Source organism: Pleurodeles waltl, chromosome 4_1, assembly GCF_031143425.1.
Source record: "Pleurodeles waltl isolate 20211129_DDA chromosome 4_1, aPleWal1.hap1.20221129, whole genome shotgun sequence".
NCBI classification, from domain to species: Eukaryota; Metazoa; Chordata; class Amphibia; order Caudata; family Salamandridae; genus Pleurodeles; species Pleurodeles waltl.
This window is the reverse complement of record NC_090442.1, coordinates 26,954,650-27,098,828: the sequence shown is the minus strand read 5'-3', so window position 1 is coordinate 27,098,828 and position 144,179 is coordinate 26,954,650. Positions and strand designations below refer to the sequence as shown.

Here is a 144,179-nt window from a genome sequence, read left to right as displayed (position 1 = left end):
AGGGTGAACAGAAAAGTTCATACAGGGGGTGACAAAGATGGCAATAAGAAGAAAGATGGTGAAAAATCTCAAGATAAGCATGGGGATAAGGGTAAAACCAAAGATCCCACTTCAAATCTTAAACACTCTTCAGAGGGTGGGGATAAAACAAATTCTTCCTCTTCTTCCCAACCTGCACACATTAAAAAGCCTTGGTGCTTTGTGTGTAAAAACAGAGGCCATAGGCCAGGGGATAAGTCCTGTCCAGGTAAACCCCCTGAGCCTACCACCACTAATACATCAAGCTCTAGTGCCCCTAGCAGTAGTGGTACTAGTGGTGGGACTGCTGGCAACAGTCAAGCAAAGGGTGTAGTTGGGTTCACTTATGGGTCCATAGTGGAAACTGATGTAATCAGTCCCAAGACAGTTTCTGTCGCACCTAGTGGCACTGGCCTTGCCACACTGGCTGCTTGTCCCCTTACAATGGATAAGTACAGGCAGACAGTTTCAATAAATGGTGTTGAGGCCTTGGCCTACAGGGACACAGGTGCCAGTTTCACTTTGGTGACTGAAAACCTAGTGCCTCCTGAACAACACATCATTGGACAACAGTATAAGATTATTGATGTCCATAACTCCACTAAGTTTCTTCCCTTAGCTATAATTCAGTTTAGTTGGGGTGGAGTTACTGGCCCTAAGCAGGTGGTGGTATCACCTAGCTTACCTGTAGACTGTCTCTTAGGTAATGACCTAGAGGCCTCAGGTTGGGCTGATGTAGAGTTTTATGCCCATGCAGCCATGCTGGGCATCCCTGAGGAATTGTTCCCTCTCATTTCAAGTGAAATGAAAAAGCAAAGGAGAGAAGGCCTGAAAACTCAGGATCACTCTCCATCAACAGGTAAAAAGGGTATCACAGTATCCCCTAACTACCCTACCATTCAGGATACTATTCCTGTGGTGGGAGAAACCTCTCCTGGGGTGGCACCTGTTCCAAGGGAATCATCAGCTGGCAAAGCTGGACTCCCTGAGGTGGAAGTACCTCTCTGTGGGATAACTAGCATTGGTGAGAAAAAGAGCACCATTTTAGTTAACATGGAGCATCCCTCCAACCCTCCCAGAGAAACTTTAGTGCAGAAACTCTGCACTGCCTCACAACACTTAGGACAGCATCCCTGCCCTAGTGTGGAGCTCATAGGACAGCATCCCTGCCCTGCTCCAACCCAAGAGAAACAGCATCCCTGTTCTCTCTTCCAGCCATATGGACAAAGTTTTTGCCCAGCTATGGCTTTTCTGAGACAGCATCCCTGTCTGGCATTTCCATCACTACAAATAGGTTCAGTGGACAATTCCCACTGCTCTAAACTAAAACTTACTGATAGAAACTCTGAAAATACATCTTCACATTGTTGCTTAGCTAAAAAACTTCAAACAGGGTGGTTTACATCCCCACAGGGAAGTAACCATATAGTGGATGATAAAGGGAGTAACCAGTCTATTGCAGAGCTACTCTCTACTTATCACCACTTAGACAATAAAGTCTCAACTGGCCAAGGTTAGCCTTATTGTCCTTCGTTTGGGGGGGGGTTGTGTGAGAAGGTAGCCTCTTTCTAGCCTTGTTACCCCCACTTTTGGCCTGTTTGTGAGTGTATGTCAGGGTGTTTGTCACTGTTTTCACTGTCTCACTGGGATCCTGATAGCCAGGCCTCAGTGCTCATAGTGAAAACACCATGTTTTCAGTATGGTTGTTATGTGTCACTGGGATCCTGCTAGTCAGGACCCCAGTGCTCATAGGTTTGTGGCCTATATGTATGTGTCACTGGGACCCTGTCACACAGGGCCCCAGTGCTCATAGGTGTGCATGTATATGTTCCCTGTGTGGTGCCTAACTGTCTCACTGAGGCTCTGCTAACCAGAACCTCAGTGGTTATGCTCTCTCATTACTTTCAAATTGTCACTAACAGGCTAGTGACCAATTTTACCAATTTACATTGGCTTACTGGAACACCCTTATAATTCCCTAGTATATGGTACTGAGGTACCCAGGGTATTGGGGTTCCAGGAGATCCCTATGGGCTGCAGCATTTCTTTTGCCACCCATAGGGAGCTCTGACAATTCTTACACAGGCCTGCCACTGCAGCCTGAGTGAAATAACGTCCACGTTATTTCACAGCCATTTTACACTGCACTTAAGTAACTTGTAAGTCACCTATATGTCTAACCTTTACCTGGTAAAGGTTAGGTGCAAAGTTACTTAGTGTGTGGGCACCCTGGCACTAGCCAAGGTGCCCCCACATTGTTCAGAGCCAATTCACTGAACTTTGTGAGTACGGGGACACCATTACACGCGTGCACTACATATAGGTCACTACCTATATGTAGCTTCACCATGGTAACTCCGAATATGGCCATGTAACATGTCTATGATCATGGAATTGCCCCCTCTATACCATCCTGGCATAGTTGGCACAATCCCATGATCCCAGTGGTCTGTAGCACAGACCCTGGTACTGCCAGACTGCCCTTCCTGGGGTTTCTCTGCAGCTGCTGCTGCTGCCAACCCCTCAGACAGGCAGCTGCCCTCCTGGGGTCCAGCCAGGCCTGGCCCAGGATGGCAGAACAAAGAACTTCCTCTGAGAGAGGGTGTGACACCCTCTCCCTTTGGAAAATGGTGTGAAGGCAGGGGAGGAGTAGCCTCCCCCAGCCTCTGGAAATGCTTTGTTGGGCACAGATGTGCCCAATTCTGCATAAGCCAGTCTACACCGGTTCAGGGACCCCTTAGCCCCTGCTCTGGCGCGAAACTGGACAAAGGAAAGGGGAGTGACCACTCCCCTGACCTGCACCTCCCCTGGGAGGTGTCCAGAGCTCCTCCAGTGTGCTCCAGACCTCTGCCATCTTGGAAACAGAGGTGCTGCTGGCACACTGGACTGCTCTGAGTGGCCAGTGCCACCAGGTGACGTCAGAGACTCCTTGTGATAGGCTCCTTCAGGTGTTAGTAGCCTTTCCTCTCTCCTAGGTAGCCAAACCCTCTTTTCTGGCTATTTAGGGTCTCTGTCTCTGGGGAAACTTTAGATAACGAATGCATGAGCTCAGCCGAGTTCCTCTGCATCTCCCTCTTCACCTTCTGATAAGGAATCGACCGCTGACCGCGCTGGAAGCCTGCAAACCTGCAACATAGTAGCAAAGACGACTACTGCAACTCTGTAACGCTGATCCTGCCGCCTTCTCGACTGTTTTCCTGCTTGTGCATGCTGTGGGGGTAGTCTGCCTCCTCTCTGCACCAGAAGCTCCGAAGAAATCTCCCGTGGGTCGACGGAATCTTCCCCCTGCAACCGCAGGCACCAAAAAGCTGCATTACCGGTCCCTTGGGTCTCCTCTCAGCACGACGAGCGAGGTCCCTCGAATCCAGCGACACCGTCCAAGTGACCCCCACAGTCCAGTGACTCTTCAGCCCAAGTTTGGTGGAGGTAAGTCCTTGCCTCACCTCGCTGGGCTGCATTGCTGGGAACCGCGACTTTGCAAGCTACTCCGGCCCCTGTGCACTTCCGGCGGAAATCCTTCGTGCACAGCCAAGCCTGGGTCCACGGCACTCTAACCTGCATTGCACGACTTTCTAAGTTGGTCTCCGGCGACGTGGGACTCCTTTGTGCAACTTCGGCGAGCACCGTTTCACGCATCCTTGTAGTGCCTGTTTCTGGCACTTCTCCGGGTGCTACCTGCTTCAGTGAGGGCTCTTTGTCTTGCTCGACGTCCCCTCTCTCTGCAGGTCCAATTTGCGACCTCCTGGTCCCTCCTGGGCCCCAGCAGCGTCCAAAAACGCCAAACGCACGATTTGCATGTAGCAAGGCTTGTTGGCGTCCATCCGGCGGTAAAACACTTCTGCACGACTCTCCAAGGCGTGGGGGATCCATCCTCCAAAGGGGAAGTCTCTAGCCCTTGTCGTTCCTGCAGTATTCACAGTTCTTCAGCCTAGTAAGAGCTTCTTTGCACCAACCGCTGGCATTTCTTGGGCATCTGCCCATCTCCGAGCTGCTTGTGACTTTTGGACTTGGTCCCCTTGTTCCACAGGTACCCTCAGTCAGGAATCCATCGTTGTTGCATTGCTGATTTGTGTTTTCCTTGCATTTTCCCTCTAACACGACTATTTTGTCCTTAGGGGAACTTTAGTGCACTTTGCACTCACTTTTCAGGGTCTTGGGGAGGGTTATTTTTCTAACTCTCACTATTTTCTAATAGTCCCAGCGACCCTCTACAAGGTCACATAGGTTTGGGGTCCATTCGTGGTTCGCATTCCACTTTTGGAGTATATGGTTTGTGTTGCCCCTATCCCTATGTTTCCCCAATGCATCCTATTGTAACTATACATTGTTTGCACTGTTTTCTAAGACTATACTGCATATTTTTGCTATTGTGTATATATATCTTGTGTATATTTCCTATCCTCTCACTGAGGGTACACTCTAAGATACTTTGGCATATTGTCATAAAAATAAAGTACCTTTATTTTTAGTATAACTGTGTATTGTGTTTTCTTATGATATTGTGCATATGACACTGAGTGGTACTGTAGTAGCTTCACACGTCTCCTAGTTCAGCCTAAGCTGCTCTGCTAAGCTACCATTATCTATCAGCCTAAGCTGCTAGACACCCTATACACTAATAAGGGATAACTGGGCCTGGTGCAAGGTGCAAGTACCCCTTGGTACTCACTACAAGCCAGTCCAGCCTCCTACAAAGAGCTCATCAGAGTTCCTCTGCATCTCTCTCTTCACCTTCTGCCAAGGAATCGACTGCTGACCGCGCTGGAAGCCTGCAAAACTGCAACAAAGTAGCTAAGATGACTACTGCAACTCTGTAACGCTGATCCTGCAGTCTTCTTGACTGTTTTCCTGGTGGTGCATGCTGTGGGGGTAGCCTGCCTCCTCTCTGCACTAGAAGCTCCGAAGAAATCTCCTGTGGGCCGACGGAATCGTCCCCCTGCAACCGCAGGCACCAAAGAACTGCATTACCGGTACCCTGGGTCTCCTCTCAGCACGACGAGCGAGGTCCCTTGAATCCAGCAACTCTGTCCAAGTGACTCCCACAGTCCAGTGACTCTTCAGTCCAAGTTTGGTGGAGGTAAGTCCTTGCCTCCCCACACCAGACTGCATTGCTGGGAACCGCGACTTTTGCAGCTACTCCGGCCTCTGTGCACTTCCGGCGGAAATCCTTTGTGCACAGCCAAGCCTGGGTCCACGGCACTCTAACCTGCATTGCACGACTTTCTAAGTTGTCCTCCGGCGACGTGGGACTCCTTTGTGCGACTTCGGGTGAGCACCATTTCACGCATCTTTGTAGTGCCTGTTCCGGCACTTCTGCGGGTGCTGCCTGCTTCTGAGAGGGCTCCTTGTCTTGCTCGACGCCCCCTCTGTCCCCAGACGCAATTGGCGATATCCTGGTCCCTCCTGGGCCACAGCAGCATCCAAAAACCCTAACCGCACGATTTGCAGCTAGCAAGGCTTGTTGGCGGTCTTTTGGCGGGAAAACACTTCTGCACGACTCTCCACGGCGTGGGGAATCCATCCTCCAAAGGTAAAGTCTCTAGCCCTTGTCGTTCCTGCAGAATCCTCAGCTTCTACTGTCCAGTAGCAGCTTCTTTGCACCCACAGCTGGCATTTCCTGGGCATCTGCCCATCTCCGACTTGCTTGTGACTTTTGGACTTGGTCCCCTTGTTCCACAGGTACCCTCAACTGGAAATCCATCATTGTTGCATTGCTGGTTTGTGTCTTTCCTGCAGAATTCCCCTATCACGACTTCTTTGTCCTTTGGGGAACTTTAGTGCACTTTGCACTCACTTTTCAGGGTCCTGGGGTGGGCTATTTTTCTAACCCTTACTATTTTCTAATAGTCCCAGCGACCCTCTACAAGGTCACATAGGTTTGGGGTCCATTCGTGGTTCGCATTCCACTTTTGGAGTATATGGTTTGTGTTGCCCCTATCCCTATGTGTCCCCATTGCATCCTATTGTAACTATACATTGTTTGCACTGTTTTCTAAGACTATACTGCATATTTTTGGTATTGTGTACATATATCTTGTGTATATTTGCTATCCTCATACTGAGGGTACACTCTGAGATACTTTGGCATATTGTCATAAAAATAAAGTACCTTTATTTTTAGTATATCTGTGTATTGTGTTTTCTTATGATATTGTGCATAAGACACTTGTGGTACTGTAGGAGCTTCACTCGTCTCCTAGTTCAGCCTAAGCTGCTCTGCTAAGCTACCATTATCTATCAGCCTATGCTGCTAGACGCCCTATACACTAATAAGGGATAACTGGGCCTGGTGCAAGGTGCAAGTACCCCTTGGTACTCACTACAAGCCAGTCCAGCCTCCTACAGTGTATTATAGACAGACAGATTTATTATTATTTAGAAAATAAGTGACTTACCCAAAATTACAGGACGTTCAGCCTGTCGCCGAGACTTGAACCCTGTCCCCAGCTTCAAACACTCAATCACAAAAGCATTTTTAGGATACTGTCATGTGCTTTGTCTTTGTCCCGTTTTTGTGCACAGCATGTTTTGTTTTTCATTCACAAATTTAGCCATCTGCATAGAAAGCAACATCCCAACATACTGTTGTGGTTGAGGTACCTACTCAAATGGGCAACTGCGGAGGTCATGCCCTGGCGCTCGCTTTCTACTCACACAAGGGATAGCTCAAGCAGCGATGCCTGGGATGCATACAAAGCTGGTGCCGAAAACAGACGACAGGACACAGTGAACGTCCAGTTTTCTGCTAAAACTGTCAAAGAAGCCAAGCAAGAACACTCATTTCCCTTCATCCATCTGCACAAGAAGTGATATCTCCGGAATTTCCATCAGACATCTGCAGAGACAGACCTAGTCAAACACCTCTCATTCTTATCCAAAGAACCAATGCTAGCCCAACGCATCACCCCAGAAGAAGCAACCAACACCATGAAGTTCATTCTGTCAAGGGCCCAATTGGACCCCTTTCCCACAACACACCTACTCCAGAGCACTGCAACCCATAAGTGCCACGCACACACCAGTTTGTGATGCTTCCACCTCTTCCACAACATTCCCAGATGCTTGGAAACTGTAGAATCCCGGTGGTGCGTGCTCTAGTGCCTGCACCCGAAGCGATCCCTCGCCTACCTCAGGGTTACTCAGGCAAAGCCCAATGATTTGCAGAGACCACCAAATGGTGGTCCTGTTGTGAACTCAACTGTGTCAGGTAATGCCTTGACCTCTGCCTGTGCTGGGGTTTACATTTACTGCAATATGCAAATAAAATTGCCTGCTGTGATTCAATGCGGGAACTAATATTGCCTGTGGTTGCCGCCTTCGACCACTGCCTGTATTAGGGATGTATGCAGTGCGATCTACAATCAATATTCCACGCTGTGATTCTGTGATTCAATATGGGAGCTATAATTGTCCATCATTTAGTTCCAGAGAAGAAGTGTGCGCCAGGACCAGGGTTCATCCACCAAGCGCCTTAGATAGTGCCTGGCTAGCTTAGCCAGGTGGATGGAACAGAGGTGCCTCAAATTGAATGCAGAGAAAACTGAAGTAGTGGTGATAGGGAAACAGCCCTCAATCTGGGTCTCGGCTTGGGGGCCAGATGCTCTGGGATCAGTGCCGGTTGCAAAGCAATCAGTGAAAAACCTCAGCATCTAGTTTGATGTCAACCTTAGCTTTGAAAAACAGATTTCCAGCCTGGCAGGCACTTGCTTTGGCATCCTAAAAATGTTTCGGAAAATCATAGGTTTCCTGGCGATGGGAGAGAGCCTTCACTACACGGCCAAAGACATGCAGACCTTAACCACGCAATTGTTACCACACTTACCTGACCCACGCATGTGACTGAACCATGCAAATGCGTGGATAAGGCACCATGCATATACGTGGTTCAGGCACACAGCAGGAACAGCCTGGAGAGGAATGTGCTGGAGGGTAAGTGGACCATGGTCGGGTGGAGGTTTGGGGGGTGGTAATTTTTAAAGACTAGGTGGGGTTGGAAGGCTTGGGGGAAGGGCAGGGTTTTTTTTGGGGGGGGGTTCTTTTTTTTTCTTTTTTAAAGGGGTTGGTGTTAGGGCTCAGGATGGAGGGAGGCTGGGGTAGTTTGTAGGACAGGGCAGAAAGGTTTTAGGGTTCAGGGTGGGGCGGGGTGTTGTGGTAATTTTTAGGACAGGGCAGGCAGGTTTTAGGATTCAGGGTGGCATTGGGGTAGTTTTTAGGACAGGGTGGAGAAGGTTTTAGGGCAGGGGTCGGGTGGTTTTTAGGACAGGGTGGGGTAGGTTTTAGGGTTCATGGCGGGAGGGTCTGGGTAGTTTTTTGGGTTCAGGGTGGGGGCGGGGTACTTTTTAGAGCAGGGAGGTGTAGGATTTAGGGCAGGGGGTCGGGTAGGTTTTAGGACAGGCTGGGGTCGGTTTTACAGTTCATGGCGGGGTTGGGTAGTTTTAAGGACAGGGCAGGGTCGGTTTTAGATTTCAGGGCTGAGGTGGGGGCTCGGGTTCGTTTTTAGGACAGGGGGTAGGTTATAGGGTTCAAGGCGGGGGGTCAGGGAAGTTTTTAGGACAGGGAGGGGCAGGTTTTTTGGGTTTAAGGCTGAGGAGGGGTAATTTTAAGGGCAGGTGGCTTTTAGGGCTCAGGGGGGTGTAGGGCTCAAGAGCGGAAGGGGCAGTTTTAAGAGCTGGGGCAGGGTGGATTGCAGAATATGGTATCAGGTGTAAGGGGGCAGGGTGGGGGACAATTTACCACACACCTTTACCAAACATGCTTTTACAACGAAATTCAATGTTAAGGCATGCATGGTAAAAATGCAGTCGTTGATGAGACCGCATTCTTAAGGGATGCATGGTTGAGGCATGCATGATTGCATCATACAACGCCTGCCAGCAGCTGCCAGGGAAACTGTGGTTCAGGCTCTGATCACTTCAAGGCTGGATTACTGTAATGTACTCTACCTAGGCACCACAGACTATAAACGCTATTATTGGCAAAGTACCTAGCGACAAAACTGTCTTCTGGATCGCTTGTAGCACCTGCCAGACAAGCAGCATTTTGACTACGTGACGTCCCTTGGAATGGTGCCTCCATCAGAGGAGTTCAACACCTGGGAAGTATCTACACAACTACGCATGGCAGACCCTCATTGGCGGTACTACCTGATGTACTAAGGCGAGTACAAACGAGTGCAAACCTGCACCAGCTCTAGATCAAGGAATTAAATGAATGGGAAATTGTAAATCAGTTTCCTCAATCATTCCGAGCAGAGAAGCAGCAGATTATCGTTATATTGCGATAGTGGAAACGCAGGTACTGTTTGGCAAAGGATGCTCGTGCACATTTGAATTTTTAACTGCACATAGATGATGCGCTTTACATGAGCACCAGGTGCATTATAGACAGACACATTTATTATTATTTAGAAAATAAGGGACTTGCCCATAATTACAGGACGTTCAGCCTGCCGCCGAGACTTAAACCCTGTCCCCAGCTTCAAAGTTGGCCGCTGTAGCTGTTGTAACACATGCATAAAACATTTACAATGTGACGGAGGTGAAGTCCACATGTAAATGTATTTTTAAAAAAATGTTTCAGTGCACTGTAAAAACTACCTACGTGAAGCACAAATATAACAATGTAAACAAAATCCATCTAACCTGGAGTCACGAGGGAAGGATCTCTGTTTGCGAATCCTGTCTCTTGGGGGAGAGAATGGGGCGTGAACGGCCAGAGCTGCTGACCTGCAGCTGAGGAACCAGGTTCGAGCCTCGACGTCGGCTCAGCATCCTGCGATTCCGAGCAAATCACCAAGGGCCTGGTTTAGATACCGATGGACGGATGTCCCCTCCATAGCCCAGGAGATATAAGGGGATTTATATATCAGTGGACGGGAAATTCATCATCCTTGTTACGAGTAACCCGTCCACCGAGATCTACATCAGGCCCTGACTCTCCCTGCGCCCTCTGAATGTGTTCTTGTGAGATCTACATCAGGCCCTGACTCTCCCTGCGCCCTCTGAATGTGTTCTTGTGAGATCTACATCAGGCCCTTACTCTCCCTGCGCCCTCTGAATGTGTTCTTGTGAGATCTACATCAGGCCCTGACTCTCCCTGCGCCCTCTGAATGTGTTCTTGTGAGATCTACATCAGGCCCTGACTCTCCCTGCGCCCTCTGAATGTGTTCTTGTGAGATCTACATCAGGCCCTTACTCTCCCTGCGCCCTCTGAATGTGTTCTTGTGAGATCTACATCAGGCCCTGACTCTCCCTGCGCCCTCTGAATGTGTTCTTGTGAGATCTACATCAGGCCCTGACTCTCCCTGCGCCCTCTGAATGTGTTCTTGTGAGATCTACATCAGGCCCTGACTCTCCCTGCGCCCTCTGAATGTGTTCTTGTGAGATCTACATCAGGCCCTTACTCTCCCTGCGCCCTCTGAATGTGTTCTTGTGAGATCTACATCAGGCCCTGACTCTCCCTGCGCCCTCTGAATGTGTTCTTGTGAGATCTACATCAGGCCCTTACTCTCCCTGCGCCCTCTGAATGTGTTCTTGTGAGATCTACATCAGGCCCTGACTCTCCTGTGCCAACAATAAATAAATGTGTTCTTGTGTAATGTACCCGGTGCTCCTGTAAAGCGCTTTAATACCTCTGGGTCGAGTTAGCGCTGCAAAAAAATAAAATTAAGCTGTTGCTTCCTTTTGTGGTGCTTTGAGCATTGCTGTGACGACCTGTGCTAAGCGCAAGTGTCAGGGCTTTCTCTGGTGCATCAGACTCGGGGTGGTGGGAATATACAGTACATGGAGGGGGGAGGGCACGTGGGCTCTGCTATAGCAAAAATGAATTATTTTAAAATGCTTACATTGGGAGACGCTTCCAGACAGAAAAGCAAAATCCAATGCAGCCCGTTTGGAGGGCATAACAATATTCAGTAGTTACCTTTGGAGGTGTTAGCAAAGGGTGGTCTGTAAATAATATTAAACATAACACCTTGAAACCGTGTTTGTGACATAAGTTCGTCCGAATGCAAATGTGACATTTAGTTAATAAAAGCAAAACATTCACTAAAGGTTTGTAGCAGTTGCGCCCACTAAAAATATGAGAGGTTGTTATATTTCATTTATGTGTCTTTCCATGCGTTTTTGGAAAAGAATGATTTGTAAATTTGGAAACCCAAAGGCTGCAGTCCCAGGTAATGATTGACTCGTTATAATAACGAATATTAGTTTGCTGGGGAGAGACCTGTAATAGCTTTTTGTACTTTTCTCACTGTTAATACATCCATCTCTCTCGGAGTTTGTTTAAAAGTGTTTTTAGGGTTATTTCGTGATGTTGGAAACACAGATGCTGTCTCGGAAGGATGTTGGTGCACATTTGAGTTTGTAACTTCATGTAGTTGATGCGCTTCTAAAAAAAAGACGACCAACGCTGCCCTACAGATCTTTAAGTTTTATCAACAACACACCCTTGGAAGCTCTTGCAAGCACATAAGTAACAGGAGGTTGTAAAGCTTCACCTACACACGCTCCCTTGCCGGTGTAAATCAAACTATTCGATAATAAAACACGCGCTGCCTTGCAGCTGCCACAGAAAGCACAGAAATAACACTAACAAGATATTGTAAAGCCTCACCGACGACACAAGAAAAAGCCTCCAAGCAAAGGCAAATAAACATTTACAAAAACGTTTGAAAGCTTTACCGACGACCGACGAACAAGCTTCAATTACAAAACTAATGTCAGTAACTTTCAGGCGGTTTGAAACCAACAAGCAGAGGGCGCCTTCCAGAGACATGTGCAGGAATGAAGGAAAACAAGCATTGGCAGAGTCAACAGGTCTCGTCTTCTGGATGTGAACGCAGGTTTACTATTTCTGCCTTTTTTGTGTTAAGGTTTAGCATCTTGCATGAGCAGAGGGATAGCCAAGTACGGGACAATGCACCATATCTGTATATTTTTGCAGTTTTGTATAACACACACTCGACCCGAAGGCGCTGGGGCGCTTTACATTTGCGCCAGTGACGTTACACAAGGAATCATTCATTCCTGGCAGGTGAGGGGAGGTTTAGGGCCTGATTTAGATTTCGGCAGATGGTGCTCCTGGATACAAGAGTGTTGAGAGACATAAAGCAGTGTTCTGTACATGAGGGGTGATAGAGCGGTCCGTACTAATAATTTACCTGTGTTCGGACGCTCTTTAGGCCGATGAATCTTTTGACTAAGTGGGAACTCTCTGTACTCTTAATCGATCGATTGCATTCAAAATCAATAATCAATAACGAACATAAGCAATACCTTGATCGACATAACACTTAACAATTAATCCAGAATACATTTCGGCGAACCCTGACCTTTCAGTCAGGAATAACCACACCAGTTTATTCAAAGTTAGTGAATTTTATTTCCCTATATTAGCAAAGCTAGCACAATATATATGTGTCTCAACACCAAATGATAAACGTAAATGAACATTAATAGCTGTCCATAGCGGCGAAACAGGTGCAATCTATGTAGCATTTGAATCACAAGGCATTCGATAATAGCAATGCAAATCACTAATACAATAATCTGTAATGAACTAATCGCATACATTTAGTCAGCATAACAAGATCTCAAATTGCATCGTGCGACATATGGAATCCTCATCTAACCTCAAATTAGCATCGGCATGTGGGACTTCATGCAAAAACAATTTAGCAACATTAATTTAGAAAAACTCCTAACTAGGGCTCTTATCAAAATCAGCAGTTGGTTACCTAAAAGAAACACAATGCAATTGTACAATTTCCTTTCATATTTACCAATTATGATCAGCAATCAAGGAAGTCTTCGTCTCACAGGTACCGTTCTTCGATCAGCATGGGTACCGTTTCGATCGGCATGGGACGGGGCAAAGGGGCAGGGGTGGACGGGGCAATTGCCTCACAGCGGCAAGGTAAAACTACTACTTCATGCAAAGGGACAAATCAAAGCTAAAGTCTCTAGGGCCAGAATCATTTAAAGTCTCTTTCTCTCGATTAGAGAAAGCATCAAAGTGTCTCTCAAAATGGCGTCGCAGCAAAGTGGGCCATAATAGCTACGAAGTCTACAAAATGGCGAGTATCAAGCTGGTAATGGCTGCAATGATCTCATTTCTTCTCGTGCACCTGGTTTTTATAGACAACAGTTCAAATCCAGTAGGGTCTTCCATTGGAGGGTTCATAGGTTAACTTCAAATTGTCCAATCAAAAACGACGGTTCTCAAGCTTTTACTTAAGCATACATTATCCTTGGAGATGGGTACGCAAGTTGCAACATTGTATAGCAATTAGCTCACTTTCAGAGCCTCCATTGTCCGCACCTGCAAATCGACCTTGAAGTAAAGAGAAAATATGCCAGGCTGGCACGAAACCTTAAGATAAGCATGTGAACGGTTTCTGTGGAAAAGTACAGCTTCAAGCAAAAATACACGTTTATTAGCACAGTGGAAAAATACGAGCATGTAAACCGTGAGACCAGGCAACTAGGCCAAAGCCTCCGCTAAAGTAATGCTAAGCTAAAGCATTTCAACGAGCAAATCATAGCACACGTTTATGATTATGTCGGATTAGTGCAATTCTAATACACCACGTTATATAAAGCACGCTTATAAATGATGGCAAACTACTCTGAGGGCACATTTTGTCCCCGTACAATCTTTATTAGTTCGATTAAAGTCACACATGATTATTTCACACTACGTTTACGCGTTAATAAATGTAAAACCTTCATTTTTTGCTTCATCAATCCCTCCTCTGATGACTACTTGTCATCACACCAAACCATGCCCACAAATTTGATCCCATTAAAATTCTGTCAGTTCCCTTTTCCTTTTAATTCCCCTAGTTTGCGCTTTGTATTCTTCTGCCATTCTTTTCATAATTTTCTCTTCTTTTCTTCTTTTAATTCTTTCCATAATCATTATTATTCCCCTTTTTATTCCCCAAATTCCAAATACACAAATTATAACTATTAAAATTCCCTCTATTATTTTTAACAATATTCCATTCCAAATTCCCCCAATCCAATGTCCCACTGAAGCAAGTCCTTTTCCAACCTTCTCCCACACTCCTGGTTCTTTCAATTCCTTCAAATCTGCACTTTCTTTTGTTAGATTAGCAAGCATAGTTTTAATTTTCACACTATTGTCAGGAATATATGTACAACAGTGTCGTGCACCAAGCATTTTGCAAACGCCACCATCCTTTGCTAAAAGAATGTCTAAAGCAAGCCTATTTTGAAGAGTCATAGCTCTTTCCGCTGCAAGTTCAGCATCTATCAGGATTATAGCACCTGAAAACTTTGTCAACATGTTATCCACTATAGTAGACAACTTTCTTATTTTGATGGAATTCAACACAACTCCCAATGAAGGAATCATGGCTCCAAATATATCTCCTACCACAGCAGCTGCGGTCTCTCTTTTCTGGATACGATGAGATCCAGATGTCTTTTGAATCATCGATAGGTCATCCAGTTGATAAACCTTTGGGAACACTATACCCAAATAGCATCTCCCCCACCATCCCTTTGGAAGACGATAATAGGCACTATACCCACAAATGTAATATACACCTGGAATGACAGGGTCAAGTCCGTCCATCATGAATGTCCATTTGGCCTTAAAAATAAACGTATGTTTACACTCACTCGCTCCTACAAAAATGTTGTCATAATAAGATTCACCTCGATATATACAACATTTACCTACATGCCAAGCATCTAAAGCTATTTTCCCTTGTGTCTTTATAGCAGCAAAATCATAATTATCTACTGAAGTCCTCTTATGTAGCTCTTTTTCTAATTTCGCCTTCATTTGTGCCCTTCTATCATCTGTGCGATCGAAAAAGCTTATTTCTACTGCAGAGAGCGAGCAGGTAAGGTTTTCCCTATGAGCGTGAGCCGTTTCAAAAGGTTGCATTGGCTCGAAAAATTCCCTCATTATTTTAGCATCCCAATCTTTAGCAATCTGGCTTAGCTGCGCTATTATAGGAACATAAGGAAAGGTAACATCATAATTTGAGTAAAAATATTGTATGTTAGTTTGACCATAAAACCTAGACATTACTATACTACATGTAATCCCGTATGTAAGAGGCATGTGGTGATAAGTCACCCCTTCCTTTACTGATGTCGGTATCTGTGTACACACGTAACAATCCTTCGCATCCATAGTCTCAACATATTCTGTTAGCAAGCGATAGAAAACGTTATACAAAAGCTCTTTCTTATCGTGCAAGAGCCTCTCATCCAATGCTAGTCTTTTCAATGCGGTTAGTTCGGTGACAGTAACAGGTGCAAAAGTAGAAGCCTCAATATTCTCATTCTCACCCTTTCCATGCATTCCAAGCACAATTGCCATTATTATTAGTACACATGTAATTACCAAGCCTATACACACATATTTACAATATTTCTTTCTATTGTTTTGCGTCATGATCTGTATAGAATCAGAGAGCTAGAAGCACCTATAAATGAAGCTATTTAGCAATTCAGTTACAAAGCTGAGCAAGCGCAATGTTCACACCGTCTTCTTCAAGAGGCCAAGTCACTTATCGGTTAGCAGCATTTGTCTCAATTCGGCAATAACTCAGTCTTTATTAGTTCAGCAAGTCTCATCCGGTTTAGCAATGTCTCAGCTGGTTGTTTTTTTTCACGTTAGATTGTAGCAAGCAATATCATTTATTACTCTTTCAATCGACAGAGTCTATAAAACTTTTCTTCTCTATTGGTATCTCTTCTTCTTCTTCGTTCTCGATGCTTAGAGATACAAACTCGTCAGTCCAATCGTCATTGACTGCATATGCCCATTCAGGACCGGAATATCTCCTGTTTGGTATCCTTTTCCTTTTCAATTTTGCTTCCCTTTTCGATTCTGCCTCGCTGGTACTTTCCTCTTTTGTCAAGTCTTTTTCTTCACTTGACGATTGTTCCACAACAGTCACTTCCTTTCTTTTCTCTTTCACTTTTGCCCTTCCTCCCTCGTTCAAACTTTCTTTACCCCTTTCTTTTATTGGTGAGATACTTAGTCTTCTCTTTGCACCGTGTCCATTTGATGGACCTGCAATCTTTTCTGTGGAAGCTTGAACCTTTTCGTTCTGATCTGCCTCGTCCCCTCCTTCTGGGGAATCAATCACATTCTCTTTTTCTTTTTCTGTATCGTCTGCTTCTGGGAAAGCCCTCCTCTGATCAGGCTCTCCTTCTTTTTCAACTTTTTCGAGCCCTTCGTCACCGTTACTTTCGTCAGGCTCTTTATCACTTTCAGCTGCTTCAGGTTCCTTGTCACCTTCAGCTGCTTCAGGCTTTTTGCTACCCTCAGCTGCTTCAGGTTGTTTGTCACCTTCAGCTTCTTCGTCGCTGTCTGAACTTTCTCCTTGGTCTCCCCCAAGCGAGTTGGTGTCTTCGTCCTCGGAGAATATCTCTTTCTCTCCCGTTTCTGCCTGTTCGCTTTCAGTTCGGTTTTGCTCTGTCTCAGCACTCAGCACTGTTTTGTCAGGCACTGGTAATTTCAGCGCTTCAACTTCCTCATCTGTGGGACACAACACCTTCTTTGTGTGACTGGCGTGAATCCAGTTGGGAACCCCCGCACACTTCACAGCGGTAGTTGTCGTCAGGATCACTTGGAAAGGGCCTTTCCAACGGGGTTCCAGACACGATTTTCTCACGTGCTTCTTTACCACGACCCAGTCACCTGCTTTCAGTGCGTGTCCTGGACCTTGTATCGGTGGCAAGGTGGTCGCTTCCACCTGGTGAGAGAAAGAGCGAACCACGTCAGCCAGTCCTTTGCAGTAGTCTAACACCATATCATCTGTAATATTCAAAAGCGCGTTTGCGGGAACTGCAGGAAGTCTCATAGCCCTGCCCATGAGAATTTCATGCGGAGACAATCCAGTCTTTCTATCAGGAGTGTTTCTCATTGACATTTGCACTAAGGGCAATGCGTCAGGCCATTTCAAATTTGTCGATGCACATATTTTCGTCATTCTCGATTTCAGTGTACCATTCATCTGCTCCACCAGTCCTGAGGCTTCAGGGCGATAGCTACAGTGCAGCTTTTGCTCAATGTTCAGCGCTTCGCAAAGTAACTTTATCACTTCGTTATTGAAGTGACTTCCCCTATCTGATTCTAAAGAGATCGGGAGTCCGAAGCGTGGTATTAACTCTCTCAACAATAGCTTGGCAACTGTAAGGCTGTCATTTCTACGTGTGGGGTATGCCTCAATCCAGTGACTAAAAATACACACAATCACCAACACATATTTCAGACCTCCATGCACAGGCATCTCAATGAAATCCATCTGCATTCGACTAAAAGGCCCGCTTGCCCTACCAATGTGGCTCGCGTTCACAACTGTTCCCTTTCCTGGGTTCATCTGCTGGCAAGTGACACATCGATGGCAAACTGCTTCTGCAGCTTGACGAAATCTGGGGTTAAACCAATCAGTTTTGAACAATCTTATCATGGCATCTCTCCCTAGGTGAGCTTGCCCATGATAAAACCGCGCAAGCTGTGATAAGAGACTGTTTGGCAAAACAAATTTTCCCTCATGTGAAACCCATAACTCGTCTTGTCTCTTTATACATTGTGATTTAATCCAGGAATCTCTTTCATCCTCCCTGACATTATTTTGTAATGCTTTTAATTCATCTATTGTATCTACGACCTTCAAGGCAAATGCTTCAGCTGGTTCGAGTTCTGGTTCACTTATCGAATTCCATTCATCCCTGAGTAATATACAGTTCAAGGCACAAAATCTTGCGACTTGATCCGCATATGCATTTCCCAGAGAAACATAGTCCTGTCCTTTCGTGTGAGCACTCCACTTTACCACTGCAACTTCGGCTGGCACTTGAATGGCGTGTAACAATTCCCTTATCCTCTCCCCGTTCTTCACTGGGGATCCTGAAGAAGTCAGGAACCCTCTCTGCGACCATAGTTGTCCAAAGTCATGCACAATCCCAAACCCGTATTGACTATCAGTGTAAATGGTGACTTTCATCAATGCAGACAATTGACATGCTCTTGTAAGGGCTACAAGTTCTGCTACTTGTGCAGAATAGACTCCTTGAAGCCATCCCGCTTCCAAGACCCCTGTTACAGTACATACAGCATATCCTGCTTTCAAAATCCCCATCCCGTCTCTTAGACATGAACCATCAACAAAAAGAATTTGGTCATTTTCATCAAGTTTAGTATCCTTGATGTCCGGTCGAGGTTTTGTGCAAAATTCAGTCACCTGAAGGCAGTCATGCTCGACGTCTTCAGCGTTCTCAATTTCGGCATTTTCTCCAGGGAGCAAGGTTGCTGGATTCAACGTAGTGCACCTTTTCAGCTGCACATTCGGTGAGCCCAGAATTATCGTTTCATACCTTGTGAGTCTTGCTCCAGTCATGTGCTGCGTTCGGGAGCGGGTCAAAAGTATCTCGACTGAGTGAGGGACCATGACTGTTACTGGGTGTCCCATCACTATTCCTTCACTCTGAGTGAGGCTGATACCAACTGCTGCTACGGCGCGCAAACACCCTGGGAGTGCTGCTGCGACCGGATCCAAAGTAGCTGAAAAATACGATACTGGTCTGTTTATGCCACCATGGGCTTGAGTCAAGACAGACAAAGAACATGCATCACGTTCGTGGCAAAACAATGTGAAAGGCTTTGTGTAATCAGGCATACCTAAAGCTGGAGCCCTGCACATGCATTCTTTCAATTCAACAAAAGCATCCATCTCATCTCCTTTCAGCTCAATTTGATCCAAGGCATCCTTCTGGGTCAGCTTCAGTAAAGGCTTTGCTAGAGTCGAGAAGTTGGGAATCCACTGGCGACAGTAGCCCACCATTCCCAAAAACTTCCTCACCTCCCTCCTTGTCTTGGGTGGACTCATTTGAAGTACACTCGTTATTCTTTCCTTCATTATCTTCCGTGACCCTTTCTCTATCTGGTGACCCAAGTATTTCACTTTCTTCTGACAGAACTGTAATTTGGAAGGAGACACCTTATGTCCATTCCTTCCCAAATGATTCAACAGAGCAACGGTATCGGCTGTGCAGCCACTTTCCGTCTTTGATGCAACCAGTAAGTCATCAATGTACTGTACTAGGGTTGACTCGAATGGCAATTCTAATGCTTCCAAATCTTTCTTCAGAATCTGATTGAAGATTGACGGTGACTCAGAAAACCCTTGAGGAATTCGATACCAACTGTATACTCTGTCTAGGAATTTGAAACTAAAGAGGAATTGGCTGTCCTCATGAAGAGGCACAGAAAAGAATGCTTGTGACAAATCGATGACTGAGAACCATTCGGCATCGCAAGGAATTTGAAACATTATCACAGCTGGATTCGGTACGACAGGGCAACACTTGACTATGATGTCATTTTTTTTTTGATGACATCAAGCTTTATTCGGTCAATTAACCATCAAAGCATCACATACATTAAAGGAAAAATTTCAACTCATTTTATAATCTGTACAATGATTAAATAATTTTGTAAAAAAAACACATAAATAAATACATACATGTGATATCAAAGTATTCATCTAAAATCCTGCCTGGGCGCGCTTCGTGGGTCCTTGATTAAAATGGTGATCACGTATATGCCATGCTGCCACTAAAAACTTGCTGACTGCTAAAATTAATTAATTTGATCTATGGCTTTTCTAAAACCCTTATTGCTATACTGCAATTTTCCAGCCCCATTTCCCTACAGGTTTTTCGAATCCATATTGACTGTGGAAAAAAATATGTTGGGCAAAAAAACATAAAATGTTCAACTGTTTCCGGGGCACCGCCACAAGCCGGACATATATCTGAAGTAGTGATTGGCCCCCAGTTGCAAGTTAAAGACAACATTGGTAAGGACCCAAAACGGAATCTAGCACATAAACCTTTGCCCTGTAGATCTAGTATAATATCTTAATGGGATTCATACTGCGGAAACCACTTAAAATCAATAAAAAGATTAGATAATCGACCATGAGTTTTACAACAAATATAATTGTTCCATACATTGGACCAGTAAGCTGATTTCAAAGCAGTTTTATGGGATTTCACTAATTTTTGGGGATTCTCCCAATAATCTCCAAACCCCAAGATACAAAACCAATTGGACACATATTTAATCCAAGGAATAATAGCTGCATTTGGTCTCTTTAGCAGGTCAAGCAATGATGCTTTGTATAAATCCAATTCAGGGTGGTCCAAATCCTTATCCAATATAAAAGAGGTCATAGGGAAATTAAATCAGCTACTTGGTTTAGCCCCAAATCAAGAAACATTGAGATCAGTGGTGTACTTCGGGGGCACACTATCAAAGCCCTCGCAAAATTGTTTTCTCCCACAGTTATATTTGTACATACATAGCTTTATTGGTTACTTTCAACCCTAAAAGCAAAACAACCACCGGTAGAAAGATAAAAGATAAGTAAAAATTATCTTAAAAAGGAAATAAGAGGAATAAAAAAGAACATCCTTTACGGCCTTAAAACACATAAAAACCAAACACCTAATCTCCTACTGACTGTCATTTAAATCAATCATGGGGTATTGTTCCAGTCTAGGTGTGTGGTTAAAATTTGATGACTAAAACATTCCATTGTCAGTTTTTCATGTTGTCCTTATTTGGAAGTAAGTTCCGCGTCAGCAACTTTCCCCAAGTGATTAGTACGTACATGCCAGGCAGCTGTAATGTACCTACTAACCGCACAGGGCAAGGGGGGGGAACTTTCCCTCATCAGAATTCTTAAGGCAACAATACAATGTCTTACCCCCATATTCCTACACACTGGCCGTAACCACTTTCGACGCGCAATCAAATAGGCAGGACATAAAAACATAAAATGTACAATGGATTCTGGATTAAGGGTACAGCTCGGACATAAATCAGATCTTGTAGTTGCACTCCACTTACTGCCATATGATTTGAGAGGCAGACAACCATATCTGAACTGGATATATAAACTCTTACTTAATGGGTCAAGAATTATATCCATAAAAGATTCAAAAGACGGATACCATTTAAAATCAAAAAATTGTGAGGTCAATCTGCCGTGAGTAAGGCACAGCAGATAGTTTTCCCTGACGTAAGTCCAGTATACCGTTTTCAAATGATTCTTCTGCTCCTTCCTTATACTTTCTGGATGACTCCATAGCTCACTAAGACCCAATTTGTGAAACCATTTAGAGATGTGATTAAACCAGGGAATGGTGAGTACATTAGGTCTATCCAAGATGTCTTGGATAGACTCCTTGTATGTAGATAACTCAGGGGAGGACCAAACACGGACCCAAAAAAGCAGAGGTCGTAGGGCAACTACATCTGTGATGCGTGGAAGGTCAAGGTCCCAGAACAATGGCAGCAGTGGGGTACTGCGAGGGCAGGCCAAAGTAGACCTCACGAAATTGTTTCCCCCCACTGCAAGCCTGCCAGTGTTTGAGGACCCCCAAATTTCTGCCCCATAGACCGCAGCACTTTGTGCCTTTGCTCTATAAATTTTAATAATTGGAGTAATCACTCTCTCAGAAGTAGACTTATGAAAACGAAGAATGGCTCCAGATGACTGTACCAGGCGAGCCAAACTTTTGTCGATTTGGGCCCCCCAATGCAGATTGTTGCTGATTCTCACCCCCAAGTAATCTATAGAGTTTACCAAACCTAGGGGCGTTCCATTGTAAAATATTGAATATCTCTTGGTGGGGCCACAACCCAAAGTCATGAGTTTAGTTTTGCTATGGTTAAGTTCCAGACCGTAGTCACCGCAAAACGAACTGAACTTGTCCATGAGTACCTGGAGGCCCATAGGGGTTCTGGAGATCAAGAGAGAATCATCGGCAAATAACAAAATTGGAATTTTATGGTGATTCAAAGATGGGGCGTCATTTTGACAATTGGACACGACTTGCACCACCTCATTGATGAACAGTGTAAATAGCGTTGGGGCAAGAACGCAACCCTGGCGCACTCCTCTCTTGATGTCTATTTTGTCTGTGAGTTCCCCCTGATTGCCCCATCTTACTTGTGCAAATGTTTTTTCATGTAATCTTTGGATTAAATGCACTAAGTTCCCTGGGATACCAATTTTGTACAATACTTCCCACAGTTTCTCTCTTGGGACAAGATCAAATGCAGATCTTAAGTCTACGAAAGCCACATAGAGTTTTTGCTTAGATAAGGTGACATACTTCCAGAACAGTAATGACAGCCTAAAAACTTGGTCCATAGTATTAGTTTTGGGCCGAAACCCAGCCTGTAAAGGAGATAAAATTTGCTGGTCTTGAATCCAGTCAGTAAGCCTCACTAAGACTTGTTTGGCAAACGTCTTCTGAAGGATATCAATAAGGCTAATAGGTCGATAATTTACAGGCAACCCTGTATCACCCTTTTTATAGATCGGTATTATTTCAGCACCGTGCCAAGACTCTGGAATAGGGCTGCCAGCTGCTATGGCATTAGACAACAAATTGATATACCATGCCCATATCTTAGGTTCTGATTTGAACAAATCCCCTGGAATCTTATCCGGGCCAGGGGCTTTTGCTGGCCTCAGAGAATCAATAGCAGCTGTGGTTTCAGCTAAGGTAAAAACAATTCTCTCAGTTGAGATCTTATTAGCAGCCCAACACTCGACATGTGCAGGGTCCTCCAGAGCTTGCTGTACAGGCAAAGCATAGATTTCAGAAAAGTAGGACACCCATCTTTCGGGCTGTATATGCAACCCAATATCGTCCTTACCCCTTTTCGAGCTGGAGGTCAACAACCGCCAAAAAGAGCTATCATCTTTACTTTGGACTGCTGCAAGCAGTTTCTGCCATGTCTCATTCTCCCAGTCTCTTTTGGCTCGCTTCAGGGCATTAGCATACCTACAACGAGCCTCTTTAATAGCCGCATGCGTAGAATTTTTAACAGCCTCTTTTAAGGTGGATCTTGCTTGCGCACAGTCCTGATTATACCAGTCCCTGCGAAGGGTGTCAGCGGGTCTCAATTTAATGGAAGTTTCCTTATAGAAGATACCCTGAAGGGAATCGACCATCTTAGTGTGGATCGCCATAATAGGAATATCCGAGGATTCTTGATCTTCATAATCTACAAAGAGTTTTAAAAAAGATGAATAAATTTCCCCAATTAAGTACGGGTTACATTCAACCTTTGGCCAGCAGACCCTAGAGCGTCTATGGTTCAAATGAGGGAATGGAACATTAGTAATCCTTAAGTGCTGGACTCTTAAAAATGCCTGATTAGTCAATACAAGACACAAAGGATTATGATCACTATCCAAGCGAGGTAAAATTTCCATATCAAGTGAACTTGACCATAGCCTAATGTCCAAAAGAATGTAATCAATAGTACTAAAGGAAAGCCCTCGCTTGAAAGTAATGGCTCGCTCTGAGTCAGATTTAGTGCGGCCATTGCATTCTCTCAGGCCATAGTTCAGGCAAAGGGAAGACATCTGGAATGCAACACAGGAAACAGGCGAAAGTACCATTTCTTTAGATTGGGGAATACCCCAATGTTCGTCCTCCTCAGTAGTCAGATTGCTAATGGAGTTGTCCAACACAAAAGAACAATTAAAATCACCTGCTATAATCAGAAAAACTGAAGGGTCCAAAACGTCTATGTAGTCCGTCAACTGGGAAAGAACAATTGAATCAGACCCACGGGGAACAGATCTAGCATAAATATTCAAAACTATAATTTTGAAGCCAGGACGGAATGTAATTTGCACACCCAGCAGATCAAAGGAGTTAAACTTTATCACAGAGTGATCACATTCTAACTTATTGTTCAGTAAAATCATTAAACCTCCTATCTGTCTTCCGAATCCACCAGAGGCAGGTTGGGCAGCAGAGAAATAGGTTGTAAAGCCTTGTAAGGATAACTGTTCTTTAGTCCATGTCTCCTGGAAGAGACAGATATCTTGTTTGTTTACAAGGCTTACCCATTCCGGGTCATCCAGTTTTTGCTTGATTCCAGCTACATTCCAGGACATGATGTTAATTTTAGGAGGTGGAGATATTGACTTTGTTCTCATAGGTAGGGCAGGAGTCGAAATCCCTATAAATTGACACACATCATTTACTGTTTTTGGAAGCACTGTACAGGGGGCAGACAGTCAGTCCAATTCAGAGAGTGAGGGGGAAGGGTTCTCATATTTAGAAGTAACAGAATTAACTGGGGAGGGAATAGCCCCAGCTGCTATAGTTCCGGATATACAACATTCTCTGGATAGCGGGGCCCCAGGCGGCTGACTGCTAAGTCTAAGATTCGATACCCTACCAATACATAGTGTGCGTGTCCGTGCATCAAAGGCCAGGAGATCTTTAGCTAGACTATAATCATTAAAGAGAATCGAGATGTAATCAAATTCTGACCCCAACTGGTTATGTCTGTGGGCCTCACATATATCAGACCGGATAACAGAGCGGCAATTCCTCTGTGAACGAATCCAGTGAGTCACTTTGTTAATTAGTGAATCACTCGACTCTCTGTTACCCTGAGGTAGCTTTGGTACCCTAGTTAAATAGATAGTCGCGACTTCCCTCCTCCTTCTGGACCTTTGATTAGGGACGTGCGTCTGCAATAATGTCATATGAACAGGATTAGTGGCTGGACGGGGACTAACACAGCAGCTTACTACCGAGGATGTTCCTCCTGGATTTAACTGAGAAGTTTTTGGACGTGAAATAACTATATCTCCCCGTCCAGAAATTAATCCACCCTTATTAACACCTGATTGAGACTTTCGCTCATATGCGGAAGACATGGATTGAGAAACAAACCTACCATTCCTGCCACATGTTGGGGAATTATCATTAATACACCTAACAGTGTTATGTGTAGAGGAAGATGTCATTTTGTCACCTATACTGAGGGGACTGGGTTTTGTGGAATCCATCAGAAGATCAGACGAGGGGACAGACTTATAGGGCACACTACAGTTACAACCAGACTTTTGACCCTGAAGTCCAGCAATTTTGTTCATCAAAGTTACCAATAGACTTTTAACATCATCTAATTTCAGAGAAATAATATCCAACTGGGAAACTTCATTGTTGCCCATCTTTGCATCCAGAGAGTTTTTAACAGAACCTTCTTCGCATAAGGTCTGTAAGTAACCAGGACTTACAGGATTTGAAGCCAAAACCGAGAACCTATTTGAACAAGGAATGGTAATAGGGGGAGGGGACGCGCACCTCACATGGGGTGCATCTTCTTCGGCTAGATGACCATTTATCCCCACCAAGGGTGATGAGGTTTCCGGAGGTAAGGGGGTTACACCCTGGGATTGAGGAAAAGGGTGTAAATCAGCTTTAACCTCTATTCTATGTGACTGGGTTTTTTTCTTGAAGAGATCTGGGATCTTTTTGGAAAGAGTGGTATCTGGTCTAGAAGGACCAACAATGGAAGGACTCCTCAATATAGCCTCAACCTCTTCAAACAGTGAATCAATTGCTTTGAATTGCTGTAGTTTAGTGGTTGAAGATCCCTCCATTTTCCCGGCAGATGTCATTTATTTTCCTCAAGTCCTGCACGAGTCGGACCTTTCCACTTGGCTTTATTAGTCCCATTATTGGTGAATTACATGGACTGCTTAACACTTCTTTCAGTACTCCCTGTTTTACAAATTCGTCAATAAGTTGAGCAACTTTCATGAGGGTATCTTGTGGCATGTGGTATTGTGGGGTCTGGGGAAAGATTGCATTGGGCTTTACAGCCACTTTCACTGGTTCCACTCCTTTCATCAATCCCACCTCTTTCCCTGTCATGTCCCACACTTCCTTTCCGACTGTCTCCCGTAATTCGGCTGGAATATCTTCTTCAGTTATCATCGGGAAAAGACAAATCAGAGGATACTCTTCATCTACAGTTTCCATCTCGTCCCCCTCTACACTGTCCTCTTCTTCCCCATCACTGCTCGTCTGTATTGTTATTCCTTCGTTCGAACACATTATCGAACAACCCAATTTGCACAATAAGTCTCTCCCCAACAGTGCTATCGGGCTTGAGTCACATACCACAAACTGATGTACCCCTTGATAGTTACCGATGCTGACTGGTACCGGATCTGTTATTGGGTTCGTCAGGTGCCTGTTTGCTACTCCCACCACTTGAACTGTCCTCCCTGAGAGTGGCAAATTTGGTACTTCACTGCTCTTAACAGTTGAACGTGTTGCTCCTGTGTCAACCAAGAACGAGACACGATGACCCATTACTCTTCCCTCTACGTACGGACCCTTTTGATCAACTTCCAAGGATGCTGCAAGCACACAATCTCCTTCTTCTTCTGAACTTTCACTCTCCCATACATTGTTTATTCCACTCTCACTGTGTAATGGGAACTGTTGTACGGTGCCATTTGTACTCATTACCTGACCCGAGACCTGTGGAGGAACCATCACTTGCTGCTGACTCATTGGTGCCAATGGTATTTGCATTTGCTGATTAGGTACCATGGGTAACTGCTGTTGCATCGGCTGCATTTGCGTCATCTGCATACGAGGCATCTGCATCTGCTGCGGCTGCATAGGTTGTAATCCCTGCAATTGATTTACGGTCTGAAAATTTGGGCTTGGACCTCTCATTTTCGGTCCTCTCATTGTCTGAAATGCATTGACATCATTGTTTTGCTGACCAACACCTACACCTGCACCTTCCTGCACCACCATCGGTCACTCGCGTTTCCAATGACCTACAATTCCGCACACGTGACACGGCATAACCTTCTTCATTGCCTGCACACCCGTCACAACAGTGTTCAAATCCGGACCATTATTCACAAAACCTCCTCTGCCTCTGCCTCTGGCCTGTGGCTGAAACGCCATGTTTCCCTGCAACTGCGGCTGCGGTTGCGGTACCTGCTGTTGGAACCCTTGCATCCCTTGCAAACCCTGCAGACCTTGCAAACCTGTCTGAGCTGCCTTAAGCTGCATCATCATCACCTTCTCTTTCAACCTTTTCTGTTTCACTTCAGTTTCGTCGCTACAGTATTTCGCATAATTCAACACCTCATCAATTGGTTTCGATTGCCAACAAATCAAATGCGACTTTATCATCTGACTTATCTCTGGCCTCAGCCCTTCCACAAATCTGAAGACAAAATGGAGCATGTCCTTCGCCTCGATTGTTTCCGTGCCACTGTAATTCTTGAACGCCTTCAACAACCTCTCATAGTAACTATGAATCGATTCTTTAGTCTCTTGGGCAGTTCGATCAATCTTCTGCCAATCCACGTTTTTCACGGGTACCTTCGTTTTCAAATGCTCAATCACCTTATAGTACAAGCCCATCACCATAGGTGATGGTGCGCCCGTCTCCCTGTCTCTCTCTGGTTCACTTGTCGGCCAACCTACAGCTCTTTTGCAATCCTCCCACAAATCTGCCGGAACCACAATCTCAAAGAGAGTGTTCAGGTCTTCCCAGAGGCATTTTGCAAGCTTCACAAACCTGTCAGTCTGCTGATACCATTCGATCGGTTTCTCTCTCAGTTTGGGAAAATCGTCCGTAAAAGACTGAATGTCACTTCTGTGCCATGGTACGTGTATTAATTTTCCCCCTGCTGTCTCCCTCATTGGCAACATGGTTACTGTCTCGCTGCTTTGTGGCCTTTTCTCATTATGCTCTGTAGCACTGTCCCTCCTCTTTTCCTTTCTCTTTACCCACCTGCTTTCCCACTTGTCTAAGCACCTCCACACTTGGGCACTCTGCAGCAATTCTCTAAGGTGTGCCTTCATGCCTGCTGACCTCATTTGTTCAAAATCTGTGGTCCCAAAGTCCAACCTATAGCTCCTGCTCAAGTGTTTTGTCTTGTCTATATCCACCCCATTTCTGTCAGCTGCTTCCTGTAGGCTCTTATGTACCTTGTTCACTTCCTTCGTAATCCTGGGACATAGATACCTCAGCTCTTCTTCCGTGTAGGACTCTAACCTGTTCACACCCATGGTCCCTTCCACCAATTCTTGTGCTTCCATGTTCAACCTGACCCTATTCATATAGTCTTCTCCTTTCCCACTGGCTGAACTTTGTGTGGAATTTAGACTGTTGAACCATTGTGTCAACTGTTGCGCATTCACCCCCATCAGCGTAGCATTCACATCGACTGCCATTGATGGTTGTGGCAACTTTTCAGTATTCGATGTTAGGGGTATTATCAATGGGGGACTCGACCTCACCAGTGTCGACTGAGCACATACGGAACTAAACTCCATCAAGGATCCGGATCCAGTTGGCTGAGCCGCTATCGGAGTTATCCCTGAAGTGTTTTCTATGCACCTTCTTTCTGTCCCATTCTGCAGCATTGTTCCCTGACCGCTCATACCTAAGTTAGGCTGACTATACAGAGGTACCGGTGGACCTACAGTAATGGGTAGTGATATCGCGTCTGGGTTCTGTCCATTTCCCATGTTCTGTGGCATGTTCATGCCCACACCATGGGTCATCATTGCCGGCATGCCCATCTGACTCCCCGTCATTTGAGCATGTGCGTTTCCCCCCTGCATCTGCTTCTGGGGCAGCAAAAACTGAGTTGATTCAGCTTGTCCCATTGTTTGGTTGTAACCATTCTGTCCTCCCCTTACGGTTGGATCTATAATCATTCCCGTACTATTATCACTGCTGTAGTACCCTGGCATCTGCGGCTGATAATTTTCTGCTGGTTTCAGCATGGGCACATCTGGATATATTCTCCTAACCTGCGGTATCTGCGGGGTGAACAATAAACTCGGGTCCTTAGATCCCGATGACGCTCCTGAACTCTGGGTTTCACTGTTCTGTACTGTGAGAAGGTAGCCTCTTTCTAGCCTTGTTACCCCCACTTTTGGCCTGTTTGTGAGTGTATGTCAGGGTGTTTGTCACTGTTTTCACTGTCTCACTGGGATCCTGATGGCCAGGCTTCAGTGCTCATAGTGAAAACACTATGTTTTCAGTATGGTTGTTATGTGTCACTGGGATCCTGCTAGTCAGGACCCCAGTGCTCATAGGTTTGTGGCCTATATGTATGTGTCACTGGGACCCTGTCACACAGGGCCCCAGTGCTCATAGGTGTGCATGTATATGTTCCCTGTGTGGTGCCTAACTGTCTCACTGAGGCTCTGCTAACCAGAACCTCAGTGGTTATGCTCTCTCATTACTTTCAAATTGTCACTAACAGGCTAGTGACCAATTTTACCAATTTACATTGGCTTACTGGAACACCCTTATAATTCCCTAGTATATGGTACTAAGGTACCCAGGGTATTGGGGTTCCAGGAGATCCCTATGGACTGCAGCATTTCTTTTGCCACCCATAGGGAGCTCTGACCATTCTCACACAGGCCTGCCCCTGCAGCCTGAGTGAAATAACGTCCACGTTATTTCACAGCCATTTTACACTGCACTTAAGTAACTTATAAGTCACCTATATGTCTAACCTTTACCTGGTAAAGGTTAGGTGCAAAGTTACTTAGTGTGAGGGCACCCTGGCACTAGCCAAGGTGCCCCCACATTGTTCAGAGCCAATTCCCTGAACTTTGTGAGTGCGGGGACACCATTACACACGTGCACTACATATAGGTCACTACCTATATGTAGCTTCACAATGGTAACTCCGAATATGGCCATGTAACATGTCTATGATCATGGAATTGCCCCCTCTATGCCATCCTGGCATTGTTGGTACAATTCCATGATCCCAGTGGTCTGTAGCACAGACCCTGGTACTGCCAAACTGCCCTTCCTGGGGTTTCACTGCAGCTGCTGCTGCTGCCAACCCCTCAGACAGGCATCTGCCCTCCTGGGGTCCAGCCAGGCCTGGCCCAGGATGGCAGAACAAAGGACTTCCTCTGAGAGAGGGTGTGACACCCTCTCCCTTTGGAAAATGGTGTGAAGGCAGGGGAGGAGTAGCCTCCCCCAGCCTCTGGAAATGCTTTCTTGGGCACAGATGTGCCCAATTCTGCATAAGCCAGTCTACACCGGTTCAAGGACCCCTTAGCCCCTGCTCTGGCGCGAAACTGGACAAAGGAAAGGGGAGTGACCACTCCCCTGACCTGCACCTCCCCTGGGAGGTGTCCAGAGCTCCTCCAGTGTGCTCCAGACCTCTGCCATCTTGGAAACAGAGGTGCTGCTGGCACACTGGACTGCTCTGAGTGGCCAGTGCCACCAGGTGACGTCAGAGACTCCTTGTGATAGGCTCCTTCAGGTGTTAGTAGCCTCTCCTCTCTCCTAGGTAGCCAAACCCTCTTTTCTGGCTATTTAGGGTCTCTGTCTCTGGGGAAACTTTAGATAACGAATGCATGAGCTCAGCCGAGTTCCTCTGCATCTCCCTCTTCACCTTCTGATAAGGAATCAACCGCTGACCGCGCTGGAAGCCTGCAAACCTGCAACATAGTAGCAAAGACGACTACTGCAACTCTGTAACGCTGATCCTGCCGCCTTCTCGACTGTTTTCCTGCTTGTGCATGCTGTGGGGGTAGTCTGCCTCCTCTCTGCACCAGAAGCTCCGAAGAAATCTCCCGTGGGTCGACGGAATCTTCCCCCTGCAACCGCAGGCACCAAAAAGCTGCATTACCGGTCCCTTGGGTCTCCTCTCAGCACAACGAGCGAGGTCCCTCGAATACAGCGACGCTGTCCAAGTGACCCCCACAGTCCAGTGACTCTTCAGCCCAAGTTTGGTGGAGGTAAGTCCTTGCCTCACCTCGCTGGGCTGCATTGCTGGGAACCGCGACTTTGCAGCTACTCCGGCCCCTGTGCACTTCCGGCGGAAATCCTTCGTGCACAGCCAAGCCTGGGTCCACGGCACTCTAACCTGCATTGCACGACTTTCTAAGTTGGTCTCCGGCGACGTGGGACTCCTTTGTGCAACTTCGGCGAGCACCGTTTCACGCATCCTCGTAGTGCCTGTTTCTGGCACTTCTCCGGGTGCTACCTGCTTCAGTGAGGGCTCTTTGTCTTGCTCGACGTCCCCTCTCTCTGCAGGTCCAATTTGCGACCTCCTGGTCCCTCCTGGGCCCCAGCAGCGTCCAAAAACGCCAAACGCACGATTTGCGTGTAGCAAGGCTTGTTGGCGTCCTTCCGGCGGGAAAATACTTCTGCACGACTCTCCAAGGCGAGAGGGATCCGTCCACCAAAGGGGAAGTCTCTAGCCCTTTTCGTTCCTGCAGAAACCTCAGCTTCTTCTGTCCAGTCGAAGCTTCTTTGCACCCGCAGCTGGCATTTCCTGGGCATCTGCCCATCTCCGACTTGCTTGTGACTTTTGGACTTGGTCCCCTTGTTCCACAGGTACCCTAGATTGGAAATCCACAGTTGTTGCATTGCTGGTTTGTGTCTTTCCTGCATTATTCCTCTAACACGACTCTTTTGTCCTTAGGGGAACTTTAGTGCACTTTGCACTCACTTTTCAGGGTCTTGGGGAGGGTTATTTTTCTAACTCTCACTATTTTCTAATAGTCCCAGCGACCCTCTACAAGGTCACATAGGTTTGGGGTCCATTCGTGGTTCGCATTCCACTTTTGGAGTATATGGTTTGTGTTGCCCCTATCCCTATGTTTCCCCAGTGCATCCTATTGTAACTATACATTGTTTGCACTGTTTTCTAAGACTATACTGCATATTTTTGCTATTGTGTATATATATCTTGTGTATATTTCCTATCCTCTCACTGAGGGTACACTCTAAGATACTTTGGCATATTGTCATAAAAATAAAGTACCTTTATTTTTAGTATAACTGTGTATTGTGTTTTCTTATGATATTGTGCATATGACACTAAGTGGTACTGTAGTAGCTTCACACGTCTCCTAGTTCAGCCTAAGCTGCTCTGCTAAGCTACCATTATCTATCAGCCTAAGCTGCTAGACACCCTATACACTAATAAGGGATAACTGGGCCTGGTGCAAGGTGCAAGTACCCCTTGGTACTCACTACAAGCCAGTCCAGCCTCCTACATGTACCGATGCCGGAGGGGCAGAACTGGTACTTGGACCTTGTCCATTCTCCGCATAAGGCGGCGGACGGTCGTTCAGCAATTGCATTATTAGCTCCTCATCCTCTAACTCCTCTTCTCTTCTCAACTTTTCCTCGTCCTCTCTATCCTTGGAACACTTCCTGTCCGTCTTACAGGTAGCTTTCTTACCTGTCTCCTCTTCTTCCTTAGTAATTGCTGGAAACAGTTTTATCCCCTGCAATACATCTGACCTCCACACCTTCTGTGCATTATCCCACCTAGCATCCGCTAGTGTCTTTTCTACTTTTCTCATCCTGGTCTCGAACTTCTTCTGCTGTTGCTGTCTGGCCATTAGTTCCCAAATCGCTAAAGCCTCAAACTGTGCTGGCCTTGGAGGTACCTTCATATCGTACATCGTGAATCTCAAATTCTCTAGAATCCTTATATTGAATGTCCCATGTATCGGGAACGCTACGCTCCCATGTTTCTCTGTCAACTTGTGCCATTGCTTTTGCCAAAGACACGGAGCTACCCCCTTCTCTTCCATTACAATGTAAGCTGGTGTGCCCTCGGGCGGCGTCTCCTCTCCTACGCTCGCTTTAATGTAAGACTCCCCCTTCATCGCACTCCTAAATGCTTTAAAGAATTTCATTTTCTCGTCTTTTATTTCACAAAGTTTGTAATCAATAGGTGACTTTAATTCCCGGAATACTCTTCGCTTGCCTTTCCCCTTCCAATCGAGTCCCCCGGACTGCGTCCAATCCGTGCGCGACCCTTCTCTACAACCAACCTATCCCAGCGCGGCTCCTAGTGACGTCACACTCACACACACTGCGGCTGACAAAGCCTCGCGGCTTGTCCTCCTTCATTCACCTCCTCTCGTAACAACTTCTTGCATGTATCGCGAGCTACCAAAAATAAAACAGATCTGTCGGTTTACTACAGGAAGGGTAACACAGTCGCTTCAGGACCTTAGGGACCTTTCACTAGCCTCGGCCGCTATTCCGTCTTTCTCAGTCCCCACGTTCGCAAGCAAATCTGACCCGCAGATCTACTCTCAACTTGTCAATGATCTATCCTAGTGCACTTAGAATCTTGTCAAAGCCCGAAGTCGAAGTTTCTTTCACTCCCTAACACACGTACCGACTCGTTGACCACGCCCGATCAACCTACTAAACCGCCCAGACCACAACATGGATCAACATACTCCGGAGTCTCTTGACCTCGCAGGGCCCGTCTCAACAACAACAACCACGTGGACCTTTTTATGCACAAAGCGCCACACGCACATGAAGTTCGACGACTTCCCTACTCTCACCCTCGGAGCCGCACCTCCGCTATCTCTATGAAGTTCGACGACTTCACTACTTCTACACTCGGAGTCGCACCTCCGCTATCCTCTAAAAAAGAAAAATCCTCGCAACCTTCCCACACACCCTGCGGCAATAAGCTGTGCAAGCGCAAACCCTAACTTCACTCATACCATCACTAGTACCGCCAACGCCGATTCCACACCTCCGTTCTCTTCATTCGCAAGCTCCGAGATCCCGGGAAAGTCGCGGTGGACCTAGCCCATCATCACTCTGTCAATCGTTTTACCCAAGAAAAATCTAATTCAACTCCTCGAGTTGGGTCTCAAAACTGCGTAACCGTTAATTCAACACCATGTACTTTAGGAGTACAGGGTCCCAAAAGACGAAACCGTCCTCTGCTACCATCTACTGATAGAGCGGTCCGTACTAATAATTTACCTGTGTTCGGACGCTCTTTAGGCCGATGAATCTTTTGACTAAGTGGGAACTCTCTGTACTCTTAATCGATCGATTGCATTCAAAATCAATAATCAATAACGAACATAAGCAATACCTTGATCGACATAACACTTAACAATTAATCCAGAATACATTTCGGCGAACCCTGACCTTTCAGTCAGGAATAACCACACCAGTTTATTCAAAGTTAGTGAATTTTATTTCCCTATATTAGCAAAGCTAGCACAATATATATGTGTCTCAACACCAAATGATAAACGTAAATGAACATTAATAGCTGTCCATAGCGGCGAAACAGGTGCAATCTATGTAGCATTTGAATCACAAGGCATTCGATAATAGCAATGCAAATCACTAATACAATAATCTGTAATGAACTAATCGCATACATTTAGTCAGCATAACAAGATCTCAAATTGCATCGTGCGACATATGGAATCTTCATCTAACCTCAAATTAGCATCGGCATGTGGGACTTCATGCAAAAACAATTTAGCAACATTAATTTAGAAAAACTCCTAACTAGGGCTCTTATCAAAATCAGCAGTTGGTTACCTAAAAGAAACACAATGCAATTGTACAATTTCCTTTCATATTTACCAATTATGATCAGCAATCAAGGAAGTCTTCGTCTCACAGGTACCGTTCTTCGATCAGCATGGGTACCGTTTCGATCGGCATGGGACGGGGCAAAGGGGCAGGGGTGGACGGGGCAATTGCCTCACGGCGGCAAGGTAAAACTACTACTTCATGCAAAGGGACAAATCAAAGTTAAAGTCTCTAGGGCCAGAATCATTTAAAGTCTCTTTCTCTCAATTAGAGAAAGCATCAAAGTGTCTCTCAAAATGGCGTCGCAGCAAAGTGGGCCATAATAGCTACGAAGTCTACAAAATGGCAGGTATCGAGCTGGTAATGGCTGCAATGATCTCATTTCTTCTCGTGCACCTGGTTTTTATAGACAACAGTTCAAATCCAGTAGGGTCTTCCATTGGAGGGTTCATAGGTTAGCTTCAAATTGTCCAATCAAAAACGACAGTTCTCAAGCTTTTACTTAAGCATACATTATCCTTGGAGATGGGTACGCAAGTTGCAACATTGTATAGCAATTAGCTCACTTTCAGAGCCTCCATTGTCCGCACCTGCAAATCGACCTTGAAGTAAAGAGAAAATATGCCAGGCTGGCACGAAACCTTAAGATAAGTATGTGAACGGTTTCTGTGGAAAAGTACAGCTTCAAGCAAAAATACACGTTTATTAGCACAGTGGAAAAATACGAGCATCTAAACCGTGAGACCAGGCAACTAGGCCAAAGCCTCCGCTAAAGTAATGCTAAGCTAAAGCATTTCAACGAGCAAATCGTAGCACACGTTTATGATTATGTCGGATTAGTGCAATTCTAATACACCACGTTATATAAAGCACGCTTATAAATGATGGCAAACTACTCTGAGGGCACATTTTGTCCCCGTACAATCTTTATTAGTTCGATTAAAGTCACACATGATTATTTCACACTACGTTTACGCGTTAATAAATGTAAAACCTTCATTTTCTGCTTCATCAGGGGTGCATGGATAACAAACTGAGCTATTGTCAGTGCTTGAAATGGAAAAATAGAAGTGCAGGTACTTTGAACCAGAGCACCTGCTTGTTTCTGAGAAGTACCGGCACTCTCCAATTAAAAGTATTTGGTTTTCCTTGAGAAGTGCAGGTACTCTCCCTCTCAAAATAAAAATGTGCCGGTACTCATTACCGGACAGTACCGGCCCATTTAAAGCACTGGTTATTGTCAATCACGCACCCTGTGCTGGTTGCAGTGGCGTGACTGTGTCTAAAGTAAGAGTATGTTATGAAATGGAGGGCGGGTGTTCGCATGTGGTGACCCATTTAACAATGGGTTCACCATCCTCCCGCGCCGCCCTGCAGCCGTACAGTCACTTGATGATGCGCATGTTGCGCTCAATGACCGAGGGTCTGCTGTTCTGCTGCCTCTGCAGCTTGTCCTCCTGTAGCAGTTGCTCGCCGCTGGCTGAAGCTGAAGCACTCCAAGCCTAGAAGACAGCAATGAAGAAAGAAGACAGAGAAGATGGCATGCAGCGACGAAGAAAGAAGACCGCAACAAAGAAAGAAGATGGCATGAGGCAAAGAAGAAAGAAGAAGGGCAGCGAAGCAAGAAGACAGAGAAGACGGCACAGGTTCCTCATAGTGCAGTAAGGTGCAGCGCTGTGCGCACCATGTTCTCGCAGTTCAGTAAATATCAGTGTATTGTGCACAGATTTCTCACAATACACTAACATGCAGTGCTGGGTACACATATTTCTCATAGTGTAGTAGACAGCAGTGCAGCATGCAGATTTCTAATAATGCAGTATGATGCCATGCAGTATGCATAGATTCCTCATACTGCAGTAAGATGCAGTGAACTGTGTACAGATTCCTCACTGTAGTAATATGCAGTGCAGTGTACACAGATTCCTCATAGCGCAGTAAGATGCAGTGCATAGATTCCTCACAGAGCAGTAACATGCAGTACAGTGCACAGATTCCTCACAGTGCAGTAAGATGCAGTGCAGTGCACTGATTCCTCATACTGCAGTAAGATGCAGAACAGTTCACTGATTCCTCATAGTGAACTAAGATGCAGTGCACAAATTTCTAACAGAGCTGTAAGATGCAGTGCAGCGTGCACAGAATCTTCAGAGTGCAATAAGATGCCATACAGTGCACAAACCTCTCATAGTGCAGTAAGATACAGTGCAGTGAACATATCCCTCATAGTGCAGTAAGACACAGTGCAGTGCACACATTTCCCACTCTGTAGTAAGATGCAGGGCACATATTTCTCATACTGCTGTAAGATGCAGTGTGCACAGATTCCTCACATTGTGTAATATGCAATGCAGTGCAGTGATTCCTCACAGTGCAGTAAGATGCAGCACAGAGCGCAGATTCCTCCTAGTGCAGTAAGATGCAGTGTGCACAGATTCCTCAGTGCAGTAAGATGCAGTGCACAGATCCCCAATAGTGCAGTAAGATGCAGTGCAGTGGCACAGACCCCTCAATGTGCAGTAAGATGCAGTGTACATATTCCTCACAGTGCAATAAGATGCAGTGCAGTGCACAGATTCCTCGCAGTGCAGTAAAATGCAGTACAGTGCACAAATTCCTCACACTGCAAAAAGATGCATGTAGGAAAGTACCATCTTGCCTAGCATGTTACCCCCTTTTTCACTGTATGTATGTTTGTTTTTGCCTATGTGTCAGTGGGATCCTGCTAGGCAGGACCCCAGTGCTCATAATGTATGCCCTGTATGTGTTCCCTGTGTGGTGCCTAACTGTATCACTGAGGCTCTGCTAACCAGAACCTCAGTGTTTATGCTCTCTCTGCTTTTAAAATTGTCACTGCAGGCTAGTGACTCATTTTACCAATTCTCATTGGCACACTGTAGGAGGCTGGCCTGTAGTGGGTACCAGAGGTACGTACACCTTGTGCCAGGTCCAGTTATCCCGTATTAGTGTAGAAGAGGTGTTTCTAGCACCTAAGGCTGATAGAAGGTAGCTATGGCAAAGCAGCTTAGGCTGAACTAGGAAACATGTAAAGCTCCTACTATACCACTGGTGTCATATGCACAATATCATAAGAAAACACAATACACAGATATACTAAAAAGAAAGGTACTTTATTTTTATGACAATATGCCAAAAGTATCTCAGTGAGTACCCTCAGTATAAGGATGAGAAATATACACAAGATATATGTACACAAACCAAAATTATGCAGGTTATAGCAAGAAAAGTAATGCAAGCAGTGTAAAGTTATAATAGATTGAATGGGAGCACATAGGTATAGGGGCAACACAAATCATATACTCCAAAAGTGGAATGCGAACCATGAATGGACCCCAAACCTATGTGAGCTTGTAAAGGGTCGCTAGGACTGTAAGAAAACAGTGAGGGTTAGAAAAATAGCCCACCCCAAGACCCTGTAAGGTAGGTGTAAAGTGCACATACAACCCCCAGAGAGCACAGAAGTCGTGATAGGGGGATTCTGCAAGGAAAACCAACATCAGCTATGCAACAACAGTGGATTTCCGGACCTGAGTACCTGTAAGACAAGGGGACCAAATCCAAGAGTCGCGACAGTGTCGAGAGTGGGCAGGAGCCCAGGAAATATCAGCTGAGGGTGCAAGGAAGCTGGCACCTGTTGGAAGAAGCTTGGTGTTTTGCAAGAACAAAGATGACTAGGAACTTCCCCTTTGGAGGATGGATGTCCCACGTCGTGAAGAAGCTTGCAGAGGTGTTCCCACGCAGAAAAACCGCAAAAAAAGCCTTGCTAGCTGCAAGGGTCGCGGTTAGGGTTTTTGGATGCTGCTGTGGCCCAGGAGGGACCAGGATGTCGCCACTTGGATGAGGAGACAGAGGGGGCGCCCAGCAAGTCAGGGAGCTCTCGCAGAAGCAGGCAGCACCCGTAGAAGTACCGGAACAGACACTTAGAAGAAAAGTGAACCGGCGTCCACCCGAAGTCACAAAAGGGAGTCCCACGACGCCGGAGGACAACTCAGAAGGTTGTGCACTGCAGGTTAGAGTGTCGGGGACCCAGGCATGGCTGTGCACGAAGGAAATCCTGGAAGAGTGCACAAGAGCCGGAGCAGCTGCAAATCACGCGATACCCAGCAATGCAGTCTAGTGTGGGAAGGCAAGGACTTACCTCCACCAAACTTGGACTGAAGAGTCACTGGACTGTGGGAGTCACTTGGACAGAGTTGCTGAGTTCCAGGGACCAAGCTCGTCGTGCTGAGAGGGGACCCAGAGGACCAGTGATGCAGTCTTTTGTTGCCTGCGGTTGCAGGGGGAAGATTCCGTCGACCCACGGGAGATTTCTTCAGAGCTCATTGTGCAAGAAGGAGGCAGGCTACCTCCAGAGCATGCACCACCTAGAAACAGTCGAGAAAGCCGGCAGGATGAAGCGATACAAGGTTGCTAGTAGTCGTCTTGCTATTTTGTTGCGGTTTTGCAGGTGTCCTGAGGAGTCAGCGGTCGATCCTTTGGCAGAAGGTGAAGAGGGAGATGCAGAGGAACTCTGGTGAGCTCTTGCATTCGTTATCTGAAGAATTCCCCAAAGCAGAGACCCTAAATAGCCAGAAAAGGAGGTTTGGCTACCTAGGAAGGAGTATTGGCTACCAAGAGCCTATCAGAAGGAGCCTCTGACATCACCTGCTGGCACTGGCCACTCAGAGCAGTCCAGTGTGCCACCGACACCTCTGTTTCCAAGATGGCAGAGGTCTGGGACACACTGGAGGAGCTCTGGGCACCTCCCCTGGGAGGTGCAGGTCAGGGGAGTGGTCACTCCCCTTTCCTTTGTCCAGTTTCGCGCCAGAGCAGGGCTGGGGGGTACCTGAACCGGTGTAGAGTGGCTGATGCAGAGAGGGCACCATCTGTGCCCATCAAAGCATTTCCAGAGGCTGGGGGAGGCTACTCCTCCCCAGCCTTCACACTTATTTCCAAAGGGAGAGGGTGTAACACCCTCTCTCAGAGGAAATCCTTTGTTCTGCCTTCCTGGGACCAGGCTGCCCAGGCCCCAGGGGGGCAGAAACCTGTCTGAGGGGTTGGCAGCAGCAGCAGCTGCAGTGGAAACCCCGGAAAGGCAGTTTGGCAGTACCTGGGTTCTGTGCTAGAGACCCGGGGGATCACGGAATTGTCCCCCCAATGCCAGAGTGGCATTGGGGTGACAATTCCATGATCCTAGACATGTTACATGGCCATGTTCGGAGTTACCATTGTGACGCTGTACATAGGTAGTGACCTATGTATAGTGCACGCGTGTAATGGTGTCCCCGCACTCACAAAGTCCGGGGAATTCGCCCTGAACAATGTGGGGGCAAGGTGCCCACACACTAAGTAACTTTGCACCCAACCTTCACCAGGTGAAGGTTAGACATATAGGTGACTTTTAAGTTACTTAAGTGCAGTGGTAAATGGCTGTGAAATAACGTGGACATTATTTCACTCAGGTTGCACTGGCAGGCCTGTGTAAGAATTGTCAGATCTCCCTATGGGTGACAAAAGAAATGCTGCAGCCCATAGGGATCTCCTGGAACCCCAATACCCTGGGTACCTCAGTACCATATACTAGGGAATTATATGGGTGTACCAGTATGCCAATGTAAATTGGTCACTAGCCTGTTAGTGACAAATTTGGAAAGCAGAGAGAGCATAACCACTGAGGTTCTGGTTAGCAGAGCCTCAGTGAGACAGTTAGGCATCACACAGGGAACACATACAGGGCACATACTTATGAGCACTGGGGCCCTGTCTGGCAGGGTCCCAGTGACACATAGACTAAAACAACATATATACAGTGAAATATGTGGGTAACATGCCAGGCAAGATGGTACTTTCCTACACACACTGGAACACCCTTATAATCCCCTTGTATATGGTACCTAGGTACCTACTTTTCAGGGTCTTGGGGTTGGGTATCTTGGACACCCTTAGTGTTTTCTAACAGTCCTAGCGACCCTCTACAACCTACCATAGGCCTGGGGTCCATTTGTGATTCGCATCCCACTTTTGGAGTATATGGTTTGCGTTGCCCCTAGGCCTATTCCTACCTATTGCATTCTATTGTGATTCTACATTGTTTGCAATACTTTTCTTACTGTTACTTACCTGATTTTGGTTTGTGTACATATCATTTGTGTATATTACTTACCTCCTAAGTGAGGGTATCCTCTGAGATACTTTTGGCATATTGTCACTTGTGAGAAGGTAGCCTCTTTCTAGCCTTGTTACCCCCACTTTTGGCCTGTTTGTGAGTGTATGTCAGGGTGTTTGTCACTGTTTTCACTGTCTCACTGGGATCCTGATAGCCAGGCCTCAGTGCTCATAGTGAAAACACTATGTTTTCAGTATGTTTGTTATGTGTCACTGGGATCCTGCTAGTCAGGACCCCAGTGCTCATAGGTTTGTGGCCTATATGTATGTGTCACTGGGACCCTGTCACACAGGGCCCCAGTGCTCATAGGTGTGCATGTATATGTTCCCTGTGTGGTGCCTAACTGTCTCACTGAGGCTCTGCTAACCAGAACCTCAGTGGTTATGCTCTCTCATTACTTTCAAATTGTCACTAACAGGCTAGTGACCAATTTTACCAATTTACATTGGCTTACTGGAACACCCTTATAATTCCCTAGTATATGGTACTGAGGTACCCAGGGTATTGGGGTTCCAGGAGATCCCTATGGGCTGCAGCATTTCTTTTGCCACCCATAGGGAGCTCTGACAATTCTTACACAGGCCTGCCACTGCAGCCTGAGTGAAATAACGTCCACGTTATTTCACAGCCATTTTACACTGCACTTAAGTAACTTATAAGTCACCTATATGTCTAACCTTTACCTGGTAAAGGTTAGGTGCAAAGTTACTTAGTGTGTGGGCACCCTGGCACTAGCCAAGGTGCCCCCACCTTGTTCAGAGCCAATTCACTGAACTTTGTGAGTGCGGGGACACCATTACACGCGTGCACTACATATAGGTCACTACCTATATGTGGCTTCACAATGGTAACTCCGAATATGGCCATGTAACATGTCTATGATCATGGAATTGCCCCCTCTATGCCATCCTAGCATAGTTGGCACAATCCCATGATCCCAGTGGTCTGTAGCACAGACCCTGGTACTGCCAAACTGCCCTTCCTGGGGTTTCACTGCAGCTGCTGCTGCTGCCAACCCCTCAGACAGGCATCTGCCCTCCTGGGGTCCAGCCAGGCCTGGCCCAGGATGGCAGAACAAAGAACTTCCTCTGAGAGAGGGTGTGACACCCTCTCCCTTTGGAAAATGGTGTGAAGGCAGGGGAGGAGTAGCCTCCCCCAGCCTCTGGAAATGCTTTGTTGGGCACAGAGGTGCCCAATTCTGCATAAGCCAGTCTACACCGGTTCAGGGACCCCTTAGCCCCTGCTCTGGCGCGAAACTGGACAAAGGAAAGGGGAGTGACCACTCCCCTGACCTGCACCTCCCCTGGGAGGTGTCCAGAGCTCCTCCAGTGTGCTCCAGACCTCTGCCATCTTGGAAACAGAGGTGCTGCTGGCACACTGGACTGCTCTGAGTGGCCAGTGCCACCAGGTGACGTCAGAGACTCCTGCTGATAGGCTCCTTCAGGTGTTAGTAGCCTATCCTCTCTCCTAAGTAGCCAAACCCTCTTTTCTGGCTATTTAGGGTCTCTGTCTCTGGGGAAACTGCAGATAACGAATGCATGAGCTCAGCCGAGTTCCTCTGCATCTCCCTCTTCACCTTCTGATAAGGAATCGACCGCTGACCGCGCTGGAAGCCTGCAAACCTGCAACATAGTAGCAAAGACGACTACTGCAACTCTGTAACGCTGATCCTGCCGCCTTCTCGACTGTTTTCCTGCTTGTGCATGCTGTGGGGGTAGTCTGCCTCCTCTCTGCACCAGAAGCTCCGAAGAAATCTCCCGTGGGTCGACGGAATCTTCCCCCTGCAACCGCAGGCACCAAAAAGCTGCATCTCCGGTCCCTTGGGTCTCCTCTCAGCACGACGAGCGAGGTCCCTCGAATCCAGCGACACCGTCCAAGTGACCCCCACAGTCCAGTGACTCTTCAGCCCAAGTTTGGTGGAGGTAAGTCCTTGCCTCACCTCGCTGGGCTGCATTGCTGGGAACCGCGACTTTGCAAGCTTCTCCGGCCCCTGTGCACTTCCGGTGGAAATCCTGTGTGCACAGCCAAGCCTGGGTCCACGGCACTCTAACCTGCATTGCACGACTTTCTAAGTTGGTCTCCGGCGACGTGGGACTCCTTTGTGCAACTTCGGCGAGCACCGTTTCACGCATCCTCGTAGTGCCTGTTTCTGGCACTTCTCCGGGTGCTACCTGCTTCAGTGAGGGCTCTTTGTCTTGCTCGACGTCCCCTCTCTCTGCAGGTCCAATTTGCGACCTCCTGGTCCCTCCTGGGCCCCAGCAGCGTCCAAAAACGCCAAACGCACGATTTGCGTGTAGCAAGGCTTGTTGGCGTCCATCCGGCGGGAAAACACTTCTGCACGACTCTCTAAGGCGTGGGGGATCCATCTTCCAAAGGGGAAGTCTCTAGCCCTTGTCGTTCCTGCAGTATTCACAGTTCTTCAGCCTAGTAAGAGCTTCTTTGCACCAACCGCTGGCATTTCTTGGGCATCTGCCCATCTCCGAGCTGCTCGTGACTTTTGGACTTGGTCCCCTTGTTCCACAGGTACCTTCAGACAGGAATCCATCGTTGTTGCATTGCTGATTTGTGTTTTCCTTGCATTCTCCCTCTAACACGACTATTTTGTCCTTAGGGGAACTTTGGTGCACTTGCACTCACTTTTCAGGGTCTTGGGGTGGGTTATTTTGCTAACTCTCACTATTTTCTAATAGTCCCAGCGACCCTCTACAAGGTCACATAGGTTTGGGGTCCATTCGTGGTTCGCATTCCACTTCTGGAGTATATGGTTTGTGTTGCCCCTATCCCTATGTTTCCCCATTGCATCCTATTGTAACTATACATTGTTTGCACTGTTTTCTATGACTATACTGCATATTTTTGCTATTGTGTATATATATCTTGTGTATATTTCCTATCCTCTCACTGAGGGTACACTCTAAGATACTTTGGCATATTGTCATAAAAATAAAGTACCTTTATTTTTAGTATAACTGTGTATTGTGTTTTCTTATGATATTGTGCATATGACACTAAGTGGTACTGTAGTAGCTTCACACGTCTCCTAGTTCAGCCTGAGCTGCTTTGCTAAGCTACCATTATCTATCAGCCTAAGCTGCTAGACACCCTATACACTAATAAGGGATAACTGGGCCTGGTGCAAGGTGCAAGTACCCCTTGGTACTCACTACAAGCCAGTCCAGCCTCCTACATTGGTTGTGCAGCGGTGGGATAAGTGCTTTGAGACTACTTACCACTCTTGTCATTGTACTTTTCATAAGAGAAAAATATACAAAACAAGGTCAGTGTATATACACATAGCCAAAAAGTTTTGCATTTCCTCTTTTCACTCTTTTCTAAGTGCTGAAAAGTACTTCTAAACTTTCAAAAAGTTCTTAAAAGTTTAAAAAGTTTTTTTCTGTCTTTCCAAAAAGTTCTGAAAACTTTTTTCTCTTTGTCTATCACTTTAACTCTCTCTAAAAAATGTCTGGCACAGGCCAAAAAGTTGAACTGTCCAAACTTGCATATGATCACCTTAGCTGGAAAGGAGCAAGGAGTCTCTGCATAGAGAGAGGTTTGAGTGTAGGGAAGAATCCTTCCTTAGAACTGTTAATTAATATGCTTAGAGTGCAGGATAAGGCCATAAGTGCCCAATCTGTAGAAAAAGTAGCTAATGGTTCTCAATCTGATCCAGGGACTCCCCCAGGAAAAGGTTCAGGAAAGAAACTTCTCAGCCTGCCCATTACTAGACAGTCTAGCATAGTTGGTACAGAGGTTGAATCACATCATACTGATGATGTGCTCTCACATTATGCTGGTAGCCAAGCTGTTAGGGTGCCCTTGGTAAGGGACAGGTCTCCTTCTGTTCATTCCCATCATACCTCTGTATCTAGAAATGTCCCTCCCACCCACCCTGATGACAGATTGTTAGAAAGGGAGCTCAATAGATTGAGAGTGGAGCAAACCAGACTGAAGCTCAAGAAGCAACAGCTGGATTTGGATAGACAGTCTTTAGAAATAGAGAGGGAAAGACAGAAGTTGGGTTTAGATACCCATGGTGGCAGCAGCAGTATTCCCCATAGTCATCCTGCAAAAGAGCATGATTCCAGGAATCTGCACAAGATAGTTCCCCCTTATAAGGAGGGGGATGACATTAACAAGTGGTTTGCTGCACTTGAGAGGGCCTGTGCTGTACAGGATGTCCCTCAAAGGCAGTGGGCTGCTATCCTATGGCTATCATTTAGTGGAAAAGGTAGGGATAGGCTCCTTACTGTGAAAGAAAATGATGCCAATAATTTTACAGTTCTTAAGAATGCACTCCTGGATGGTTATGGCTTAACCACTGAACAGTACAGGATAAAGTTCAGAGAGACCAAAAAGGAGTCTTCACAAGACTGGGTTGATTTCATTGACCATTCAGTGAAGGCCTTGGAGGGGTGGTTACATGGCAGTAAAGTTACTGATTATGAAAGCCTGTATAACACAATCCTGAGAGAGCATATACTTAATAATTGTGTGTCTGATTTGTTGCACCAGTACCTGGTAGACTCTGATCTGACCTCTCCCCAAGAATTGGGAAAGAAGGCAGACAAATGGGTCAGAACAAGGGTGAACAGAAAAGTTCATACAGGGGGTGACAAAGATGGCAATAAGAAGAAAGATGGTGAAAAATCTCAAGATAAGCATGGGGATAAGGGTAAAACCAAAGATCCCACTTCAAATCTTAAACACTCTTCAGAGGGTGGGGATAAAACAAATTCTTCCTCTTCTTCCCAACCTGCACACATTAAAAAGCCCTGGTGCTTTGTGTGTAAAAACAGAGGCCATAGGCCAGGGGATAAGTCCTGTCCAGGTAAACCCCCTGAGCCTACCACCACTAATACATCAAGCTCTAGTGCCCCTAGCAGTAGTGGTACTAGTGGTGGGACTGCTGGCAACAGTCAAGCAAAGGGTGTAGTTGGGTTCACTTATGGGTCCATAGTGGAAACTGATGTAATCAGTCCCAAGACAGTTTCTGTCACACCTAGTGGCATTGGCCTTGCCACACTGGCTGCTTGCCCCCTTACAATGGATAAGTACAGGCAGACAGTTTCAATAAATGGTGTTGAGGCCTTGGCCTACAGAGACACAGGTGCCAGTTTCACTTTGGTGACTGAAAACCTAGTGCCTCCTGAACAACACATCATTGGACAACAGTATAAGATTATTGATGTCCATAACTCCACTAAGTTTCTTCCCTTAGCTATAATTCAATTTAGTTGGGGTGGAGTTACTGGCCCTAAGCAGGTGGTGGTATCACCTAGCTTACCTGTAGACTGTCTCTTAGGTAATGACCTAGAGGCCTCAGGTTGGGCTGATGTAGAGTTTTATGCCCATGCAGCCATGCTGGGCATCCCTGAGGAATTGTTCCCTCTCATTTCTACTGAAATGAAAAAGCAAAGGAGAGAAGGCCTGAAAACTCAGGATCCCTCTCCATCAACAGGTAAAAAGGGTATCACAGTATCCCCTAACCACTCTACCATTCAGGATACCATTCCTGTGGTGGGAGAAACCTCTCCTGGGGTGGCACCTGTTCCAAGGGAATCATCAGCTGGCAAAGCTGGACTCCCTGAGGTGGAAGTACCTCTCTGTGGGATAACTAACATTGGTGAGAAAAACAGCACCATTTTAGTTAACATGGAGCATCCCTCCAACCCTCCCAGAGAAACTTTAGTGCAGAAACCCTGCACTACCTCACAACACTTAGGACAGCATCCCTGCCCTAGTGTGGAGCTCATAGGACAGCATCCCTGCCCTGCTCCAACTCAAGAGAAACAGCATCCCTGTTCTCTCTTCCAGCCAGATGGACAAAGTTGTTGCCCAGCTATGGCTTTTCTGAGACAGCATCCCTGTCTGGCATTTCCATCACTACAAATAGGTTCAGTGGACAATTCCCACTGCTCTAAACTAAAACTTACTGATAGAAACTCTGAAAATACATCTTCACATTGTTGCTTAGCTAAAAAACTTCAAACAGGGTGGTTTACATCCCTACAGGGAAGTAACCATATAGTGGATGATAAAGGGAGTAACCAGTCTATTGCAGAGCTACTCTCTACTTATCACCACTTAGACAATAAAGTCTCAACTGGCCAAGGTTAGCCTTATTGTCCTTCGTTTGGGGGGGGGTTGTGTGAGAAGGTAGCCTCTTTCTAGCCTTGTTACCCCCACTTTTGGCCTGTTTGTGAGTGTATGTCAGGGTGTTTGTCACTGTTTTCACTGTCTCACTGGGATCCTGATAGCCAGGCCTCAGTGCTCATAGTGAAAACACTATGTTTTCAGTATGTTTGTTATGTGTCACTGGGATCCTGCTAGTCAGGACCCCAGTGCTCATAAGGTTGTGGCCTATATGTATGTGTCACTGGGACCCTGTCACACAGGACCCCAGTGCTCATAGGTGTGCATGTATGTGTTCCCTGTGTGGTGCCTAACTGTCTCACTGAGGCTCTGCTAACCAGAACCTCAGTGGTTATGCTCTCTCATTACTTTCAAATTGTCACTAACAGGCTAGTGACCATTTTTACCAATTTACATTGGCTTACTGGAACACCCTTATAATTCCCTAGTATATGGTACTGAGGTACCCAGGGTATTGGGGTTCCAGGAGATCCCTATGGGCTGCAGCATTTCTTTTGCCACCCATAGGGAGCTCTGACAATTCTTACACAGGCCTGCCACTGCAGCCTGAGTGAAATAACGTCCACGTTATTTCACAGCCATTTTACACTGCACTTAAGTAACTTATAAGTCACCTATATGTCTAACCTTTACCTGGTAAAGGTTAGGTGCAAAGTTACTTAGTGTGTGGGCACCCTGGCACTAGCCAAGGTGCCCCCACCTTGTTCAGAGCCAATTCACTGAACTTTGTGAGTGCGGGGACACCATTACACGCGTGCACTACATATAGGTCACTACCTATATGTGGCTTCACAATGGTAACTCCGAATATGGCCATGTAACATGTCTATGATCATGGAATTGCCCCCTCTATGCCATCCTAGCATAGTTGGCACAATCCCATGATCCCAGTGGTCTGTAGCACAGACCCTGGTACTGCCAAACTGCCCTTCCTGGGGTTTCACTGCAGCTGCTGCTGCTGCCAACCCCTCAGACAGGCATCTGCCCTCCTGGGGTCCAGCCAGGCCTGGCCCAGGATGGCAGAACAAAGAACTTCCTCTGAGAGAGGGTGTGACACCCTCTCCCTTTGGAAAATGGTGTGAAGGCAGGGGAGGAGTAGCCTCCCCCAGCCTCTGGAAATGCTTTGTTGGGCACAGAGGTGCCCAATTCTGCATAAGCCAGTCTACACCAGTTCAGGGACCCCTTAGCCCCTGCTCTGGCGCGAAACTGGACAAAGGAAAGGGGAGTGACCACTCCCCTGACCTGCACCTCCCCTGGGAGGTGTCCAGAGCTCCTCCAGTGTGCTCCAGACCTCTGCCATCTTGGAAACAGAGGTGCTGCTGGCACACTGGACTGCTCTGAGTGGCCAGTGCCACCAGGTGACGTCAGAGACTCCTGCTGATAGGCTCCTTCAGGTGTTAGTAGCCTATCCTCTCTCCTAAGTAGCCAAACCCTCTTTTCTGGCTATTTAGGGTCTCTGTCTCTGGGGAAACTGCAGATAACGAATGCATGAGCTCAGCCGAGTTCCTCTGCATCTCCCTCTTCACCTTCTGATAAGGAATCGACCGCTGACCGCGCTGGAAGCCTGCAAACCTGCAACATAGTAGCAAAGACGACTACTGCAACTCTGTAACGCTGATCCTGCCGCCTTCTCGACTGTTTTCCTGCTTGTGCATGCTGTGGGGGTAGTCTGCCTCCTCTCTGCACCAGAAGCTCCGAAGAAATCTCCCGTGGGTCGACGGAATCTTCCCCCTGCAACCGCAGGCACCAAAAAGCTGCATCTCTGGTCCCTTGGGTCTCCTCTCAGCACGACGAGCGAGGTCCCTCGAATCCAGCGACACCGTCCAAGTGACCCCCACAGTCCAGTGACTCTTCAGCCCAAGTTTGGTGGAGGTAAGTCCTTGCCTCACCTCGCTGGGCTGCATTGCTGGGAACCGCGACTTTGCAAGCTTCTCCGGCCCCTGTGCACTTCCGGCGGAAAGCCTGTGTGCACAGCCAAGCCTGGGTCCACGGCACTCTAACCTGCATTGCACGACTTTCTAAGTTGGTCTCCGGCGACGTGGGACTCCTTTGTGCAACTTCGGCGAGCACCGTTTCACGCATCCTCGTAGTGCCTGTTTCTGGCACTTCTCCGGGTGCTACCTGCTTCAGTGAGGGCTCTTTGTCTTGCTCGACGTCCCCTCTCTCTGCAGGTCCAATTTGCGACCTCCTGGTCCCTCCTGGGCCCCAGCAGCGTCCAAAAATGCCAAACACACGATTTGCGTGTAGCAAGGCTTGTTGGCGTCCATCCGGCGGGAAAACACTTCTGCACGACTCTCTAAGGCGTGGGGGATCCATCCTCCAAAGGGGAAGTCTCTAGCCCTTGTCGTTCCTGCAGTATTCACAGTTCTTCAGCCTAGTAAGAGCTTCTTTGCACCAACCGCTGGCATTTCTTGGGCATCTGCCCATCTCCGAGCTGCTCGTGACTTTTGGACTTGGTCCCCTTGTTCCACAGGTACCTTCAGACAGGAATCCATCGTTGTTGCATTGCTGATTTGTGTTTTCCTTGCATTCTCCCTCTAACACGACTATTTTGTCCTTAGGGGAACTTTGGTGCACTTTGCACTCACTTTTCAGGGTCTTGGGGTGGGTTATTTTGCTAACTCTCACTATTTTCTAATAGTCCCAGCGACCCTCTACAAGGTCACATAGGTTTGGGGTCCATTCGTGGTTCGCATTCCACTTCTGGAGTATATGGTTTGTGTTGCCCCTATCCCTATGTTTCCCCATTGCATCCTATTGTAACTATACATTGTTTGCACTGTTTTCTAAGACTATACTGCATATTTTTGCTATTGTGTATATATATCTTGTGTATATTTCCTATCCTCTCACTGAGGGTACACTCTAAGATACTTTGGCATATTGTCATAAAAATAAAGTACCTTTATTTTTAGTATAACTGTGTATTGTGTTTTCTTATGATATTGTGCATATGACACTAAGTGGTACTGTAGTAGCTTCACACGTCTCCTAGTTCAGCCTGAGCTGCTTTGCTAAGCTACCATTATCTATCAGCCTAAGCTGCTAGACACCCTATACACTAATAAGGGATAACTGGGCCTGGTGCAAGGTGCAAGTACCCTAAAATAAAGTACCTTTATTTTTAGTAACTCTGAGTATTGTGTTTTCTTGTGATATAGTGCTATATGATATTAGTGTTATAGTAGGAGCTTTGCATGTCTCGTAGTTCAGCCTAACCTGCTCAGCTATAGCTACCTCTAACAGCCTAAGCTGCTAGAAACATCTCTATTCTACTAATAAAGGATAACTGGACCTGGCACAAGGTGTAAGTACCACAAGGTACCCACTATAAGCCAGGCCAGCCTCCTACAATGCAGTGCAGTGTACAGGGTCCTCTGTGCAGTAAGATGCAATGCAGTGCACAGATTCCTCACAGTGCAGTAAGATGCAGTGCACAGATTCCTCACAGAGCAGTTAGATGCAGTGCACAGATTCCTCACCGTGTAGTAAGAAGCAGTGCAGTGTGCACCGGATCCTCACAGTGCAGTGAAATGCAGTGCAGTGTGTACAGATTCCTCACACTGCAGTAAGATGCAGTGCAGAGATTCTTCACAGCGCAGTAAGATGCAGTGCAGGGTGCACAGATTCTTCACAGTGCAGTAAGATGCAGTGCAGAGCACAGATCTTTCACAGTGCAGTAAGATGCAATGTAGTGCACAGACCCCTCACAGTGCAGTAAGATGCAGTGAAGTGAACAGATTCTTCATATTGCAGTAAGATGCAGTGCACAGATTTCTAATAGTGCAGTAAGATGCAGTGCAGTGCACAGATCCCTCAGTGCAGTAAGATGCAGTGCATACATTTCTCATAGAGCAGTTAGATGCAGTGCAGTGCACAGATCCCTCACAGTGAAGTAAGCTGCAGTGCAGTGTACAGATTCTTCATAGTGCAGTAAGATGCAGTGCAGTGCACAGATCTCTCACAGTGCAGTAAGATACAGTGCATTGTACAGATCCTTCACAATGCAGTAAGATGCAGTGCCGGTTGCACAGATCCTCACAGTGTAGTAAGATGCAAGTGTACAAATTCCTCACGGTGCAGTAAGATGCAGTGCAGTGTGCAGATTCCTCACAGTGCAGTAAGATGCAGTGCAGTGTACAGATTCCTCACATTGCAGTAAGATGCAGTGCAGTGCACAGATCCCTCAGTGCCCAACCGAAACAAGGGAGGGATTTCGAGAACAGTCTGGGATCTCCGATAAAATGTTGCCATTGGGGTCACAAGGGATGGGCCTCGGGCCCAGAGGTTATTTAATAAAGCGGCTGCCGACACTTGTGGTCTTGCGGTGAGTAAAGTGCCAAGGCAACCTATGTCCGTGTTTTATTTTGCGCGTCCAGCATATCGGCAGCGCCCGTCTACAGTCTTCACCGGTGGGTGTAACACAGGGACGAGAGGGCTTTTGTTGTCACCTTCACCGGTGGGTGTAACGCAGGGACGAGAGGCCTTTTATTGTCCCCTTCACCGGTGGGTGTAACACAAGGACGAGAGGCCTTTTATTGTCACCTTCACCGGTGGGTGTAACACAGGGACGAGAGGCCTTTTATTGTCACCTTCAGTGGTGGGTGTAACGCAGGGACGAGAGGCCTTTTATTGTCACCTTCACCGGTGGGTGTAACACAGGGACGAGAGGCCTTTTATTGTCACCTTCCCCGGTGGGTGTAACACAGGGACGAGAGGCCTTTTATTGTCACCTTCACCGGTGGGTGTAACGCAAGGACGAGAGGCCTTTTATTGTCACCTTCACCGGTGGGTGTAACGCAAGGACGAGAGGCCTTTTATTGTCATCTTCACCAGTGGGTGTAACAAAGGGACGAGAGGCCTTTTATTGTCATCTTTACTGGTGGGTGTAACACAGGGACGAGAGGCCTTTTATTGTCACCTTCACCGGTGGGTGTAAAACTGAACCGCAGCTGAGATACAAGAGAACTAAAGGCTCATATTCAGGGTATCATTCTTCTGCCTTAGAAGCTCCTCCATCACTGAGAGAACTACCATGAGGCCAAACAAGCGTTAGAGATTTTACAAGAAGAATACTTGGATATTATATTTAGAGATATATATATGAAAGGGAAACTCTCTACTCTTTGTCTTGACTGTCCCCTTAAAGCCCACCGGCCGCTCTCCCCCGCCCCGGCCCCCCAGGCCTCACCTCCTATGTCACCTCGAAGCTCCCACTTCGTCCTCTGTCAGGAAGTGCTGAAGAGTTTTACTTCCGGGTGACCGGAGGCAGCGACAGCACAAGCAGCTGGTGGGGAGGTCTGCCGCTCCCCGTCCGAATCGGGTCGGCTCTATTATGTGCGCATGCGCAGAACTGTGCGCATGCGCACCGGCGATTTGGTCAATTTCGCCGTCTTAAACTGCTCCCCTCAACGGGCACTTCGGAAGCGCATGCGCGCTTTGAATTTTTATCGCGGATGACGCGCATGCGCATGCGCGTTTTTCATTTTAACGGTCGCATCGCCAGGGGCACAACGGATTGCGGTCGGAGCAGCAGTACCGCGTTACAAACTCGTCGGAGCGGCGCTACCCCTTCTTTAAGGTCAGTACTCGTGCCGATTATATATTCTATATATATAATCTCGACTTTCCTCTTTCACTAACTTTCTTTTGTGTCACTGCCCTTCTAGTTACCTGTTCCCGAGCTGCGTCACGGTACCTCATTGGGCCGTTAGAAGCAGCTCGGGACGCCCCACGCATTTCAAACGTGGGCAACTGGTAAATCTGCAAACATAAAGGGGATTGAAAACCTGCATTGACTTTAACCAAAGGAGTCACTTGAAGTTTTTTAATAGCAAAGATATTTTCTTTCAGAGAGATACTGTAATGGTGTTCCAAGGTGAGCTGTGGAGTGTGTGGTTTTATTAGACTGTTATAAATAATGTTAGTATTAGGTATAAACTATATATTAATCAAATCTGTATTTGAAAAACACTTTTTTTTAAATTTAACTGGAATGTATTTGCACATTTTGTAGCAGCCTATATTATGATTTAATTGTATTTATATAACGTTTACTACCCCCGACGAGGCATCAGTTGCATGTTTAAAACAAGGACTTACACATTTACAGTTCTTTCAGGGACATCCTACCTCATAGTACTAACAGGCATTGGCAAAGCCAATAGGTCTTGTCTACGCAAGAGTTATTGGCTTTGCCAATGTGTTTTGACCAGAGTGGCTGCTGTTTAGCATGGCTATAAGTTAGTGGCATAGTGGCGTGAAGTTCATTTAGAGTACAGTGCAGTGGGGTACTGTGCAGTTGTGTAGAGTGCAGTGGCATGGGACAAAGTAGAGTGGATTAGAGTGGCATACAATAGAGTGGCAGAGTGCAGTAGTGTAGAGTGGTGCAGTGGCATAGAGTGCAGAGTAGACTTGTTTGGCAGAGAGTGCAGTGGCGTAGTGTTGAGTGGTGCAGAGTTGATTATAGTGCTGTACAGTGCAGTTGCGAAGAGTGGATTGATGTAGAGTGGCATAGAGTGCAGTAGCGTAGAATGCAGTAGTACAGAGTAAATTGCTGTACAGTGGCGGAGAGTGCAGTGTTGCAGAGTAGAAGGTAGTGGTGTACAGTGTAGTTTAGAGTGCAGTGGCATGTGGTAGAGTAGCATAGAGTGGCATACAATAGAGTGGCAGAGAGTGCAGTAATGCAGAGTGGTGCAGTGTCATAGAGTGCAGAGTAGACTCGTTGCAGAGTGCAGTGGCGTAGAGTGGTGCAGTGCAGAGTATAGTGCCTAGAGTGCAGTGGCATAGGGTGCAGTGTAGTGGCATAGAGTGCAGTAGTAAAGAATAGTGTGGTGTAGACCTCTGACCTGCTTTAGGTCTAGAGCTCGCCCCCCACGTCCGCAGCACCACCCTGCTGTCTCGTGCCCCTGACCCCCGTCCACGCTGCTGCTAGCGTGTTCTAGGCCCTCCTCCACCCGCAGGCATCCTCCTGCGCCTCATCCCTAGTGTCTAGTGGGCTCTGTTTAAGCTTCACTTGACCCGTGTGCCGCTTTTTGCCGTCCTGTAAGTGTTTTTTCCTTTTGTTTCAGCGCCTTGCCTCCTTGAGCTTCTGCCCCCGATGTGCCCCTTCTGATTGCTGTACCCTGATTGTAATTTGTGCCAGAATTGTATTTTGTGACTGTTTGAACTTTTCCTTACTGTTTGTGCCTTGCTTTTTTCCCTGGTTTTTTCGCCCCTTGGGCGCTCCCCCTTGCCGATCTACCCTTGCCGCTGCCTCCCTGCGGCCCCGCCCCCCTTCGCCGCTCCCTCCCGCCTCCCAGCTGCTCCTCCCTCCCCCCTCCCTTCTTAATGGCTGGGGCTGCGCGTCGCGAGTGAGCGACCTCTGACCTGCTTTAGGTCTAGAACTCGCCCCCCACGTCCGCAGCACCACCCTACTGTCTCGTGCCCCTGACCCCCGCCCACGCTGCTGCTAGTGTGTTCGAGGCCCTCCTCCACCCGCAGGCATCCTCCTGCGTCTCATCCCTGGTGTCTAGTGGGCTCTGTTTAAGCTTCACTTGACCCGTGTGCCGCTTTTCGCCGTCCTGTAAGTATTTTTTTCCTTTTTCAGCGCCTTGCCTCCTTGCGCTTCTGCCCCCGTTGTGCCCCTTCTGATTGCTGTACCCCGATTGTAATTTGTGCCAGAATTGTTTTTTGTGACTGTTTGAACTTTTCCTTACTGTTTGTGCCTTGCTTTTTTCCTTGGTTTTTTCGCCCCTTGGGCGCTCCCCCTTGCCGATCTACCCTTGCCGCTGCCTCCCTGCGGCCCGCCCCCATTCGCCGCTCCCTCCCACCTCCCAGCTGCTCCTCCCTCCCCCCTCCCTTCTTAATGGCTGGCGCTGCGCGTCGCGAGTGAGCGACCTCTGACCTGCTTTAGGTCTAGAGCTCGCCCCCCACGTCCGCAGCACCACCCTACTGTCTCGTGCCCCTGACCCCCGCCCACGCTGCTGCTAGTGTGTTCGAGGCCCTCCTCCACCCGCAGGCATCCTCCTGCGTCTCATCCCTGGTGTCTAGTGGGCTCTGTTTAAGCTTCACTTGACCCGTGTGCCGCTTTTCGCCGTCCTGTAAGTGTTTTTTTTCCTTTTTCAGCGCCTTGCCTCCTTGCGCTTCTGCCCCTGCTGTGCCCCTTCTGATTGCTGTACCCCGATTGTAATTTGTGCCAGAATTGTATTTTGTGACTGTTTTTGAACTTATCCTTACTGTTTGTGCCTTGCTTTTTCCCCTGGTTTTTTCGCCCCTTGGGCGCTCCCCTGTGCTGATCTACCCTTGCCGCTGCCTCCCTGCAGCCCCGCCCCCATTCGCCATTTCCTCCTGCCCCCCAGCTGCTCCTCCCTCACTCCCCCCTCCCTTCTTAATGGCTGGCGCTGCGCGTCCGCGCCTGGATTGCGCCCAGCGCCCCCCCCCCCCCCCTGGTCCTCACGCCCCCGCATCCCCAGCCTTTGCTACTCGGCCAGCGAACTCCTCGCCCTCAACCCTGGCCCATCCACAGCCTGCTTCCAGGCCACCCCGAGGCACACCAAAGGACCCTTCTCCTGCCGCACCTGCAAGTTCACCTGCAACAGAACAACGAAGCCTACAACAACCAACACCAACCACCTGAACTGCATCCTCCTCAACACACGCTCCGCACGAAAGCACGCCATCCAGCTCTGGGACCTGCTCGACACCACCGCCCCAGACGTAGCCTTCCTAACCGAAACCTGGTGGAACGACTCCTCGCCCCCAGACATCGCCATCGCCATCCCTGACGGTTACAAGAGCACCAGAAGAGACCGCACCAACGGAATCGGTAGAGGGATAGCCATCGCCCACAAATACACCCTCAAGATCTACACCCACACGGAAGACACCCTCAAGACAGCCAAACACCTTCATTTCCAGATCCACACGGACCCCAACACTACCCTCAGAGGAACCTTCATATACCGTCCTCCAGGACCAAGAGCCCCCTTCAGCGACACCATCTCCGACCTCGCAAGCACCCACGCCCTCGCCTCAACAGACTACATCCTCCTGGGAGACCTCAATTTCCACCTGGAGAACAACAATTACACCAACACCGCATCTCTGACCACCAACCTCTCCAACCTCGGACTCAGACAACTGGTCAACACACCCACCCACATCGCCGGTCACACCCTTGACCCACTCTTCTCTGCAAGCAACCACATCTCTTTCAGCCACACCTCCGAACTCCACTGGACCGACCACCACTGCGTCTATTTCACCTTCAAGAAAAACACCGAACACCACCGCACCCCACTACCGCCTCACCGCGCTGGGGAAAAGTCACCATAGAAGAACAACTAACCAGCACCCTCGCCAAAAACCCACCACCCGACCCGGACTCCGCCGCCATCAACCTCCAACAATGGATCCTCAACTGCGCCAACATCCTAGCACCACTCAAGAGACCCACCGTCAACCAAGAAAAGAAAAAACCAGCCTGGTTCACAGACGAACTGATCACCTCCAAACGCAACTGCCAGAAACTCAAGAAAAAATGGATCCTCGAGCGCACACCCGACAGCCTTGCAGCCCTCAAGGAAGCCAACCGCGAACACCACCAACTGATCCGACTCGCCAAACGCTCCCACTTCACAGAACGCCTTAACAACAACGCACACGACTGCAAGGAACTTTTCTGCATCGTGAAGGAGCTCTCCAACCCCAACGTCAACGACGTCCCACCATCCCAGAAACTCTGCGACGATAGCTCCACCTTCTTCTACCAGAAAATCGCAGCCATCCACAACAGCTTTAACACCTCACCTCCCCCTGACCTCCACCCCCAACAACTCCTCCCACGCCGACTGCCTCACCACCTGGACCCACGTAGACGTCGCCAAAACCCTAAAGACCATGAACTCCATCCGCTCAGGATCTCCCTCTGACCCCTGCCCACATCACGTCTTCAACAAAGCCGATGTCACCATCGCCCCCCAACTCCGCAAGATCATCAACCTTTCCTTCAACACCGCTACCTCCCCGGACAGCTGGAAGCACGCAGAAATCCAACCCCTCCTCAAGAAACCTAAGGCTGACCTCCAACGATCTCAAAAACTTCCGCCCGATCTCCCTCCTCCCCTTCCCAGCGAAGGTCATCAAGAAGATCGTCAACGCCCAGCTCACCCACTACCTCGAAGACAACTCCATCCTAGACCCCTCCCAATCCGGCTTCAGACGCAACCACAGCATAGAGACTGCACTCCTCGCCGCCACAGATGACATCAGACAACAAATGGACAACGGCGAAACTTCAGCCCTCATCCTCCTAGACCTCTCCGCTGCCTTCGACACGGTATGCCACCGCACCCTACTAAATCACCTCCACGAAGCCGGTATCCAAGACAAAGCCCTCAACTGGATCTCTTCGTTTCTCTCCGGCAGAACACAGAGAGTCCGACTCTCACCCTTCCGCTCCGAAGCCACCAACCTCATCTGCGGCGTCCCCCAGGGCTCCTCGCTAAGCCCAACGCTGTTCAATGTCTACATGGCCCCCCTCGCACAACTGGCCTGTCAGCACAACCTCAGCATCCTCTCCTACGCCGACGACACCTAGCTCGTCCTCTCCCTGACCAAAGATCCTTACATTGCCAAAGCCAACCTCCACGAGGGACTGAAATCCATCGCCGAGTGGATGAGCAACAGCCGCCTGAAACTAAACTCCGACAAGACGGAAGTCCTCATCCTCTGTCGCTCTCCCTCGGCCTGGAACGACTCTTGGTGGTTGCCCCACCCACCCCAGCCAGCCACGCACAAAACCTCGGCTTCATCCTCGACTCCTCTCTCACCATGTCCAAACAGGTCAACGCAGTCTCCTCCTCCTGTTTCAACACCCTCTGCATGCTCCGCAGAATCTTCAAGTGGATTCCAACAGAAACAAGAAAGACGGTGACCCAAGCCCTCGTCAGTAGCAGACTCGACTACGGCAACGCACTCTACACAGGCATCCCAACTAAAGACATCCAATGACTCCAACGCATCCAGAACGCATTCGCCTGCCTGATCCTCGACATACCCCGCCGATGTCACATCTCCCACCACCTGAAGGACCTCCACTGGCTCCCTGTGGACAAGAGGATCACCTTTAAACTCCTCACCCACGCACACTAAGGCACTACACGACACTGGACCCACCTACCTGAACACCAGACTCAACGTCTATGTTCCCTCACGCCAACTCCGCTCTGCCAACCTTGCCCTCGCCATCGTCCCCCGAATCCAGCGCAAAACCTCTGGCGGCAGATCCTTCTCCTACCTCGCCGCCAAGACCTGGAACTCACTCCCGACCTCACTACGCCAGACCCAGGACCTCCTCACCTTCAGGAGACTCCTCAAGACATGGCTCTTCGAACGATAGCAGCTGCCCCCGCGCCTCGAAACCCTAACGGGTACATAGCGCACTTTATAAATCTAATGATTGATTCATTGATTGATAGAGTGCAGTTTTGTAGTGTCAGTGGAGTGGCACAGAGAACAGTGGTGCAGAGTAAAGGGCAGCGGCATACAGTGCAGTTGTTTAGAGTGCACTGGCGTAGAGTACAGTGGCATGGGACAGAGCAGTGTCATAGAATACAGTGGAATAGAGTGTATTGGTGCAGAATGTATTAGTACAGAGTAGAGTGGTGTAGAGTATGGTGGCGACCAGTGCAGTGTTTCTCAAAGATTCCAAAATTAAATGGCCATTTTTCAGAGGATCTATACAATCTTGTATTGTCTGACATCTGCCCCATTACTGTTTCTTTCATGGAAAGAAGAGTGACCTTCATTTGTATTACGGACATTTGAGATAAGTAGGTGAGGTACTGGTTAGTTGAGGTACATCATCATACTTAGTATAACTCACATATAGTATAGCTCCCCTGTTAATATAGTTGATTTACAGTTAGCAGCTGAACTTAATTGTGTATGGGCAGTCAATTTCTTCTTTCAGTTAATTGGTTAGTCCAGTCTACTGGTATTTTGTACGAGCATCTATCCTATCTGCTCAGTTTATATTTTTTTCTGCAGGACATATTGTTACAGTGGTTCAAAAATGAGAATCAAATACAATATCTGTATGTATTTTGCGTTTTGCTTATTGTCAAATGTCCTTCTCTTAAGGTTCACCCCCAAACATTGGCCTTCCTACTCTTTCTCAGACTTTTTCTTGTTGTTGGGCCTCTGAGGACTTTACCACTACTAACCAGTGCTGAAGTGCATGCGCTCTTGCCTTAAAATATGGTGATGTATGCTTAACACAGTTGGCATATTAGATTTACTTATGAGTCCCTAATAAATTGTACTTACCTATGCCCTGGATTTGTAAATTAAAGGCTACTAGTGCGCCCACAGTAATGATTGCGCATCCCAAGTAGTAGGTCAACATAACTTGCTTGTCATTCCAGAGTCTGTGTGTGCAGTTCTAAACTTCCATTTTGATCTGTTAAGTTAAATCTTTCCAGGTTCAAACCTTTATTTTTAAAACATATGTAACCCCTTTAGTGGGCCTGGGACAGATCAAAGGGCAGGGGCAAGTTGGACGTGTATTTTTAATTTTAACCTGTTGTGGTAATTCAAAAACTATTACACTTGTCTTTCACCACTGCAAGGCCTAACTTTCACTTAAGCTAACATCAGGGTTACCTTGAAGCAGCCTGTCTAATTTCGAATTGAAAAAAACAAAATTTGGACTTTGGTGTCTATGGACTCGCAATTCAAAATCACAACTTATGGTCAAGTCTAACATTAATTTGTGTGGCTGAAAATGTCACATTAATAAATTTGCCGTTTTTTTTTCTTAAATATTTACTGCCTACTGGCATGTCTACATGTTTGGGTGGGTGACGCATCATCTCTTGTGCATTCCCTCCAGACAGGCACACGCCAAGGGAGCTCAGGTGTGACTGGATCATAAATATCCTGCTGGCCCACCCTGGGCAGGATGAAATGGTGCAGCTGGCACATCTAAATGGGCTGGCTATTCTTCCCACACATGGATGCATAATCCCCCTTAGCGAGTCTGCAACTAGTCACTGCACTTCCTGTCCTATTTGCACTTTCTTCAAAGGCCTCTTTTTTAAGTCTCCCCCATTTCAGAGGCACCACTGGGCATAATAATTGGACCTTTTTTTTCCCTTTCACTTGCTGCTTTTCTGTCCTTTTCTCGTTTTTTCCCTCTTGTGTTTACCCCGCAATGCTGGTGTCCCAGCATCCCCACCCACCCCATGCAAAGCGCTTCTCCCACCTCCTTATCGCTGGACCACCGCCTCCATACCTCTCTTCCTTAACGACGGCCGCCACGCTAGTGCGCCACAGGGAAGCCTGTTTGTGCATGGACGCCACCCAGCACCAGGGACCCTGGTTCTCACCCCTTCTGCTGGTTTAACGCAAGCACTCTACGTGCCCTGAACCCCATAAGATCATCAGCATGCACCAAGCTGACCACATGTACAAACATGGATCATTTTCTTGCTGCGCCTGCTCCAGCATACTCCCAAGTACCACCTCATGATTCCTCACTGCTTCTTAACACATGCTCCCTCGTCAAGCATGCACTACAAGTCTGAGACCTCGACTCAACAGCTCTGGACGTCACCATCTCGCTATGAGTTGGATCACCCCTGCAGCTACCACGGACATTGCCACGGCCATTACGCACAACTACAAAATCATACACAAGGACAGAGCCAACCTTCCTGGAGGTGTCATTGCCATAATCTGCTAGAACAACCTCCGCCTTTCATCATCTAGTCACATTCTGTCAACGCATGAGCATCTACATTTCCACATCCTGACCAACCGAAACACCTTCCTACGTGGCACCCTCATCTACAGGCCACCTGCACCTCAACCCCAGTCTTTACAAGACATTGTCAACCTCATTGCCTCTCCAAGCACTCACTTCCTCCTGTTACATCCCACTCTGTGATCTCGATTTACAGCTTGATACCCTCAATGACCCCCAATACATCAAACATCCTGTACGACCCCACAATTCTCGGCGTCAAACAACTAGTCATCGTCCCTACCCACAAACCCCTTCACATCCTCTACGCCATTCTCTCAGCAGGGGACAACCTCACCTTCATCCACACCTCCAAACACTGTTGGCTTGACCAAGTGCATCTACTTAACCTACTCAAACACTGCACGCTACCACATTCCCTAACCCCCTGGCAAACATTGGGGTATAGTCACGGAAGCACAGATCACCAAACGCTGTCAACCACTCCAATGAATCCGCAGGCAAACTAAAGCGCTGACTCTGAATGTGCAGCCAATGTAGCCCCCCTAAGGAAATTGGCATGGAATCTACATAGCAAAACTCCCAAGTGGTTTACGCAAGACCTACATCAATCGAAGCGCGCCTCAGACGATTGTAATGCAAATGGAGCCTCCGCAAATCCACCAAACCGCACCGCCTGCAAAAATACAACGTACCACCAGAACATACGAGCCACCCAAAAAGCTGCATTTCAAGCATGCCTCAACACCAGCACTCGCAATATCAAAGAGCTCTTCATCCTTGTCAAAGAGTTCACGAACCGCAGGGCAGAAACCTCATCCATCCCTCCCTCCCAAGACCTCCGCAACGATCTTCCCCACCTTCTTTCACTGTAAGATCTGGGACATCTACAAAGGCTTCAGCATACAGAGCCCGCCTTCACCGCTCAGCACCATGGACCTTGCTCCCCCACCAGATACGAACTGCTGAACCACCATTACTGTAGAGGACACCCAAAGAATAATGAACTCCATCCACTTGGGAGCACCCTCAGATCCATGCCCTCATCACATCCTCAAGCTTGTCATTCCCATCATTTCACCAGAGCTTTGCTGAACCATCAACCTATCGTTTAAGACTGCCACATTCCCCTCAGACTGTAAACACGCAGAAATCCGCCCGCTACTCAAGAAACCCAAAGCCCACCCTAGGGAGCTGAAGAATTACTGACCCATGTCTCTGCTCACTTTCCCAGCCAAGGTAACGGAAAAAGCCATGAACTAGGAACTCATAGAGTTCCTCGAGAGACACCGTATTCTAGAACTTTCCCATTTCCGATCTGGAAGCAATCACAGCACCGAAACTGTACTTTTGGCCACCACCAACAACATACGCATCATACTGCACAGCGTAGGCACTGCCGCACTCAACCTTCTAGACCTCTCTACTGCATTCTAGACAGTCTCCCACTTCAGCCTCTGTGACAGGCTGCTCAACGCTGGCATCTGAGACAAAGCCCTGAGCTGGATCTGGTCCTTCCTCACCAGAAGAACACAGAGGGTCAGACTACCACCATTCACATCAGAACTTAGACACTTGCTGCAGAGTAGCCCAAGGATCCACACACTGCCAGAAGCTTTTTAACCTCTTCATGGCTCGCTCGCTAAGATCATCAAACACGAGGTAAAGATAGTCTCCTACGACAATGACACCCAACTGATCCTCTCCATGTCGGACGACTCTGCTCAAGCCAAGATGCATTTTCCCAATGGGAGGAGAGCAGTCTGCCCTTGGATGGACGTCAGCTGCCTCAAGCTCAACTCAGACAAGAAATGCTTGTGATTGCCTACACCCCATTCTGCCTGGAACGACTCCTGGTGGCCCCCCCACTCATGTTAATGCCCCCACCCACATTAATCAATTGCGTAACCTGGCCTTTACCCTTGGCTTCTCTATCAATAACACAACAAATTAACGCTGTCTCCTCAACAAGCTTACACACCCTCTGTAGGAAAATGCCTCCTTTTTGCAGTCCACAACCCCCACCTACCCCAAACACTTTTTTTCCTGCTATTGATGCTGACTCTACTGAGTACTGAAGTGTGTTGAGATCCTGCTAATCAGGCCCCACCACCAGTGTTATTTCAGTTAAAATGTACCATTATTTCCCCAAATTGGGACACCCCTCGCACACAGATAAGTACCTGGTACCGACCTCCAGGACCAAGAGCCCCCTTCAGTGACACCATTTCCGACCTCGCAAGCACCTACGCCCTCGCCTCAACGGACTACATCCTCCTGGGAGATCTCAGCTTCCACCTGGAGAACGACGACGACTCCAACACCGCATCACTGACCACCAACCTCGGACTAAGACAACTGGTCAACACACCCACCCACATCGCCGGTCACACCCTAGACCCACTCTTCACTGCAAGCAACCACATCTCATTCAGCCACACCTCCGAACTCCACTGGACCGACCACCACTGCGTCCACTTCACATTCAAGAAAAACACCGAACACCACCGCACCCCACTACCGGCACACCGCCGCTGGTGAAAAGTCACCGAAGACCAACTAACCAGCACCCTCGCCAAGAACCCACCGTCCGACCCCACCGACCCGGACTCCGCCGCCATCAACCTCCAACAGTGGATCCTCAACTGCGCCAACACCCGCGCACCACTCAAGAGGCCCACTGTCAACCAAGAAAAGAAAAAAGCAGCCTGGTTCACAGACGAACTGATCATCTCCAAACGCACCTGCCAGAAACTCAAGAAAAAATGGCTTCTCGGGCGCACACCCGACAGCCTCGCAACCCACAAGGAAGCCACCCGCAAGCACCACCAACTTATCCGACTCGCCAAACGCTCCCACTTCACAGAACGCCGGAACAACAACGCACACAACAGCAAGGAACTCTTCTGCATCGTGAAGGAGCTCTCCAAACCCAACGCCAACGACGTCCCACCATCCCAACCTCATCTGCGGCGTCCCCCAAGGCTCCTCGCTAAGCCCAACGCTGTTCAATGTCTACATGGCCCCCCTCGCACAACTGGCCTGTCAGCACAACCTCAGCATCCTCTCCTACGCCGACGACACCTAGCTCGTCCTCTCCCTGACCAAAGATCCTCACATTGCCAAAGCCAACCTCCACGAGGGACTGAAATCCATCGCCGAGTGGATGAGCAACAGCCGCCTGAAATTAAACTCCGATAAGACGGAAGTCCTCATCCTCGGACGCTCCCCCTTGGCCTGGGACGACTCCTGGTGGCCCACCGTACTGGGTCCCCCCCTACTCCTGCCAACCACGCACGCAACCTCGGCTTCATCCTCTACTCCGCTCTCACCATGTCCAAACAGGTCAACGCAGTCTCCTCCTCCTGCTTCAACACCCTCCGCATGCTCTGCAGAATTTACAAGTGGATCCCGACGGAAACCAGAAAAACGGTGACTCAGGCCCTTGTCAGTAGCAGACTTGACTACGGCAACACACTCTACAAAGGCATCCCAGCAAAAGACATCAAACGACTCCAACGCATCCGCCCGCTTGATCCTCGACATACCCCGCCGATGCCACATCTCCCACCACCTGAAGGACCTCCACTGGCTCCCTGTGGAAAAGAGGCTCACCTTTAAACTCCTCACCCACGCGCACAAAGCACTACACGATTCCAGACCCGCCTACCTGAACAACAGACTCAACTTCTACATCCCCTCCCGCCAACTCCGCTCTGCCAACCTCTCCCTCGCCATCGCTCCCCGAATTCAACGCAAGACCTCCGGCGGCAGATCCTTCTCCTACCTCGCTGCCAAGACCTGGAACTCACTGCCGACCTCCCTGCGCCAGACCCAGGACCTCCTCACCTTCAGGAAACTCCTCAAGACATGGCTCTTCGACCGATAGCAGCTGCCCCCCCACCCCTCAGCGCCTTGAAACCCTAACGGGTACATAGCGCACTTTATAAATTTAATGATTGATTGATTGGCAAAAGGTACCAGTGGTACCAAGGGCCCTGTGACCAGGGAAGGTCCCTAAGGGCTGCAGCATGTGTTGTGCCAACCTAAGGGATCCCTCACCTAACACAGGCACACTGCCATTGCAGTTGGTGTGTGTTGGTGGGGATAAAAAGGCAAAGTCGACATGGCATCCCCTTCAGGATGGCATGCACACCAAATACTGCCTTGGCATACGTAAGTCACCCCTCTAGCAGGCCTTAATGCACCCTGCCTTACGGCTTTATTCCACAGGTGAGGGCATAGCTGCATGAGCAATATGCCCCTACAGTGTCAAAGTCCATTCTTAGACATTGTAAATATAGTGTGTCCATATTAAGAGCATGGTCTGTGGGTTTGTCAAAACCAACTCCACAGCTCCATAATAGCTACACTGAGCACTGTGAAGTTTGATATCAAACTTCTCCAAATAAGAAACCCACACTGATGCCAGTGCTGGATTTATTACAAAATGCACTCAGGGCATCTTAGAAATGCCCCCTGTATTTTACCCAATCCTTCAATGCAAGACTGACTGGTTTGTGCCAGCCTGCCCCAGAGGGACTAGTTTCTGACCTCCTGGCGTGAGAGCCTTTGTGCTCTCTGAGGCCAGAAACCAAGCCTGCACTGGGTGGAGGTGCTTCACACCTCCCCCTGCAGGAACAGTAACACCTAGCAGTGAGCCACAAAGGCTCAGGCTTCGTGTTACACTGCCACAGGGCACTCTGGCTAGTGGAGATGCCCGCCCCCTGGACACAGCCCAAACTTTGGACGGAAAGTCCGGCGGAGATAATGAGAAAAACAAGGATGTGTCACCCCCTCAGCCAGTTCCACCCCTAAGTTGACCAGAGCTGTAGTGACCCCCCTCCCCCTCCTTGGAAAATCCTCCATCTTGTTTTAGAGGATTTTCCCAATAAGGATAGGGATGTGCCCCCCTCCCCAAAGAGAGGCACAAGGAGGGTGTAGCCATCCTCAAGGTCAGTAGCCATTGGCTACTGCCCTCCAGCCCTAACACCCTCCTACACTCGGTATTTATGGGCGACCTTGAACCCAGGATTTCAGATTTCCTGAAAACCTAAAGGACTGCTGACCTCAAAACACCCGTGGAGAAGATGGAGACAACAACTGACTTGGCCCCAGCCCTACCTGCCTGTCTCCAGACTCAAAGAACCTGCAACAGCGACGCATCCTGCGGGACCAGCGACCTCTGCCGACTCGGGGTACTGCCCTTCAACCCAAAGGACCAAAAAACTCTAGTTCCGTGGTCTCAAGACACCACATCGCGGTTCAGAGGACTGGCGGCGGACCCCCACCTCCTCCCCCACAACTAACATGGGAGGAGCAGGTCTTGGCTATACTGCATCCTGAGGGCCTCACAGGAGTAGCTGGAGGAATTGGTAAGTCAAAGCTTTCACTACTTCATCCCCTACCCTACTTGCATGCAATCACATACCTTCACCCTCACCCCCCATCACTCCAACTCCTCACAGATGTCCCACTATCACAAACCACACCTCCCAACACCAGGCCCTTCATGCAACAACAAAGCATGGGTACCCATCATAAATGCATGTCCACTGCACATACCCACACAGACCCCTAAACATCAAGCACACAAGCTCCTACACAGGAATGCAACCACTGGGGTACAGGGTCACCCACCCATTGCACACCATGGAACACACAGATAAACTATGCCTTTAAACCCCCTGCAGGACCCCTAACCAACGTCACCGGACAGGATGTTCCAGACATGTCCACTCCACCCACAGAAGAGGCCCACATTGATGACAGCAGCTCTGTCCAACTGGATCTAGATGACCAGCCCGGCCCATCTGGGACCTCAGGACAGTCGGTTCCCCTCACACTGGCAGAAGCCACAACAGAGCCTCCCCCCTCTGGAAACACCAGCACCCACCGGGCCCATACCTCTGTCCCCATGACACGTCAAGCAGCAGTGTGTCCACCACTTCAGGGAACTCAGGCTAACCCACCACCCCAAGAACAGCAGGGACTTGGGGGCATTGGCAGTGGGCACACGGTCAGGGGACAGAGGCCCAGGAACACAGGGGAACTAGGAGGGCTGCTGGGCAACAGGGGGAGGACAGGCCTAGGGAACCCACTCTCCATGAGGCCCTCTAACATCATGGGAACCTACCACTATTCCTGTTTTCAAGGCAGGTTGCTCCCCTCACCGCCACGCAGCCCCCTGTGTGACCGCTGCTCTTCTCCTCCCAGCGTCGAGTGCCAGTTTCCTCCTTCTTCCCTGCTCCCTCGTGTAAGTGCCTGCTTCGCCCCTGTTTACCTGTGTCCTTGCTGCCTTGGGTTTCCCCTCTCCTTTTTTGCCTGTTGGGGGTCCTTCTCCTCGGTTCCCCTGCACACCGCGTTTTCCCCCCTGCCGCCCGTTTCCCGCCGCTGCGTCCCGTAGCTCCGCCCCCCTCGCACCCCATTGGCCGCCCGCTCCCACTTCCCAGCTACTCCTCCCTCCCTCTCCCACTCATATGGAGGCCCTGTCAAACAACAAGGAAGAAACCATCTTTAAAGTGACACCCACCTCACTCCTGAAGCGTGAGTCCCCACCACTCTGCACCAACGCCCCCAGCTTGTGTCCAGAGAAACCAACACTGCAGCGTGGACCCCCAGGTGACTCCAACGACGTGGCCACCCTGAGACAATCTCCCTGCATCCCCACGGTGAAGCCTGCAGAGAGAATCCAGAGGCTCCCCCTCACCGCAACTTCCTGGTAACAGAGATCCCAACGCCTGGAAGAAGCACTGCCCCTGCAGCCCCCAGGCCCAAGAGGAACCAACTACCGGTCCAGAAGTGACCAGCAGGCGTCCCTCATCCTAGCCCAGTCGGTGGCTGGCCCAAGAAGAACCCCATGCCCTGCCTGCATCACCAGAGTGACCCCTGGGTTCCTCCATTGATTTCTATTCAAAACCTGACACCTACTTTGCACACTGCACCTGGCTGGCCCTGTGCGCCTGTTTGGGACATCCCCCAACCCAGTGCTATACAAAACTCCCCGGGTCTGCTCCCAGAGGACGCAGGTAGTTACCTGCTAGCAGAGTGGAACCGGAGCACCCCTTTTCTCCATAAGCGCCTATGCTACTTTGACCTCTGCACTTGACCACCCCTGTGTTGCTGGTGCTGGGTGTTTGTGGTTGACTTGAACCCCCAACAGTCGGCTGTTTATGCCCTGGAGACTGAACTTGTAAGTGCTTTACTTACCTGCTAAATTAACTTCTACTTACCTCCTACAGGAACTGTTGAATTTTGCAGTGTCCTCTTTTAAAATAGGTTATTTGCATATTTGCCAGAACTGTGTACCTTACTGTTTTCATTCCAAGTTCTATATTTACGCCAGGTACCTTACAATTTATGTACTTACTTGAATTCAGAATCTTGTGGTTCTAAAGTAAATTAAGAGAAGAATATTTATCTATATAAAAAACCTATTGGTCTGGGGATAAGTCATTGAGTGTGTGTTCATATTTACTGCCCGTGTGTGTACAACAAATGTTGCATTTAATACTTGTCTTTTAATTAAACATCACACGCAAGATAGAACATAGTGTGGCAAAATAATAGTCTTTCTTAGAACTGAAGTCTACAACTGTTTGTGTGGGCTCTTTGTCTCTTACCCACTATTATTCCTCAGTCTAGTGTGGTGACATACAGCCTGCTTGTCAATATGAGTCTTTAAAGTCACAACATAATCTGGCTGAGGTCTATGCGTTTTTGTGCCCTCTGTTATAAAGTTTCAGTTTTAGACACCCACAGGCTCTGCACCAGAAGGTTCAAGCTTGTACACACCATGGAAGATCCACAGGCAGCTATCAAAATGTTCTGCGCTTGTGTGACTAACGCCGCAACATTTGGTGCTGGCAAGGAAGAGCAGGCTATGTGGGATCAGCTCTGGATGTGGATCTTTGCAGACTTGACGGTAAAGTGCCTTTGGCTTGGTATTTTTTTATTTTTTCAGTGCCAAGGTTTGTGCTGACTAACAGAAATGGGAGGGAGTCATTGGGAGGAATGGAGATGGCAAAAGCAACAGCAGTGGTCATCTACGTTTAGAAACCTGCGAAGCTCATGAGCTGTTGCTATGTTCATTCAGTGTCTGATGGAGAGCTAATCTTCCTTGCTCCAGCGGGTGTTTCCATCTCTCTTCTGCACAAGCGCAGAGTAGGTTGTCCTACCTCCAGAGATAGGTTGTGGTTCTTTTTCTTTTTCATTTCTTTGTGCACAAAAAAAACTAAAAGGTCCTTTTTTTTTTTTTTAATTTTTTTTTTTTGGTGGTCTGTCAACAGCTACCTCCACAAAGACAATTTCTAAATGCACACCCTGGCTGAGGTGTTGTCAGTGCTCAAACAGGATACTTTGTAGTAGTGCTGGACCTTCACAATGCTTATTCACACACCCGCATCCTGAATTTTTCACACATGTTAACTGTGTTTCAAAGTGAGCAAGTAGCTTTTTAAGTTTACTGTGATCCTCTTTCGTGTCTTCACAAAACTGATGATGGTGGTGTCACCTCATTGGCGTGGGACTATCGTCATCTTTGAGCACAAACAAAGGTTATCTTTCAGTGTTTCCAGCCTGTTTGCGGGTGCCTGACCGATCTTCCATGTTAGTCACCAGCTGTCGATAGTATTTCAAGCAGCTTGTTTCACTAGCAGCCTAAAAATGGTTTTTTTAGAGCACACTGAAATCTTACGTTTGTTTTTTGAGATTTTCTCGTGAACGCCATTTGAGCATAATCACTATGGCCCTCATTACAACATTGGCGGTAACACCAAAGGTCAGTGTTAAACTTGCGATAACACAACGCCGCGCTCAAAATACACTCTTACAAAACACAACCACATTGGACAATTCCAAATACACGCACCTTATACACATACACACACCACTCCCACAATCCCTTACTACCTAAAATATTGACGAAGGCCAGAGAGACAGCACAGCAAAGATGACAACACCATACAGAGGCACAAAACACCATCACACACTCATCCACGCACAAAACACCACACACCCCTAAACATTACCTCAGACATCACCCACACCATGTTCACCGCAAAGACACCCCAGGTTTTCTGAGGAGGAGCTCAGGGTCATGGTGGATGAAATCATCCGAGTAGAGCCACAGCTATTCGGATCACAAGTGCAGCACACCACCATAGCTAGGAAGATGGAGCTATGGCGCAGAATCGTGGACAGGGTCAGCGCAGTGGGACAGCACCCAAGAACACGGGATAACATCAGTAAGAGGTGGAACGGCCCACGGGGGAAGGTGTGTTCTGTGGTCTCAAGACACCACATCGCGGTTCAGAGGACTGGCGGCGGACCCCCACCTCCTCCCCCACAACTAACATGGGAGGAGCAGGTCTTGGCTATACTGCATCCTGAGGGCCTCACAGGAGTAGCTGGAGGAATTGGTAAGTCAAAGCTTTCACTACTTCATCCCCTACCCTACTTGCATGCAATCACATACCTTCACCCTCACCCCCCATCACTCCAACTCCTCACAGATGTCCCACTATCACAAACCACACCTCCCAACACCAGGCCCTTCATGCAACAACAAAGCATGGGTACCCATCATAAATGCATGTCCACTGCACATACCCACACAGACCCCTAAACATCAAGCACACAAGCTCCTACACAGGAATGCAACCACTGGGGTACAGGGTCACCCACCCATTGCACACCATGGAACACACAGATAAACTATGCCTTTAAACCCCCTGCAGGACCCCTAACCAACGTCACCGGACAGGATGTTCCAGACATGTCCACTCCACCCACAGAAGAGGCCCACATTGATGACAGCAGCTCTGTCCAACTGGATCTAGATGACCAGCCCGGCCCATCTGGGACCTCAGGACAGTCGGTTCCCCTCACACTGGCAGAAGCCACAACAGAGCCTCCCCCCTCTGGAAACACCAGCACCCACCGGGCCCATACCTCTGTCCCCATGACACGTCAAGCAGCAGTGTGTCCACCACTTCAGGGAACTCAGGCTAACCCACCACCCCAAGAACAGCAGGGACTTGGGGGCATTGGCAGTGGGCACACGGTCAGGGGACAGAGGCCCAGGAACACAGGGGAACTAGGAGGGCTGCTGGGCAACAGGGGGAGGACAGGCCTAGGGAACCCACTCTCCATGAGGCCCTCTAACATCATGGGAACCTACCACTATTCCTGTTGTCAAGGCAGGTCGCTCCCCTCACCGCCACGCAGCCCCCTGTGTGACCGCTGCTCTTCTCCTCCCAGCGTCGAGTGCCAGTTTCCTCCTTCTTCCCTGCTCCCTCGTGTAAGTGCCTGCTTCGCCCCTGTTTACCTGTGTCCTTGCTGCCTTGGGTTTCCCCTCTCCTTTTTTGCCTGTTGGGGGTCCTTCTCCTCGGTTCCCCTGCACACCGCGTTTTCCCCCCTGCCGCCCGTTTCCCGACGCTGCGTCCCGTAGCTCCGCCCCCCTCGCACCCCATTGGCCGCCCGCTCCCACCTCCCAGCTACTCCTCCCTCCCTCTCCCACTCATATGGAGGCCGCGCCGAAGGCGCGCCTAAGGCAAGCCCGTCTGCGCCTGTCCGCGCCTGGCCCGCACCCAGCGCCAGACCCCCTAGCCCTCGCAGAGGCCAGCCCACCCGCAAGACCTACAGTGCCGCCACCCTCCTCGCACTCAACACCGGCCGGATCCCCGGGTGCTGCCGTGCCGCCCCAAGACGCACCCACGGACCCTTCACCTGCCAATCCTGCAAGTTTTCCTGCATCCAGACCCGCACCGCACCCGCCAAACCAAGCACCAGCAGCAACCACCTGAAGTGCATCCTGCTCAACACCCGCTCCATCCACAGACACGCCGTGGAACTCTGGAACCTGCTCGACACCACATCTCCAGATGTCGCCTTCCTCACAGAAACCTGGATGAACGCCTCCTCAGCGCCCGACATCGCCATCGCCATCCCGGACGGATACAAGATCACCCGGAGGGACCGCGCCAACCAGACAGGAGGAGGCATCGCCATCATCCACAAGAACACCATCCGCATCACGACCAACACCGACGACACCCTCACAGCCGCCGAACACCTTCACTTCCAGATACACACCGACCCAAAGACTACACTCAGAGGCACCCTCATCTACAGACCCCCAGGACCCCGCACACAATTCAGCGAAGACATCGCAGACTTCATCAGCCCACACGCCCTCCCCTCCACTGACTACATCCTCCTAGGGGACCTAAACTTCCACCGGGAGAACGACGACAACACCACCACCACCCTGCTGGACAACCTCGCCAACCTCGGACTCAAGCAACTGGTGAACACCCCCACCCTCTACGCCGGACACACGCTTGACCCAGTCTTCTCCTCCAGCAAGTACATCTCCTTCAGCCACTCCACCGGACTCTACTGGACAGACCACAGCTGCGTCCACTTCAGCTTCAGAAGAACCACGACTCACCCCCACCCACACCAGGCTCCCCGCAGGAGCTGGAACAAGATCACCACCGACCAGCTCTCCACATCACTGAACCAGAACCCTCCCGCCAGCTCAGCGGACCCCAGCCAAGCAGCCAACAACCTCACACAATGGATCACCAACTGCGCCGACAACCTCGCACCGCTGAAAACCCATCCCATCAAGCCCAACAGCAAGAAAGCCTCCTGGTTCAACATCGACCTCAAGAACTCCAAGAAGAACTGCTGCACCCTCGAGAAAGCCTGGCGAAAAAACCCGACTACAGACAACATGACCGCCCTCAAGCACGCCTCCCGCAAACACCACCAGCTGATCCACACCACCAAGAAGACAGCATTTAAAGAACGACTAGACAACAACGCACACAACAGCAAGGAACTCTTCAACATCGTTAAAGAGCTCTCCAACCCCAGCGCCGGAAACGACGACATCACTCCCTCACAAGACCTCTGCGACTCACTCGCCTCGTTCTTTCACCGCAAGATAGCCGACATACACAACAGCTTCGGCGCACAGACCACGCACCCAACCCCCAAACCGACACCCCCCAACACCACCCTCCGCGCCTGGACCCCGGTCCGCACCGAAGATACTATCCACACGATGAACACCATCCACTCCGGATCACCAACCGACCCATGCCCCCACCACGTCTTCAACAAAGCCGACTCCGTCATCGCACCCCACCTCCGGGACATCATCAACTGCTCCTTCAACACCGCCACCTTCCCGGAGAGCTTGAAGCATGCCGAACTCAGCGCCCTCCTGAAGAAACCCTCAGCAGACCCCACCGACCTCAAGAACTACCGCCCCATCTCGCTCCTCCCGTTTCCTGCCAAAGTCATCGAGAAGACCGTCAACAGACAGCTTGCCACCTTCCTCAAGACCAACGGATCCCTCGACCACTCGCAGTCCGGCTTCCGAGCCAACCACAGCACCGAGACCGCCCTCATCGCAGCTAGTGACGACATCCGAGCACTGCTCGACAACGGGGAAACAGCGGCACTCATCCTCCTGGACCTCTCCGCAGCGTTCGATACTGTCTGCCACCACACCCTAGTGCAGCGCCTCCGCAACATCGGAATCCAAGAGAAGGCACTAGAGTGGATCACCTCGTTCCTCGCCGGAAGAACCCAGAGAGTCCGCCTCCCCCCGTTCAGATCCGAGGCTACCGAAGTCATCTGCGGCGTACCACAAGGATCGTCACTCAGCCCCACCCTCTTCAACGTCTACATGAGCCCCCTCGCAGCCATCGCACGCCAACACAACCTCAACATCATCTCCTACGCCGATGACACCCAGCTGATCCTCTCCCTCACCAACGACCCAGCCACCGCCTGAACCAACCTGCACGAAGGGATGAAAGACGTAGCCGAGTGAATGTTGAACAGCCACCTGAAACTGAACTCAGACAAGACGGAAGTCCTCATCCTTGGATCATCACCCTCCGCCTGGGACGACTCCTGGTGGCCCCCTGCCCTGGGATGCGCACCCAAACCAACGGACCACGCACGCAACCTGGGCTTCATCCTGGACTCCTCCCTGGACTCCTCCTTCTCGATGACCAGACAAGTCAACGCCGTCTCATCATCATGCTTCAACATCCTACGCATGCTCCGAAAGATCTTCTGATGGATCCCCACCGAAACCAGGAAAACGGTCACCCAGGCACTCGTCACCAGCCGACTGGAATACGGAAACACCCTCTACACCGGAACCACGACCAAACTACAGAAAAGACTCCAGCGCATCCAGAACGCCTCCGCACGCCTCATCCTCGACATCCCCCGACACAGCCACATCTCCGGACACCTGAGAGACCTGCACTGGCTCCCCGTCAGCAAGAGAATCACGTTCCGCCTCCTCACCCACGCACACAAGGCCCTCCACGACCTGGGCCCCAGGTACCTCAACAACCGCCTGACCTTCTACACTCCCACCCGCCAGCTACGATCAACCAGCCACGCCCTCGCCGCCGTTCCACGCATTAGAAAAGCCACCATGGGAGGAAGATCCTTCTCCTACCTGGCAGCCAAGACTTGGAACTCCCTCCCCATCCACCTCCGTCTGACCCAAGACCACCTCTCCTTCAGGAAGCAACTCAAGACCTGGCTGTTCGAGCAGTAGCGCCCCCCCCCCCAGCGCCTTGAGACCCTCCGGGTGAGTAGCGCGCTTTACAAATCCTTGATTGATTGATTCCCAGGAGACGATGGCAACAGTACTGTCCAAGTTTCAGGTCATCCAGCGGCTGCAGGAGGAACAGTATTTGGGGTTCAGGGAGGAACTTGGATCCATCAATACCACCCTGGGCACCATTGTAGGGGTGCTGAAGGAACTCGTGAACACCAGGAGGGACACTGTGGCACAACAAGGGGCCCCTGACACTAGCCTGGACGATGAACTGCCCACCGCCGGCGCTAGTAGACAGGAGGCACCGCCACAGGACCTCGACACCAGCACCCCACCCCCTGCAGATGGAGAACCACCTTGCAAGCGGTCCCTGAGATCAAGGACAAAGACAGAGCACGATGCCAAGACCCCCGTCAAGAAATAAGACCACCCTGATTGTCATCCTTCTGTCCCACTTTGACACCCTGTCCATCCACCAACTGCCCCAGCTCCACTTCCTATGTCCCTTTGGACAAAGCACCTGTGAAACAAATAGACTGGACTCTGCCATGGACATTCCTCCACCATCACCCCTGACCATTTTACAACCCCCTCCACTATTTAGCACTTAAATAAACACACTTAAATCACAAAACAATCTGGAGTCAGTCTGTGCTTTCACAAATGTGTATTTGCAATAACTGAGGAAAATAGCAATATCCATTGTATTGTCAGCATACCTATGTCACACAGCTCTAGTCCATGAGGAAACATAGCAGAGGTCACACAGTGGGACCCGCATCTGTGAAATCGAAAGGGACAGTGACAAATCAGGGTCCATACACTGGGTGAAAGTGACAGACAGATGAGAGGTAGAACAAGTGTATCAAATGTAGCAGGCAGTGATGTCGTCTTACCTGTGTCTCACTGGAAGTATTGATGAATCACCTTGTTTCTGTTGTCGATTTCCTGTTCTGCTTCCTCGTCTTCACTATCCACAGGCTCCACAGCTGCCACAAGACCTCCTTCAGGACTATCCTCCTGCAGAAAAGGCAGCTGTCGTCGCAAAGCCAAGTTGTGCAGCATACAGCAGGCCACGATGATCTGGCACACCTTCTTTGGTGCGTAGAATAGGGAAACACCCGTCATGTAGGCACCTAAACCTGGCCTTCAGGAGGCCGAAGGTCTTTCTCTATAACCCTCCTAGTTTGCCCATGTGCCTCATTGTAGCGTTCCTCTGCCCTTGTCCTAGGATTCCTCACTGGGGTCAGTAGCCATGACAGGTTGGGGTAGCCAGAGTCATCTGCAAATGTTGTTATAACTGTTAGACACACACTTACCCTTAGGGGCAACCCCATTCCCAGACACCTAGTCACACTATATAGGGTCCATGTCCTCACCTAATAGCCACACACAGTGCCTCTGGAGTTGCCCCATCACATAAGGGATGCTGCTATTCCTCAGAATGTAAGCGTCATGCACTGATCCAGGAAAATTGGCATTCACATGGGAGATGTACTGGTCGGCCAAACACACCAACTGTACATTCATTGAATGGTAGCTCTTCCGGTTTCTGTACACCTGTTCACTCCTGCGGGGGGGCCAAGGCCACATGTGTCCCATCAATGGCACCTATGATGTTGGGGATATGTCCCAGGGCATAGAAGTCACCTTTCACTGTAGGCAAATCCTCCATCTGAGGGAGCACGATGTAGCTGTGCATGTGTTTCAGCAGGGCAGACAACACTCTGCACAACACGTTGGAGAACATAGGCTGGGACATCCCAGAGGCTATGGCCACTGTCGTCTGAAAAGACCCACTTGCCAGGAAATGGAGTACTGACAGCACCTGCACTATAGGGGGGGATACCTGTGGGATGGCGGATAGCCGACATCAGGTCTGGCTCCAACTGGGCACACAGTTCATGGATTGTGGCACGGTCCAGTCTGTAGGTGACAATTACATGTCGCTCTTCCATTGTCAACAGGTCCACCAGCGGTCTGTACACTGGAGGATGCCGCCATCTCCTCACCTGCCCCAGCAGACGTACTCTGGAGGAGAACAGCGATCAGAGGGTCAGCCAACACTGATGTACGAAAACACAACTTTGTTGCACATATTTTTCAATCCGATATGTGCCTGTCTTAGTGTGTATGCAAGGCCTAGGTATGTGTGACGCATTTAAACATAATGCCATGTGGCCCCCTGAAATGGCGGCTGCCTGACCTGTAAGGTGGGACAATGGGATATGAGGTAACTGCGCTGGCGGTGTACACCGTCGCAGTAGGCGGTCGAAGACCACGGCGCAATCCTGCATTGGTTAACATTGGGCCCTATGGGTCCCAGGAGCCAATGACGATGTACGCTGGCGGTGACGGTACGCACCGCAGCGGACATGACCGTCATTTTCTATCTGTTCACTCAGTTGATACCTGATGTTCAACAGGAGATTACCTACACTGCAAGTGCTGCTGTGACCTCAGTCTGGAAGAGACAATAGCTCATGTGTCTGGGGAAAGGGCACCTGCCTTCAGCACGGAGGAGTTTGAGAAACTAGTGGATGGGGTCCTCCCCCCCCGTACACGCTGCTCTACGTTCCTCCAGACAAACAGGTAAGTACACTGTGAGCATGCTGTATGGGCAATGCCTGTGTGGATGGAAGATGGAAGGGGAGAATTAGGCGTGCATGAAACGACGGTGAGTGTATGTGTGTCATGGCAAGGGTAGGAATGCAGGCCAATGACTGTGACGGTGCGGACGGTTATATCTTCTCCTTTTCCCCTGTCCTATTCCTGTAGTTCAGTGCCCACCAGAAGAAGGATATTTGGCGTGTCATCGCCAAGGAAGTCAGGACCCTGGGTGTCCACCACAGACGTAGCACCCACTGCCAGAAAACATGGGAGGACATTCGCCGCTTGAGCAAGAAGACAGGGGAGGCCCAGCTGGGGATGAGTTCCCAATGTGGGTGGGGGGGGGGTGCGCCTGTTGCACGATGACACCCCTGATGTTCCAGATCCTGGTGGTGGCGTACCCGGAGTTGGATGGGTGCTTGAGAGCATCACAGCAGCCACAAGGGGGTGAGTACGCTCTCATTCAGCGCACATTGGAGGTGTCTGGTTGGGGGAGGTGGGCTGTGGGTACCCCTTGGCCAGGACGAGTTTTGTAGGCATGTTACCTCCGTAAGGCAGGCTATGTGCCACCCCACCAGTGTAAAGAGCCATCTACACCTAGTCAGGCTCCTGTGACTCATGTGTGTAGCAGTCGGGCATAGGCCTTGTACCCCATGTCCCTGTGATTAATTAGGGAACTCTAAGTGCATGGCGTAGTGCAGAGGGCTGCTGTGTCTGTAGTGTCCCCCAACTGTAGCGGTATTGCATGCACTGAATATGTCTTTCTTCTGTCTTCCCCACCTTTTTGTGGTCTACCTGTTCTTGTGTGCATTAGCATCATCAGGCAGAGGAGCAGTGGCACCGGAGCAGGAGGGATCTGCATCCCACATGGCCCTGGAGGGCAAAACAGCAGACGGCGGGCGAGGGGAGTTCCACAGCGGGGACAGGCGCTGAGACCAGCGACACGGACTCCTCCTCTGATGGGAGCTCCCTTGCGGTGGCGGGCCCCTCTGTGCCCCCTGCACCTACAGGTACAGCCACCCCCCCCACCAGCACCGTCCTCACAGCAGCACCTCAGCCCCTGCCCCTGTCAGCCCTGCTGCCCTCAGTGAGGAGGCCATTGACCTCCTCAGATCCCTCACTGTTGGGCAGTCTACCATTCTGAATGCTATCCAGGGTGTAGAGAGGCAGTTGCAACAGACAAATGCATACCTGGAGGGCATTCATTCTGGTCAGGCAGCCCAACAGCAAGCTTTTCATACGCTGGCCTCAGCACTGATGGCAGCCATTGTCCCTGTGTCCAGCCTCCCCCCTCCAACTTCCTCCACCCAGACCTAATCCCCTGTACCTCAGCCTATCCCAAGCACACCATCAGACCACCATGCACACACCTCAACACACAAGGGTAGCTCTGGCAAACATAAGCACCACACATCCCACAGGCACTCACACAAGCATCATACCCATGCAGACATACCAACATCCACTGCCTCCACTGTGTCCCCCTCCTCCTCGTCTCCCTCATCCCTCCCTGTCACGTCTCCACTCACACCTGCATGCACTACATCTTCAGCCACTACGTCCATCACCACACACCGCTCGTGCACTCACCACACCACTACCAGTCACACATCCCCAGTTTCCTCTCCCAGTGTGTCTGTGAGCCCTCCTCCCAAAGTACACAAACGCAGGCACCCACCCACCCAACACCCATCCACCTCAACAGCTTCCAGCCCATGCACCTTCACCCAAATTCAGCAGATGTACACCTCCTACAACCACTACCTCTTCCTCCACTCCCAAACCCCCTCCATCTACCCTTCCCAGTTTGTCTAAAACTTTTCCTGTCAAACCTTGACCTCTTCCCCCTTACCTCCCCCACCCCTTCCGTCCCCTATGGAACGGCTTTCCAGGTCACAACCCAGCACCTCAGCCACCACATCAACGGGAACAGTGGTGCCAGCAGTAACCGGCTTCTGGAGTGCGCCAAGCAGCAGGGCAGCCAGTGTGCCAAGGAGCCAGACCACAGACAGTCCCCCACCTCAGAAACATAAGAAGTTGGCCACAGCCCGGAGGGAGAAGGGCAAAATACCTGCCACCAAGGGCTCTCCCAGGACTACAGTTGGGAGTGTGAAGACAGCTGCGCCACCATCCAAGGTGGGGAAGGGGCACAGAAAGAAAGGGAAGTCGCCGCCAACCTGCACGGCGGACAAGACCGCTTCCCAGGACACTGCCGCCACCAGCACTGCTTCCCAGGACACCGCCACCACCAGCACCGCTTCCCAGGACACCGGCGCTACCATCACCGCGTCCCAGGACACCACCGCCACCAGCACGCTCACTGAGCCACCCACCAGCACTGCAGGCCAATGAGCGCCGCAAGCACCGCCGCTACTGAGGCTGCCACAATCACTGCCAGTGGACACGCCACATATGCCAGTGGCACTACCGCAGATATGGCTGCCATCCTCCGTGGTCAGTCGTACGAAGCTGGTGGTCCGTTTCAGGGGCCTGGACAGCTTCCATGGCCCACCGTGAGTGGAGATTCACATCCACTACCTCTGTCCTTGGCAGGATGAAGCACTCTGGGCACCAAGCCCCCTCCTGAACCAGTGGAGATTCACATCCACTACCTCAGTCCTTGGCAGGATGAAGCACGCTGGGCACAAACCCCCCTCCAGAACCAGTGGAGACTGTTATTCACTTGTGAGACTGTGGCTTTGCACTCCCCAGGATGCAGCAGTGGGCAAACCACCCACTGAAAAGACTTGAGACTGTGGCGTTGCACTCCCCAGGATACATCAATGGGCATGGAGGCCCCTCATGGATCTGGCGTTGTGCACTCATCCGGCTGAGGTGCCCCCCTTCCCTTCCCCCTGAGGTGCCTGTTGTATTTCGATCTGATGCCCCTGCAGTGTTCGCTCCGTTTTGATTGGATATCTTGTGTGGGCCTCGCCCATGCATTTTGGGCCCAGTGGTCCACGGACTATGTATGTGCAGCACATGGACTTTAATTCTTGGTGTATATATTTGTTAATAGTGTGTGTATATATATATATTTATGAGTACTGGATTTTTATTGATCAGAATCGTTACAGTCATTTCCATTGTCCTTGCCTTCTTCCGGGGGCCTTGGGGGGTGTAACTGTAATGTATCAACATGTATTTGTGTGTGTGTGTGCTGTAGTGGGTGAGGGTGGGGGTGTTGCGTGTGTGTGTGTGTCACTCTTTTCCCTCCCCTGTGTCGTAGGTGCAATACTCACTGTGGTCTTTGCCGCTGGCGTTCGTGCTCCTGGTAGAGGAGCAGGAAGACAATGGCTGGTAGAATATGGAGTTCCGGCTCCATGGCATCCTGTTTCCTCGTATGGTGTGTAGAGGTGAGCATTTTTCCTTCCAAGTTCTTTTTCCGCCGTGTTTTTGTTCGCGTTGAATCCGCCCCTGAAAAGGTGGCGGATTAGCCTCTCATGATACTGTGGGTGATACATTGTCTTCCGCCTGTCTGTTGGTGGTGACCACCATGCTGTTTGTTTGTACCACTGTGGCAGTCAGAGTGTTAAAGTGGCTGTCTATGTTGGCGGTTTCCACCACGGTTGTGATTACATTTTTTTTACCGCCGGCCTGTTGGCTGTTTTACCGCCGCTTTAACACCGACCGCCAGCGTTGTAATGAGGACCTATAGGTTTGTTGACGATACAATATTCTTTTTTTCCCGTAATTACTTCTTACATAAGGGTTAACGAGCATCTAACCCTCTCTGTAGCCACACATTTAACTACCATCTATTGAGGCAAGCTGGTTCTCTTTTTCCAAAAGTGTTCACTCTTTCACGTTGGTCTAAATATTGTCCTGACGACTTTTTCTCTACCTCCTCATTCTTACATATATTTGACCCACAGCGGTCATTCATTGTACTAAAGAACGCTAAATGGATGATCAGCTTTTTATTTGCTTGATTGCTGTGAAAATTAGGCAAGCTGATGAGAGAAGAGGACCATCTCCAACTATCTTTTTCTTCCTATTAAAAGGTGCAATGCCTTGGCGAAGAAGCAGACTTCTGATGGCTTATGTGCTCCTCCCACCAGAGCGGAGGCAGCTACTGTGGAGAGATATTCTTATGGTATCCATTCTCAAAAAACGAATGTGTGGGTGCAAATTGTCAATCAGAGGAACACATTATTTACCTTTGTTAACGTATATTCATCCATGTGATTTTATTTTTTTACTATTAGGATGTTTAGATTTTCTTCAGTTTATACTTATTTTGTTATTGTAAAGAACAATGGATGCTACAAAGTACAACCAGATTCTGAATTTTATATACGCAGTAATGTGTACCCTGATGATTTCAGTAAAATAATGAAGCATGGATTACGGAGACTTTCCCAAAAAATCACCATTGATGGTAAGTTATTTTTCAAATTACTTTGGAATTAGAAAATTGTTATACATTCATACAATTTACTGTACTTGTTTGAATGAAGCTTCATGAATTGGTGATCCTTTCAATTATATTGATCTACCTACTTATGTGTTAACAAATATTGTTTAGTCTGATTCATTTCATTATATTTTATTTTTTTAAATGATTGTTAGCGTGTGTATATATATATTACGTGCTTTTAATGTATCTCTCGTGCAACATCTGCAGTAAATAGAAATCGTCCTTTAAACGTTCTCATGTTTTTTTGGCAAATTAGGTGAAAAGGTGTTCTTTGTAGGAAAGGGGAAGAAGGCACAAGTTATCGTTGGTGAAGAATTGGCAAAACACATTTTTAATAAGTTACATTCTTCACTAATTGGAGATCACTCTGGAACTAACAAAACTAAAAAGAGTATTGGCAGCCATTTCTAGTGGCCAAACATGACTGATATTGAACAGTGGGTGAGTTATGTGTTGCTAATCTTTCAAAATAACTTCTAGGTAAAACATTTATTTTCTTTTATGTTTTTATTGAGACATACTTGTAAAGCTATTGTTAGGCAAGTTTTTCATTCCTAATAAAGGTATTTTTGCACACATCAGTCATTTGAGCAATCAGACGCTTTTAAAGGGTGGCTTATCACCCATGGAGGCTCAAATAGCTGTTGCGGACGTGCTGCACACTCTGCGATCCATGTCTTTAGATCCTTTGTGAGCTGGTTCAGTGAGTCTGCATGTCTGAGTTTGAGTGGAAGCGTGTTTGACTGGGCTACAAGGTAAGAAAACCATCTGCCTTCAGATGTGCTCTTCCTGATTCTGTGGATGGCAGCAAGGGTGGGTTTGGAGGATAAGATCTGCCTGGTGTTCTTTCCCTAACCGGTACCCACAATTGGCACGGCCCTGGCACACAGATATGTCCATTGTAAATGGTACACCTGGTACCAAGGGCCTGTTGCCAAGGAAGGTCTCTAAGGGCTGCAGCATGCCGTATGACACCCTGGAGACCCCTCACTCAGCACAGACACACTGCTTGCCAGCTTGTGTGTGCTGGTTGGGAGAAAATGACTAAGTCGACATGGCACTCCCCTCAGGGTGACATGCCAACCTCGCACTGCCTATGGCATAGATAAGTCACCCCTCTAGCAGGCCTTACAGCCCTAAGGCAGGGTGTACTATGCCCCAGGTGAGGGAATAGCTGCATGAGCACTATGCCCCTACGGTGTCTTAGCAAAACCTTGGACATTGTAATTGCAGGTTAGCCATAAGAGTATACGGTCTGGGGGTTTAACAAGCACGAACTCCACAGTTCCATAATGGCTAAACTGAAATATGAGAAGTTTGGTATCCAACTTCTCAGCACAATAAATGCACACTGATGCCAGTGTGGTATTTGTTTTAAAATACACCCAGAGGGCATCTTAGAGAGAGACCCGGAATACCAGTCCGACTCCTAGTGCTAGGCTGACCAGTTTCTGCCAGTCTGACACAACCAGACTAGTTTCTGGCAACATGGGGAGAGTACGTTTGTCAATCTGTGGCCAGGAACAAAGACTGTACTGGGTGGATATGCTTCTCACCTCCCCCTGCAGGAACTGTAACACCTGGCGGGAGCCTCAAAGGCTCATGCCTTTTGTTACAACACCCCAGGGCATCCCAGCTAGTGGAGATGGACTCCCCCCCACCCCCCCCCCACACTTTAGGCAGCAAGGCTGGAGGAGATGATGAGGGAAACAAGGAGGAGCCACCCACCAGTCAGGACAGCCCCTAAGGTGACTTAACTTTTATAATTCCTCCATCTTGAGATTGGAAGATGCCCCCAAAAGCAATATGGATGTGCCCCCATCACCTAAGGGTGGAGGCACCAAGAGGGTGTAGCCATTGGCTACTGCCCCAAGACCTAAACACCCCCCTAAATTGAGTATTTAGGGGCGACCCTGAACCCAGGAAATCAGATTCCTGCAACCTGCACAAATAAGTTCTGCTGACCTGAAAGCCCCGCAGAGATGACGGAAACACCAACTGACTTGGCTCCAGCCCTACCGGCCTGTCCCCAGACTCAAACTACACAGCGACGCATCTGTCGGGGAACAGCCACTCTTGAAAGAACTCTCCCTTCCCGCCAGAAGCGTGAGACTTCTCACTCTGCATCCAATGCCCCCACCTCGAGCTCCAGAAAACAAATACCGCAGAGGGGACTCCCAGGCGACTGCGATAACGTGAGTAACCTGAGTTGAATCTTGTGGTTCTAAAATAAATTTAAATATATTTCTGATGGATACAACTACCTGTGGATTCCTCACCTAATGAATACTCCCATGGCGCCAGCATTCGACGGAAATCTTCTTACTAGTCTCTGCACGTCGACGAGGACGTCACTCTAGCCCACGCGACGCCGTCTGACGTCATACAGGCAATAAGAGGTCCTCGACGACGTGCGGACGTCAGTTCCCTTTTTTCCGTGCATTCGAAACGGCTATCTTCGAGGGAGCAACTGTTACTTTTTTGGTTACAGTGTATTTTTGCTGCGTAAGTCTTTCTCTGTGGTAATAATGTCGCAGAGAAAGTCTGGATTTAAGCTTTGTCGTGAGTGTGGAGGCAAGATGTCGGTGACGGATCCTCATTCCGATTGCCTTTGGTGTTTGAGCTCCGACCACGACGTCTCGACTTGTGATTCATGCCAGCACATGAATCCAAAGGCCCTCAAGGAACGTGAGGCGAAGCTGTTCATGGCAAAATCGAAGGAGAAGCATCACAAGAAGTCTTCTTCTCCAAGACATCGGCGTCATCGAGACTCCCGGCGCCGTAGAGAATCTCGGCGTCATTCGAAGGAGACTCGTTCCAGGTCTTCGGATCGGCGCCGAAGGACATGGGAGATCAGTCCTACGGTTACGCCGCATCCTTCGACGCCGTTGCCCTCTCCGGCGTCTCCAACTTCACCTGGACAGGCGTCGGTGATTGAGGTATTGGAGCCTCAGGTGTTTTCTCCGGCGCAGACGTCGAGGCCGGCGTCGGGGTCGCCTCCGAGACAGGCACCTCAGTATCCGGCTTTTCCCACCCCTGGAGCCGATAGTTCCGCATTCTTGAATGCGATGTATGCCATCTTCCAACAGATGGCTCCAGGGGGTGCTCCGGCTGTGCCTTTGGCCTTTTCTTTGGGTGATCCTGCGCCTCTTCGGCCGGCACCCTTTATGCCCTTTCTCCCTTTTGGGAACGTGGGCTCGGCGCCAGTGTCGGCGCCGGTGGCCGCTCCGGTGGCTTCAGAAGGATTGGCCCCGGGGATTTCCATCCCGCCGACGTCGACGTCGGGATTTCGGCCTGTGACTCCGGTGGGTCCATCTGCTTCAGCTGCTCTTTTGTCGGCGCCGAAGTTACCTGTGGCGCCGGACGCGGCGTCGGTGGCTTCTGAAGATCGGCGCCGATCTTCGACTTCGGCGGAGGCATTGTCGACTCCGCGTATTGAACAACGACTTCATTCCAGGAGACGTGCTCTCCGTGTATTAGAAGAGCAAGAGTACCAACGAGCCCTGGAGGAAGGAGAGCTAGAGGACTCGGGTGATGGGCTGCGTGGACTGGAGTCGGCCAGTGGGCTGGACACTTCCCCTGAGTGGGATCTTTCGTCCCCGGGGGAATATACTGAGGAGGCTGCTTCCTTTCATGCAGTGGTACGGAAGGCAGCTAGTTTTTTGGACCTGCCTTTGCCGGTGGTGGAGGCTAAACAAAACCTTTTAACAGAGGTGCTACATCCGGCCTCAGCTGCGGCGGAGCCTCTGTTGCCATTTAATGACGCTCTGCTGGATCCGGTGTTAGAGGTGTGGAAGAGGCCGGCATCTTCCCCAGCAGTTCACAGAGCCGTGGCCAGGAGGTATCGGGCGGCTCCGACTGATCCTGGTTTTCTATCTAGGCACCCTACGCCGGAGAGCTTGGTGGTGCAGGCCTCCTGTTCATCCAAGTCAGCGCCTGGTTCTTTCCCGACGGTGCCTGGGGACAGAGATTCAAAGAAGCTAGAGGCGCAGTCGAATAAGATTTTTTCGTCCTGCAGTCTGGCGTTAAAAGCCACCAATGCAACCTGTATCCTGGGGAGGTATATTCATGCTCTGATGGATGACATTTCCTCATCGTTTACAGAGCTTCCCCAGGGTCTTTTGGATCTTGTCTCAAATGCCCAGGCTGCTGCGACCCAGATTATCCAGACGGGACTGGATACCACTGACTCGGTAGCCAGAGCAATGGGCACAACTGTGGTGGCAAGGAGACAGGCCTGGCTCCGTAACTCGGGCTTTTCTGCAAATGTACAGTCCACATTGTTGGATCTCCCGTTTGATGGGGACAAACTGTTTGGAGCCAAGGCTGATTCGGCCTTGGAACGTTTTAAGGAAAGCAGGGCCACAGCTAAGTCGTTAGGGCTCCAAGCTCCTTCTTCCACGGCCTCTTCCAGATTTTTCAGGAGGTTTCGTGGATTTGGGCGTGGCTCTTCCTCCTCTTCCTTTCGGGGAAGATATCAGCAACCTGCCTCTTCCCATCCCTATAGATCTTTCAGGGGTAGAGGTAGGGTCCGCACCAGAGGAGCCTCTCAGCAGCACTCTGCCTCTTCCTCATCCTCTGGCGGGGTGCAGCAGGGGAAGCAGCCTTAGGCTTCCACCATTTCCCACTCACTCCTCTCCTGTAGGGGGAAGATTACAGCATTTTCTCACCAAATGGAAGACTGTTACAACGGACACTTGGGTTCTCAGTATTGTGGGAAAAGGCTACACCCTTCCCTTTCGGGAGTTCCCGCCCCTCATCCCGCCCCGCCCTTCTTATTGTTCAGAAGAACACCTCCTGTTGCTAGAACAGGAGGTACAAGCCCTCCTTTCCAAGGGCGCGGTGGAGTTGGTCCCAGAGCAGGAAAGGGGTCGAGGATGTTACTCAAGGTATTTCCTGATTCCCAAGAAGGATGGTCGTTTGAGACCAATCCTGGACCTGAGGATCTTGAATTGGTTCCTCAAGCAGGAAAAGTTCAAGATGCTGACCCTAGCACAGGTGCTTTTGGCGTTGAACAAGGAAGACTGGATGGTGTCTGTCGACTTGCAGGATGCTTACTTTCATATCCCGATACTCAAGTCACACAGGAAGTATCTCCGGTTTGTGGTGGGATCGCAGCACTATCAGTTTGCGGTCCTTCCGTTTGGTCTTACTTCAGCACCTCGAGTCTTCACGAAGGTGATGTCGGTGGTTGCGGCAGAACTCAGAAGGAAGGGGATAGCAGTATTCCCTTATTTGGATGACTGGTTGATCAAAGCCAAGTCCCCGGAGCTTGTGTCGCATCATCTGCAGTCAACAACCCAGTTGTTGTTCGACCTGGGTTTTTCGGTGAACGAGCCCAAATCTCACCTAGAGCCCTCTCAGCGCCTCCTGTTCATAGGGGCAGTACTGGATACAACATTGGGTCGGGCCTTTCCTCCGCCTCAGCGGATTCAAGATATTCAGGATTTGGTTCCAATGTTTCGAAATGGAGCGGTAGTTCCAGTCCTCAAGGTCCTTCGTCTGCTCGGTCTGTTTGCCTCCTGCATTCTGTTGGTCATGCATGCTCGCTGGCACATGAGGGCTCTTCAGTGGTGCCTCCGAAGGCAGTGGTCTCAACACAAAGGGGATCTAGAGGGTACTGTCAAGATCTCCAGAGATGCTGCTGTGGATTTGAAGTGGTGGATTGCAAGCAACAATCTTTCACAAGGAAAGCCGTTCCAGCAGTCGCCACCAGTGGCCACAGTCATAACGGATGCTTCCACTCTAGGGTGGGGAGCTCATCTGGGGGATCTGGAGATCAAAGGTCTTTGGTCTCCAGAGGAACAGATGTTTCACATCAATCTGTTAGAGTTACGGGCTGTACGTCTGGCTCTCAAGGCCTTCCTCCCTTCCCTTCGTGGTCAGTCGGTACAGGTCCTAACGGACAATACTACCACGATGTGGTACATAAACAAGCAGGGAGGAGTGGGGTCGTACCTTCTCTGCAGAGAAGCTCTTCGACTATGGTCCTGGGCAAAGGACCATCAGATTTGCTTGATAGCAAACCATCTGGCCGGAGTCTTAAATGTGCGTGCGGACAGTCTCAGTCGCCAATTCTCGGCAGACCACGAGTGGCGTCTCCATCCAGATCAAGTCCGTTTAATCTTCCAGAGGTGGGGGTTTCCTCGGGTAGATCTGTTTGCCACTCGAGAGAACGCGCATTGTCCGTTATTCTGCAGCCTCCAGTATCCGATGCAGGGAGCGTTGGGGGACGCATTTCAAATAACCTGGTGCGGCCAGTTGCTTTACGCGTTTCCTCCCATACCCTTGATTCCTCGAGTATTGAGGAAGATTCGCCAGGACCGGGCTCTAGTCATCCTAATAGCTCTGGATTGGCCAAGGAGGGTATGGTACTCCGACCTTCTCCAACTCTCAATGTGCCCTCCGCTCCGTCTCCCTTTCAGGGCAGACCTCCTCTCGCAGTCGCAGGGGCAGGTTCTACACCCCAACCTCCAGAGTCTGCACCTACATGCCTGGAGATTGAACGGGGCAACCTGAGTTCCTTCTCTCTCCCGCTTGAGGTAGTGGATGTTATATTAGCGGCCAGGCGACACTCCACTAAATCTATCTACGCTAATAGATGGTCTAAATTTGTTGCGTGGTGTGGAGAGAGGCAGATTGATCCTTTGCATTCTCATCTATCGGACGTTTTGTATTTTGCTCTGTCTCTAGCGCAGAAAGGTTGTGCAGTGGCTACCATTAAGGGTTATTTATCGGCCTTGTCAGCCTTCATATGTCTTCCAGACCAACCATCTTTATTTAAATCCCCTATTGTTATCAGATTCCTGAAGGGTCTTCTAAATAAATATCCTCCAAAGCCATTCGTTATGCCGCAATGGGATTTGTCCTTGGTCCTGACTTTCCTTATGGGGTCCCCTTTTGAACCTATGCATTCTTGCCCCTTAAGGTATTTGGTTTTAAAAACAGTCTTCCTGATAGCTATAACATCAGCAAGGAGAGTGAGTGAGTTGCAGGCCTTATCAGTAAAGCCCCCTTATACAACTTTTTATGGGGATAAGGTGGTGTTGAGGACCAAGGCTGCTTTCCTCCCGAAGGTTGTTTCACCCTTCCATTTGGCTCAGGCAATTACTTTGTCCACGTTCTATCCTCTGCCTCATCCTTCCAAAGAGGAAGAAAGACTGCACCGTCTGGACCCAAAGAGAGCGTTGAGCTTCTTTATTGATAGAACAAAGGATTTCAGGCTGGAGGATCAGCTGTTTATTGGATACGTGGGCAAGAGGAGAGGAAAGGCAGTCCACAAGAGAACACTATCCAGGTGGGTTGTTCTTTGCATTAAAATCTGTTACTCTTTGGCAAAGAAGGATCCCCCTGAGGGCATTAGAGCTCATTCCACCAGAGCTAAGTCGGCCACTTCGGCCTTGGCCAGAGGTGTTCCTGTGGTCGACATCTGCAAGGCCGCAACTTGGTCGTCCCTTCACACTTTTGCAAAACATTACTGTTTGGATTCTGAGGTTAGAAGGGACGGCCATTTTGCACGGTCAGTGCTGCAGGATTTCTTGGTTTGACCATTTAGGCACCCACCGCCGGGCGTGGTACTGCTTTGGGACTCTATTCATTAGGTGAGGAATCCACAGGTAGTTGTATCCATCAGAAGAACGAGTTACTTACCTTCGGTAACGACTTTTCTGGTGGATACATTAGCTACCTGTGGATTCCTCACGGTCCCACCCGCCTCCCCGTTGCCTTTCTGGTCTTACCAAGTAATCCTTGAGTACGCTCCTCTTGGTCTTTGAGGGTGCAATAGATGTTGTATATATTATATTTATATATATGTATATATGTATATATCTTTGTGTATATACTTGATGTGTATATATATTTTAAAAAGAGAGAGTTATATATATATATATAAAAGATTTACAGTTATTCATGCAATGTTGTGTATTTTTACAATGTAATGGGATGTTGCCTTGCTCTTTCATTGCATTGCCTGGTTGTTCTCATGCACGTAAAAAATTATTGGTACTGACGTCCGCACGTCGTCGAGGACCTCTTATTGCCTGTATGACGTCAGACGGCGTCGCGTGGGCTAGAGTGACGTCCTCGTCGACGTGCAGAGACTAGTAAGAAGATTTCCGTCGAATGCTGGCGCCATGGGAGTATTCATTAGGTGAGGAATCCACAGGTAGCTAATGTATCCACCAGAAAAGTCGTTACCGAAGGTAAGTAACTCGTTCTTCTGATGGATACAACTACCTGTGGATTCCTCACCTTTTGAATTGTATCCTTGCGCCAGCATCCGACGGAAAGTCTTCTTCCTAGCTGTCTACGTCGACGAGTACGTCATAATGGCATGGCTCCACGTGACTCCGTCTGACGTCAACGTGCCAATAATAGGTCCTTGTCGGCGTACTGACATCAGTTTTCCTTTTTTCCGTGCCTTCGCCAATGGTTTTTCTTCCTGGCTCGTTGTTAACTGTAACGATTTTCGGTGGTTACAGTGTCGCCTCCGAAGAAGTCCGGTTTCAAGCTGTGTAGAGAATGCGGGGGTCGGATGTCAGTGACCGACCCCCACTCGGACTGTATTTGGTGCCTTAGTTCAGAGCATGATGTGGAAGGTTGCTCTTCGTGTCAGAGCATGAATCCAAAAGCTCTGAAGGAGCGCGAAGCTCTTCTTAGCCAAAGCAAAGAAGAAGGGCCATAAAAAGGATTCCTTCCATGTTTCTCCCAAAAAGCATAAGAAGCAGCGTCATCATGACTCTCGGCGCCGTTTGGAGCGGAGCCGATCGAGGTCGAGGTCTCGATCTTCACGATGCCAGAAGACATGGGAGATGAGTCCTACTGTCACGCCTCAGCAGGAGAGTCCGGAGTTGTCACTGGTCCCTTCAGTTTTTGAGGTCGCTCAAAGTAGCCCTCACTTTTCGCCGGTGCCGAGGGATCCTGATGTTCTGCAGGCAAACTATTGGACTTGGGTTAAGTCTTTTGAGTGTGTGTGTTCCTCATTTATTGCCTGTGTGTGTACAACAAATGTTTAACACTACCCTCTGACAAGCCTACTGCTCAACTACACCACCAAAAAATAGAGCATTCAAATTATCTAATTTTCCCACTATCAACCTCTAAGGGGAACCCTTAGACTCTGTGCACACTATCTCTCACTTTGAGATAGTATATTCAGAGCCAACTTCCTACATACATCAAAATAGAACCTCATATATTGTAAATGTGAGGGTGTCACACGTTATTTCCATGAATAGTAGTGAGCTGCTCCCGTGTTACAATAATGGAAAGACCTCCCTATCCCTGAAAATGAGATGTTAAAACTTTTAGAATGTAGACCAGTGTGCCAGTGACCTGGCCAAAGAGCAAAAGGCAGAATGGGAAGGGGAACAGGGTCATAGAGAAGCAATCACCAGGAGAAAGTAGAGAAAAAAATGAACCTGCAAGGATAAAATAAGGATAAAGGAAGAGTAGGACGGTAGAAGAAAATGGGATAAGGTGAAACCAAGTAAGTCTTGTTTGCCTTGGAACTGAGCAGCCCTATATTTAACATGGGCGGTCATAATACATTCAATGGCAAGATTTTTTTGGCACCACGTGCCATACTCACAAATTCATCTCAACTCCCAGCCCGTCCTCCTTGTGTAACATTGCAACCAATTAACGAACATCACAAAAAAGTCATACTCACACTTGTACTTAGCTGTCCGTCCCTTGCCCCCTCCCAACTTGTTGCCAAGTTTTGATGCAGCTTTAACTGAAGTTCACTGGCTTCCTGGTAAGCTGGTCCCCAGTGCCAGTCTTTCCCCAAAACAAGACACCTGATCCCTTGATCCCAAGTGATAAGGCTCTGTAGCACCCTTCTAAGTCCCATAGTAAGTGTTACCTAGAGTGCCTCGGTACTGCAGAGGGTCGCTAAGAGCTGTAGCAGAACTTGTTCTTCTCTAAGGGACCCAGCACTGACCTCATGCAGACTGCTTGACAAGGTGCCCCCTAAAAGTGAAAACGCAACATAAATTATGGACTGTGTGCCATGTCCCCAAAACATTGCATGTAATATTTGTAAGTCACCCCTATAGCAGGCCTTATAGCCCTAAGGCATGGTGCATATTATTATATGCGTGGTCATATCTGCAAGAGAAGATATGCCCCTGCTAGGTCTGTCGTTTCTTAGATATATTAGGTGAACAGGGAATCCATTTTAGTTGGCCACTGATTAATACGAGTTGCCCAGCTCCATGATGTCTTTAATGAAAATAGGGATGTTGAACCTCTCAGGTTTTATAAGCCCTGGCGATGGATTTATTAATGCACGCATCCAGAGTGTACCTTACAGTTTCCTCCTGAAAACATAACAACTGCTTCTGAGCTAACTGACCAGTTCTAGCCAGTTGGCCACCAACAGACTAGAGTGAGATCCAGGGGTGAGATCCTTTGCTCTTTGGAGGTCAGACACAAAGCTTCTCAGGGTGAGGTGTTGGACACCCCTTCCCATAGCATGATCTGCATTCCGAGACAGATCTAGTCTCTGAAAGGGAGATGCCCACCCCCAGACCCCATCTGGCACCTGGATATTCAGGAACATTAGCTATGTAGGAGGCATTTTGCATTTCGAGGCTGGACACACCCCTAGGGTGACCAGCCCGAAATGGACACAGCCTAGGAAATTCTACTTGTGTCTGGTGGAATTTAGGACCTCTGGACATGGTGTTGCCCACTCCCCACAGAAAGTGGTCATCTACAGGGTGTTGTGACTCCAGGGTATGTAGCTGTAGCAAAGTACCCTTATTGTGGCATGGTTACCCCCACTTTTTGCTTGTCAGTATGCTAACCAGGACCCCAGTTACTGTGCACTCCCCCTGTACATTTGTTTGCTATGACTTCATACCTCCCACATTTGCATACTGGTTCCCCCATGTAAGTCCCTAGTATATGGTGCCCAGGGCGGGGAGACACCAGGGGTTCCCCATGGGCTGCAGCATGTTATGCCACCCATGGGGACCTATGTAAAATGTGTTTGCAGGGCTGGCATTGCAGCCTGCATGTAAAGGTGCATACACCCTTTCACTGAAGATCACTGCACCAGGTCCCTGTAAGTCACTCCTAAGGCAGGGCCTCCTAGCCCAGAGGGCCTGCTGCAAGTACTGATGTCGGAGGGCACCCCTGCATGAGCAGAGATTCTCCCACAGACTCATCTCCATTTTCCTGGACTTCATTAGTGCGGGGATGCCATTTCACGCTTGTACTGGACATAGGTCACTACCTTTGCCAGCTACATAAGGGTAACTCTGAACATGGGCATGTTTGTTATCAAACGTTTCCGACTTGTAGTCCAGGAAGGCAGAACAAAAGAATTTCCTTTAGGTGACGGAGTCAACACCCTTTGACTTTGGGTAGAAAAAAGGTGTTAAATGACTTGTCAGGGGTAGCCTCGCCAAGCCACTGGTATGCTTTGATGGCCACCATTGGTGCCATCCTCTCATAAAACCAATCTGCACCAGTTGAGGGACCCCTAATCCCTGCTCTGTCCTGGAACTGAACAATGGAAATGGGAATGACCACTCCCCTGTCTATCACCACCCCAGATGGCCCTTTGATTCTGCCATCTTGACCTTAGGGTGGGCAGAGGCCTCTGGGGGCATCTTAGTGGCCATGTGGTTAGGTGACCAGTTCCCCTTCCAGGGCTATTTAGGGTCTTCCTCATGGGTGGGTTCCCAGATTCGACATGCAAGACTCCAGCAGGAATCATCTGCATCGTTTACTGAAACTTCTGGCCTCTCGAACCGCAGCTGGACTCCACAGGGACCTACAGTCCGCATCTACAGCTACGCCTCTGCTCTCCAACATTGTTTCTCTGGCTTCTTCTAGCAACTGCAACATTTCCCCGGCTGTGCCTCATATGAGGGTGGCGAGTCTTCAGTCTGCCCTAAGAAGCAAACTTCCCGTGGAATTAAAGAGTCGCTCCTGTGCATCTACAGGCATTCTGCTGCAGTGATGACCGGCTGCATGGATCTCCTCTTCTATGGATTTTGTGGATCCTGCATCACAGTTGGTGGTCCTTTGTGTCCTCCCTACCAGCTGTCCAACTTGAGTGAAGGTAGGACCTTCCCTTCTCCATGCATAGTGTCTCTTGCAACTGACAAGGCTTGATGGCACCGCCTCCAGGGGAACTTCAGTCTTTGTGTTGCTCCTGTCCACATCACTCTTCCCTGTGACGCTCAGCCCTTTGCATGGTTATTCAGCGACGTGGGACTCCTTTTTAAGTGTCCTGCATGGGCCTCACCGTGACTCCTGTGCTCCTTGCCTGCGAGTCATCTGTGTGGGCTGCATCTTCTTCTTTGGACTCTCCGCACTGCCGAGGGTCGCTACGGACATCCCCTGTGGGTTTAGTTCCCTCTCCCCCTCACTTGGCCTTCCTGGACCCCAACAGCTCCACTGCTAGCAACTGCGATATTTTCCTTTTTCAGGTCTTGTATGTGTTTTTTTCACTCCACAGACTGACTGCAATCCTTCATCCAGCGTGGGACGTCGACCGCATCAGCCAGGAACTCTTCACCTGCCCCAGTGTTGACTGTCTTCTTTCCACCGTCGACCAACTCCTGCATCCACCTAACACCAACACCACCCCACCCCCACTCCCCCTGGTCTAGAGTTTTGTCTGCTGTTTTTCAGTGTTCTCAATTGCTTTTTAAGCCTATTCCTGATTGTTACTGTACATGTGTAGTATGTTTACTTACCTACAATTAGAGTATTGCCTAACTAGTGTTTGTATTACTCTAATAAAGAGCCTCTATTTTCGTAGCACTGAGTGCCTTCTTTCATTTGTGTAAGTGCTGTATGACTACAGTGGTATTGCATGAGAGCTTTGCGTGTCTCCTAAATAAGCCTTGGCTACTTATCCACAGCTACCTTTAGAGAGCCTGGCTTCCTTGACACTGACTCCACTTCACTCATAAGTGATACATGGACCTTGTATAAGGAGATCATACCATAGGTAGTTAGCACACACCAGGCCAGATTCCTACAGTACTCCAGTGATTGCTACCCTTGACTCTCAATACCGGTTCCCCTAAATTGACTATTTAGGGGAATCACTTATACAAGATTGTAGGAAGATGGCTCTGGATATGCTATATCAAATTGAAATATAGTCTGTACAGGGATTCACCAGAGTTTAGAGGCAACAAATATGATACTAATACTGTTTTGTTGTACTGTGGTCGAGCAGTTAGGCTTATCAGAGGGTAGTGCAAAGCATTTTTTGTACACACAGGTAATAAATGAAGCATGCTCTCAAAGCCCTAATTTCAGGGCAATTATTGTTAGATACCAAAACTTGTTTTTGTCCATTTATTTCTAGAACCACAAGATTCAATTTGCAAGGAAAGCACATTTACAAGTAAGTATCCAAAATATGTATCAATACCTATGTGTTTTAATTTGGCAATATAAATGGCTTATTTGAATATAGCAAATATGTTTTAAAAGTTGACACACTGCAATTTTCAGGAACAGTTCCGTAGGGAATAAAAGAAAGTACAGTTATGGCGGTAAGTACCAGACCTACAGTTCCATTCTCTGGGGGTTATAATACCATGGGTCTGAGTTTGAGTTAGTGCCAAGCACCCTCCACCAGCCACACGGGGCTGGCTTTATGCAGAGGTCAACGTTGCTGCCGGGTTTTACAGTGGGAACCTATGGCGACTGGGGGCACTCAGAATCAGGCCTGCTTCTAGGTAAGAAGCCTGATCATTTGAGGCTCACCACCAGGTGTTAGAATTCCTGCAGGGTGGAGGTGTGAAGCACGGACACAGTGTCTGCTTTGTTTCTGGCCTACGAGAGCACAAAAGCTCTCACCCCATGGAATCAGAAACTTGTCTGTTCGTGGTAGGCTTGCGCAGACCCGTCAGTCCTGCATTAAAGGAATGGGTAAATACAGGGAGCATCTCTAAGATGCCCTCTGAGTGCATGTTTCAATAAAACCAGCACTGGCATCAGTTTGGGTTTATTGTGCTGACAAGTTTGATACCAAACATTCTAGACTTTAGTTTATGGATCTGTGGAATTCATAATGACAAACTCCCAGCCCATATACTTAATATGGCCCCACTAGACTTACAATGTCTAAGAATGGACTTAGACACTTAGGGGCATATTGTTCATGCAGGTATGCCCTCACCTATGGTATAGTGCACCCTCCCTTAGGGCTGTAAAGCCTGCTTGAGTGTTGACTTACGTATACCATCGGCAGTGGTTCGTGGTGTGGCACACTGAGAGGTGCAGTGTCGAATTTGCCTTTTTCTCAGCACCAGCGCGCACAAGCTGCAATGGCAATGTGCATGTGCTAGGTGAGTGGTCCCCAGGGTGGCATAAGTCATGCTGCAGCACTTGGGGACTTTCCAGTTAACAGGTCCCTTGGTACCGTGGGTACTTTTTACAAGGGACTTAACTGTGTACCAAGGGTGTGCTGTTGTGTGGACACAATGCTACAGTTTTGGGAAAGCACACTAGTGCTGGGGCCTGGTTAGCAGGATCCCATCACGCTCTGTCAAGTTATCACCAATATCAGACAAAAAGTGGGGGGCAACCATGCCAACAAGGCCACTTTCCTACACAGATTCTCTGACTTTCTTCCATGACACAAAAGGAGTGTGCAACAAGACTGCAAAACCATAGACCTAAGAAGCACGACTGACGTGGTGCCAAGCCTGCTGCGCCTGGCCCTTGAGGAGCATCTGACCTGTCCTGCCACTGCAGGTTCCAAAAATCAGGGAGCGCTGTCCGTGCTTCACAAATCACCAAGAAGAACTCTTTTGGATTACAGGAGCTGCTGCCCTGCATCTGCAGGCACCCAAGGAAGAACCATGTGGACCTTGACTGCCAAAAACCCAACACTGGGCAACATCACTGCAGCTGAGCTGCCTAGCCCGAGTTGAAGTGGTCCAGTGGTGTCACCATGGTCCCCAGACACAGCCTACCCAGAGCTTGCCCTATGTGGACTTCCTGACAGCGTTTGCAGCCTGATTCTGCAGACCCCTAGCAACAGTGATTGACAAAGACCCCATGTCTCAGGACACCTCTGCACCCGTCTGCCCTGGGCCTAGGAGAAGAGGACCAAGGCTGTCCCCACATCTCTCTGCCTCGTGAGACCTGAGGCCACTTGTTGGCTTGTTCGGACTAAACCCCAAGTCGTTGCCTATAGACTGGTTCTGCGGGGCTCCTTACAACCACAAGGAACTCCAGCACCAGACCTGATGCGATAAAACACCACTGCACCTGCACTCCACAGCCTGAGGTGAAGTGGATCGGTGGTGTCACTACGTGCCTAAGGGTCTCAAGGTTCGAAACCCACGTGGGTTCCTCTGATGTGGACTCCCAATCCATCCCTCAAGCAACTTTGTGACCAAACCGGTCCCCATAGACTTACATGGGGCACTTGACGCTGAGCTGTACCCATGCACCCTGCTGCCTGAGGTGAATGGTCCGTGTGGACGAAGTCCAGGAGATTGATCACGTAAGTCGCTTTACTATACCTGTATGCAGTGCTAGTTCTTCCTTCATAGGATAACTTTACCACATCTGAAAAATGCACTGTATCAAGTTTTGCAAGCTGTAAAAATTAATAAATCAAAATATCAGACTTTATATAAAAGTACATGTTATTGCTATAAATTGGTGTGATTTCTTTCAGTGTGTGTCACTTACCATAGGAGTCGCTTGACCACACTACTGAAAAAAGGAGCATTTGGGATGTAATTTGTTCCTCTGATTGCTTTGACTTTTTGCGCAGTGTACCTCGTTTTGGTTCACTATATATGCTGCTTCCTACAATACTCACATACTCATGCACCCAGTAATACACCCACAGAGGCACTCGTGAACTCACACAGACCTGCTCAGAGAATCCCCAAGCACTCACACTCACTGAGGTACTCATGCGCACACTCAGAGCCACTCAGACTCAGCGACTCGTGCACCAACTGAGTCTCTCAGACCCAGAGACCGGTAACTCCGCTCTGCACAAGTTGCCCTTGCTGCCACCCCTAGAATTGGTAACAATGCAGCCAGAGGGAGATCCTTTTCCTACATCGCAGCACAGACCTGGAACATGCTACCTCACCAACTCAGTCAGTCCCCCTTTGTAGGAAGCTCACTCTTGATATACTATATCAAAATGACATACACAGACTCCAGGTGTTCCACAGAGGCTAAAGTAGATACTACAAATGCATTTGTTCTACACACAGACACAATAGAAGAAGCACACACTTAATGACTAAACTACAGACCAATAGGTTTTTATATAGAAAAATAAATTTTGTTTATTTCTAGAATCACAAGATTCTCTTTGCATGTAATTACATCAATAGATATTATTTCACATATATATCAATAATAATACTTTGAATGGAATTCATATAGCATACAGTTTTTGAATAAATGCCAATAAAGCTATTTTAAATGTTGACACTGCAATTTTCAGGACACATCCTTGGGGAAGAAACTAAAGCACAGTTTTAGAGGTAAGTACTTGACTTAACAGTTTCAGTCTCTGGGGCTTAGGAAGTCCACAGCTGGGGGTTCAAGTGAACCCCAAGCTCCCAGCAACACTGGGCCGTTCGGGTGCAGAGGTCAAATTTGAGCCATTTTAAAGTGGGCTCCCACGGAGACAGGGTGCACTCTGAATCAGATCTCCCAGCAGATAAGTACCTGTTCTTTGGTGGGCAGACCTGGGGGTAGGAGGGGGAGGGTTAGAGGGGCACTGTTGGGGCCACAAGGAGGCATCAAACGCACACCCTCAGTGGCACTATGGCAGCTGGGTGCAGGATGCAAACAAGGCATTGGTTTTCCAATAGATCTCTGTGAGGAGACCCCGGGGTCACTCAGATGCTGCATGTGAGGACCAGTGGGTCCCCTGGAGCAAACCCTAAGCTAGACAGGGAGGAATGTACCTGTGCTGGAGGTCGGGTTCTCTGGGGGCTGCGGGTGCAGTGGTCTTTTAGGCATCTGTAGGAGGCTGGCCCCTCTATGCAGTGTGCAAAACTAGGCACACTATGCAGTGGGTCCAGGCGAGCACACTTTGGTTTCCATGAGCAAAAATTAGACCACTTAATGCTACAATTTTTAAGGTAGCTGGTCGAGCAGTTAGACTAATCCAGGAGATGTATGTAGGAAAGTACCATCTTGTCTGGCATGTTACCCCCATTTTTCACTGTATATATGTTGTTTTAGTTGTATGTGTCACTGGGACCCTGGTAACCCAGGGCCCCAGTGCTCATAAGTGTGCCTGAATGTGTTACCTGTGTAGTGACTAACTGTCTCACTGAGGCTCTGCTAATCAGAACCTCAGTGGTTATGCTCTCTCATTTCTTTCCAAATTGTCACTGACAGGCTAGTGACCATTTTTACCAATTTACATTGGCTTACTGGAACACCCTTATAATTCCCTAGTATATGGTACTGAGGTACCCAGGGTATTGGGGTTCCAGGAGATCCCTATGGGCTGCAGCATTTATTTTGCCACCCATAGGGAGCTCTGACAATTCTTACACAGGCCTGCCACTGCAGCCTGAGTGAAATAACGTCCACGTTATTTCACAGCCATTTTACACTGCACTTAAGTAACTTATAAGTCACCTATATGTCTAACCTTTACCTGGTAAAGGTTAGGTGCAAAGTTACTTAGTGTGAGGGCACCCTGGCACTAGCCAAGGTGCCCCCACATTGTTCAGAGCCAATTCACTGAACTTTGTGAGTGCGGGGACACCATTACACGCGTGCACTACATATAGGTCACTACCTATATGTAGCTTCACCATGGTAACTCCGAATATGGCCATGTAACATGTCTATGATCATGGAATTGCCCCCTCTATGCCATCCTGGCATTGTTGGTACAATTCCATGATCCCAGTGGTCTGTAGCACAGACCCTGGTACTGCCAGACTGCCCTTCCTGGGGTTTCTCTGCAGCTGCTGCTGCTGCCAACCCCTCAGATAGGCAGCTGCCCTCCTGGGGTCCAGCCAGGCCTGGCCCAGGATGGCAGAACAAAGAACTTCCTCTGAGAGAGGGTGTGACACCCTCTCCCTTTGGAAAATGGTGTGAAGGCAGGGGAGGAGTAGCCTCCCCCAGCCTCTGGAAATGCTTTGTTGGGCACAGATGTGCCCAATTCTGCATAAGCCAGTCTACACCAGTTCAGGGACCCCTTAGCCCCTGCTCTGGCGCGAAACTGGACAAAGGAAAGGGGAGTGACCACTCCCCTGACCTGCACCTCCCCTGGGAGGTGTCCAGAGCTCCTCCAGTGTGCTCCAGACCTCTGCCATCTTGGAAACAGAGGTGCTGCTGGCACACTGGACTGCTCTGAGTGGCCAGTGCCACCAGGTGACGTCAGAGACTCCTGCTGATAGGCTCCTTCAGGTGTTAGTAGCCTTTCCTCTCTCCTAGGTAGCCAAACCCTCTTTTCTGGCTATTTAGGGTCTCTGTCTCTGGGGAAACTTTAGATAACGAATGCATGAGCTCAGCCGAGTTCCTCTGCATCTCTCTCTTCACCTTCTGATAAGGAATCGACCGCTGACCGCGCTGGAAGCCTGCAAACCTGCAACATAGTAGCAAAGACGACTACTGCAACTCTGTAACGCTGATCCTGCCGCCTTCTCGACTGTTTTCCTGCTTGTGCATGCTGTGGGGGTAGTCCGCCTCCTCTCTGCACCAGAAGCTCCGAAGAAATCTCCCGTGGGTCGACGGAATCTTCCCCCTGCAACCGCAGGCACCAAAAAGCTGCATTACCGGTCCCTTGGGTCTCCTCTCAGCACGACGAGCGAGGTCCCTCGAATCCAGCAACGCTGTCCAAGTGACCCCCACAGTCCAGTGACTCTTCAGCCCAAGTTTGGTGGAGGTAAGTCCTTGCCTCACCTCGCTGGGCTGCATTGCTGGGAACCGCGACTTTGCAGCTACTCCGGCCCCTGTGCACTTCCGGCGGAAATCCTTTGTGCACAGCCAAGCCTGGGTCCACGGCACTCTAACCTGCATTGCACGACTTTCTAAGTTGGTCTCCGGCGACGTGGGACTCCTTTGTGCAACTTCGGTGAGCACCGTTTCCCGCATCCTCGTAGTGCCTGTTTCTGGCACTTCTCCGGGTGCTACCTGCTTCAGTGAGGGCTCTTTGTCTTGCTCGACGTCCCCTCTCTCTGCAGGTCCAATTTGCGACCTCCTGGTCCCTCCTGCGCCCCAGCAGCGTCCAAAAACGCCAAACGCACGATTTGCATGTAGCAAGGCTTGTTGGCGTCCTTCCGGCGGGAAAACACTTCTGCACGACTCTCCAAGGCGAGAGGGATGCGTCCACCAAAGGGGAAGTCTCTAGCCCTTTTCGTTCCTGCAGAAACCTCAGCTTCTTCTGTCCAGTCGAAGCTTCTTTGCACCCGCAGCTGGCATTTCCTGGGCATCTGCCCATCTCCGACTTGCTTGTGACTTTTGGACTTGGTCCCCTTGTTCCACAGGTACCCTAGATTGGAAATCCACAGTTGTTGCATTGCTGGTTTGTGTCTTTCCTGCATTATTCCTCTAACACGACTCTTTTGTCCTTAGGGGAACTTTAGTGCACTTTGCACTCACTTTTCAGGGTCTTGGGGAGGGTTATTTTTCTAACTCTCACTATTTTCTAATAGTCCCAGCGACCCTCTACAAGGTCACATAGGTTTGGGGTCCATTCGTGGTTCGCATTCCACTTTTGGAGTATATGGTTTGTGTTGCCCCTATCCCTATGTTTCCCCATTGCATCCTATTGTAACTATACATTGTTTGCACTGTTTTCTAAGACTATACTGCATATTCTTGCTATTGTGTATATATATCTTGTGTATATTTCGTATCCTCTCACTGAGGGTACACTCTAAGATACTTTGGCATATTGTCATAAAAATAAAGTACCTTTATTTTTAGTATAACTGTGTATTGTGTTTTCTTGTGATATTGTGCATATGACACTAAGTGGTACTGTAGTAGCTTCACACGTCTCCTAGTTCAGCCTAAGCTGCTCTGCTAAGCTACCATTATCTATCAGCCTAAGCTGCTAGACACCCTATACACTAATAAGGGATAACTGGGCCTGGTGCAAGGTGCAAGTACCCCTTGGTACTCACTACAAGCCAGTCCAGCCTCCTACAATGTACTAAGCATTTGTTGTGCTCACAAAACCAATCATGCAGCACATGCACTCAATAAATAACTCAAGACCAGAGTTTATAAAAATACTTCAGTTTTATTTAATTTTTAAGACCAAGATCTTTCAAATACTTTTTTAGATATTAGTTTTAAAAGTTGTAATAAAGTTAGTCTTTCTGCCCATAATTACGCATCATTGGAATCAATGTACAGTTACCATTCAAAATCGTACAATTAAGTTACCAGTCTCTTGTGTTTTTTTTTTTTTTGCAGGGTGGTCGCAGCAGTCAGTAGGCACCTTGCACCAGCCGGAGAGCCTCTTGCGGCTCCCATTTCCGGCGGGAGCAGTGTAGGAAACGCTTTTGGCACATGGCCACCTGTAGGGGCCACTTGGAAAAGATGGTTTCTCGGGGTCCCCTTGGGCTGTCGAGGTCGCAAGGGTTTGGGGATCAGTGGAGCACAGCTGGTTCCTTGTTGCGGGCGCAGAGCGGCCGGATGCGGGGTGAGATCCAGAGCTGTGCGCAACTGAGTCCTTTTGGAGGTGAGTCTCTCTGGCTGCTTACAGGACACTGTGAGCATTCTGGTGGTAGGTCCCAGGGTGTTATTAAAGTCCCTCTACAGGATCCTCCAGCTCTTGGGGAGCTGGTTTGATGTTGTCCCAGGGAATTGGCGTAACTCGGCCACTGGAGGGCACAGTGCCACCAATCTTGGCACACTTGTAGGTCACGTCCGGGACGGTAGTTAGTGTGTCGTGGGGTCCGGCTGCAAATTCCGGTTGTGGACATATCGGCCAGCCAGTGAAGCGACGTTCACTGGCTTATTGGATCTTGCTTGGTTTTTGAGTGGTGCCTCCACTCAAAAGGGATATCTGGGGTGATTCTTTAAGCCTGGATATTACCTGGGTTTCTCGGGCTCGGTCCAGTGTCCAGCTCCTCCACAGCAGCAATTTGCAGGTCCTGGGTGCAGCAGGCAGGGTTTGGTGCCTTTTCTTGTGCAACAGGTCTGTAGTTCTTTTGCTTTGGATCTTCTTTGGTGCAGGTCTTCTTTGTATTTTGAAATCTGATTTCTTGTTCTAGGGATGTCCAATAAATACAGAATTTAGTGGGCGTTCTAGGGGAAACCTGGTAATGTCCAATGGGACACTTACCTATGGGTGGCTCCACCCACTTTAGTGTCCACTTCCTTTGGGAAGGGTGACTTCCCTAAACTTGATTGGCTAGTTTCCTTCATTTCAAGATAGAGGAAACTGAATTTGAGGGTCCACTTCGCAGACAACACCTTAGAGGTGGTGCATGCTAGGCCGCCACTCCTAATCTTTGTGTGGTTTCCCACCTTTGCTCACTCAAAAAGTGGGTGTTTTGCAAAGTGGCAACCCCTCAGATGCTAGCAGCAGGCCTGGAGGCTCCAGTTTCAGGGGCTGTAGCCCTTTGAAGCTCACTACCGGGGTTTTGCACGTTCCTGGGGGAGTGGGTGGTTAGCTCCTCCACCAAGGGAGGGCATTGGTTTACGAACCAGGGAGACTGGGCTCTCCACCAAGGTTTGTATATGGACTGTGTGGGTGTGGCAGGCTGGATGAAACCAGTCAGAAAATATGCCAGGATAGTTGGCTTTTGCAGGGGACACCTCTAAGGTGATCCCTGGGTGCATTTTATTATAAATCCAGTACTGGTACCAGTTTGAATTTATCATTCGGAGTGGTTTGATACCAAACAACCCAGGGTTCAGAGTAGCCATTATTTTGCTGGGAATCTCGTGTTGGCCAGTGTCCAGCACATACATTAAAATGGCAGCTCTATTCGCTCACTATATCCCAGGTTTGCCAGGGACACGGTGGGAACATACTGCTCATTCAGCTGTGCCCTCACATATAGTATGGAGTATCCTGCCTAAGGTCTGTAAGGCCTGCTATAGGGGTGTCTTACCCATAGTTAATGCAGTGTACGGTGGACCGGGCACACAGGTAGTGTGCCAAGTAGAGTTTGTATTTTAGGTTTGCAGCAGGAGACTGTCTGCTATCACAGTGCTGTGCACATCTTGATGCATGTCCCTTGAGGTTGTCACAATCAGTGCCACTGCCACCAGGGGCTTATCCAAAGTACTGCATGCCCTGGGTACCTAAGTACCTTTTTACTAGGGACTTGTAGTGATAGCTAAAGATGTATCCAATCACTTTTAAAATGTTTTAGGGAAAGAACACTGGTACCGGGAACCTAGTTAGCAGGATCCCAGTGCACTCCAGTCCAAGTTGCATTCGGAAACCAGGCAAAAATGTGGGGGAGTACTGCAATAAGGTGCCAGTCTCTCACAGTGCGGGTATATTCATCCAGTGCTTTCGCGTTCAGGGGTCGGGGTCCTCGGTCTTCCCTCTGTAGGCATCTTTGTGGGGGGGTCGAAAGGTCAACCCAGGGTGGGCACTTGCTCACAATCACCTGATGATTCTTTAGCTGGTTGGGCCACGTGGTCACCGGCCGTAGGGTGTCTGGTGCAGGGTGGTCAGGACTCGCGTGTCTGGAGGTGTGCCAGAGTCCCTGGATGTTTCCTTCTTGGACAGGGCCACTGTCCACTGCAGTTCTTGGTCCTTTTGGGTGCAGGACAGACTTCTATAACTTGGTCGAGGTGGCTGGCCCCGCTGGATGCCTCACTGTTTTTGTGCAGGTTTTTTGAGGCAGTCACTTGTCGTTGTCTTCTCTGCTGGGGGTTCAGCTCAGCAGTCCTTCTTTCTTGTCAGGTCAGCCTGAATCTCATGAGCTGGGTTCAGGTAAGCCCTTAAATCCTGGATTTAGGGGGGTTACAGGGGTCAGAGGGCAGTAGCCAATGGCTACTGTCCCAGAGGGTGGCTACACCCCGTTCTTGTGTCCACTACCTTTGGGGAGGGGGACGCAAACCTAACCCTATTGGTTTCTGTTCTCCAAACTAAGATGGATGATTCTGCAGGAAGGGGGGGGGGGGGCAACCTCCGCTCTGGACACCCTAGGGATGGCCCTAGCTTTAGATGGCAGGGGGAGGGGTGAGTTTTGGGGCGGTCACTCCTCCTTGCTTTCCATAATTTTCCTGATCACCTTGCTGCCAAAAGTGGGGCTTTGTCTGTGTGCGGACAACTCCACTAGCTGGAGTGCCCCATGGCACTGTAACAAGAGGCTTCAGCCTTTGAGGCTCACCATCAGCTCCTGCAGGTGTGATATTGGAAATGGCCCTTTTTGCAGGGTTATCCCCAAACGTTTTGCTGCCTTCCTATAATATTTTTCTGGTCCGTTTTTGACGGTTTATTGTCTGTGCACTTCACCACTTCTAATCAGTGCGCAAGTGCTCCCTATAGAGCTTGTACCGTTTGGTTTATCCATGAGTGTCATATTTGATTTACTGGTAAGTCCCTAGTAAAGTGCACTAGAGTTGCCCAGGGACTGCAAATCAAATGCTACTAGTGGGCCTGCAGCACATTAGTAGCCCTGTAACCATGGCTCGGACCTGCCACTACAGTGTCAGTGTGTGCAGTTTTAAACTGCCAATTCGACTTGGCAAGCTTACCCACTTGCCAGGCCTAAACCTTCCCTTTTTACTACTTGTCAGGCACCCCGAAGGTAGGCCCTTGGTAGCCTCATGGGCAGGTTGCAGTGTATGTTTAAGGGAGTACATATATGTAGGACCTTGACTCTGTATATACTATTTCAAATTGAGAAGTAGTGTGCACAGAGTGCAAGGGTTCCCCTTAGAGGTAAGATAGTGGCAAAAAGAGATAATTCTAATGCTCTATTTTGTAGTAGTGTGGTCGAGCAGTAGGCTTATCAGAGGGTAGTGTTAAGCATTTGTTGTACACACACAGGCAATAAATGAGGAACACACACTCAAAGACTTACTCCAGGCCAATAGGTTTTTATATTGAAAAATAGCTTTTCTTAGTTTATTTTAAGAACCACAGGTTCAAGATTTACATCAAACACTTTAAATGCAAGGTACTTCACATAGATACTTTAGGAACTTTGAATAAACACAATATCATGTACAGTCTTTGTAGAAATGGCAATAAGCTATTTTAAGTGGACACAGTGCAAAAATCAACAGTTCCTGGGGGAGGTAAGTAAAGGTTAGTTTTGGAGATAAGACAGACACTTACAAGTCTCAAGTTTGGGGCATAGGCAGCCCACCATTGGGGTTTCAAGGCAACCCCAAAGTTACCACACCAGCAGCTCAGGGCTAGTCACGTGCACAGGAAAGCGGTATCCAAAACACATAGGCGTCTATGGGGAACAGGGGTGCTCCGGTTCCAGTCTGCCAGCAGGTACCTGCGTCCTCTGGGGGGGCAGACCACGGGGTTTTGTAGAGCACCGGGGGGGGACACGAGAAGGCACACAAGGTACACCCTCAGTGGCACAGGGGCGGCCGGGTGCAGTGAGTAAAGCAGGCATCGGTTTTTAGGTTGAAAACAATGGAGGAACCGGGGGGGGGGTTCACTCTAGCGTTGCAGGCAGGCTCAGCGGGGGCTTCTCGGGACAGCCACCACCTGGGTGGGCTCGGCAGAGGGTCACCTGGGAGTCGCTCCTGCACTGAGGTTAGATTCCTTCAGGTCCTGGGGGCTGCGCGTGCAGTGTTGGTTCCAGGCGTCTGGTCCCTTGTTACAGGCAGTCGTGGTCAGAGGGAGCCTCTGTATTCTCTCTGCAGGGGTCACTGTGGGGGCCCAGGGGGGTCGTCTCTGGCTACTCACAGGCTTGCAGTCGCCGGGGAGTCCTCTCTGTGGTGTTGGTTCTCTGCATCTCGAGCCGGGGACGTCTGGTGCAGAGTGTAGTGTCTCACGCTTCCTGGCAGGAAATGTGCAATCTTTGGAAGTTGTTTCTTTGTTGCAAATAAGTAGCTGGTTTTGAACAGGGCTCCTGTTCACAGGAGGTTCTTGGTCCTTAGGTTCAGGGCAGTCCTCTGAGGCTTCAGAGGTCGCTGGTCCCTGTCGGATGCGTCGCTGTTGCAGTTTTTTTTTAGTCCGGCGACAGGCCAGTACGGCTGGGTCGAACGCAGTTGTCGTCTCCGTCTTGTCTGCAGGGCTTCAGGTCAGCAGTCCTTCTTGGTTTAGGTTGCAGGAATCTAGTTTCCCAGGTTCTGGGGAGCCCCTAAATACTGAATTTAGGGGTGTGTTTAGGTCTGGGAGGGCAGTAGCCAATGGCTACTGTCCTGGAGGGTGGCTACACCCTCTTTGTGCCTCTTTGCAGTGGGGAGGAGGGCACATCCCTAATCCTATTGGGGAATCCTCCAAACTCAAGATGGAGGATTTCTAAAGGCAGGGGTCACCTCAGCTCAGGACACCTTAGGGGCTGTCCTGACTGGTGGGTGGCTCCTCTTTGTTTTCCTCATTATCTCCTCCAGCCTTGCCGCCAAAAGTAGGGGCAGTGGCCGGAGGGGCGGGCATCTCCACTAGTTGGGATGCCCTGTGGTGCTGTAACAAAAGGGGTGAGCCTTTGAGGCTCACCTCCAGGTGTTAACAGTTCCTGCAGGGGGAGGTGAGAAGCACTTCCACCCAGTACAGGCTTTGTTCCTGGCCAGCAACATGTCTGGTCTGTCGCAGGCTGGCAAAAACTAGTCCGCCTACACTAGAATTCTGGTTGGCATTCAGGGGGCATCTCTAAGATGCCCTCTGGGTGTATGTTACAATAAATTGCACACTGGCATCAGTGTGCATTTATTGTGCTGATAAGTTTGATACCAAACTTCCCAGATTTCAGTGTTACCATTATGGAACTGTGGAGTTCATGTTTGACCAACTCCCAGACCATATACTCTTATGGCTACCCTGCACTTCCAATGTCTAAGGTTTTGCTTGGCCACTGTATGGGCATAGTACTTATGCCCTCACCTGTGGTAGAGTGCACCCTGCCTTAGGGCTGTAAGGCCTGATAGAGGGGTGACTTACCTATGCCACAGGCAGTGGGAGGTAGGCATGGCACTCTGAGGGGAGTCCTATGTCGACTTAGTCATTTTCTCCCCACCAGCACACAAGCTGTGAAGCAATGGGCATTAGGGGCAATAGGATTAGGGATGTGCCCTCCTCCCCACAGGGAAGAGGCACAAAGAGGGTGTAGCCACCCTCCAGGACAGTAGCCATCGGCTACTGCCCTCCCAGACCTAAACACACCCCTAAATTTAGTATTTAGGGGCACTCCAGAACCTAGGAAACTAGATTCCTGCAACCTGAAGAAACGAGGAGGACCGCTGACCTACAAGCCTGCAGAGAAGACTGGCGACCACAACTGCTTTATCCCCAGCCCTACCGGCCTGTCTCCAACTTTGAAAACCTACAACCAGCGGCGCATCCATCAGGGAACAGCGACCTCTGAAGCCTCAAAGGACTGCCCTGGATTAAAGGACCAAGAAACTCCCTTGAACAACGGCCCTGTTCAAAACCAGCTACTTCTTTGCAACAAAGAAGCAACTTTCAAAGACTTCACGTTTCCCGCCGGAAGTGTGAGACTTCACACTCTGCACCCGACGCCCCCGGCTCAAGATCCAGAGAACAAAAACTACAGGGAGGACTACCCGGTGTCTGCGAGCCAGTGAGTGACAAGAGACGACCCCTCCCTGAGCCCCCACAGCGATGCCTGCAGAGAATCCAGAAGCGCCCCCTGACCGCGACCTCCAACAAGGGTCCGGCGCCTGGAACCAACACTGCACCCTCAGCACCCAGGACCTGAAGGAACCAAACTTCAGCGCAGGAGTGACCCCCAGGTGACCATCTCCCTTGTCCAGGTGGTGGCTGTCCCAAGAACCACCCCCTGTGCCTGCCTGCCTGCACCACTAGAGTGACCCCCAGGTCCCTCCATTGAAACCAGACGCCTGCTTTGCACACTGCACCCGGCTGGCCCTGTGCTGCCGAGGGTGTATTTTGTATCCCTACTTGTGCGCCCAATCCTCCCTCCCTTCCCTCCCTCCATCCCCCCCCCCCCAGTCTGCCCCTAAGGACGCAGGTACTAAATTGCTGGCAGATTGGAACCAGAGCACCCCTGTTCTCCATAGGCACCTATGTGTTTTGGGCACCACTTTGACATCTGCACCTGACTGGCCCTGAGCTGCTGGTGTGGTAACTTTGGGGTTGCCTTGAACCCCCCAACGGTGGGCTGCCTATGCCCCAGAACTGAGACTTGAAAGTGTTTTACTTTCCTCCTAATCTAACCTTTACTTACCTCCCCAGGAACTGTTGATTTTTGCACTGTCCATTTTGAAAATAGCTTATTGCCATTTTTGCAAACACTGTATATGATAGTGCTTTTATTCAAAGTTCCTAAAGTATCTAAGTGAAGTACCTTACATTTAAAGTGTTAACTGTAAATCTTGAACCTGTGGTTCTTAAAATAAACTATGAAAATATTTTTCAATATAAAAACCTATTGGACTGGAGTAAGTCTTTGTTCCTCATTTATTGCCTGTGTGTGTACAACAAATGCTTAAGAGTACTCTCTGATAAGCCTACTGCTCGACCACACTCCCACAAATAGTGCATTAGTATTATCTGATTTTGCCACCTTCTTACCTGTAAGGGGAAACCTTTGGATTTGTGCAGACTATTTCATACTTTGAAATAGTATACACAGAGCCAACTTCCTACACATGGCCCCAGAGGTTCACACTCCTACTAAAGTCTTCTGCCCACCTCAACGACCAATAGGTTTTGTGACTCCTAAGGACTTGCGGTTCTTACTCCCTATCAGTTGGTGGATACTGCTCAGAACTCCGAGGCTACAGCTCACTGTTAGGTGCCTTTGGATTCCAGCTCATCTTCTGATCACCAGATTTCATTGGGACGGACTGGATAAGAACCAGTTTTTTCATCCATACAATGTGAGTCATAAAACTTCTTGGTACTAGAAATTGTTTATCCTCCAAATCCAGAGGGTAAAGTACATTGCGTATTTTGTTCCTCATCAGACAACCACATGAAGTCTTGTGTTTTTCCTTCACTTTCTTTTGCCTGTTATTGAAAGTCTTACTGTTACAGAAGCGGCAGCCTCCACTTCATATGTTCTGGAGAACGTAGCAAGGGTGAAAAGGACACTTAGTGATTTCATACCTGAAACGCCCAAAAAAGGCTCAACCATGTTGTCCTTCTAAAGTCTGACCTAAGCAGGGGAAAAGGCTGTAGAGTGTTGTTTGCTGCCCCCAGTTCCCATCTCAACCAGACCTGTATTTTCCTACTTGTATCTTGTTGTATCATACAAAAGTTAAGTACTTCGAAATTGACTGAGGTTTACCTTCCATTAGAGAAACCTTTCAAAAGTCTGTGTATGGATACCTACCTTCCATAAGCCACTACTTTGCCATGCAATCATCCACAACATTTTAGTTCCACTACTTGAGGAAATCGGCGTAGTGACGTCTGTTCTTTTCTGTGCCACACGCTGATGTGGAGAAGAGATACCCTGTTAATTTTTTAAGTGTATTGGACCCTTTTGTCTGTTTTTTGTGTTGACCCTTGGCGCCTCATGATGTCCCCGAAGAACGGGTTCAAGCCTTGCGAGGCCTGTCCCCATATGATGTCTGGGACAGATCGGCATCCGGTCCGTTTGTGTTTGTAGTGCAACCCGAAGTTGTGCTTTGAGTGCCAGGCCATGCACCCGAAGGCTTTGAGGGAGCGGTCCCTAAAGCTCATGAAGGCCCGACGCTCGACTCTGCATCGTTCATGGTGTCACTCATGAGGAGTGTCTTGAGACTGTTCGCGGAGTCACCACCACTCATCATCATAATATTCGTGTCATTCAGGTCAGAGAAAGAAGTCGTCAAAGAAGGCCAGGCGTTTTCCAACTTCACCGCATCGCTCAGCCGATGCGACGTGGGAGGAGTGTCCTTGCTGTGCTCTGCACCTCCCCAGTTTTCCGTGAGCCAGGGCGACCCTTGCCAAACTCAATGTGTTTTGAGGCCATGCGCCTCATATTTGGTCATTCTGACCCTTCTGTGGCACCTTCGAGGCCTAGGGGTTCATATGAGGGCCCTTTTGGTTCCACGCCAGCGTCTTTGGCCTCTGCCCCCAGTGGTCCCTCCGGATCCTTGCTGACCCTGGTCGTGCCATCGCGACCTTCCCCGACACCAGCTAGGTCATCAGTGCTTCTGACATTGGTGGTGCACACGATCAATGTTGACCCAATTCTTACCCACGATGACCCGGAGAAAGAACGGCACCTGCCGACGCTGCTTCTGACTTCGATGTGGTTCTCACCCCAGATTGGGTTTGGACCCTTATTACTATGGGTACAAATACAAGGAAGGATAGGAGGGGACGCTGGACCCTTTAGAATACCAGCTAGATAACCCTGATTTGGACTGGGCACAGAAATAGGGTGAAGCTAATGGTCTGGATACTTCTCCAGATGCTGGCATGCATTCTCCTCCTACCGTGGCTACGGTGGAAGGAACCTCTTATTCTGTTGTGGTCAGTAGGGTGGCTGAGGTCATTGACATGGAGCTGTCCACTGTAGCGGTCAGGACGAATCTCCTGACGGAGGTGCTTCAAGCTGGGGCTTCTACCGCCAAGCCTCCCCTTCAATTAAGCCCTTATTGATGTCCTTCCGGGTACTTGGTCCAGACCCAGACCATGGGCTCCTGTAAACAGTAGAATTGCTCGCCCCCATCAGCCTGCTCCAAACGACCCTAAATTCCTGGCCCAACACCCCTCACCTGAGAGCCTTTTCATCCAGGCATCATTGTCATCTGGTGCATTACTTTCCACTCCCCCGGATAGAGAATCAAAGACGAACTTGGTAAGAAGATGAGGTTTTCTTCCTCCAGTCTGGCGTTGCGGTCGGTGAGCACTGCATGCCTTTTGTGCTGCTTTAACCACTGCTTGTGGGATACGGTTGTGCAAGTTCTGCCGCAGATCCTGGAGAAGACCCGGGCTAACATCTCCCAAGCCTTTGCTGATGGGAGAGATGCAGCTAAGTTCACCATTCCCTGTGAAATGGACACAACCAATTCTACAGGTAAATGAGATGCGTTGACGGTGGCCTTGAGGAGCCATGCCTGGTTGAGGGCATCTGTTTTTCCAGGAAATGTCCAACAGACCCTCATGGACATGCCCTTTGATGGCACCTGTCTCTTTGGGGACAAGGCGGACTCAGCGCATGAGAGGTTTGAGTGCCGGGCTATGGCTCGATCCCTTGGCCTCTCTGTTTCACCTCACCACCAACAGTCCATATTTTGCCCCTTTTGTGGCAACGGAACGGGCTTCCTGTTGGGTCCCTTTTACAGCCACCGGGGATGCAGAATCCTGCAGGCCCATGGGACAGGAAAACACAGGTTTGCCCACTCCACCCTGGTGCAGCCTCCAAACCTTCCTAGTCAGTACCCACCCTCATATACCAGTTGGTGGCAGGATTCGCATTCACCTGCCCCACTAGGAGACCATCACGACAGACAGGTGGGTTTTGCATATCATACAAAGGGGGTAATCCCCACCGGCCAGGCCTCCATCTTACGGCCCCTTACCAGATGATCATCTGGCAATTCTCTGCTAGAAAGTCATGGCTCTCTTCGCCAAAGATGCCATAGAGAGTGTCCCTGTGCCAGAAGTAGGTTGTAGTTGTTATTCCTGCTACTTTCTGGTGCCCAAAAAAGGCAAAGACTTATGTCCTATCCTAGACCTTTGGGCCCTCATTCTGTTCTGCAAGAAGAAGTTCAAAATGATCACTCTGGCTCAAGTCTTGTCTGCCTTAGACCCAGGAGACTGGATGGTAGCGTTATACTTGCAGGGTGCTTGTTTCCATATTCCCATCCTGCCTGCCCACGGGTACTGTCTACGATTCCTAGTAGATCACGAGCACTTTCAATTTACTGTGATCCCTTTGGGCCTTACCAGCACCCCTCGGGTGTTCACGAAAGTGATGGCGGTGGTTGCAGCTCATCTGTGCAGGTTAGGGGTTTCGGTCTTCCCCTATCTCGATGACTGGCTGTTGAAGGCAGACACGCCCCAGAAAGTTGTCTCCCACCTTCAGACTAAGGCGAACCTCCTGCATACATTGAGGTTCACTATAAACATGCCAAAGTCTCACTTGACTTCCTATCAGATGCTCCGTTTAATCGGGGCTGTTCTGGACACAGTGCAGTTTCGGACCTATCCTCCCAAAAAGCGAATCAAGAATATTCATGCTATGATTCTGATGTTTCAGCCTCTATCCTGGCTTTCGGTGAAAACAACTCAGAGGCTGCAGGGCCTCATGGCGTCCTGCATCCTGCTAGTGACACATGCCAGATGGCATATGTGGGCTTTTGAATGGGACTTAAGTTCCAGTGGGCACAGCATCAGTGTAATCTCTCCGACATGGTCTAGATCTCGGAGGGGACTGTGAAAGATCTGCTGTGGTGGCTTTGGAATCTGGATCTCTTGCTTCCCCAACCAGATATCTCAGTAGTGACAGATGCCTCACTCCTGGGATGGGGCGGCCACATAGGAGAGGCGTAGATCATAGGCCTCTGGTCTCATGCGGATTCTGGGCCCAACATCAACCTTCTGGAACTCCAGGGAATCACGCTTGCATTGAAATACTTCCCTCTCTCAAAGGGAAAGTAGTGCAAGTGTTCACAGACAGCACTACTGGCATGTGGTACTGCAACAAACAGGGTGGAGTAGGGTCCTGGACACTTTATAAAGAGGCTCTGTGATTCTGGACATGGCTGGCACATCAGGGCATATCACTGGTGGTTCAACATCTGGTGTGATCCCCAAGCGTCAGAGCAGACAAATGCAGTCATTGAGTCAGTCGATCTAGAATGGCGTCTACATCTAGAAAAGGTGCAAGGTCTCTTTCACAAATGGGGAGAGCTTTGGTTATCTGTTCGGCTCTGTAGAGAGCACTCAATGTCAGCTGTTTTGCATGTTGAAGTTTTCATGACTGCACTCGCTCTGCAACGCTTTTAGTCTTGAGTGGATCTTGGGCTTCCTTTACGCCTTCCTGCCAATACCACTTCTGGCCCAAGTAATCTTTGTGGCTCCAGACTGGGCACGGAGAGTACGGTATCCAGAGCTATTGAGCATGGCCACTGATCTTCCAGTCAGACTGCAAATTAGGGAGGCACTTCTGGTGCAGCAGCAGGGGATGGTTCTCCATCTGAAGCTGTCCAATCTTCGCTTTCCATGTGGCGATAGAGCGGCGGCAGTTGATGGCTTTTGACCTTCCACACGAAGTCTGTGAGTTTATCTTGGCAACCAGGAGTCCCTCCACCAAAATGGTATACGCTTGTCGGCATCAATTTGTGTCATGGTGTAGAAACAAGTCTCTTGATTTCCTCCACCGACCCTTTTCTGTTACCTGTATCATTAGCTCTTCGGAAGGTATGTATTTCCAGGATGTCGGCTCCGAAAAAGTCGGGGTTGAAGCCTTGCAGGGAATGTGGAGGTTGCATGTCTGTGACTGATCCGCACAACGATTGTCTTTGGTGCCTCAGTTCCGATCACGACTTCCAAGAAGGCGGATCCTGCCAAAAGATGAATACGAAGGCATTGAAGGAACGCGAGGCAAAGCTTTTCTTGGCAAGGTCCAAGAAGGAGAGGAAGCAGCACCATCGGTCCTCTTCTGGAAAGTCATCCCATAAGAAGTGACGTCATCGTGACTCCCGACGTCAGTCCAGAAGTCGGTCGAGGTCTCCATCGTCCCGGCACCAAAGGTCTTGGGAAGTGAGTCCGACTGTGTCCCCCTCAACCTGCGACGCCGCAAACGTCCCCGGCCCCGTCAGTCTTTGAAGTTGTGGATCCTCAGTCATCTGGCTTCGCCGGTGCATCCTGAACCTGAAGAGTCCAGCCCGGCACCGGCTCCACAGGCTTATCCTTCGTTCCCGGCTCCGGGTGCGGATCCTGCGGCATTCCTTAATGCCATGTTCCAGATTTTTCAAAATATGGCTCCGGGAGGTGGTGCGCCGGCTGGCCCCACTGGTCCCCTGGCTTTCAATCTTGTTCCAGCTCCATATAAACCGACGCCGTTTATACCATTTTGTTTGGCTGGAGATTCAAGTCAGGCCCCTCTGCCGACAGTGCAGCCCTCGACGTCGAGGGAGAGACCTTTGATGCTGGTGTTGGAGGTGATGGGGTCGGATGTCGGCATCGGATGCGGGTGCCTTCTCCATGGCGCTTATGGATCCATCTGCAGCGTCGGTGGATCCGGAGAACCTGTCATGACGCCTTCCCGGCACCATTCACCGACGTTGCTCTGCTCCATGACTTAGACTTTTAGAGGAGAGGGAATATCAACAGCAATTCCTCGAAGAAGGGGAGATCACTGACCCCCAGGGTGATTTCCCTGGGTTGGACACAGCAAGTGGTCTTGAAACCTCTCAAATATGATCTGCCATCCCCTGATGAATATACAGAGGAGGCAGCCTCTTACCAATCTTATTAGGAAGGCCGCAGCATTTATGGATCTTCCTTTACCGACGGCGCAGGTGAAGACCAACCTTTCGACTGAGGATTTGCATTCTGCTACAGCCGTGGTGGATCCTCTTTTACCATTTAATGAAGCCCTGATGGATCCGATCGAAGAGGTTTGGAAGAAGCCTGTTTTTTTCTTTGTCTGATAGTAGGTCGGTGGCCAGGCATTATAGATCTGCGCCTGGGGACCCGGAGTTTTTATCCAAACACCCTTCACCAGGGAGCTTGGTGGTGCAAGCATCCTGCTCTTTGAGGTCGGCCCCTGGTTCGTTTCCGGGAGTACCCTCGGACCGGGAATCCAAATGGATGGACCAATCGGCCAGGAAGGTGTGTTCTTTTTGCAGCATGGCTCTAAAATTGCCAATGCAACATGTATTCTGGGCAGGTATATCCATGCCATAATGGATGCGACGAAGACTGTACTTCCGGACATGTGCCAGGATTTGTGTAGTCTTCTTTCGGACGCTCGGGTGGCGGCTACACAGGTTATTGTGACAGGGCTGGATACCACGGACTCTATTGCAAGAGCCATGGGGACTTCCGTTGCCTCCAGACGGCATGCGTGGTTACGCACTTCCGGATTTTCGACAGACGTCCAGTCTATGTTGCTGGATCTGCCCTTTGATGGGGCAAAACTGTTTGGTTCAAAAGCGGACTCTTCGCTAGAGCGCTTTAAAGAATGTAGGGCCACAGCTAGATTTTTGGGTCTGCAGGCTGCTGCTACCCCATTTCGATCTCTTAGACGGCTGCATGTTTTTGGAAGAGGTTCTTCCTTTCGTGGGAGATCGCAGCAGTCCTCCAGCCTCCCTTATCGCTCATACAGGGGGCGGGGTAGAGTCGGCACAAGAGGTGCCACCCAGCAGCAGCACCCTTCCTCTTCCGCTGGAGGGTTACCTCAAGGAAAGAAGCCCTAGTTCTCTCACCATTGTTTCTTATACCTCTCCGGTAGGGGGAGGCTTTCACTCTTTCTTCCCATATGGGAGTCTATAACAACAGACTTCATCAGTTTGGTGAGGAGAGGTTACGCCCTTCCCTTTCGGGAGATCCCGCCTCACTTCCCTCCCCGTCTTTCCTTTTTGTTCAGAAGATCATCTCTTGCTGTTACAACAGGAGGTTCTCTCCCTATTATTGAAAGGTGCAGTGGGGTTGGTTCCACAGTAAGAAAGGGGTCAGGGGTGTTATTCCAGGTACTTCCTGATCCCCAAGAAGGATGGTCATCTGAGGCCTATTTTGGACCTGAGGATTTTGAATTGGTTCCTCAAACAGGAGAAATTAAAAATGCTGACTCTATCACAGGTGCTTTTGGTGTTGGACAAGGAGGATTGGATGGTGTCGGTCGGCTTGCAGGATGCTTATTTTCACATTCCCATTCTCAAGTCGCACAGGAAGTATCTCTGGTTTGTGGTAGGATCGCAGCACTACCAGTTTGCGGTCCTCCCTTTTGGTCTTACTTCCGCACCACGGGTCTTCACGAAGGTGATTGCAGTTGTTGCAGCACACCTCAGGAGGAAGGGAGTAGCAGTATTCCCTTACCTGGACGATTGGTTTATCAAAGCTGAGTCTCCGGGGCTTGTGCTGCGTCATCTGCAGCTGACAACCCAGTTGTTGTTCAGTCTGTGTTTTTCAATAAATGTGCCCAAGTCTCACCTAGAGCCCTCTCAACGTCTCCTGTTCATAGGGGCAGTACTGGACACAACATTGAATCGAGCCTTTCCTCCGCCACAGCGGATACGGGACATTCAGGCGCTGGTTTCAAGAAGGAGCAGTAGTTCTGGTCCTCAAGGTCCTTTGTTTGCTCGGTCTGTTCGCTTCTTGCATTCTGTTGGTCACACATGCACACTGGCATATGAGGGCTCTTCAGTGGTGCTTCCGCAAGCAGTGGCTTCAGCACAGAGGAGATCTCGGGGAATCGATGAGGGTCTCCAGAGACACTGCAGCGGATCTCCGATGGTGGGCTGTGGAAGGCAACCTTTCTCAAGAGAAGCCGTTCTCGCAGCCAACTCTGGTGGCCACGGTGATAACGGATGCCTCCACCGTAGGGTGGGGAGCTCATCTGGAGGATCTGGAGATCAAGGATCGTTGGTCTCCAGTAGAGCAGAGGTTTCATATTAATCTGCTGGAACTACGGGCGATTCGTTTGGCCCTCAAGGCCTTCCTCCCTTCCCTTTGCGGTCAGTCAGTTCAGATTCTGGTGGACAACACAACTGCGATTTGGTATATCAACAAACAGGGGGGTGTAGGGTCGTACCTTCTTTGCAGAGAGGCTCTGCGACTCTGGTCCCGGGTGCGGGACCATCGGCTTTGTGTAGTGGCAAACCATTTGGCCGGGGTCCTAAACGTACATGCGGACAAGCTCAGTCGCTTCTTCTCGGACAACCACGAGTGGTGTCTGCATCCGGATCTAGTTCTTTACATCTTTCGGATGGGGTTTTTTCCCTGAATAGACCTCTTTGCCACTCGAGAATGCGCATTGTCAGTCGTTATGCAGCCTCCAGTATCCGATGCAAGGAGCGTTGGGGGGGCGCGTTTCAGATGTCCTGGTGCGACCAGTTGCTTTACGCGTTTCCTCCCATACCCTTGATTCCTCGGGTTTTGAGGAAGATTCGGCAAGACCGGGCCCAAGTCATTCTGAAAGCTCTGGATTGGCCATGAAGGGTGTGGTATGCAGACCTTCTCCGACTCACTGTACCCTCCGCTCCGTCTCCCTCTCAGGGCAGACCTCCTTTCGCAGGGGCAGGTTCGACACACCACCTACAAAGCCTGCAGCTTCATGCCTGGCGATCGAACGGGGCAACCGGAGTTCCTTTTCTCTCCCACCGAAGGTGGTGGACGTTCTTTTATCAGCCAGACGACACTCCACCAAGTTGGTCTATGCAAGTAGGTGGGCTAATTTTGTTCGTTGGTGTGGGGAGAAGAAAATGTATCCCTTAAGTGCCCATCTTTCTGATGTTTTGTTGTTCGCGTTGTCATTGGCTCAGCGTGGTTGTGCTTTGCCCACGGTTAAGGGCTATCTTTCGTCCCTTTCGACTTTTTTATATCTTCCAGATCAGCCCTCCCTATTCAGATCTCCTTTTGTTGTTCGATTTTTGAGGGGGCTTACTAATAAATTTCCTCCCAGGCCTTTTATTATGCCGCAGTGGGACTTGAATTTGGTGTTGACTTCCTTGCTGCCCATTAGGATATTTGTTTTTCAAAACGGTGGCCATCACTTCGGCTAGACGTGTTAGCAAACTGCAGGCTCTTTCTGCTCACCCGCCTTTCACCACTTTTTATAAGGATTAGGTGGTTTTGAGGACCAGGGTGGCTTTCCTCCCCAAGGTGTGGTGTCTCCATTTCACTTGGGACAATCAATAACTCTCTTGACGTTCTACCCTCCTCCTCATCCATCTAAGGAGGAGGAAAGACTCCATCGTCTGGACCCTAAGAGGGCTCTCAGTTTTTATGTCGACAGGACGAGAGAGTTCCAGTTGGATGAACAACTCTTTATTGGATACGTGAGGAAGGGGAAGGCCGTCCACAAGAGAGCGATCTCCAGGTGGGCCGTTCTTTGTATTAAAATATGTTACTCATTGGCAAAGAAGGATCCTCCTGAGGGGATCAGGGCTCATTCCACCAGGGCCAAGTCAACCTCATCGGCTTTGGCCAGAGGTGTTCTGATGGTGGACATCTGCAAGGCTGTGACTTGGTCTTCCCTCTACACCTTTGTGAAGCATTATTGTTTGGATGCAGAGGTGCGAATGGATGGCAATTTTGCGCGGTCGGTGCTGCAGGATTTCCTGGTTTGACCAGACAGACACCCTCCGAGGTGGTACTGCTTTGGGACTCTATTCATTAGGTGAGGAATCCACAGGTAGTTGTATCCATCAGAAGAGCAAGTTACTTACCTTCGGTAACGCTTTTTCTGGTGGATATATTAGCTACCTGTGGATTCCTCACGGTCCCTCCCGCCTCCCAGTTGTCTGTCTGGTCATACCAGGATCGGCATGGGTGTGAAGAGACGAAGAAAGGGAAGGCGGTGCAGAAGTGTAACATCTCACGATGGGTGCTTCTTTGCATCAAAAAGTGCTACGCTTTGGCTAAGAAGTTTTTTTTTTTTTTTTAAATACGTATTTTTATTTATATTTTTGCCAACTTCATAGGGATTCGAGAGGTACCCATAGTTTGTGGGTTCCCCTGGAGGAGAACAAGAATTTATCCCAGACGACTCGGAGAGGCATCGGTCGACTGCACCATCGGCTTCAGTGGGGCCTATTCACCCAAGGTCTGATTCGGACCCTTTTTCCTATGGGGAGGAATTGGATGGATCCCTGGACCATTATGAATACCAGGATGACCATGCTGTGGACTGGGAACAGGATTTGGGTGGAGCCAGTGGTCTGGATACTTCTCCTGACGCTGGCATGCTGTCTCCTCCTAGTGTGGCTACGGTGAAGGAAGCAACTTACAGTATGGTGGTCAGTAGGGCAGCTGAGGTGCTTCAGCCTGGGGCTTCTACTTCAGAACCCCTTCTCTCATTCAATGAGGCCCTCACCGATGTCCTTTTGGGTACATGGTCCAAACCCAACACAGGGGCTCCTGTGAACAGGACTATTGCTAGCCGCCATTGGCCTGCACCGACCGACCCAAAATTCCTGTCCCAACACCCCACTCCTGAGAGTCGTGTTATCCAGGCTTCCACTTCTTCAGGCGCATTCCCTTCCGTACCCCAGGATAGTGAATCCAAAAGGCTGGAACAATTTGCCAAGAAGTTGTTTTCTTCCTGCAGCCTCGCACTGCGGTCTGTGAACACTGCATGTTTTTTGTGACGTTATACCCACTCCCTGTGGGTTACAGTTGCGCAAGTCCTGCCGCAGATACCGGAGGAGGCCCGTGCTATCGTCTCCCAAGCAGTGAAAGATGGGAGAGATGCAGAAAAGTTCACTATCCGTTGTAGGCGGGATACGAGAGACTTTCTGGGCAGATCGGTTGCAACAACAGTGGTCTTACGGCGCCTTGCCTGGTTATGCACGTGTGGCTTCTCGGGGGATGTCAAACAGTCACTCATGGACATGCCCTTTGATGGCACAAGTCTCTTTGGAGACAAAGCGGACTCTGCCTTGGAGAGATTCAATGATTCCCAGTCTACGGCTCGGACCCTTGGTCTTTCCTCCGCCACTCGCCCACCGCATTCAGCTTTTCATCCATTTCGTGGAACACAGAAGGGGCACCCTGTCATAGGTCTGTCCATTCCACCTCTGACAACCCCCCCCCCCGCTGCAGTCTCCAAACCCTCCTAGTCCCGTCACTCCTACCCAGTTAGGGGCAGGATCCGCCATCACCTGCCCCTCTGGGAACTTATCACCACTGATGGGTGGGTTTTGCAGATCATTCGGAAGGGCTACTCCTCCCCACCCTCCTTTGGAATCTGCAGCACCACACATGCCACCGTCCTCCCATCATCTTCCGGAGGATCATTTTGTGCTTCTCCACCAGGAAGTCATGGCTCTCTTGGCCAAGGGAGCTATAGAAAGAGTCCCTGTGCCAGAAGTGGGTCGTGGTTGTTATTCCTGCTACTTTCTTATACCAACGAAGGACAAAGGCTTACATCCAATCCTAGATTTTCGGGTCCTGAACTACTTCCTCAAGAAGGAGAAATTAAAAATGGTCACTCTGGCTCAGGTTCTTTCTGCCTTAGACCCATGAGACTGGATGGTAGCGTTGGACTTGCAGGACGCTTATTTTCACATCCCCATCCTGCCTGCCCACAGACGTTACCTACGATTCATGGTAGGTCACGAGCACTTTCAGTTTACCAGGCCTTACCACCGCCCCTCTGGTGTTCACAAAAATGATGGCGGTGGTTGCAGCTCATCTGTGCAGGTTAGGGGTCTCAGTTTTCCTCTACCTCAATGACTGGCTGTTGAAGGCGCCTTCTCCCCAGACAGTCGTCTCTCACCTTCAGACTATGGCGAACCTCCTGCACAAGCTGGGGTTCACTATAAACGTGCCGAAGTCACACCTGACTCCCTCTCAGACGCTCACTTTCATTGGAGCTGTTCTGGATACAGTGCGATTTCTCGCTTATTCTCCAGACAAGCGAGTCCAAGACCTTCAGGCTATGATTCAGATCTTTCTTTCAGCCTCGGTCTTGGGTTTCGGTGAGTGTGAGCCTGCTGGGCCTCATGGCCTCCTGTCTCCTGCTAGTACACATGCCAGATGGCATATGCGCACTCTGCAGTGGGACCTAAAGTTCCAGTGGGCGCAGCATCAGGGAAATCGCTCAGACATGGTCCATATCTCGGAGGGGGCTGCGAAAGACCTGCAGTGGTGGCTTTAGAATCCAAATTGTGTCAACAGCAGATCCCTCTCCCTTCCCCAACCAGATATATCTATAGTGACAGATGCGTCACTTGTGGGTTGGTGTGGCCACATGGGAGAAGCAGAGATCAGAGGCCTCTGGTTTCCGGCGGAGTCGGGCTCCACATAAAAATGCTGGAGCTCCGGGCAATCAGGCTTAGGTCAAAAACATTCCTTCCCTCTCTAAGGGAAAGTGGTGCAGGTGTTCACAAACAACACTACCGCCATGTGGTACTCCAACAGACAACTCGGTCCTGGACCCTTTGTCAGGAAGCACTACGCCTCTGGACATGGCTGGAATATCAGGGCATTACGCTGATGGTTGAACATCTGGCTGGCTCTCAACGCCAGAGCAGACAAACTCAGCCGCCGACGCACAGTCGATCACGAATGGCGTCTCTATCTGGAGGTGACGCAAGGTCTCAAGTGGGGAGAGCCTTGGTTAGATCTGTTTGCCTCCGCAGAGAACACGCAATGTCAGCTGTTTTGCACGTTGGAATTTTCGAAGACGGCACTCGCTCGGAGACGCTTTTCATCTCGAGTGGAGCTCCAGCCTCCTGTACGCCTTCCCGTCTAGCCCTCTTCTACCCAGAGTTCTCAAGAAAATCAAGTACGACCGGGCCCAAGTTATCTTGGTGGCTCCGGACTGGGCTTGAAGAGTGTGGTATCCAGAGCTATTGAGCATGTCCATCCATCCTCCACTCAGACTGCCTCTTTGGGCGGATCTTCTGTCACAGCAGCAGGAGACGGTTCTCCACCGGCACCTGTCCAACCTCCACCTTCATGCGTGGAGATTGAGCTGCAACAGTTGAATGCATTTGCCCTTCCACCCAAAGTCTGCAATGTTTCTTGGCAGCCAGGCATCCATCGACTAAAACTGTATATGCCTGTCGTTGGAATATATCTTGTGGCATGGTGTACCAACAAATCTGTTGATCACATTTGTGCCCCTCTGTCAGAGGTTCTTCTGTTCATTATTTAGCCCAGCAGGGCTCTGCTTTGGGCACCCTTAAAGGTTACCTGATCAGCCCTCACTCTTTAAATCTCCTATTGTCAGTAGGTTCTTAAAAGGGCTCACCCACTTATTATCTCCCACTCCATTTATTATGCCTCAGTGGGATCTTAATCTTGTACTTACTTATTTAATGTGTACCCCCTTTGAGCCAATGCATAATTGTCCCTTGCGGATCCTCGCATTCAAACTGTCTTTCTTTGTCGATATCACCTCTGCTTGCAGGGTGAGTGAGCTCCAGGTGCTTTCTTCAATGCCTCCAAACTTGTCTGTACACCCTGACAAAGTGGTGTTACGCATTAGAGCTTCATTCCTTTCTAAGGTATTTACACCATTTTATGTAGGCCAGTCCATCACTTTGCCTACCTTCTACTCACTCCCACACCCTTCCCATGAGAAGGGGAGAGACTCCACTGTCTGGACCCAAAAAGAGTGTTGGCGTTCTACCTCCATTGTACTAAAGATTTCCAGGTGGACAATCAACTCTTCGGCTATGTGGGTGCTAAGAAAGGGAAGGCGGTGCAAAAGCATATCATCTCTCGATGGCTGCTTCTTTGCATCAAAATGTGCTACACTTTGGCTAAAAAGCAACCTCCTGAAGGCTTGCGTGCTCATTCCAACAGAGAAATTGCGGCTTCCACTGCGTTAGCACGCGGAGTTCCTGTCCTGGATATCTGTCGGGCAGCTACATGGGCATCCCTGCACACGTTTGATAAGCATTACTGCCTGGATAGTCAGGTCCGTCGAGGCGGCTACTTTGGTCGTTCAGTCCTACAAGACTTTCTAGTATGATCTTATCTTTGTTCGCAGCCCACCACAAGGGATGGCATTGCTTGGGTATCAATTCTAAGGTAAGGAATCTGCAACTAGAAGTCTCAATCAGATGTACAGGTTAGTTGCCTTCGGTATTTGAAATATCTGGTGGGAGACACATTCTAGTTGCAGCTTCCTTACCGCCCGCCCATCCTCCCCGCTTTGCGATATTATTTCTGGGGACAGGTGTTCCACCCTTTCAGGTCCTTAGCTCTGTCACACCAATCTCAGTGTTCTTAGCGGCTCTGCGCTCTGGCGTGGAAAGTCGTTAAAAGAAACTGACATCACTGCGGGAGGGCGGCGTCAGTGTACTACTCCAGACGTCATCAAGGCATCAGTCGATGCCTGCGGAGTCGAACAACGCCACCTACAGACCCCCAAGGGTATTGCTCGAAGAAAAATCTCCAGATACAGTCTAACGCCTGGGGGGAAATTCTAAGGTAAGGAATCTGCAACTAGAATATGTCTCTACCAGATATTTCATTACCGAAGGTAAGTAATTTGTACTTTAGGCCATTTGTGAGCTTGCATAAGGGGTCGCACCCCTTATCAGTATAAAGGTTTAAAAAAAATGTAACAAAAAACCCTGGTTTCTAGTGGCTTCTGCACCCCACCCCCTGCCAAAAGGGGCAGATCGGCCTAATTAATAAAGGCCAATCTGCCCCCTGGGGGGGGGGGGGGGGGGGGCAGAAATGATCTTTTCAAAAAATTGCTTGAGGGGGGAACAACCCTTGCCTAAGGGGTCACTCCTGTTCTCAATATAAATAAAAGCATCCCTGGTGCTTAATGGCTTCTGCCCTCCCTGGGGGCAGATCAGCCTATTTCTGATGGATACAACTACCTGTGGATTCCTCACCTAATGAATACTCCCATTGCGCCAGCGTTCGACGGAAATCTTCTTCCTAGCTTCTGCACGTCGACGAGGACGTCACAGTAGCCCACGCGACGCTGTCTGACGTCATACAGGCAATAAGAGGTCCTCGCCGACGTCAGTTCACTTTTTTCCGTGCCATTCGAAACGGTTATCTTAGAGGGAGCTACTGTTGCTGTTCGACAGTTACAGTGTGTTTTTTGGATCTATTTTTTTCTTTGAGATTACAATGTCGCAAAGAAAGTCAGGATTCAAGCCCTGCCGTGAGTGTGGGGGCAAAATGTCGGTAACTAACTAAGACTGTTTGTGGTGTCTTAGTTCCGATCATGATGTTGACAAGTGCGATTCGTGTCAACATATGAATCCTAAGGCCCTGAAGAGCGCGAGGCTAAGCTTTTTCTGGCGAAGTCGAAAAGGAAGGAAAAGAGATGTCATCGAAAATCCTCGTCACCGAAGACTCATCGGCGTCATCGGGACTCCCGGCGTCATCGAGAATCACGGCGCCGGTCGAGTAAAGAGAGGTCGAGGTCACTATCAACTCGACGTCTGAAGACTTGGGAGGTCAGTCCCACTGTCACTCCCCATCCAGCGACGCCGTTGCCTTCTCCAGCCTCACCGACTTCGCCCGGGTCATCGGGCCAACCACCTTCAGTGTTTGAGGTTCCGCAGCCTCAAATATTTTCTCCGTCGTTGCAGACGTCGAGGTCGGTGTCGCCTTCGAACCAAGCACCCCAGTACCCGGCTTTCCCGGCCCCTGGAGCTGATAGTACCGCATTTTTAAATGCAATGTTTTCCATCTTCCAGCAGATGGCTCCAGGTGGTGGACCGGCTGGTCCTTCGGGCCCTTTGGCCTTCAACATGGGTGCTCCGGCTCCGCTTCGACCGGCACCCTTTATGCCCTTTCTCCCCCTGGGGAACGTGGGCTCGGCGCCGGTATCGGCTCCGGTGGCTCCTGAGACTTCGGCTCCGGTGGCTTCGATGTTTCAACCAGTGGCGCCGTCTAGACCTCCTGCAACTCCGAAGCAGTCTTCTCTCCATGCGACTCCTCGATCGGAGTCGTTCGTCAACATCAGCTGACGCCATGTCGACGCCGAGGATAGAGGAGAGGCTGCACTCGAGGAGGCTTGCTCTCCACCTCCTTGAAGAGCAGGAGTACCAGAGACAAAACATGGAGGAAGGAGAGATTGAGGACTCTCGTGAGGGTCTCCATGGGCTGGACACTGCTAGTGGCCTAGATACTTCCCCCGAGTGGGACTTGTCATCTCCTGGGGAGTATACAGAAGAGGCGGCCACTTTTTATTCTGTTATCAGGAAGGCAGCTAGCTTCTTGGATCTTCCTTTGCTGGTAACTGAAGCCAAGCAGAATTTGTTGACAGAGGTGTTGCACCCGGCCTCTACATCGGCAGAACCACTTTTGCCGTTCAATGAGGCTTTGCTGGACCCTGTTTTGGAAGTCTGGAAGAAGCCGGGGTCTTCTTCAGCTGTCAATAGATCTGTGGCTAGGAGGTATCGGGCTGCACCGGCTGACCCTGGTTTTCTTACCAGACATCCAACACCTGAAAACTTGGTGGTCCAGGCTTCCTGCTCGGCAAGGTCTGCTCCTGGCTCTTTTCCATCTGTGCCCTCGGATAGAGACTCCAAGAAGATGGACATGGCATCCAAAAAGGTGTTCTCTTCATGTAGCATGGCATTGAAGTCCACCAATGCTACATGTATTTTAGGAAGATACATTTATGCCCTGATGGACGAGATTGCATCAACGCATACGGAGGTCCCTCAGGGGCTGTTAAATCTAGTATTGGACGCTCAGGCAGCTGCAACTCTGGTTATCCAATCTGGGTTGGATACAACTGACTCCATTGCTAGGGCAATGGGCACTGCTGTAGTTACGAGGAGGCAGGCTTGGCTTCGTAACTCATGATTTTCCTCTGATGTGCAGTCAACCCTACTGGACCGTCCTTTTGTTGGGAACAAGCTCTTTGGTGCCAAGGTGGATTCGGCCTTAGAGAGGTTCAAGGAGAGCAGGGCCACGGCCAAGTCGCTGGGCTTGCAAGCCACTTCTTCTGCCTCCTCCAGATTTTTTAGGAGGATTTGATTGTGGCTCCTCCTCCTCCTCCTTTCGAGGGAAATTCCAGAAGCCTACCTCTGCTCTCTCCTATAGATCTTTTAGAGGGAGGGGTAGGGTCCGTACCAGGGGAGCCTCTCAGCAGCACTCTGCCTTTTCCTCTTCCTCTGGAGGGGTGCAGCAGGGGAAGCAGCCTTAGGCTTCCACCAATTCCCACTCACTCCACTCCTTTAGGGGGGAGGTTACTGAATTTTCTCCACAAGTGGGAGGTCATAACTTCAGACTCCTGGGTTACCAGCATTGTGAGAAAAGGCTACACCCTTCCCTTTTGGGACTTTCCGCCCCCCATCCCGCCCCGCCCATCTTTTTGTTCAGAAGAACACCTCCTGTTGTTGGAACAAGAGGTTCAAGTCCTCCTTTCAAAGGGCTCGGTGGAGTTGGTTCCAGAGCAATAAAGGGGTCAAGGTTGTTATTCAAGGTACTTCCTGATTCCCAAGAAGGATGGTCGTTTGAGACCAATCCTGGACCTAAGGATCATGAATTGGTTCCTCAAACAGGAAAAGTTCAAGATGCTGACCCTAGCTCAGGTGCTTTTGGCACTGAACAATGGAGATTGGATGGTGTCTGTCGACTTGCAGGATGCTTACTTTCATATCCTGATACTCAGGTCGCACAGGAAGTATCTCCGTTTTGTGGTGGGGTCGCAGCACTATCAGTTTGCGGTCCTCCCGTTTGGTCTTACTTCAGCACCTTGCGTCTTCACGAAGGTGATGTCGGTGGTTGCGGCAGAGCTCAGAAGGAATGGGATAGCAGTATTTCCTTATCTAGACGACTGGTTGATCCAAGCCAGGTCTCCGGAGCTCGTGTTGCATCACCTGCAGTCGACAACCCAGTTGTTGTTCGACCTGGGCTTTTGGGTGAACATGCCCAAATCTCACCTAGAGCCCTCTCAGCGCCCCCTGTTCATAGGGGCAGTACTGGATACAACATTGAACCGAGCCTTTCCTCCGCCTCAGCGGATTCAGGACATTCAGGCGTTGGTTCCAATGTTTCAAAGTGGAGCAGTCATTCCAGTCCTCAAGGTCCTACGTCTGCTCGGTCTGTTTGCTTCTTGCATACTGTTGGTCATGCATGCTCGCTGGCACATGAGGGCTCTTCAGTGGTGCCTCCGAAGGCAGTGATCTCAACACAAAGGAGATCTCGAAGGCTCGGTGAGAATCTCCAGAGATGCTGCCATGGATTTGAAATGGTGGATTGCGGACGGCAATCTTTCCAGAGGAAGGCCGTTCTCGCAAGCTACGCCTGTGGCCACAGTAATAACGGATGCTTCCCCTCTAGGGTGGGGAGCTCATCTGTGGGACCTGGAGATCAAGGGACTTTGGTCTCCAGTAGAACAGGTGTTTCATATCAATCTGTTGGAGTTACGGGCTGTACGTCTGGCTCTCAAGGCCTTCCTCCCGTCCCTTCTTGGTCAGTCGGTTCAGGTCCTGACGGACAACACTACTGCGATGTGGTATATAAACAAACAGGGAGGGGTAGGGTCGTACCTTCTCTGCAGAGAAGCTCTACGGCTATGGTCCTGGGCAAAGGACCATCAGATTTGCTTGGTAGCAAATCATCTGGCCGGAGTCTTGAACGTACGTGCGGACAATCTCAGTCGCCATTTCTCGGCCGATCACGAGTGGCGTCTCCATCCAGATCAAGTCCAGTTAATCTTCCAGATGTGGGGGTTTCCTCGGATAGATCTGTTTGCCACCCGGGAGAACTCGCACTGCCCGTTATTCTGCAGCCTCCAGTATCCGGTACAAGGAGCTTTGGGGGATGCGTTTCAGATGACCTGGTGCGACCAGTTGCTTTACGCGTTTCCCCCCATACCCTTGATTCCTTGTGTGTTGAGTAAAATTCGCCAAGACCGGGCTCAAGTCATCTTAATTGCTCCGGATTGGCCAAGGAGGGTGTGGTACTCGGACCTTCTCCAACTCTCACTGTGCCCTCCGCTCCGTCTCCCTCTCAGGGCAGACCTCCTCTCGCAGTCGCAGGGGCAGGTTTTACACCCCCACCTCCAGAGCCTGCACCTTCATGCCTGGAGATTGAACGGGGCAACCTGAGTTCTTTCTCTCTCCTGCCTGATGTAGTGGATGTTATCTTATCGGCCAGGCGACACTCCACTAAATCTATCTATGCTAATAGGTGGTCTAAATTTGTGGTTTGGTGTGGAGAGAGGCAGATTGATCCCTTACGTGCTCATTTGTCAGATGTTTTATCTTTTGCTTTGTCTTTAGCACAGAGGGGTTGTGCAGTGGCTACTGTTAAGGGTTACTTGTTTGCCTTGTCAGCCTTTCTTTGTCTTCCAGACCAGCCTTCTTTATTTAAATCACCAATAGTACTTAGATTCTTGAAGGGCCTTATGAATAAAATCCCTCCAACTCCTTTCGTTATGGCTCAATGGGATTTGACTGTGGTCCTAACTTTCCTTATGGGGGTCCCCTTTTGAGCCTATGCATTCTTGCCCCATAAGATTATTGGTTCTTAAAACGGTTTTCCTGGTTGCAATTACCTCTGCAAGGAGAGTGAGTGAGTTGCAGGCTCTATTGGTAAAACCCCCTTATACATCTTTTTATGGGGATAAGGTGGTGTTGAGGACGAAGGCTGCTTTCCTTCCGAAGGTTGTTTCACCCTTTCATTTGGCCCAGACAATTACTCTATCCACGTTTTATCCTCCGCCTCATCCGTCAAAGGAAGAAGAGAGACTACACCGCTTGGACCCAAAGAGGGCGCTAAGCTTTTATATAGACAGGACAAAGGATTTCAGGCTGGAGGATCAGCTTTTCATCGGATACGTGGGAAAGAGGAGAGGAAAGGCAGTCCACAAGAGAACACTCTCCAGGTGGGTTGCTCTTTGCATTAAAATGTGTTGCTCTTTAGCAAAGAAGGATCCTCCTGATGGTATAAGAGCTCATTCCACCAGAGCTAAGTCGGCCTCTTCGACCTTGGCTAGGGGTGTTCCTGTGGTCGACATCTGCAAGGCCGCAACTTGGTCATCCCTTCATACTTTTGCGAAGCATTACTGCTTGGACTCTGAGGTCAGAAGGGATGGCCATTTTGCACGGTCAGTGCTGCAGGATTTCTTGGTTTGACCATTCAGGCACCCACCACCGAGTGCGGTACTGCTTTGGGACTCTATTCATTAGTTGAGGAATCCACAGGTAGTTGTATCCATCAGAAGAATGAGTTACTTACCTTCGGTAGTGACTTTTCTGGTGGATACATTAGCTACCTGTGGATTCCTCGCGGTCCCACCCGCCTCCCCGTTGCCTGTTCGGTCTAACCAAGTAATTCTTGAGTGTGCTCCTCTTGGTTTTGAGGATTTGTATATATTATGTATATATGTTTATATCTATATATATATATATAGTTAATATATTTATTTACTTTAAAAAAAAAAAAAAAAATGGTAGGTTGAATTCTCAGAATGTGTTTGTTTGGAATATCATTAAATATTACTATTGTTCTTTCATCTCAATGGCCTATTATTCTCAGGCACGTAAAAAAATGTTGGTACTCACGTCGGCGAGGACCTCTTATTGCCTGTATGACGTCAGACGGCATCGCGTTGGCAACTGCTCGTCGACGTGCAGAAGCTAGGAAGAAGATTTCCTTTGAATGCTGGCGCAATGGGAGTATTCATTAGGTGAGGAATCCACAGGAAGCTAATGTATCCACCAGAAAAGTCGCTACCGAAGGTAAGTAACTCGTTCTTTAATAGCATTATGTCCATGGCAGTGAAGGGGTTAAGGACATGAAGACAACACCCGCTTTAGCAAGAGGTTTCTGATGACCCCGGTGACAAAGTTGATGCAGGATACATTTGGGACTTTCCTATGGTAGTAGTATGACTATTTTGCCATTATCATGCTTTTGAATACTGTATTTGAGATTTAAGGTGACATTGCTATTTGCGTGCCCTCCACTTGAACGTCATATTGGTTCTGCATGGAATAGTTACAAGGTGTATTTTCTTTTCTAGGGAATGACGGCTCCAAACGGGAATGAACAAGAAGGAACTGACCATTTTTATCTCACGAAGAAAGAGGGGACATAAACATGGACTATGTTATTAATTTAGAGTTTGATAGGTTATGTGGAATACCCCTTCCCTAAGATTTCTGTGAAATAAAGGTTTATTTTTCTAATTTTAAAGGCTGCTGATTAATAAAATGGACAAAGGAAATGCATAATCCATGGCTCCGGTCTTGAGATTGAATCATAGTTCATATTTTCAATAATTATCAAAAGTAAATGTGCTTTGCTAATGTGTCCCTCATTAGTGCTGACCTACCATTAGTATTTTTTAGTGAAAGCTAACTACCCAACTGCATCTCCAATAACTTTTTTTTAACCAGTTTTAAATTGCATTTTCAATATCACAATCTTGAATAAATTACATCTATGAAAGTTACATTATCATTAGTAAAATCCGCAATCCAGCTACATCGTCATTAATAAAATAGTTTCACATCAGTATCAGCAGGAGTCCTTGGTTCAGTCCTTAAACAGCAACATTGGAAAAAACAAGTCATGTGTTGATGTTAACTCACATTCTGCCATTACCATAAGTGCTATTCAATCTTCCTATCTCAAGCAGGTACTGCAAACATTGAAAATCAACAGTGACATCCATGAAGCTATAATGGCCACTAGGAAGCTATTCGGGGACATCAAAGGGTGTAACAGAAGGGTGTTGTCACTCACCCATGGACAGGCTGGAAGGGGTTATGATGGAGGTGTGGGAATGTGGATAAAAGGGGATGGGGGAGGAGGGGGTTATGTCCCCGCCAGGGTAGGTTTAAGTACAGGCCACCAACTCTTGAATGTGTGCAAGTCAAGTAATAGTGCTTCCCATTCCACATTTCTGGGGTATTTGCGTAGTCCTCATATTTCTTGCCTCCTGAGCTCCTCTCCCTGTCCCCACTTCAGTATTGCCGCACACCAGTGGGCTATATCTAACAATACCTGGGCTTTCCAGTGCATGGCAATTAGTCTGCATGCTATCAGCAATGCTTGGTTTATAAACCGGTTCGCAGCTTTATCTGTTTTTGAGCACCTGAGCAATCCCAACAATCCCAACAGTGCAACTTCCATTGTGAACACATCCAGTCACCTCTCAGCAAGTTGGACACTGACACCCATAAGGTTACAGACTGAGCAACTCCAGAATACGTGCATCGTGTCAGCACCTGCATGTTGGCATCTCGGGCAAACAGAGGAGGACCCAAACATTTAGGACAGAGTTGCAGGAGTGAGGTAAGCTATATGAAATATATTATGCAGGATCTACTGAACTGGGTATTCTGCATCATCCTGGGGTATGTAAGTACTGTTTCCAGTATTTCCTTGTCGACTCGCCACCTAAGCCCCACTCCCTAAGGACTACATTTAACAGGTTGTGTGCGGTGTATGCTAGTGCACAAACAAACCAGGTGACAAGTCTACAGCCTCAACCCATTATATACAGTGTGTGTATGAGAGGGTGTTTATGGGGTTGCCATGGAGCCAAAGATGGCAGCCGTGGAGTAACTTTGCTCCAGGACCTGAATGCCGCAATCAACATTAATCCTGTCATCACACACACACACACACACACACACACACAGAGACAGACACCGTGCTGCATCAGACTGTCGACTGGCCAGAACCAACCTTGCATACCATACCGGGCATGCCCGGCACAGGGGGAGGGTGTAGGGAGCTGGCTACTACAAAGACCACAGCTGACACTAGCAGACTTTTACCCCACGGAACATGATTTTAGTCATCCTGCATACAGTGATCCAGCATCACCAAAACCTCACCCCCGTCCACCCTATCCCACACTCCATCATGGGGAGGAGCCTTGACACGGGCAAAGACCTCCAGCTCTCCACAGGACTTGGGTGAAAAACAGGCCACCATCCTACTTACCAATAAATCCTCTTGCTCATCAGTAGAAGCGCACATAAAGGAGATATGTGTGGAATTTGGTCTCCTTCAGAAGGACCTGCGAAAAATGACTTCCCGGTTCACCAACACAGAACGTAATATCACAGAGATGGTACCACAGCTGAAGACCCAAAAACAGACCACCCAAGACCTTCTGGACAAAGTGCACTTGTTAGGTACATGCTGAGTCATGCCAGGCTAACGCCAAGTGAAGCATGCCAATGAAACTCAGGACCAGGTTGTGACCCTGCCATTAGCAGACTACCTGTAAAAACCAAAGTCCACGGGCCAGCCCATCCACTTCTTTCTTCAACACTGTAGGCGGCTTTTTAATCAGTCTGCTCCACACTATTAACGAGGGCTTCCTGAGGCACCGTACTGCAGTATCTCTCGGATTGCCAGCCTAACTCTAGCAAATACACAGCTCGAATCCACTCATAAGGGGACAAACCTTGATAACTGCTGGTGTGGTGGTCCCCTACAAGAACAGAAATGACCCTGCCTACCGGCTGGATATTACAATTGCAATCTGCCATTCTTCAGTATGTATCACTCTGACCTACACAGCTAACTGGCCACCCCTATAATATCCGTCGCCTATTCAGTGTAATAGACCAGGCATCCCCATTATATACTAGATCAGCCTAATAGTCTGTATTGATTGACTCTTATGGAGCACCTGTTTGCGACCCTATCATCCTTCGTTCTAGGTCCATGCCTCCTAGCTTACAACAAACTACTAAACATAAACCTCTCTTCAAGGGTCCAAGAGGGCTGCCTAATATTGCCCCCCTTTCCTGTTGGTCGTGGTTAAACAGGGTTGTCCCATCTCCCCAATCCTGTTCTCCATATCCATGTAGCCAATGGCGCACTGCCTCAGTTGGAAGAGCCCCGTTTGTGGGGGGAGGGGGGCATTACAGCTGCACGGAGGAACTTAGTGTTCCTTTACGCAAATTATGTTCTACTTTACATCTGAGATATGAAAATCGACACCTCCTGTTCGACATCTGCCTTTCAGGACTTCGAAGCGGTGACTGGGCTCCAAGTTAACTAGGGAAAATTCTATACTTGTTCCGAGGTGAAACCCCACACCGCCAACATTGCCCCTACACTCTTAGCTTGGAAGTCCACAGCCTTCCGTTACCTGGGGTTCCACTTCACCACTTGCAGGAAGACAAATTTGAGGGCAACTCTGTCAGCAGCTCCCCAGAGCCCTCACCGGCAAGATTGCATTCTCAAAGATGATAATCCTTCCCCAATTGCAGTATTTTGTCAACGTACCAGCCTTTCCACCATACCACTTCTGTGATCTAGATCATTTGATGGGGGATACAATTTGGAATGATGGGTTGATAGTGGTTCAGGGAGGTTTGAGGGGACCCATGTTTCGAGTCTTACTACCTGGTGGCACAGCTTGATTGGCTCGATGGCTGGTGGGCAAAAACACATTCAAGATCACCACTGATGATGCCCTGCTCCTTTCCTGGATGGTTGTCGTGGAAATGTCTAACCAGAAACCTTCGCCTAACAAACAAACCAGATTGTTCCATATGCCCCTAACATTGCAATACAGGGCCTCACCAGCGTGTAGGGCTCATTGACAAGAGAGCAGCTACCAGACTGGCAGGCACACTCATTTGACACAGTGGAAGACCTCTTCCGGGACGGCCAGCTTTACACCAGGACTATGCCATCTCCCAGGACAATTCATCACATACTGATGCCTGCTACCTCAATGGACTCCCTATGGTAAATCCTTACAGAAAAAACTAGACACAAAGTTGTTTGTATAATATATCAAATGGTACACGGGTGACATCTTATCATTTGGCTTTGTAAAGCCATTGGAACACTTCGACATACCCCTGATGCAACTTAGGCAGTTCTGTACGGAGAACCACAGGAGGCATTTTCATGATCATCAATATGCCAGGGCCCTGGAATCACATAAGATGGTAAGACATAAAGCATGCTACAAGAATAACCAATAAGTGCTTCTACATAAGGGCTACCTCAACCCCTCCCCTCCCCCCCCCCCTTAACAGAATATTCCTAGTGGCACACCTCACCTGCCTGAGATGCTCTTTCCCAGTGGTGCACCTTCAACACATGCTCTAGTCCTGCTCCACATTGGCACACTTTTGGGACAAGCTGCATAGCACTTTGGCCACAGTCCCATAACTTAATGCCACCGCACTAGGATTATTCCCATTGATGGAACCAACACAAAGTACAAGCCAAATTTGCTAAGCTGGCCCTCTTATTGGCCAAATGCCTCCTCTCTTTGTATTGAAAGGCCCCGCAACCGCGTCGCAGGCCCATGGCAATTGGCAGTGTCCTGCTAGGATGAGGCAGATAGGCTTGCACTACACTGGTTGTAGGCCGGCTGTATCAGACAGTGCCCTATCGCAGCAGCATGGGATGTGATGTTGCTACAATATAAGGCCCTTACAGCAGGTGCTTCCCCTTGAAAAACCCATAACTCACTAAACCACAGCCTTACCCAATGACAAAGTGGAACCTTACCCATGCCAACGGGAGGCCCCATATTGATGAAGGCATCACGATTTCATCAGTTTACCCACACAACACCTCTCAATTCTCCAGTCAGATGAGAACTTCTCTTGCAATGCCCCTATGCAGGTGTACACATCACAAAGGAGTACCGCCACCTTTCTCCTCAATCCACCCAACCCCTCCTGTTAAAGAAACCTCTCATGTAACTACCCTTTATGTGCTCACTGTCACAAGGAACTTCATACAATTAAGAGTCCTGAAGGACAACCGACACATGGCCAAAGTTTGCCTTTCTGCTCCCAATTAGAGAGTTCAGCTCTTTTCAAAATAATTATTTATTTCCCAACACAGCACTTATTACATACAGCGTAACTCTGAGTGCTCCTGAATTCCTTGACCAGCAGCCTTCCACCGTAGTTAGCCGCCCTCAAATTGCAAATAGTACCAGGCAATTTCCACTGCCCCAACCAGACAGCCCTCACAATGCAGTGCACATGATACCCCAAGCTGGAGTACGGCCACCCTCGAGTGACGTTCCCATGCACACGAGATTGCAAGGTACCTACATAGCTGATAGCTATGTATTGCATGATGTAATTCACTGCCAAATTTCCTTTTCCACTGTATAAACTATGTGTAATGTGTTGTTTGTTGCTGTACTGGCATATTGTCTGTGATGGCCCAGAGTATTTCTACGGTGGCCCAGCAAGCGCCCGTATGCCAAGAAATGACATGCTGGAAGGGCATGTTCCTCCTGTAAGCATTTATAAGAAAATAATGTACCCCCCTGATACAAAGCAACTAGTGTACTTATGCCTGCCTCTACCCAGGCCCTCGTCCCCACGCTACCAAACATTTTGCTGAATGAGGTTATGTAGCTCAGTGGTATCTCAAGCAAAGAATCTGCGTGATGTATCGCAAGCTCTGATTAAAACTCTCATGTGATCAGCAATAATCCATTACCATACTGTGAAACCTTGTCCTGGGGGAGGAAGATCCGCTAGACCACAAAGTGTGCTCGGGCTGCTGTGGGAGATTCAAGTTCTTCTGTGTGATGACCTGACAAACAACTTGCCGACCAATGCACCTGGGCCGCCAACTAGTAATGTTCAAAATCTGGAGCCCCAAATACCCCTTAGTCTAGGGACAACTGTAGTTTACGGAGTGCAATGTGGCAACTCCCCTTGTTTTGAATGAAACTCCTTATGGCCAAGTGTAATGGATGGGATGTGCCTCTGGGTGACAGACCAGGAGGTTATAGGAAAAGTAAAGTAGCAGAGGGAGCATTACCATCTTCGATAGGGACACTCTACCTTGCAAAGTGCTGCAAAAAGCCATGTGGGGATGTGGGTTGCTATGCTTCTTATAAGGTTGTCATCTATTAGATACTTTGTCTCGTGATAGATGTTTATGCCAAGGTATCAAAACGTGCGGGGCTCCTAACACAAAGGATTGGAATCCACAATGAAATGCTGCTGGGGACAGTTCAGGTGCAGCATAAACAGGCATGATTTGGCACAGGTCACCCCCAGGCCAGAAGCAACATGAAACTCCAGGGGTATGTCTTGGATATCAGCTATACCCTACTGTATGTTTCGGATGTAGAATAATGCATCATCTGCATATAACAAGACTACATGGATCTCCTCAGACAATGGGATACTCCAGGAACGCCCCTGCTGTTGGAGCCTCAGGGATAAGGGCTCCATTGCGAGGCCAAAGAGCAGAGGGGACAGCGGACAGACTTGCCACATTCCTCTGCTCACTCAGAAACAGGGGAAGATACACTGGCCAATATTCACCCGCACTGTGCGTTCAATGTATATGAGTAAAATTAACGCATCTAGTCATCCCTTGATGCCAAAAGTAGTCATGGTCAAAAACGGGCAATTTCAATCCACTATATCAAATGCTTCATGCAAGTCCAGCACCAAGCATGCAGCAAATGGCAACTGGACCAGAGGAAGCTTCATTACCCTGTGCAGAAGGTGTATATTTAAAGTGGTGGTGGACCTACCTGTGTGCACCAGACGTGGCATGTGTTCACACAGCCTGCCCGTTATAACCTTGTTCAGAATTTTATAATCAGACCTCAACATAGAATGCTGGTATTAAGAGGCAAGCTCCATGGGGTCTTTCACAGGCTTGGAAAAGGATACTAAGATTTGCGGAGGGTGGGCAGAAGTCAACCGTCCGTTTGGAACTCTTGTTAAGGTTTGAGGAGTTTCAGGGCTAAAAGGTGCTTGTAGGCTTTGTAGAATTAGATTTGGAATTCATACCCAGTGTTTTATGAGTTGCTGTGCCCCGCCTGACACCGTCTCTTTCTCTCATAAAAGGGGTGCGTTAAGATCTTCCCTATCTAGTGGACGACGGACTACTAAGTTGACAGACGCAAGAAAGTGACATATTGCAACCTGACTGTCCATAATAGAGGGTCATATGCGGTCTGATAATGCATAGTAAATGCCTTGTGAATCTGACTGATTTGTGACAATTGCTGGTGAATCCCTGATTATCGTGATCTGTGTGGGCAGGTTCATGCTGCGCAGGAGCCAGGACAATAAACATCTGCATACTGCTTCGCATGGTACGCACGGATGTCGAGGTGTTGTAGTTGCTCACTCATTTGAGGATGTCTATGCAGTGCCTTAATCATTGCACCCAGCATTGTACAGTCAGCTTGGGCCGTAGTTTGCAGTGCACCCAGGGATGTCTAAATACAGGACATGTCACTGTGTGGGCCTGCCTTCACCCCTACAACCGCATGGATGCAGTGACCTCTGTGGATAACTTTCATCGCTTCCCAGTCAATTACCTTGGACACAGATGTTCCCCAGTTGTCGAGTAGGCTATGGGAGAGTGTCTCTGCTGTTGTGTCACAGAATACCTTATCTACAAGCATGGTGGGCTGTAAATGCCTAGTGGGAACCTGTGACTATGACACACCCCACTAAAACTGTACCTGGAGGGGATTAAGGTTGGAATAGGTCTTCCCCCAGATATTATGCCCTTGATGCCAATAGCCTAGTAGCTGTGACACAGAGTATCCAATCGAATCAGATACGCAAAGCATGTGGTGGTGGTGGTGGTGGTGGGGGGGGCGGGAGAATTAAAGGAACATTCCCTAGAGTGAGTTCAGCAATCTCTTTCAGTCCAACAAAGTCCAGTGTTGAAGCCTACACCGGGGAGTATGGGAGTTGTAGGTGGGATCAATCACGCTGTGGGTCAACTAAACAACTAGAGTCAATGATACAGGGGATGCGGGCCCATTTAGTGAATATGGAGAACAAACGTGAGAAGTAGGCCTGCTATGTTGAATGGAGGGCCCTAAAAACAAGACCGTCCTCCCATCTAGTTGCCCCTCGACCAGCATGGGACCGCCCTTCAGGTCAATTTTGATTACTGTGAGCCTGAAGAGAACACCTGGTCTAAGCAAGATTATGGCTCTGCAAGCAAAGCCAGACTATGTGGTACAAAACATTTCCTTAAAGCATTTTTTAAAACGGGAACCCTCCCCTCCCATGATATGAGTCTCTTATAGCAGTACAATTTGAACTCCCCATCACCTAAGATACTGCTGAACCGCATGTCTGTTACGTGTGGAGCCCATACCATGGACATTCTACCAGATTATGCTAAGTTTGGACATGTCAGTATCCTAAGTGGGGAGAGTGTGGGCTCTGTAGCGGATCATAAGCCACATCATCACAGTTATACAAAACTGTAAAAAAAAAAATTCCTACCGTGGACAGCCCTCAAACATTATGATCACCTAAACAGTAAAAAAAAAAAAAAAAAAAGGCCCATGGCTGAAAAGGTCCTGCATGTTACCAGCATGCATCATGTTTGCTAGGCAAGGGGGGTAGCCAGGCTGTCTTCAGTTTCCACAGTGTGTAAGCAGTCTGCAGTTCTACTCTCTCTGGGTCAGTTGGGACGACCTGTTACTACAATGTGATGAATACAGATTACTTCACCTGAGGTTCTTGTTGTGATATAAGCTCCTCTGCTGTTTCCCTTGTCAGCTCCTGCAGGGTTGCTGAGACCATGCTTTGACATCTGCTATGCCATCGTCTGAACAGTAAACAAGGGGTGAATGCAGTCTGCCCACAATGTAACCTCCAACCTCAAGTCTGGGTTTGTCCCTCCTTTGCCTGTTCTGGGGTAGATGCCCCTTTGAATCCAGCACCACCATGTTTGCGTGCCCAGTGCTTCTGGCGATGCGATGTTTGTGCCTCATGTTGTCGGCATGGCAGTGAAGGGAAAGCGGATGTCTCAACCCAGTCCCAGGCATCCATGGGCTTGGTAAAGCATTAACTTTTAATTCAAACCATGTCCTTCAGTTTAACTTGAAAAAGGAGGGAATAGTGGAGGTCAGCCTGTCTCAATCTGCACGTCACCCCCAAAAAGGGAGCCCTGCGGCACTGCACTGATATAATCCGGGAAGAGGAATACTGGCATTTTTGTAACGGAATGGCTTTGCTGTTCTAGCTGAGAGCCTGTGCACACCACTTGACCAGCAGCAATGTCAGCCCCTGCTGCACTCTACACCCAGTAATATATGTTGTAAGACCCGAATTACCCCACGTAGCAGAGGGGGACAGGCAGTCCCAGTGCTGCACTGGCAAATACTCAAGTGTGGTCACTATAGGCCCTGGGGAAAAAATGGGTGGTAGCCCACACCCACTTTCAGTCTGCACTCCTTCGTGAAGCCCGCAGTGGGGTTGTTGGTCGAAGTTCAGGCCCACTGGGTCGCCGGGATTCTCAGTAACTGGTATCAACCAAAGTCTGTTCACTGATGTGTGGTGCAAGCTCCTATGCTACGGCAGTTCAATGTAAGATGCTATCTAAGGTCGCCTATGCCCGGAACTCCCCCGGTATCAGGCCTTTCTGTGGCCAAGAGTTTTGTGGTGGCGGGTGGGTCGCAAAAGGGATGCGGCCTGCTTGGTCAGTTAGCATGACACCAGCACACTCTGATCCCCAAACATTCCAATTCCTGCTTGGGGGTCAACAGCGGATTTGTCAATAATCTCCCACAACTAGTCTGCTTTACCAGCAGAAAAAAGATGTGGCGGGGTATATGGTGGAGAGGTAAGCCAGTGTATAATACCATTGAAAAATGATCATATAAGCTATTTTACAGTGGGATAAGCTTTCTTAAGTTTTAGGTATGTCTCGCCAAAGGCGTTCCAATTGCTTAGACAAAATGCCATCTGCAGTGGTAGTCTGCCTGAAAGTTTGAAATGTGTGGGTTTGAAGAGGTGTAGAGTGTTGAGTGGTCCGGTATGTATTGGAGAGTAGTCCTTTAGACCCGTCATATGCGCTCACTAATTTTTCAAGTCAGTATAGGATATGGTAGCCCCAGAATAATTGGAGGGGTGCAATGCCCAATGATGCAGCTGGCAGTACTGTAGCCTTGTTGTTTCAGGGAGAGAGTAATAAGCCTTACACTGTTCAAATGACTTAATGGAGGCTCCCGCAAAGAGGTCTGTTAATTTCCTAAACTCCTCTGCCTCCAAGCTAGTAAATAATGGAGGCAGTAGCACAAGAGTGAAATCCGGGTTGCGTGCAATTGGAGTGTTGGAGGAGGGGAAGGTAGTAAGCCCTCACCTGATTCCCAATCTGTCTCATATGTCAAGTGCCGTCCTAATGGGGGGTAGCTATGTAGGTGCTGAACAATGAAACGTGCTTGGGTAGCCAGCCTAGAACCAAGAGGGGCTAGCAGTCCACTGACAGATCCATGTGGAACCAGTGTTGCGGCCAACTGGCCTGCGTCCAAGGTGGCAGTGTGGGAGTTAGGTTAATACCCCAATATCTTATTGTGTTAAGAGCCCATTGGATCTACTAGGGCTTGCATATCAGGGAGGTCCTTGGGTATAGTTAAATTGAGCAGTATTCCATGTAGGGGCGTGTGCATGGATCCAGCCCCCTTCCATATACGCAAGACTCCGTGTTCTCATAATTTACTCAATGATGGGTTGGCCACTAATTAAACCGGGCCCTTAGTTGAGTGAAACAAGTCCAGTGCAGAGTTTCTTAGCAACATAAAAAACTCCAGTTGTCTGCACATAGGATTCATTCTGCAATCTCATTTTGCACTTATCAGATACAATCTGTGACAGATGACTAGCCCTATAATAAAAACACATTTTAGGAGACGCAGGCCTTCAGCCTCTGTGTGAGCCTACAGTTTAGTCCTCCGGGTCCTAGGTTTAGTTGACCCCCAATACGAATTGTTTTATCATTCTTTCAACACTCGTCAATAAAGATTTAGCAATTGTAAGCCACAGCATACCATGGACATTACTGAACCTTGATGAAAAGGTAATTTTTATAATCCTTCCATGAGTTATTCTTTCCGGGGGGAGGGGGGCGGTCTTGATTTCTCTTTGCCATGTTCTAGCAACAGGGCATCAAAAACTCAACCTAGACCTTTTCTGCCAGAGCGTCCATGTAATGTTAGGTAATAGGACGTTTGAGTATTGCAGATTTAGAATTTCAGAGGGCTCACACAATAAGGCTCTGTAATGTACCCTGGCAGTCAGACTCACAGAAGAACAAAATAGCCATCTGACATGACATCATCATGTCGGAAATATTTTACAGATTGCCCGAAAAAGTGAGGCCTATTAATATGGGATGGACATAATATGTATATCTCCACGGACTTTCAAATTGGTTAACTTCTACTGTAACCTGGCAATATCTGTACCCCAATCAGGCGGTTGACCATAGACATGATATATTTCATCTATACTTTTATTAGTGTTATCTACATGTTGATGAATAAAAATCAGTTCTAATATGAAATATTTTACATTGGGTGCCATGTCTAGTAGAGTGGTGTTAAAAGTTGAGATCTTCATATATAATTAACTTCCTTAAGAATCGTGGCAAGTGTGTCTGTTTCTGCCCTTGAAAAGACTAGACCACCTTCAGCCATATTTCCAACACCTGTATTGACGTATGAAAGTTTACGGTTAGCCTCTAATCTGTCATGTATATTTTGCTCCACAACAAGTTAGACTCTGATTTAACTTAAAAAGAGAACAAATAAAAACATTTAAAATGATATGACGCATAACAAACAGTCACAGCATCAGTTGCTGCGAATACAGTTATCAATGATATTGGAGGATTACCCACAGTCCAACCGTCATGATCTCTGGAGGTGGGGGCATGAGGGGTGGTTAAAAACCCATTGCACTCAAAGATGTATCTAAAAATATGAAAGTAAAATATGTTTGGAGACCGCCAGCCTCAGACCAGAATTCCAGCCCCTTGGACTCTAATGGTCCTTCTCACTCACCCGTGGGAAAGACTGGAAGATCTGCCCTCATTATACCTCCAGGGAACACAAAGATTACGGAACGCCAAAGATGTTGCAAAACAAGCATTTGCAAAATCAATAGATCTCACATATGCAGGGGTGGAACCTCCGTTAGGTCGGAGGAGCATCGCCCCCGCCAGCAGCGGCAGCTGCCAAACCTCTACAATACAGCAATAATGAACTATGTTTATTATTGTTGTATTGTAGAAGGGGTGGGGCCACGGGCCCTGACGAGCACAGAGGGGGAATACTCAGTACTCCCCCTCAGTACGCATGTATGTTAGCCGGCCGTCTAAGGCTGGGCAAACATACATGCGCACTAAGCTCTGTCCAATCCAGCAATGCAGTGCTGGGTTGGAGAGAACAGGCAGACTCTCACAGTCTGCCTAGGAGCACCCTGGCTTGGCACTCCCCCAAATCTGAACACTTGTGTCATGATGGTAACATTTAAATTGGCCGCAGGGCAGGCTGGGAGCCTGTGCCTGTTGCCAAGGAAAGAGGTGATGCTTGGTGGTGGTGATGGCGGCAGCGCATTCAGGTAAGTTTTTTTTCTTCAATTATTAATTTTTCTTCACCCCTGCACCAGCCGCCCCCACCACGCACTGCTCCTGCACATATGTAAACTATATTGATTTAGAAGGAGTGGAGTGGCATTGTGTTGCATGGCACTGTGTGGAGTGGAGTGTAGAGGAGTGAAATGTTATTAAGTGGACTTATGTTATGTTGCAATAAGTTTAGTGCACTGACTGAAGTGGAGTGCCTTGGCTTGGGGGAAGTGTCATTTTGTGGCCTGGAGTGTAGTGTATTGTCATTTAGTGGACTGGCATGGTTTGAAGTAGCATTGTGCAACATGTAAAAGAGTAGCATTGTGTGGATTAGAGTAGTGTGGTACATTGTGGGATGGAGTGGCACTGTGTGGCTTGGAGTGTACTGGAGTGGCATTAAGTAGTGTGGAGTTGCACTTAGAGGAGTGAAGTACGGTGCCATTGTGTAGAACAGGGGGCCTTCAAACTGGGAGGTGGGTTCCCCTGGGGGGGCCTCAAATGATCCCAGGGAGGTGAGGCACCAGGCTATGGCCAAGAGAAGCATTATGGTGAGAACCGTGCTGTGTCTTAAGCTGAAGAAAATGAACAGTACATGCCTGACCAGAATAGTATGGTTGGCATCATGTATTTGATTGCATTTTTTATAACAGTAACACAAGTTATCTGCAATATTTAAAAAAGTTTAAACATTGCACATTTAATAGAATAATTGTGAAAAAGTGGGTGTGTGTGTCTGTGTGGGTGTATGTGTCTGTGTGGGCTTGGGGTTAAAAAGTTTGAAGATCAGTGGTATAGGGTGGAGTGGCTTAGTGCTGGTGGAGTGGAGTTGGTATTGTGTGGTGTGGTATTAAGAGCGGTGTAATTGTGTGGTGTAGGGTGGCATTGTGTGGCTTGGAGTATAGTGGCATGGAGTGTAGTCATTATGTGGTGTGAGGTGTGAAGTGGTGAGGCACTGAGTATAGTGAAGTGGCACTGTGTGGCTTGCAGTTGCATTGAGTGGAGTGGAGCCATACTGGAACCCACAGATATACATGGACTTATGAGAAAAAGAGGAATAGCAATATTCCGCCCATAGACACAGAGGAGTACACCAAGTACAAAAGAGGACTACATGTTGGAATTTGAATAAGACACTATTAAGTCAATGCAGTAGCAGTAGGACAACAATAAAAGGGCAAAATAAAATGCAAAGAGTACAAAAGAAACACACAGACCCACCAGCCAAGACATAACCGACAACAAGCATCGAGTAACAGTGCCTAGGGGCCGAGCTGAGCAATGAAAAGAGCAACTGCAGACCAAAAACGGTGCTAGGAGATGGTGGGGCAGAGAAGGAGCCCTGCTAAACAACAAATAACAAGGCATCAACTGGACTAGCAAGAACAGCTAAGGTCACACAACCAAGGGCAAAAAGAGGCCTACCTCTCTATGTCAAGAAAGTTACATAAACACAAACCAGGCTTGGCTACTATTGAGTCTCCAACAAGGTAAGTGCAAGAAATGCATCCCTGCAAGAGTGAGCTACACACTAATGAAATATACTATCATGAGGTGTGAATAAACTGTCATACAGCATGAGCATTGATACATTAAGACAACAGCTCAGCTATATAAGTAAAGATAGATGCAAATGAAGCACCTTGCAGCTGATGCACGTCTCAAAGGAATAAGTCTGTGTTGATTGCGGTAGATAGGATTGAGGTATATCCGGGTAGGCGGCAGTAGAGTGGACTGAGATACACTGGAATGGGGTAAATTGGGGAATAGTGGATTGGGGTATACTGGAGTAGATTGGAGTGGAGTAGTTTGAAGTGGGTTAGATTATAGTGGAATAGTGTAGGTTGGAGTGGATAAGAATAGGGTATAGTGGAGTAGATTGAGGTGAAGTAGATTGTAGTGGAGTATACTGCACTAGACTGTAATGCCGTAGATTGGGGTGGAGTGGGTTAGATTGCAGTGGTGTGTGGTACATTTTTAGTGGGATTGATTGGAGTGAAGTGGGGTAGATTGGGGTTAAATACAGAGTGGTAAAGGGGATTAGAGTGGAGTGGGCTAAACTAGTGGAGTACAGTGGGGTGGATTGGACTGAAGTAGAGTGGGGGTAGGTTAACATGGAGTGTGATACACTGGAGCAGAGTAGATTGGGTAATTTAGAGTATGGTAGATTGAAATGGAAGGTTTGAGTGGAGTGGCATAGATTGTACTGCAGTGGAGTGGGGTAGATTGGGTTGTATTGAATTGGAG

General features: G+C 49.0%; 1 long non-coding RNA gene across 1 annotated transcript; it reads left to right on the top strand.

The window, feature by feature from the left end:
• The first annotated feature begins 52,055 nt into the window (after positions 1 to 52,055).
• Positions 52,056 to 130,091, top strand: LOC138288418 (uncharacterized). Its single transcript, XR_011202390.1, has 3 exons — positions 52,056 to 52,148; positions 80,829 to 80,905; positions 129,595 to 130,091. It is a non-coding gene; the product is annotated as an uncharacterized lncRNA (long non-coding RNA).
• The last annotated feature ends 14,088 nt before the right edge of the window (positions 130,092 to 144,179 follow it).